Source organism: Alligator mississippiensis, chromosome 4 (genome assembly GCF_030867095.1).
Source record: "Alligator mississippiensis isolate rAllMis1 chromosome 4, rAllMis1, whole genome shotgun sequence".
Classification (NCBI taxonomy): domain Eukaryota; kingdom Metazoa; phylum Chordata; order Crocodylia; family Alligatoridae; genus Alligator; species Alligator mississippiensis.
The window spans coordinates 167,424,684-167,563,024 of record NC_081827.1 but is presented as its reverse complement, the minus strand read 5'-3'; the positions used below and the strand labels follow the sequence as shown (position 1 = coordinate 167,563,024).

The window sequence follows — 138,341 nt, the reverse complement described above, 5'->3', positions numbered from 1 at the left end:
TTAAAACTAACCTGGGCCTGGGAAACTGTTACTTCAAAGCTGTTCTAGATTTGATCTTGATGTCTGCTCACCAAAAAAGCCACTTCATTTCTGCTGGTTGGGATATTTTTTTTGTACAAAAAATTATCGTATAGGAAAAAGTAGCTGGAATGAACCAGTATGTTCCATGGGAAGAATATTGATTTCAAGGAAACATTTCAATTTTCCTGTCAGGGAGAGAAATCCAAATGAAAAAATTGATTGGAATCAATATTTCTAGAGGAAACAATAGACTCAAGCTTCAGTAGGGGAAATTTAGGTTGAGATTAGGAGGAACTTTCTGAGTATGAGGGTGGTCAAGCGCTGGAACATAGATTTCATAGATTTCATAGACATTCAGGCTGGAAGGGACCTTGGAAGATCATCAAGTCCAGCCCCCTGCCCCAGGGGCAGGAAGTCAGCTGGGGTCACAGGATCCCAGCAAGATAAATGTCCAATTTTCTCTTGAAGGCGTTCAGAGTAGGTGCTTGAACCACCTCCAATGGCAGGCTATTCCAGACCTTGGGGGCTTGGACAGTAAAGAAATTATTCCTTATGTCCAGCCTGAAACAGTCTTGCAGGAGTTTATAACTGTTTGACCTTGTCATCTCTTGGGTTTCGAAGCAAAGAGAAGTCAGTTGCATGGAACTGCACCCAAACTGGGCTTGGGTTTTTATCTTGTTTTGGTGGGGTGGGGAATATTCCCATTAAGATAATGACTTCTGGTTCTATCTGTACTATGTGAGGGGAGGAGGAAGAAGGAGAGCTAGGGAATTAGACTGCGCTTTGGTTTTAGACTGCATGCATGTCAGAACTGTCGGTGATTAAATGGCAGGAGCCAGGAGGCCTTGAGTGAAGTAGTAAGTTGCCTTGATGAAAGAGAGAGGACCCATAAAGGAACTTTTCTAAGCTAAAGAGAAAAGGACGCAGCCACATGCAAATTCATGGTGTGGGGTGCTTCTGAGGGTAAATCTGATACAAGCAAGCTTTTGCCCCTGCCTTCCCTTGTGGAATGAGAAACTCTGAAATATAATCACCTGATCTCTTTTCTTTAAGGAGTAGGGGAAATCAAGGGCTTTCTCTGCATACTTGGAGAGCAAAGTATCAATATTCTCTACAGTGAAGCCAATCTCCTGCCCAACCAACAGCTGATGCAGTGTTTGCACGGCCACTTCTGTCCAGTTCACCTTCATGTTCATGAGGAGCTGCTCCAGCATGAGCAGTGTTCCAGAGAAATGACAGAATCTCCAGTTCTGTATCCAATATTGTTATGCTCTTGCAGGATAACAGACAATTCTGTTTCCCAATCTGCTCTACATTGGACATTTCCCAGTCATTTAGGGAACAGAATCCAACATTTCAAAAAGGGCCCAAGTATCTGGATTGCATGTGTAAATAAATGTGAGACCAAGGTGTTTGACCATCAGGAGGGGGACAGAGGAGTCTCCAGAAGGGCTTACCCACTGGACTATCTCTGTAGACGAGGAGGGCCAAAAAAGGAAATAGACTCCAATATTTCTGGTGAACTGGGTGCTGGGTGAAGGGCCCTGCCTTCTGTAGTACTCCCTGGCCACAGTACACAGATGCATATTTGAAGAATAAGTCCTTTCCCCCCTACCCATGTCATCCAACCCCAGCAGTTTGTACCATTCCTGGTCACCCAGGGATAATAAGGGATTTGCTTCCCAGTCCTAGACTACTCTGCTGAGAATGCAAATAAAAGCGCCCATATGGCAGAAAAATGTCCCGAGGTGACTGGAGCTCTTCCCTTTTACATGCGCTGTTCCTTGAGCACAAGCCCAGGATAGTGGGTCAGAGCCAGGCCTGCCCGTAAGGTGCTTGGAACCAGCCCACAAGGTGCTGAACTGGTAGCTGGGACTGCTAGGTAGATGGAAGCTGCTGCTATGTGATGGCACAGAAAAGCATGTCTGTCCCATTGGTGAGGAGAACCTCATGCATTTCTCATCAGACGGTCCATTTGAGTCTACCCATCTCTCTAACACTGTCGTGGACCCATGAGGAGATCCATGATATATTGAAGATAAATACAGTGGAGCAAACAAAGCACTAGAGGCATAAGGGGCCATTGTTTCTTTGGCTAAAGTATTTTAGTTTCACTAATACTCAGTATGGATACCACACCTCAAAGCATTTCTGAGACACCTGCTGATTCCCACCTGATGCAATGGTGGCCTTAGGGTTGTTGGGACCCTGGGCAAGAGAATCATTTGGGGCCCCTTAGAGGCTTAATTTTGATGAGCCACTTCCTTGCAAAAACTTCACCCCCCTGCCAAAATTTGGGACCCCCAAATTGTGGGGCCCCGGGCAGTCACCCGGTTTGCCCCCCCTAAGGCCATTACTGCCTACTGGGCCTGGCAGCTCCTTAGAATGAGGGAAAGTGAGGCTGTGCCTCCCTTACAGTGGTAAAGGAGATTGTAGGCCTCCCTGAGCTGGCTTGAATCCAGCTCACGTGGACTTCAGTGCAAGCTGTGCAAGTCTGTCTGGAGTCCTGGAGATGCTCTCTGAGGCTGAAGCATGCACCATCATAGTTTCACTGCTATAAGTACTTGGATTTGTAAGACTGAAGCAAGCCCAGGTATGTACTGCAGTCACACCTCTGACAGCAATGTTGACAACACTGGATTCACAGTGCCCATCTCCAGTGCTCTAGACACATTCCCTTCTCAGATCCAAGAACAAAACACATTCCCAGTCCTGTACTCCTTTGCAGGGGAGTGGGGGAGTCACACTGCCCTGAACACAATATAGGGACAGTCTTGCTCATGTCAGTAGAAATTAAGCATGAGTTACTCATAGGGAGGACACAGGATTCTTCTTCATGTTCTTAGACAAGACTGGTTGGTGGTTTAGTTTCCTATGTATATTAATAGAATTAAACTACATTCCTCCTGGGAAGTCTGCAGGGTCTGATTTCAAGGAGATCCTTGAGTCAGTAAGGAACAGCCAATAGTTAGTATATAGTATACACAGAGCCAGGTGACATTCTTCAGACGAATAGGTTCTTTGCTGAAAAATGTAATTTCTGGGTGACTGAAACTATTTCCAAATTGGGATCAGATTCATTGAATAGTTTAAGTAAAAATTGGTGGAGTGAGGGGAAAGGAAAATTCAGAGATGTCCAAAGATTTCATGCTGATGTTTTCAAGAGGAAATGTTTTAACTCTTTTCTTTCAAAACAGGGTTTCAAGGCCACATTTTTCTAAATGAGATTTTAAAGCATTATGAATAAAAGCTTTGTCTACTCCCACATGAGTTTTTTGGATAGTTCTGTTTGAGTGAGACATCTGAAACTTTTTTGGATTGCCCTGATATGTAATTTTATTCTGGATCTTTTTGGCTGTTGAGCAACTGAACTGAGAAAAAATACAGGTTTGGGGGTTTTGCACAGCTCTCTAAGCACTTTGTAATGGAGGAAAAGATTGTTTAGGTCCATTTTGCAGATAGGGAAAATGAGGCTCCAAAAGGTGAAGTGATTTGACCAGGGCCCTTCATTAAGTCAGTGGCAGAGCCAGGAGTGGAACACAGGTCTCTTGAGTTCCAACCTAGTGCTCTGTCTAGCATACACTACCTCTTTTTGCCCACCTGTACCTAGTAATGCACTGAAACATGGCAGGTTTCCTCTCCTTTGTCACAGGCAATTATATCCAAAGCTGTTATAGGCTCTAGGGCTGATCTTGCATTCAGAGACCCAGCAGTAAACCTGGAGTCACTCCATTTGATTAACTACAACCACACAGAACTCAGAACAAAATCAGGCCCAAGTCAAGTGAATCCTTCCTGAAATCAAAAAAGACTTTGCTTGAATAAAAACTTAGTGTGGATTTCAGGATCCTCACATACTCCAGAAGCTCCTTAAGATCAGAGTCTCTTGGGCAGCACTGGTGGTGGCACAGAATGGAGGCTTGAGCCCAACAAGGCTGCCAGTTCAGCTGCCGTGAGAACTGGATCTTTGTGACCCAGTAGGGCTTGTATGATTCAGGAAGGAAGAAGCTATCACTGCAGAGAGCGAAGGCTGACACTTGGCACCTTTCTATCAGGGATGATTTAGGGAGGATGAAGCCAGCACAGCCAGACAAACTAGCTGACCCACTAGTTCTAAGGGAAGGAGTTTAGTTTAGTGGATAGGATGCTGGATTGAGACTCCAAAGACCCCCTGCTGCTAGATGATGGGCAGCCTGGGGCAGGTTGTTTCCCTTATCTGTGCCTTTGGGACTGTGCAAGGATAATGATGAGTGGCTGTCAGTAGCTCTGCAGCTGCCCTCAATGCCAAGCAGTGGACTCTACAGCTCTTTCTGAGACGACCATACCACAATTCAGGGTACATCTTAAGGCCATTTGGATGGAACTTTGCATCTTCCTGGGGTCCCACCAAAGTCCATGATACTCCACAGAGGCATTGAACTCCACCTGGATGGATCCAATATCAGGTTCTAATTCAGGGAGAGGGTAAAGTCACCAGTGGAATTTACTTGTATTTTTTTTAGAAGGACAGGCAGCACAGTCTAGTGAGCAAAGCATTAGACTGAGACTAAGGACACCTAGGATCCATTCCTTGCTCTGCCATTTGCCTGGCACTGGGGTGAAGCATTTTCCCTCTCTGCCTCTGACTCCATCCCCAGAAAACAGTAACTGATACTGATCTGCTTTGCAAAGTACAGTAGGCATGTCCACATGTGCATTGATGTGCTGTAATTACGGTGCATTGATGTGCCGTAATTACGGTGAATTGAGTATAGTACCTGGAATAACAGGTACTAAATGCATGATAATCAATGCAGAAGTGCTGGCTCATGTCTTTTAAGTGATGCTAATGTGCAGTAGAATAATTCTGCTGCACATCAGCACATTAACATGGCTTTCGCTATGACATGCTAATATGCAGTAGAATTAATCTATTGCATTTTAGCATGAAGACGCGCCCGGTGATAGCTACCATTACATTGTTTCTAGAAATAGGCAACATTTTGCATGAAGTCCGGTTGGTTTCCTTACTTTTAGAGATCTTGAGACACAAAGGTTCTATTAAGATGATCTTGTCCAATCAGTAACATAACTAAGGGTGGGGGGATGGACAGACTGGGGCACTAGCTCTGGGTGCCAACTTAGAGGGTGAGCAAAAATAACAGCTGCTGCCACTGCTATCCTAGTCACTGTGCTGCTGTCCAAAGCACAGAACTGCCCAGTTGTGCCGCTGTGTCCAACTCTGTCATGTATAACTCAGCTAGTGACTCCTGCAGTGAATCCAACTCTTTGGGGTTGGATTAGAGCCCACTACTTTAATGGCTCCTCACAGCTGAAAGTTTATCCCATCCCTGGAGGAGCTGTATCCTTCACTGTTAAAAACATGCCTCTGACTTTTCAGGCCACCCTTGTCTGATTTAAGTTTTCAGCAGTTAAGTCTTGTTAGGCGCTTGTGTTTTGTAAGTTTAGCCCATTTTACTTACACACAAGCAGCGGCCACTTTTACCTTAGGCTGAAGACAACAGCAACAGAGAACAAAACAAAATTCTACAGTAGGAGGTAGAGTACAGTGTATGTGTGTCCTACTGTAGCAGGCCATCTGTCCCCCTGCAGTTTTACTGGGGTTTCTTTAATCTCCACAGCACAGACCTCAGTGCTTTGAAGGGGTAGGACTCTGAAAATAAAGACATCACAGATCCATTGCCACTGTGGGCATTATAGTGCATGAAACAAGCCTGCCAAACAGCACACAAGTGACAGTGCCTATGAAATAACAAACCGTTATCTGTAATGTTTATAAGTTCCACACTGCAGCACAGATGGGGGTTGGACTAGATGACCTCCTAAGGTCCCTTCCAACCCTAATTTCCCATGATTCTATGCCCAGACTTCTCACTTTCATGAAGGGTGATGTAAGTTTGGCAACTGTTGATCCTTCCAGATCATGGTGTATGCATGAGAAGTCACCCATGCCTAGGCAGGAGGTTTTTGGAAGAGTGGAGGCTGCCCAGACCTTCCATCCCTGCCACCAAGTCAGAATCCAAAGGCCAGACTGAGTCCAGATGTTTAGTGCCTCCATGGCTGTATTTGTATAAGTGCCCTGGGATTGAACCCAGGTCTCCTGTGTGGCAAATAAAGATTCTACCACTGCACCACAGGGGACTCCAGTGACATTAGTAGCAACAGCGAAAACTCACCCTAACTTAGTGCTGGGTCAGAGCCTGGTGCAAGTAACTGATGACTTCACTGAGCTTGGTGGATGCATTCTTGTGTGTGATTTTTTTGGATGATTGGGTACTGGCAGGATTGTGCAGTGTGAGGGTACATAATGCTTACCTAAGTGTGCATGGCCTGTGCATGAAGTGTGTGTGTATGTGCATGTGAGTGTGTACACCTGGAGAAGACAGACCAATGGACTGCCTCAAGGATCTGTGCTTTCTCTGGCCTTGTACAACCTCTACACCAATGACCTGCCATTTATGCAATGCCAGTGCTGCCTGGGAGCTGAACATCTACCTGAATGGCCAGAGGCTGAGGCGTGAAGCACAACCTGTCTACCTGGGTGTGATGTTAGACTGGACACTGGGCTATCATAAACACTTGAAAAAGACAGCAACGAAAGTTACAACAAGTAACAACCTCCTTAACAAGCTGGTTGGGTTATCATGGGGTGCAAGAGCCTCAAATCTAAGGATGTCAGCTCTTGCCATCTCATACTCTGCAGTAGAGTACTGCTCATGAGGCTGGAATCAGTCATCATACACCAAACTCATTCATGTGCAGCTACATTCAACAATGTGCATCATCTCAGGAACTCTTTGATTGACCTCTTGTTGGCTACAAATGTCCAACTCGGGATCCTTAAAATTCTGGTTTATTAGGCGGATTGAAGCACTGTAATGAAGTTAAATCATAAACCTTGGGTCTGGCCCCCCCCCCACACACATGCACACACACACACACAGTAGCAAGCTACAAGAGTCAGGTATACCTATCCCACAGGTGCTGGAGTCTGCCTTTGAGGCTTCTTTCAGCATGGTGTTATTCTCCAGAAGGGGGTCGCCGGCTGGTCCTGCTGGCTGGACAGGTCAGGTGCTGGTCAAGTTGGAGATCAAGAGGGCGCCGCTGAGGGTCACTTTTCATTGCTTTTTATCTGTCCTTGGCAGTCTTTGGTGACTCCCCAGTTTTCAGGTTTGCCCAATCCAGGGGTCGTTGACCCTCGTGGGACTTCCCCCTCGGTGGCTACTGGATGGCATCTGTCAGCCCCAGGGGTCATCTGCATGTACGTGCAGGTTTGGGAGTTTGTTGATGAATTTTGAATAGGGTTCTGGGAGTGGTCAATCTGGAGATATTCAGCCCAAAAGCTGGTCCCCTGCATTGATTAACTCAGACCAGGGTTCTAGCCCTTAAACAGTGGTTTAGAGATTTCCCAGTTGCTACATTGTCTCCTATTGATTTCTTCCGTTGATCTGCGGCTTTCCTTGGTGTTAATTTCTGTCTGCTACTGTGTTACACATTCAATCACTGATTCACTCACTCTTTCAGGGGCAGTTTGACTCCTGCCCTTGTTAGCGTTGTTACAGTGTATAACTTACTTCTTCTAAAACTAAACACATTTAGTTGAAAGGTGAGGAGTATAAAATATAAGCTACAAAAGTAATGCCATGGCACACAAATAAATAAAAATACCAAAATACAAGGGGAGATATAAAATGCACACATACAAATTTTAAAACACAATTCCTTATCTTAAAGTGAAAGAAAGAGGAAGGAAGAAAAGGTAGAAGAGGAAAAACATATCCAAGGAGGGGAGAGCAACTGCAGGCAAGAGGAAAAGGGGGCTTTCTGCTACACTCTCTACCATGACTCCCAGTCCTGAACAACATTGTTCCCCCTCATATCCAATGGGAAGTTCCAACTAGCAAGCTACTGGAGAATATCCAGTCCAAAACAAGCCTGTCACTGTATGATGATCTCTTAAATCCACCTGCTACATATCTAACATTGTGACACCCACTGCACCAGGACTGCGTGGCAGAGACCTTCTGATGTGAGGAATGGAGGTCAACATCACCACCAAACTAGTTCCTTATAACAGATCCTACAGTCTGCTCACCCGGCTTCAACCTGCCACACTGTTAGTGAGCCTCGCTGTATAGATTCCAGATAGGGCAAGGTCTGTGTGTGGCCAACCTCCACCACTGCGGCCTTCACAACAACCCAGACTGTAGCTGTGGCAAAACACACACAATGTTGCATATTGTCAATGACTGCCCACTGACTAAGTGCAGTGGTGGATTACAGAAACTGTACATGGCCACTGAGGATGCTACTGCATGGCGATTACATGCACACTGACTGAGTGTGTACACCATGTGTATGTGTGCGCACATTGTGTGTTCGTGCATGACTATATACATAGTGTATGTGAACGTGTGTGAGCAAGGAAGGGGAAAAGGATATGTATCTGTGTGGCAAGACCCTAGTGCCCTAGTGTATCACTCTCGCCCAAAGATCTGTGAGATGGTAACACTAGGCTAGTTATAGGTGTTATGGATGTTGTCAACTATCCCAGCTCTGCCCTGCCTGAGACTTTGAACCTGCAGGCCCAGTCCCATTGCTTCTGGTAACTTGCAGCTACTGGAGAACAGCCCAGCTGGAAATGAAGACTGGGGATCCTGAGATCTTTGGCTTACTCTTTGCAGAGGGGTTTGGAAATATGACTGCCTCTGCTGTGTGCATATTCACAAGTATGCATCTGTGAGTGACTGTCAGTACTGGAGCTGATGCCATGTATGCAGTGTGCATTGAAGGGCTCAGTGTGCAACACAGTTGATGAAGCATGAGCATATCAGTGGGACTCACTGTGTTGGGAGTAAGTGATGCTGTGGGTCTGGGTATAGGATGTAATGGGGCTGATGCGGTGTGTGAGTGCAGCAGTAGGTTGTGTAGTGGGAGCAGGTGGTGCCAATGGGTTTGTTCTTTCCCCAGCTCCAACAGTCGCTCTAATGAGTTCAGTTTCTGTCCACCAGTGTCCTCAGTAGGGTCAAACCCCGCTTGTTCAATCACAAGATGGAGTCTCTGACTTGCACAACTCTGCTGGGTGGAGTGGACCTGTGCTGCTCTGCTTATCCCACTGTTCCAAGAACCAGTCGCTCCAGGCAGAAAGCATGGCTGGACCACCCGTGGGGGTGAGTGTGCTTCCCCAGTGACACCTGGATCTCATTTTTACAGCAGTGCCTGGTGCCAGGTGTCACGATGAAAGGCTCCCCGGTGCAATAAGAACAAGGAAGTGAGTCCAAACCTATGCTTAATTAGGGCAATTACAGGAGCTTCTTAAGCTGAAAGTTGATCTCCTTGTTCAGGCCTAAATCATTAACCATTGTTAATGATTTCTTCGAAGAATTAGAAAGTGGTTGGCAGCTCTGGTTTCAGTGCTTGTAACCCAGGGAGGGTGTAATTTACATGTGGGTAATCCAGCTCTGGTGTTGTCATCTTTGCCTGGAAGGGGTGCTGACATCACGCTGCTTGGATCCATCACAGGTTCAGTTCCCTTTGATCGCGCCTATTAAACAAACCTGTTCCCCGGTTTGGCTTTCACAATCATTATTGGCCTTTCTCTGGCAGCCCAGTGCAGGACCAGCTCCGAACCAGGGTTTCCACACACTGTGGGCTGGGAACCACTCTCTAAGGGCATGGTGTGAGGACAGTCAGCTTTGCTGATGGGCTGCAATGTGTTCGGTGTCACACAATGAAACCATGGCACTTTCACTATCCATTCTCCTGCAGCTCTTGGGTTGTCTGGGGCACACTGGGGTAATGTCTGGGACATTCTGTCATGGCCCCTGCAGACACTGTTCTCACACAACAGAGCATACAGCAGGCTCTGCAGAAGATTGTGTTTGTGTTGTCATTGGTTCTTGATGGGCAGTTTATGGAGAGAGTCATTAGGCTGCATTCCCCATTTCTTGACAGCCCTTGGGTCAGATCCTCAATTCATGAAAGCCAGCACTTACTTCAATGAAGCAATGCCCATTTTCACCCTCTGGAGAGCTGGCCCATGAATGGAGCTACCTTGCATATATACCAGATGGGGATTTGATGCTGAGCTCTCATTTCCACCAGTGCAACAAGAGCGTAAAACGCTGAGATTAGAATACTAATGCTTTACTTCTGCTCTGTGCACAAACCAGGGAACAGGGAAACTATGCCCTTGGACAGGTCGGGTGAGCGGGGGGCGGGAACCCTCAGAAGAATCATGGACCACCCCCCCTGAATTTTTTTTAAAAAGTGACAGGTTTTGCAAAGCAATTGGGGGTTCATGGAAGTCTTGGTGCTTAATCTAACACCAGGTTGTTCTGTGGGACATGATGTCCAGATGCAATGGGTAGAACACTGGAGAGGAGCCAGATGTGTGTTCCCAGCTCTGCTCCTGAGTGAGACCATAGGACTGTCACTATACCCTCTTTGTGCCTCTCTTTCCCATCCCACTTACTAAGATGAGCTCCTCTGGGCAAGGACTGCCTCTGTCAGTGGGCCCATACTGTTCTTTGCTCAATGGGGCTCTGTTCTCCTTTGAGGCCTCTAGGTGTTACTTTATTATCTATAATTATATAGAATTTCTGACTCAAGGGTAGCTTGTATTTTGCAAACATTATAAAGGTTCCAAGGGTGAGATCCCAAATTGCCTTTTGCCCTGTGAAGCCCCAAGGAACTGAAATAGTTTCCTTGGTGTTTTTCCAAAGTGCTCTAAATTTGGCAAAGCGAGTTCTCCTGTCCCCTCCCTGGCTGGCAGCCAGGCATGATGGACACAGATAGGGAGATTAAACAGGCATAATTAAAAATTGGGCTTGAATTATTCAAAACCATCAACTCGCTTTAGAAAATGTTAGGAGAGACCGTTGGAAAGGTCAGAACCTGAAAGAGAGTCACGCTTCTGGTGATAAATGCTACCTTGAGGCACAGCATGGATTATGATGAACTGATGAGAACTCAACTGAGAGGGAAGAGCAGATATCCCAGGGGATGTTCCAGAGATCTGTGGGTTTAGTTAGAAAACAGAAATCCCCTCGTGGACAGAAGGGGTCTCTTGCAATTTTCTCTTCAGAAGCCATATGCTGAGGCCATCCATTCAGGCTGGGAGAAGAATGAACAGAAGAATATTTTGCTGTGGGGTGAGCTGGGCTGTGCTGGGCCACTAGTATTTTGTAAACTAGGACTGGAGATCCTTCTCAGAGAACTGCTGTGGGGGAAGGTGGGATGCAGTGCAGCCTGAACCTTTCTCAAGGCCTTGCTATCACTGCTCAATATGTTTGGTGAAGACTGCCCATCAGCTGGGGCCAAATTGCTGTAAATCAGGATGCTTAGCTCTTCCTTTCAGGAGCTCCGCATCCAGCAGGATGGGACAAGGTGGGATGGAGGCGACAGAGGCCATTCCCCTCCTCTCAGGATTTAGGAAACTGCTGGGAATGAGGGTAAGGTCAAGGTCCTGCTCCATTCAGAGGCACCAGACATAGTTCTTACTCCCCCCTGGCTTGGGACTGCAGCACCAGGTTGAGAACCAAGAGCATGTTGAATGCTATGTAGACTCAGTCTCTGCCACCAAGACCTCCCACACCCATTGAGGAGGCATAGCGACATGCAGAAGTTAAATTAGGCCTGCAGTTCTGCAAAGCAAAGCCTATATGGGTACAAGGACCAGAACACTGAACCTCCCTTTCCCTTTTCTTGTTCTTCACTTCTTAGATGTAGTAGGAGACAATCCCAGCCCAAAGACCAAAGAGCAAAAAAAGAGGGAACAATGATAGGGATTTACTCAAAGTCATGTTACAGGTCAGTGGACAGGACCTTGGTCTCCCAAGCCCCATGCCAGGGCTCCAGGCCAAAGTTGAAGACTACTAACTGCTTTCAGACTTCTCACTGGAATGTACCTTAGACTTTGGGGCTGGGGGTAAGGAATGGAGGTGGAACTTGAGGCCAAATCCAGGTCCCTCAGAATCTGAACCCCAAATGATCCAGAAAGTGCCTTGAGCTTTATCCCATCTATTACCCAACACAACCATGATGAAAGTTAGGGTAGGGCTAGGATTCAGAGTGACCCAGACAAATTGGAGGATTGAGCCAAAATAAATCTTGAGGTTCAACACGGACAAGTACAAAGTCCTGCACTTAGGAAGGAAGAGATCCATGCACCACTACAGGCTTGGGACCAACTGGCTAAGCAGTAGCTCTGCAGAAAAGGACCTGAGGGTTACAGTGGACAATAAGCTGGATATGAGTCAACAGTGTGCCCTTGTTGCCAAGAAGGCTAATGACATACTGGGCTGCATTAGTAGAAACATTGCCAGCAGATCGAGGGAAGTAATTATTCCCCTCTATTCTGCAATGGTGAGGCCACATCCGGAGTACTGTGTCTAGTTTTGGGCCCCCCACTATAGAAAGGATGTGGAAAAGTTGGAGAGAGTCCAGAAGAGGGCAACAAAAATGGTAGGGAGCTGGGGCACATGACTTATGAGGAGAGTCTGAGGGAACTGGGCTTATTTAGCGTACAAAAGAGAAGACTGAAGGGGGATTTGATAGCGGCCTTTAACTACCTGAAAGGGGGTTCCAAAGAAGATGGAGCTGGACTGTTCTCAGTGGTGACAGATGATAGAACAAGGAGCAATGGTTTCAAGTTGCACTAAGGGAAGTTTAAGTTGGATATTAGGAAAAACTTTCTGACTAGGAGGGTGGTGAAGCACTGGAATGGGTTACCTAGAGAGGTGGTGGAATCTCCATCCATGCATATTTTTAAATCCCGGCTTGACAGAGCCCCGGCTGGAATTATCTAGTCGGGGATGGTCTTGCTTTGAGCAGGGGGTTGCACTAGATGTGACCTCCTGAGTTCCTTTCCAATCCTTATGTTCTATGATACTATGATTGTATAAAGGGATCCAGAGGTTTGGCTCGAACAAGCCAGGGAATGACTGCAGAGGAAACCATCATGGTCTAAGACTGGGGCTGGGAAGAAAGACTGTATATAGGTGTCACAATGGATCCCAGCAGGGAAGGGGGTGAGGTGGAGTAGTTCAGTGCCCCCTATGCCACTTTGGCTGGATTTGGTGGAAAGCAGCAGGGGCACAGGCTGTGGGACATTCTTCTTGGTGAAGGATGGGTTTCTCCACCCCTGTAACTGCTTTCCCAGCTCCCTCCATGCCATGCCCTAGACCCACCCTTCTCTTAAGGCCAAGATGTCCTTGGGTGTGCTTTGACTTTTCCCTCCCTGCCTATGGCCAAGTAGCTGGGCTAGGCTGGGCTGGGCTGGGCTGGAGCTGCTGTGGTAGATGGAACCTGGCCTATCAGACCAGTTTGTGGAGGCACATAGGGTGGGGTGGGATCTGAAAGGGGAAGGGCGCATGGTTGTGGGGGGAAGGGGAGACAGACATGGAGAAGGGGGCAATGAGTGAGTGGGTGTGGGAGAGAGGAAGAGAAAGGAGGATGGGTTGCTGGGTACAGTTGCGGGGTGGGGGCAGGAGGGGACAATGAAGAGAGATCAGGGAGGGAGAAGGAAGGAATATGGGTCAGTGCGGGCATGTAGAGGAGCAGGAGGATGGGCTGGCAGAGATGAACAGAGATAAGCCTCTCTCTATATATAATAGGACCCCTCATGCACACCTCTTCTCACCTTCACGGGACTCTCATGGTCACCACCCCTTGAACCAGTGAGAACGGGAATTGCTCCACCATGGCCAGCAAGGACCATCCTGCCCAGGTTAGCAGTAACAAGGGGCCAGCTGAACCTCAGGGTGGGGATGTGGGGAGTGGGGTGGGGGTACTGATCTCTGCAGATCACCCTGTCTCCATCTGACACACGTGTGTATGTTCCCCAGATGCTGTAAAGTGATGCAGCATTGCAGTCAATGGGGCTAAAGGATTCAAACCAGCCCTTCTCCTCACATTCCCTTACAGCTTTCATTGCTGGCCTGTGCTGGGAACAGCTCCCCATTGCTACCCCTTGGAAGGGATTCAGTGGCTGGCAGTGAAATATCCAGGCACGTCCCTCCCCCCCCCCCCCCCCCGATCATGGGACCCCCTCTATACTGAGGTACCTCCTGTCCCTCCTGGCTGCTTCCACCCAGCTGCTCACTGGGGAGCTTCTCCCAAACAATAATTAAAGGTGTGTTTTTTGGAAGGGGGGGCGGGGAGGGAATTTAAGGAAGAAGAGAGGTCCCTCCCCTTGCTGGAGGGCAGATCACTTCAAAAGGACTCCTGGCTCTTATGAAACTGAAGGCAATTTCCTCTTCTGTCATAAAACAAATTGTTGTTTGTCAGGATAGCTGGGTTTGCCGGCATTGTGGATGCCGTGTGGGTGCATGTCCCACAGGCCAGGAGTGTGGGGCAGGCAGTCTGGTGTATGACTGTGTGTGCATACATATATATGTGTACATATACATTGGGGGCGGGGGGTGTGAGGCAGATCAATGCAGTGATCAGAAGCAATGCAGATGCTGTGTATGTACTTATGTGAATGAACCACAAGAGCAGGGATGCTGCACAGGGCAGCAGCGAAGACAGCTTGAAGAGGGGGGTGCATGTGTGTGTGTGTGTTTGTAGGATGCAGAAAACACCCCAATGCCCAGGCTCTGTATGTGTGTGTGTGTGTGTGTGTGTATGTACATGCACAGTATAGGTGTAGCTGGCTTTCAGTTAGTCGCCTTGGGCCTTGCTAGCAATGTCGTGGCAGGAGCTGGAGCTCGACATGGGCCAACCAGCCCATATTCACTTAGCTTCTCAGGCAGGCTCTGTAGCCTGCCTGAGGTCTGCACTGCTGCGGCTAAACTGCTACTGGTTCCTCAGCTAAACTCATTTAAAGCTAGCATGGGCATGGCTACTGGTGTGGCCCCTATTCACCACAACTTCTGCAGCACAGGGTCCCTAGCCTTCAGCTTTGTCTGACCCCTAGTAGCTTGGCAGGTTCTCTCTCTCTGTCTCCCCCTTACCATTCTACCCCCTTGTCCTCAGCTGCAAGGTCATTACTCCCAGGCGCCCCTTCCTCTGTGCCACCCAAGTGACTGGGAGCGATGTTTCTGTGACTGGCCTAGCAGGATGGGAGGCCCAGGTAAGGAGCAGGGTGTGTCAGTAGAGCTGTGTATGTGGTGAGTGGCAGAACAGGGAAGGCTATGGGCCAGGAGTAAGGGACACTGGCTCAGCTCTGCTTATGGGGGGAGCCCAGGACTGGAACAGACAGGGTTGTGAGCCAGGCTTGCCGGGTTGCAGCAAGGCTGTGGATGAGGAAGTGCCCTGAACTGGAATAGAAGGGGGGTGTGGGTTGGGATGGAGGGACATCAGCAGAGCTGGGGGAGGGATTTCAGGTCTGGTATAATGTGGTGGGGGCTGTGGGTAGGAATCAAGGTGCATTTGGCAAAAGTTGTTCCCGAGAAAGGAAACAGAGAACAAATTACAGATCCCAAGAAGGAAGCAAAGTCTTAAAGTGATGGAGAGGAGGAGGAGGAAGGGATTTGAGGAAAGGATGGGAGACCCGGCGGGTGCTGCAGACAAGAGTCTGGGAGTCTGAGCCACAGAGCTGCTTCCGAGCCACCTGGAAGGGCTCTGAACTGCAGACTTCAAAACCTGCCCGCCTGCAACCGACAAGGCGCCGTCTCCTGGGGAGGGAGCTGGAGACGGGTGCTGAGCACAGGATTTTGCTACCACCAGACAAAAGGGACCTTGGGGGGGAGAAGAACAAGTACCTAGCTGCTGCTAGAGGGCCAGGAGGCAGGAGGGCAACAGTGTGGGTTTGCCGACTGCTGGGGTAATTGATGTGAAGAGACAGGTTCTGCTAAGGCTGTGATGGTTTGTAACTAACCAGTGTCAGGTCAATACTTTGGCGAAGATTGGGAGGGTTCATGGAAACTCAAGGACATAGAACCCCCCAACAAAGCAGCTGTGGTCTGCTCCCAAACCCAACTCCTTTACCCCCAGTCTATCAGCATTTATCACTTTCTGGCTTGGAGAGAGACTGGAGTGGAAACACTGCTGGAAGCTGCATCTAAATGGGGGACAGCAGCAGGTCCATATCCCTTCCGGAAGCAGGGTTGAGAGGGCAGCAGGGGCAAAGCCCCTTCCATCCCTACAGTGGAGCTGTCCAAAAACAGTTTAGAATAAGAAGGCATTGCTATATGAGTGTGGCTACAACTGGGTGGGACATGACTGCCTGGGTCCAGGTTGAGGGGTGAAGGCTGCTCCTGACAGTGCTGAGATTCTCCATTGTCCAAACTGCAGATCTGGTCCATCATGCAGATCTGGTCTGGGATGGCTCCATGGCCTTGAGCTCCCTCCCTGAAAGCAGTTCATCTTTTCAACCTAGAAGCAGGGACTTTAACATTTGCATCTCATTCTCTAGCCTGGATGTGCTGAAATCAGCTCAGGAACGTGGGGTAAATTGGGTTTCAGCCACCCTCCTGCTTTACGTTCTGCCCAGTTCCTAGGACCAGCCAGAGCAGGCCTGAAGCTTGATGTTAGGTACAGCAATCTGAAGGCTGCTCTAATGTATGCACACCTGCGCAAGGGGCAGTTTTGGATGCCGGGGTGGCAAGAGGGTAGGGTACTTCTGTGCTACTAAGACTGCTCCCTGCTCAGGATTAAATTGGCTTTCTGAGGCTGTGTACAGCAGCCAGAGCTGACCAGAAAATTTGAGGCCTTGATTCTGAAAGGGTTGAAGGAGTCTTTGAATTGAGAAGGCCTGGAAAGAGAATACAGTTGAGAGGCCCTGGAGCAGAGAATGTAGGGACCAGAGATACCATTGCAAGGAGCCATTTTAGCCGCTCGATGACACCTATGGTATTGTTTGGTAGCTCCATGAACTTTCTTTCCCCCACTCCCCTCCTTCTGGTCCCTTGACCCCTCTCTGCCCCCACCCCATCGCCAGCAGCTCTTGCTTCTGTCTCTGCACAGTGAACGGCTGGAGCAGAACCTGCTGCCTAAGCAACACGGGAGGGATTGAAGGAATTTGCCTCTCGCCTTGTAATTTATGCAAATGGGCTCTGTAATTAGCTGTAATTTCAAGGCACGGCTCGGTGTTTCAGACGCTGCTTGGTGAGGAAATGCCCCCACGGTAATTCTCTGGCATTAACATTATTTACACCACCTGTGTGGTCTCGGCAGGCACTGAGCCTCTAGTGCTAGGGATGGGAGAGCAGCCCTGAGCTTGTCTCTTCCGGGAGACTTGTACAAAAGTTCCTGAGAGGGGAACAGGTCTCACTCCAGCCCTGCCCATCCTGGTGGCCTCAGTGCCTTTATGTAGGTTCACAGACATTGGGCTGCATTAGTACAGCTCCACCGATTACGTGAGTCTGCAGCATGGTGCAATAATAAAGGCAAAAGACACTGGTCCTGCACTCCTGCATCCAGCCCTGGCCCAAGCACTGCCAAGGGAGGTTCAGCCACACTTCTGTCTGAGCTGGGAGGATGGAATCGCCAGATCCATTATGCTGGGTACTGGTTGTTTGTCTTCTCTCCTCCCCAGAGGTGGCTGCACTTCAGCAGTACTGCCTGCATCTAATTTATGAAGGGCCATGTGACCCTCCATAAGCTACATGGCAGGTATCAGCCCTTCAAAGGGTGGAGTGATGGCAGTGCCATTAAGGAGCCTTGAGATAGCTCGGAGGTGAGAGTTTGAACCTTGTTTTGGATCATATCAGAGGCTGCCCCACCCCCCATCCCAAATGACCTGGCTGTAAATTGCTATTTGGCTGCTGGGGAGCCAAAATCAGTCAGATGTGACACCAACCACAGCTCTTTTATATGTCATTGGCTACAGAAATTGGTGTGCCTTAGCCACGCTAGCCACATGGGGCAGTAGGAAGGGGAGACCTCAGACCCTGAGCAGATCTTTGTTTTCTTGCCTAGGCATTTAGCTATCACATGGAGTTGGTACATTAAACTCCTGACCCTAGGGAGACAGTTAGTTGAGTCCATCCAGTTGGGTGTTAGGGGCCTCAGGTCTTTTCCCCAGTTCTGATAAGGAGAGGTGGAATGAAGGAGTCAGGACGCCTGGGTTCCCTTCCCAGCTCTGGAAGGGAGAGTGCAATTTCATAGGTAAAAGCAGGGGACAGGAGCATAGCACTCCAGTGTCCTGTTGCTCACTTTGCCATATGTTGTGTGACTGTGAGCAAATCCCCTCCCTGCTCCGTGCCTCAGTTTTCCCACCTGGAGAATGGGTGTCATCATCATCACCACTACCCATGTGGTGAGGCCCTTTGAAATTGGTGGATGATGTATGCTAATACCAGCTTTTTTTGGTGCCTTACTGGGGCCTGTGACCTCACCCAGATCTGCCGGTAAACTACTATCCAAAGTCAGAGCTCTCCAACTAATTGTTGTTTCCATTCTCTGCGCTGGTGTTTGGGAGGTTTGGACTTTGATGCCTCTCAAAATGAGTATGTAATGGAAGGGTTTCAACCTTGGGGTAAAGCTATAAGCACTTTTTATAGCCCTTCTTGATTGCAAACTGGAATTACAGGGGGGCTAGCTTCCTCCGGGCAGTGCCCTGACCTGTTAGCTGGGTCTGCAGCTGTGCAAGCTTCCTCTCAGCCCTGCCCTGGCCCTTGCCAAGTGTGATATGATTTCTGGCATGGAAAGACCCATCTGCAGACTCACAATAAGGGCCAGGCCCTGCCAGTTCACAGTCCACTCTGGTAACAGGAGAGAAAATCTCAGGGATCTTCCCCCTCCCCAGTGCTCCCCTTTCCAAGGAGAGGAAGCCCCTAGGGCAGCCCCTTGGAGATTAAATCACTCTTTCTTGTGGGATCACAGGAACTCTGATCCCTTCAGAGCTTTTCCCAGCCATGCCAGCACTTCCAAGATTATACAAAAAGCTCCCAGTTCAGAAAGGATTTGGCAAGCCTGCTGGCCTCTCCACTTCCCTGGACAGTGTCTGGGTCCCCCTCCTGGCCTGTGACACTCTTCCCTGCACTGCTGCTTTTGGAAGTGCAATGCCAGCTCCCCAGTGCACATCGTGTGTATGTGCTGCTCCACAGAGCAGCAAGTCCTTGGTAGATAGAGTAACTCCTTAGAGTTTGTGCAGGATTAAGTTCTGGGTATGCACATTCATGGGGGCAAGGAAGGGGCTCATAGAGGGAATGCCTGTTACCATCCCACTTCATGGGCTGTCATAGGCAGAGCAGGTTTCAGGCAAGGTCCGTGTTTGGAGGGATGGTATCTGGAAGGAACCAAGGCATTCAGGGAATTATGTCAATGTGTCAGTAGATAGCACTTTTCCCACAGCTATGGAACGCAAAGAGCTGGTTTAGCACTAGGGTGCATTCTGCTGCTTGAGGTGCCATGTGCTGGAGGAGACTGAAAACTGAGATCTGGAATTGCTTATGAGCAGCCAATGTGCCCTAACACTTTTTGCCAGTGGTAAATCTCCATGTGGGCAACTACTTTCTGCCTTGGCATGTTCCGTTTGCAGGCTCCATTGGTTTTGGCAGTCTTCTGAGCTTCTTGTCCTAACTTGCTGCGTTGTGCGAGGCTGTGAAACAGTTGCTGTGCTCTACCCCAGCAGTGGCTGCATTTCAGAGGCTGGGGAAGTGATTCTTGTATATTTTTTAGGGTGAAGGTTACATTCGAAAGGCAAGAGGATATGAAAATTAGGAGAGTTCTTTTTTTTTTCTAGGCCCAAACTAATCCCTTATGCAAGCCATATAATTCAGAGGGTAAAATTCAACCTTGATATATGCAACTTAGTCACCATGTACATATGTTTATGAAAGATGCAAACATGTGTCCCATCTCCTATTTTTCAGAGCCTGGCAACCTAGATGGTAAACTGGAGATTGTAAAATTTATATCCAGCTCTATTCTGGGCTTAATTGGACCAATGCAAATCAGGAGACACTCTAATGGGTTTAACATGACATAAGAGCAAAATCACCCTGAATTTTGCTACTTGTACTGATTTGATGGGCCTAAAGGTTCCAACCATGATTGGGGCCTGGTGTGGTAGGCACTGTGCAAGCACCCAGTAGAAGATGTCTTCTTGCCCCAGTCTAAATAGATAAGACTGAAAGAAGTACAGGGAAGTGACTTGCTCAGGGGCAGATCCAGCAGCAGAACCATGAAGAAAACTCAAGCAACCTGAGGCCCATATACTAAAGTTTCAGCCTCTGGGGCCATAGTTATATTGGAGTAGCCCCCAGCTAGGTGTAGTAAACACGTCTCACAAATTCATGTGGGAAGAGAGCAGTAAAAGGGTTAATTCTGAAACTCCCTTCTACCAGCTGCATTGCCAGCTCCTGCTGCAATCCCTACTTCCAGTCTCAGTCTGGTGTATGCAGTGTGACGGTGGGGGGGTGGGCTCAGCCCCTCACCTGTTGCCTGTCCGTCCTAGTTCCCATTGTATATCAGAGGGGGTCCAGGGTGTGGCTGGGCTGTCTGGCTACAGATCTGAAGTGGGTTCATTGGGATCAACAGCCTTTCATCTCCCCATGGGGTTTTCTATCAACTGTCTTTTTCAAGTTAGAAGCACGCACCAGGTTATGTACATGGGAGGAGAACACCTCGGTCTGGTGCTTCTGGGACAAATCCAGACCAGAACCACCTCAGACATGGTAGTGGGGGGAATTCCAGAACAGCAGACATTATTGCTATCATTTATGATTGATTACACTCCAAGGTGTTTTGGGCAGGGCCTGTGTCTGCATATGCCTGTATGTAACAGTGTCCAGCATAATAAACCCCAAATCCTGCTAAAAGGATTGGGTCTTTTGAGTATTATCTCATATAAATATTAAATATGAAAGGTCTCAGTACTGCCTGTCTGTCTGTCCCGGGCACTTTACAGTACAAACAGAAAGACATAGGCTGTGCTATAAAGAGCTTATAGTTGAGTGACAGATGCATAAAAGACAGGAAGCTCTGGAAAATGCAAGAGGCATTAATGACTTAGCTTTACTGTTGCAGATTGATGGTGTTTGTTTGCTCACAGACTTTAGCAGTCGAGATGACTTAATTGTAAGAGGGATATTGCTCTTGCCTTAAAACCTTCTTCCATTAGAGCCAGTGGTGTGCTTAGAGGTCTTCTCCACCAGAACTGCCACTATTTGACATCCTTCTGTTAGGAACATTTAGGGATGAAAACAGGGGCACAACTATTTATTCTACTGAAACACACTGTGCTTTGGGCTGAATTTCATAACTTCATTGTTTCCTAGATCATAAGGTAAGAAGGGACTGTTTAGTGGTCTAATCTGACTTCCACTGCCACTCAGGCCATCAATTTCTACTCTACATTGAGCCCAATAATGTGCTTGCTCAAGAGCCACAGGAGTCAACAGAAAGTTTCCTATTGGCTTCTGTGGGCTTTGAAGCAGAGTCTACAAGAGGTCGTCTAGAGGGGATGGGATGGGGAATGTTCCATATTTCTAAGCTTGAGGGACTTGGACACTGAGGACACTAGCATTGCTTTTGTCCCCCCAACCCTAGCTCTTACCTGTGCCATATTAGAGAGTGTTCTTGGTGTTTTCACTGTTGCTGAAGTGGTGATTTGCGGGATTTGCTCAGTTAACAATTGCATGTTAACACAGGAGACTGGACTTTATGCTTGGGGAGGGGAGGGCTTTTAGTCCTTTGTTCCTATTCCTCCTAGGAGAGGTGCCTCTCATGTTTAGTGATTCTCACTGCCATAACTCTTTAAGCAGCTGCTATGACCCCTCAGTGAGGTGCATTCAAGATAAAGAACGAACAACAGGTCCCTCCTTTCACCTCATCCAGAGGAGTCTGCTGGAGCTGGGTGAAGTGCAGTAGACCTGTGCCTTTGTATTCAGATGGGAATGCCCCATTTGTTCACAAAGGCCAGATAACAAAGAGGTCATTCTGGTTTGATGTGAACTCATGTGACCTCTCAGAGACCCAGTGCAGGGGTTGGAATGGGGTCACTTGTGTTTTCCTGGGAGCTTTCTCTGGGAATACCAGGTGCTCTAGGGGATGTTCTCATTATCTCTACAGCTGGGCAGATTTTTGTTGACAAACAGTAAGTTCACAGAAGACTGGAGTTTTGGAAAGACCCCAAATTATAGGGAATTTAGACTGAGTTCAGTGACCATTCTTGAGCTGAAGAAATGGTGCAATTGTTTGCAAAGGCAGTAAGACACGTGTTGGCATTTGCAAAATGAAACAGTACCTTTCAGAAGGCTTCATTTTAACATTTTCATGTAGAAACTCTTTTGGCTCCTCATTCCAAAAGGCATTTTTTGCTGAAAACCTGACCCACATTTCAAAAATAAGAGGTGAAGCAAAAAGAATAAATAAGCTTGAGACAAAGAGAAATCATTTAATTTTGGGGTGAATGAAATTGTCTAGTTCTATCTATCTATCTATCTATCTATCTATCTATCTATCTATCTATCTATCTATCTATCTATCTATCTTTCACAGCATCCAAACATGTACTGAGCATGTTATAGTACAAACAGGAAGTTCTGGCCCTGCTACAAAAAACCTGCAAGCAAAAAGCTGATGTGTAAAAGACAGGCAAGAAAGTACTTTGAGGTCTTGAATGGACATCACTGTAGAAGTAAATACAATTAATTGTTGCTGTACTATAATTGTATATGCTTTACAGTAGGCAGGTTCTGGCCTGTTGCTGGGTCTGGATGGTGTATTTCTCAGGCATGGGTCATGACATTCTCTAAACCTTCCTGTCCTGGATCCAAACAGCAGCTGTGCACTGATCTTGCACCCTGCCCAAAGCTCCCTTATTGCTACTTGTGTATTTGCAGCTGTCAATAAGCCCAGGTTTGGAGGAGGTGGAGGAGGGAGAAAAAAAAAGACAGAAAAGGAAGCTGTTGTTTCTTTCTTCTTTAATTACCCTCTGTTTGTGGTGTCTGCTGCAAGCTTCCCGTCCCCTCCCTGCTCTTTCAAGGGAGAGATCCCAGAAGGGCAAAGGCTTCTATCAGCCACTTTGGCCCTGCCTGGAAGGGTTAAAATCATCTGGGGCAGGTAGGAGGGCGGAGCTGGGAAGTTGGGGAAGGAGTGAAGGGGAGAGGGTGAGAGCTTAGCAGTGAGTCACTGAGTGTTTGCTCCATTCACCTGGACTAGTTCTGCCTGACACACCGCGTTCAACCAGACGATCTTTTTGGGGACCGGCTCCGTTCATCAGACTGGCTGCCCTGAGGATTTTCCTTTGCGGAAGGCAAAAGGATTCACCTAACAAGCCAATGAGGAAGGACCTGCAGGGTGATCGCAACACCTACCAGCCTTTTTAAATCCGTACGTAGCTGAACTTTAGCCCAGTTCTTTGGAGATCTCCCCCCAAGGGATGCTAATGCATATGGGTTCAGGCTCACCAGCCACAGCTGGATTTAGTGGCTCTGCTCCTGGAAGCAGGTGATCTGAGCTCCTCCAGGAGCATGGTTCAGACAGTCCTTGGGAAGAGGCACTTCCCTGCCCTTCTCAGGACACCTGCTGCTGTATCTTCACTCCCTGGCCCAATCCTGGTGATTGCAAGTTGTTGCTTCCAAGAGCCATGTCAGAGTCAACTGGCTCCTGATCTGAAATGGCCTACAAGCCTGGATATCAGAGAGCCTGGTTCTGCTTCTGTTCACACTGGTGTCAGTCTATTGATTTTACCAGGTTCCCCCCATTCTAGGCTGGGGTGAGTGATGGCAGAATCCATTCCTCACCCTTGCCAAGAGCTCCTTGATGGTTGGTGCCAGCATGGTGACATTAATTTAACTATCTTAGGGCAAGCACCTGGTGAAATAGTGCACAAGCAGACTCAGATGAGAGTAAGTCACATGAGTGCAACCTCTGCTTCTTGCCGATGCAGTGGTGTCTGCGCTGGACCCTTGGTCTGTGCAACTGTATCCCCCCAGGACAGGCAGGGCCTGTTGAATTTATTTTTCCCCCGTGGATATTAATGGGGAAGCAATGCTGTGGGTTCCGCAGTAGTGTAATACAGAGGAGGGTGCAGTCTGCCATTGGGTTCCTTAGATAGTGTAAGAGTGATGTTGTAGCCATTATGGTCCAGAAATGATGTGAGAGGCAAGGATTTCTTAGGGAGATATCTTTTATTGGACAACTATGTAGTTGGGATAAAGTTAGACAGGCTTTTGAATGTGTTCTTTAGCTATTTCAGCTTCAAGTCTAAGCTGAAAGGATCAGGCCCTGAACAACCCTCTCTGAAGTTACCATGGCTGCATGGACCCCTGGCATACAGAGATTTGGGGGAAGGAAGCGGTAAATAATGAGTGATCTCTGCCTCCTTCCCCCCTACCCAAGAGCAGGTCACCCCTCATGCTCAGAGCAGGGAGCTAGGAACTGCTGCCTTCTCTTTTTGGCGCCATTCCCAACTCTCTCCATGACTTTGGACAAATCATTTCTTTCTGCGTCATTGTTCCTACCAGTAACATAGTGATCAAGCTTTTAATCCATGCTTCAGAGGGTGCAGGGGAAGGAGTTTAGGGGGATTTATTAGTATTTATTAATTTTCAAGGACCCATTTGTTCAATGATTTATTGAAAGTGAAATTTCACAGGGGCGTGTCAGCTTGACAAAATCCAGTACAAAAAAATTGTCAGAAAAAAAGCATTTTGAGATGTCCAAAGTGTTCCCTTTCAACATTTTCTTTTTGTTTAAATGATCAAGTTCCATTTCCTAGTTGAAAATATTTGGGTTAGAAGCCTAAGTTAATGTATACTAAAAGGAAATGTGAAAATAAAAGGTGTGGGGACGTTAAACGTTGAAAATAAAGCATTTTGGCATTATTGGCACATTTCAGTTGACCCAATGTTTGTGGTGTTAAGGCTTGTGAGTGGTTTTGAGATTTCAGGGGAGGTTTGTCCTGATTTGAGTAGGGAAGTATGTTTGTCATCTCAAACATTCTTGCTGGATGGGGGAGTTTTGTGGATTGGTCTGTACAGTGCTTGGCAAATGCTGAGCCCGAGTCTGAGGTAGCATGTGAGGGACATGTCCATCAGTGACTTTGATAGGGTGTCACTTGGCTGAATTGGTGTTCTGTTGCCCAGGTGTAAATCTCTATCTCATCTGCAGAGTGACTCCTCTAAGAGGGACAATTCTGGATCTGTCACAGAGGTTAGACAAATGCTTGGGAGGGCTGGTTTAATCAGGGCTGATCCTGCCTTTAACAAAGGGTTGATGTAGAACTAGATGACCTCCTGCAGGCCCTGACAGCCCTATTTTTCTATGATTTCTATGATCACAGCTTGCCCCTCTTCCTGTCCTGCTCCCCCCAAGTCTGGATCTAGTGCAACTGTGGGGCTTGGAGAAAGGGGTAGTAGGAAAAGTGACTGCTTTGCCTTGTGCCTCCCTTGCCACCTGGACATTGGAGTTGACATAAATTCCCTTGCAGCCACATACCCAAGCGTCACCTACACCCTTTGAAACTGAACCCAGCCCCTAGGGCAGCCCTTGGTGGGATCTTTCCCTGTGTTTTAAAGCTGTGCCAGGCAGTGCGTCACCTTTAGGGGTGGGCTGGCCTCTTAGGATAGATGCAGTATCCAAGAAGAACAGTCTCCTGGGCAGCAAAGCTTGCCTTTGACTGACAGTGGCTGTGAGTAAGTTTGAAACAGAGACTTCCCATGGGGTCCCATGGGAGGGACGGTTGCTGAACCGGGCAGTGTGAGTATAAGGGAAGTTTGTGGTGGGTCACTCTGTAGGCATCTCCTGCAGGGCTGGGCTCAAAGCCCCCTGGCAGCTGCAACCCTGGGTCTCTTCATGCCTTGCAGAGTGAATGGAGTTAGACATACCCTGTTTGCAGACCCAGCCCAATCCCTGGGAGTGAAGATCAGTTGAGACCATATCTTCTCATATCCCCACTGCTCCCCAGACAGCTGCAACAGGGATAAGTGGACCTAGTGAAGCTAGTAGTAGTTTGGGGGGTTCCTGGCTTCACTGAAAGCTGAGGATCTTCAACCCCACTCAGGATCAAGCCTTAGGCTGTGCACTAACTGAGGAAGGCCCTGGTTCTCAGTGCTAGGGGAATGACACTGCTTTATCTCCCTAGCTGATTGGTTATTAATCCTTTCCTCACCCCTCCTCACCAGCAGCTGGATCTGCTAGGGAAGCCAGGAGTTAGCTTCCATCCCATCAGGGCCCCTAGATACCTTTCCAACTGGCTCCTTGATTAGCTCCCTGTGGCTTGTCCCAGGCATCGTTGTCTTCCCTGCCCAGGTCACTGCTCCATGGAGCTTCTTCTTCCAACAGATCTACTTCATTCAGCCCCTGCATCCCAGGGACCTGTCTGACCTAATTCTAGGTCCATCCATAAGCTGCTGTCAGCTGGGCCGGGGCCAGAGTGATTAAAGCTCAGCTCCCCTGCCTGCACTGGACAGAGGCTTACTCTCTAAATCCTTCTGGTAGCTGAGATAATACAGCTGATGATTCTGGCCACCTCCCACCCTCCCAACCCCAGTGCATGACATGGTTGCAACCTGGTTTGTGGCAGCACTGGGTGTGGAGTCAAAGTAGCTGCGGGAAGCTCAGACAAAACAGGCTGGGGGGGGGGGGGTGGCAGCATGAATTTAAAGTAGAAGAGCTATCCTATGCTAACTCCCTGTGTGGATACTCTGGTTCTGTGTGGGGAGTAGGATCATGTGCTTTCAAAGGGGGCACGACTCACAAGGGCATTTGGGATTATGTCTGTACTACCACAACAGGGGTGAGCATGGCTGGGCTGGCTGGAATCTACCTCATCAGGGTAGACACAGGGGACGTGGATATCAGTGTCGGCTGGCTCAGGGTGTTGGTATAGCCTGTGAAGTGGTGCCAGTGCATCCTCACTGCTTTTTGGTGTCCTATATAGGGGAGTGTGTCTGTCCATCTGCAATCCCAGCCTCAGTGTAGATACATGTCTTGTGCTAGCCAACGGCGTCCACAACGAGCTATCCTGCAATAGCTATTTTCCTGTGTACACAAGGCCTGAGGTGGTGAGGATGTTTCCCACACAGTCAGGAACCTAAGCATAGTCATAACTTGGAGATGGAGAGGGAGGGAGGCCCTCTGGATACGAATTCAGCCCCCAACTTCCTTACATGATAGGGGATTCAGCATTCGCATTCAGCCAGTTTACACCCAGAACAGTCCCCAGGGAGGATGGGACTCAGCGCTGAACTCCTACTGGTGTTTGCGGGGTGGGAGGCTGCTGGTTCTAATGTGGTGTTCAGATTTCAGCACTTGCAAGGACCTCTTTGCTCGGCTGGGCAAGGGTCACCTTCCTCTGAAGGTGAAATAAAAATGTTTTCCAGCTTTGGGCCTGCCTGGGCCCTCTGCTAAGTCACATTTCTGCTGTAGAGAGGGAGGGTTTTCCCCCCTTCTTTTGCTGCACACAAACAGACAGGGGAAACCAGAGAACAGGTCACCGCATACACAGCATTAAACACACTGCTGCAAACAGACTGACTCCCTTCTGCTGCCTCTATCCCTTCTCTCTTTTCTGGTTATCACCCTTATGGCCAGGGTGCCTGATTCCCAAGCAGCCCACTTGGGCATCTGATATCACAACAACAGGCAGCAGCTTTTAGACAGGGCATGGATTTTGAGCTGATGATGTCCCCTTGCTCCTAGTCCAGGACTTTATTCCTCATCCCTGCTGTGAACTCCCTTTCTGCCCATATCCTGCCAGCACCACTGGTCTTTCCCAGCTCCCCATCTCAGTGCTGTCAGACCTCTCAGATATTTCATTAAAACCCGCTGGTCTTCCTCTCTGATGGGCTTTGTGGGTGCCAACCTTTAATCATGGAACCAGGACCTCCCATTGGCTCTGTGGAGGTCCACGGTTTTAATGTCACTATGTCTTTTCTGGACTTGTTCACACCTGGGTCTCTGTTCTAGATGTTGGTCTACCTGGAGGTCAAGGCAAACTGACACCTCCTTTGCATTCATCCTCTCCCTGAGACACCCTCTAATGCCAATTTCCCCCTGTTTCAGCACTGTCGGCTTCCTCTGCCTCCCATGCTCCTATTTTATGATGTCAAGAGTAGTGCTTATCTTTGATCCCACACTTCCATCACAATGCAGGGCACAGTGGGGCTGGGGAAGAGGTTGCAGGCCAGGGTTGAGGAGCAAATAAAGTGGACAGAACTTGTTCTTTCCCTTGGTTGCTGACCTGTGTTGCTTTGGGTGCTGGGGAAATGGTTTTGGTGTTGGGTCATTCTTGTACAGTGCTGGACTATTTGGTTGTGAGTGGTCATTAGCAGGATGGGAAAGATGGCCATCAGCTCAAAATCCATACCCTGTCTAAAAGCTGCTGCCTGCTGTTGTGATATCAGATGCTCAAGAGGGCTGCTTGGGGATCCAGTGTGTTTAATGCTGTGTATGAGGTGACCTGTTCTTTGGTTTCCCCTGTCTGTGTGCAGCAACAGAAGGGGGGAAAACCCTCCCTCTCTACAGCAGAAATGTGACTTAGCAGAGGGCCCAGGGGTGGATGTGGAGGCAGCTGAACTGAGAGCTGCCAGGCTGGGTATGGGGCATCTAGATGCAGGCGGTATCCAGACACATGGGCTGGATGGAGATGGCCACTAAAGTGGTGCCGGAGCTGAACCCCAAAGAGGAGGGATGGGAAGTTGAGGGCAGGGGAGCCAGTCCTGGCAGGTGGATTTCAACATTGGGGTGGGGCGCCCTGCCAACAGGGTTTCCACAGCTCGGCAGCATGAGTCACAGGCTCCTGGGAAAGGAATGGGGATCCCATCATGTATAGCCGAGGCCCTGCACCCCAATCTCAGCCTCTGCAAAGCAAAGTAGAGCAGGGCTAGGGGCAGTAAAACTGAACCAAGGTGAGCTGCTGAAGGGAGCTGGCCTTGTATATGCTGGGGCGATGAGGGTGCTTTGGGGTGGCTAGAAATGGCCTCTGGGCTGCCTGGGATTTTTGCTTTGTCCCTGGTGGTTACTCTGGTCCTGGCATCCTAGGGCCTACAAAACAAAGTAAAAATCCAGCAGGGCCTAGAGAAAAGATGCATCAAATGGCTGCACCAGATGTGCAGAGCATTCAATTAGCCCCCTAAGTTCCCCATGCCAGTATCTGCCTCATCTGTTACCCTGGAGTTGTTGTGAAGACCTCATGCTGCCCTGTTGGTCCAAGCCTAGCTGCTCAGAACCAGCTGTGTAATCGACAGTGTGTCTTTTGGGTTTGTTCATGCCATATTGTATTTCATAGTAATGCTGCTATAGCAGAGCAGGCCCCTATGCTGGAGCTGCTGCAGAGAGGGAAACAAGGAGGGTCACAGGGATCTGTGGGAAGGGAGCAGGGTTCATTGGTTCGTGATGGTGTTGAGTGCTGGTGTCAGACAATTCCAAACCTCTGCCCTGCCTCTACAGACCTCCCAAGGCAACCAGATGCCCAGTCCTGTGTCTCTGGGGTAGCAGCACAGACAAAGTACAGTATAGAACATCTCCTATGGGAGTGAAAGCCACCACTCTGCCTCATTCTCCTCTAGGAAGGGTCTGAGTGGAGACAATAGGAGGAAGGATGATCCAGGTATTAGCCTGGGGCTTGGGAGACCTGGGGTCAGTTCCTTTTTCTGCCACAAATTCGCTGTATGACCTTAGGTGAGATACTTAGCCTCTCTGTGCCTCAGTTCCTGACCCGTAAAATGGGATAACAGCCCTTCCCTACCCCACTGGGTCTGAATGTATTAAAGATCTGAGGTGCTTGGATAGGAGTGTAATGAGAGCCAGCTCTTTGCTATTGGAGAGAGCTGTGCCCTTGCCCAAGGACCTGGTCCTTGTTCATGCCGCTGGAATGCTGCTGATCTACACCTGCATTGGCAAGAGAAGAATAAGGTGCCACCATGCCACGGGCAACAGAGAAAAGTTGAACTACACATGGTGTCTCCTACCAGGAGGTGCTGTGTTTACACACTATGGCATTAGTTGTCACAAGGAACAGGGGGGACAGGGAGGAGGCTGCACCCTAGGATCAGCATCCCGGCCCTGCATATTGTATTGCAGGCTGCACCTAGATGTTGCATGTCTGTGGGCTTACAGCAGTTCTGGCAGAAAGTTGCATGGTGGTTTCCTTACAAGTGGTAGAGAAAGGTGAAATGCCATGATGGCTTCCAGGACCAGCCTTAGGGAAAATGGAGCCCTAGGCAATCTTGTATTTTGGTGCCCTTTCTTTGAGTTTAAGAATGTAGTAGTATTAGTGAAATTTCAGAGATAAAAGTCCGAGGGGCGCTGCTGGGCTGGATCAGGAGTCTTGCTTCCCCAAGGCATGCCCTGGTGGTGGCCAAGCAAGGCAGGGGGAGAAGGGTGAGGGGAGACTCATTTTTCACCAGTCCTGAGGCAAAGAAGGTGAGCAGTGCCAGGCAGATGCCCATGATAATGAGCAGCAGGAACATGAGATGCAGGTGCTGCTGGCCTGCAGAGCCATAGGACCTGTAGAGCCAGTCACGGTTGAGGGGTGGTGGGCACTGCTCACAGCCCACTTGCGTTGCCCAGTCCAGCGGGTAGTGGCGTTTCCTCATCATTGCCGAACCCCGCTGCTGGCCAACTTCCACCACCACCTCCTCCAGTGCTGCAGGTAGGGGGAGAGGCAGAGGCAGGCGGGCAGGGGCATGGGGCACAGTCTAGCAAGGAGGCAGAGGTGGGGGGTGTGTGTGTGTGGCATCCCCTTGACCATGGCACCCTTGGGGGTTGCCCATATCACTCACCCATAAGGCTGGCCCTGCCTAAGACACTGGTGTCATATCCTCAAAGGCACTTGGGTATCTAATTCCTGTGTCAGTGCCCAACTCCCATGGCAATCAATGACCACAGATTTTACCACTGAAAGGATGCTGGCCTAGTTTATACCAGGAGATGCTAGAGGTACCAGCTGTTGTGTCCCAAGCAGTGGCTGTGCTTGCACACAGTCACCGTAATGACAGTGTGAAGTGCCTTGCACCTCCCTTTCATTTACAGTGTTGTCTGACCAGCCAGGGGCCCAATGGAGTTGGGGATTGGAAACAAAGCTTGGCCTGCTTTGGTACATTGTGCATGGGCCAATCCCAGGGACAAAATGCTACTGTGGGCCATCTCCTAGGGTTGATCACCCTTGACCAGCCAATGCCTACATGCTGCTCCCATGGGGCTAGGCCTGAGGTGCTGCTAAATGATGCTGATCTGTTCCAGAGCCCTTTTCAGAGCCATGAGAACAAGGCTATAAATACCCAGCCAGGTCTCCCCACACCCCTGCCACCCCAGGCCCAGATCAGAGCAGCTCAAGTCACATCCAGCCACAGAGATGAGGAGACTGTAATTACTGTAATCTACTTCCCAGAAGCTGCCTATTAGAGGGGCCTGTCTCCAAACGCCTTTTAGGAAGGGAGAATAAACTATATTTAAATCCCCCTTCCACAGAACAGCCTACCCCTGACTTTGTAGGAGCCTCTAAAATACCTTCCGAGCCATCCTGGCTGCTTGGCTGGCCCATGAAACCAGTGACAACAGTTTCTAGGTGCTACCCCAGGACAGCCAAGGCCTGAGACAGTAGTTCATGCTGTTAACAGGGAGAGAGGGCTGATCTATTGGCATAAGCTGGTTCTCCTCTTTCAGGAGACCCCGCTATAGGAAGTAAGCCCCATGTATATTAAGGGATTGAGAGCTGCATCCAACCAGTTAAGGGCAGCTGGTGGGGTGTCACCATGTTCTCCTGACCTGATGACATTGACTCCCCGCAGTTAGCCCAGTGGGGCAGGATAGCAAGGAAGGTGGGTGACCAAATGGGCTAGGACTTGGGAGACTTTGGGTAAGTCACATAAGTGCTCTGCTTCATTTTCCCCACCTGTAACATCGGGATAATGACCAGGAATTCCTTTTTGTAAAGTGCTTGGAGATTTATGGATGAAAAGAGCTGTGAGAGAGCTAAGTATTGTTACTGCAGCACAGTCTGTGCCTCTTCAGTGCAGTTGATGTAAGACAGGAGCACTTCCAGGCAAAATTTGTCCCTGGAATAGATCTGCTGAATTCACGAGAGCAAGGTTAGGCATGCATTTGACTCCTTGTGCCTTGGAAGGTGCTCTGGGCAGAGAGGGACTCCATAGTATCTCAGCCCTCTGATGAACAAGTGGTCTTGATGTGAACTCTGTGGCTCCAACTCATCTCTGGGACCCAGGGGGAAAGGGGAACTTTGGTCCGTTCCAAGGAAAGAAGGCACTGGTTTAATATTGAAGGAAGGGAAACGTGTGAGGTTCTCACAGTATTTGTCTCCTCCCTCCAGGTCTGTCTGGGCTGCCTTGCTGCTTTGGAGTCCGGCAATGCTAACAGCTGTCTGTGGCTCTCTTGGCAATCAGCACTCGGACACACCTTGTGCCTCCCCCACCCACCTGGACCTGCAGCCACTGCAGACTTACCAGCCTCACGCCAGCTCCGAGGCAGGAGGTGACTTTTCCTCTCTCCAGCCCCCAGAGCTCCCACACCTGCCCTTGGTGGTCCCTGACGTAGAGTTCTCGGCCACCCCTAGCTATGACCTGCATGGCTCTTCACGGATAGACTTGGACAGTGACAACCCGCTGGCTCCCAGCTCTTACTCCAAGCTCCTGCAGACACCTCCTGAAATGGCTCACCACTACGAGCCCTGGTTCAGGCCCTCACACCCCAGCAATGCTGCTGAGGACAGCAGTGTGAACCCCTGGTGGGACCTTCATGCTGGATCCAGCTGGATGGACCTTCAACATGGTCAAGGTGGCCTCCAAGCGCCAGGCCACACGGGGGGACTCCAGCCAGCACTGGGGGGCTATGGCTCCACCGAGCACCAGCTCTGCGGTCCGCCTCACCACCTTTTGCCCTCTGCCCAGCACCTGATGGGCCAGGAAGGGGTCAAACAGCTTGAATCTCCGCAGGATCCCCATGTTCTTGAGCAGGCCATGGACAGCACTGCTAGGCCGAAGAGCTCGAGACGATCCATGCCACGGAGCTCTGGTCAGGCTGTGTGCCGCTGCCCAAACTGCCAGGAAGCTGAGAGGGTAGGACCGTGCCCAGACAGTGCCAAGAAGAAGCACCTTCACAACTGCCACATTCCTGGATGTGGCAAGGCTTATGCCAAGACGTCCCACCTGAAGGCCCACCTGAGGTGGCACAGTGGGGACCGCCCCTTTGTCTGCAACTGGCTTTTCTGCGGCAAGCGCTTCACCCGGTCTGATGAGCTCCAGAGACACCTCCAGACCCACACAGGCACCAAGAAGTTCACCTGCCCCGTGTGCAGCCGGGTCTTCATGAGGAGTGACCACCTCAGCAAACATATGAAGACACATGAAGGCACCAAGGAGGGGGCAGAAGGAGAGGGGAAGGGTGGGGCAGACCTTCCAGGGAAAGGGAAGCGAGAGCCCGATGCCGGAAGCTCCAGCACCCTCACCCAGCCCAACTGAGCCCCTGCCCTCACCAAGACGTCCCTGCCCTGCTCTGGTGCCATGTGAGGGGTGCTCCCTACCTGCTGCCTTACCTTCCAGCTGGTTGTACATGGGACTGGTTGTACATGGCTGTCCCCTCCGAGAAAGTGGCTATTTATTCTATTGGGGAAAAAGGAACCTGTCACGATGCGGTAGGTGGGGTGGGTGGCCTCTCCCTCCAATGGGGGTGGTGGAGGGGGAATTTCAGGGAGGGTCCACCCTCTGATCCAATAGAGTGAAGCTTTGGGGCTGGTCTCCAGACTGGATCCTGGAGGGTGGGTAAGGGCGAGGCTGGATGGGAGGGCATCATTCTTACTTGAAGGATCTCAGTTGGGGGACTGTGCTGATGGGCAGCAAAAAGGGGCCCCAGCAAAGCAATGGGTGGAGGGATGTCTCCTTCATACATGTCCTTGGCCACAGGCTCCAGATCTTAATACATCCCTTCCCCTGCACAGAGGAGAGGGGTCAGAATCCAAAGCTGGGGATTTGCGAGTCAGGCTTAGCTTGCAGAAAAGGCAGGTGTTCTCATCTCAGCCCTCCCCTACCATTCCCTTGTCACCCTCCTTCACCTATCACCCCCCACCCTCACCTCTTTTCTTTCCCTACCCAGGTACACATACAGATGAAATGACCCTGCTGATCCTTTCACAACTTCCCATTTGTTCCATGCCACCCTGCCTGGGCAGATCACAGAAGCTGGCTTCTGCCCTGAGGTGGTTTCACTCCTCTCTCTCTCTTTCTTTCTCTCTCTCTCCCTCTCTCGGGCCATGGAAGCTTCCACACTCCAGAAACCTTTTGGCCTCCCTGTATTTTGTGCTGCTACAACTTTTGGCACAAGGGAGGTTGTTTGGAAGGAACATCAATCAGGACCTGAAGCAGCTAATGCCCTTCCCTCTTGCAGGACCTGCCGTGACACGTCTGGGGCGAAAGGGGAGAATCACACAACAATGGCTTGGGAACAGCTCGTTAAAAACAGCTTACCCTCAAGGGAGGCTCCTGGAGCTGGGGACTGGAGGGGACTTCCATGGCTTGATGGAGGGCTCTGCTCCCCCTCCGAGATCCACCCTTCACCCTCCTCAGTGAAGGAACATCCTCTACTCAATGTGGTTTCAGGCAGAGCTGTTGCCTACCCTGTGAGTGGCAGTGCTAGGGTGAGGAGGGTGAGATGGTCCAACCGTAATCCAGCTGCATTACTGCCTTATAAGCTCCAGTTTGTAGCAGTGAGGACCCCCCATCTAGGGCACTGGTTTACAGCTGGTGTAAACCCATCAGAGTCAATGGAGTTGCACCTGCTCATACTGGGCTTGGCCAGTCCTCCTTTAACAGCTCAGCCTTTTCTTTCCTGACCCTTCCCAAGGGTCTCACCAGCTGCCCCCACCTGCTGCTGCTCCTGTGGCCAGTCATGGAGGAGTTCCCTTAAAAGTGAAGGTATCTAAACCTGTAGACCTTGGGGTGCATTACCTAAGGGAGCTCCTCAAAAGCTCAGGACACCTGGAATGGATCTCTTGACTGGAGGGGAGGGGACTAGGCTGTACTATGCTATTTTTGCCCTCTACTGCTTGTGGCTATTTTGGGGGGACCCCAGGAACAACCATGGGAAGTGGTGGTAAGGGATTGATGACTTCAGTCAAGGTTGGTGTGAAGAAATCTTCTGCAGGCAGGGGTGGGGGTGAAGCCAGAGAACCAAGCGGGTGGATCCAAACTCCCCCCCCACCTCCAAGCATCCAGGGACATCATAGGATTCAGCCAGAGGGGTGGAGGCCATCTTCTAGTGGAAAGACATCCGTCTGAGTCTTCTTCAGGGACAGGGCAGAAGTGGTGACGAATCATCTGGGCATGGGGAGTGTCGCTGTGGGGCAGGGATGGGGGGAAGCCCCTGGGGTGAGTTGGGTGAATTGCACAATGGGCTGGTCTTTGAGCAATTGCCCAATGCACACACCTGCTCCTTTCCCACACCCACCCCTCTCCAGGCCGTCACTCGCTCTCCCCTGGGGGAGCTCACGCGGGTGAGGGGGAGGTGAATGGTTGCACCAGGAAGCCCGTGGAGCAGGCAGCAGCAGGATTCCGATCCTATGGCCCAATCCTGTGGGGCCGGGGAGGGAGGGGAATGGCTGGGCACCATCTATCTCTCTCCACAACCCAGGCAAGGAGTTTTTGTTTTGCACTGGAAGATGAATCCTGATTTCTCTGAGCCTGTACCTTGCACTCCAGCTGTATTTATTGAATGCCTAGATTATTTCTGATAGGGAAGCTGATACCCTTGGGTTGGGAAACATCCCTTGACTTTCTTTTCCTTTCCCCTGGTCCTGTGTGGAAGGGTTAATCAAGCCAGGAGTTCACCACGAAGGAGACAAGGAGACGTTGTTTTCCCCCTCTCTCATCCTCTGACTTGACTTCTTATTTTTTTAATTAAGTCATGGGTGTTTCCTACCATAATCTTTGTTCTAGACATCCACACCACCTTCCACCTGCCTTTTCTGCCCATAGCAACGTAATGGGGGAAGGGCAGAATCCAGGGATGTGAGATGAGGGGGGAGGGTGGGCCTTTGGGGGTGAGATTTGGGGTGAAGTCTTAATAAAACACAGATGGGTCTAAATTCCAAATCTTGCAGGAAGGTCTGCAGCTGGTGTCAGTCGGTGCTACTCTGTGGATTGCGCTAGCTGGGAATCTGGCCCTGGAGAGATACTTTGAGCCCGATATCATAGTTTGAACCATCACATCACTGGGGGAATGTGATTCCATTGCAGACCTGAATTTGGAGACTGAACAGGTTTTAAATTCAGGAGTGACTGGATCTTAATAGAGTTGGGGAGAGATCTTCAGGACCATCAGAGTATGAGCTAACACTTTATTTTAGACTATTTTATTATTATTAATTATTATTATTATTGTTATTATTCAGGTGAAGCCAGGCTTTGCCAGTCAGGAGGGTGAAAACAGAGCTGACGCTCATGCAATGTGTACCTGGGGTGGGCTGACTGGCCAGTTGTGCTTGGTAATGGTCCCAAGGACCAGTCGCTGTCTCCAGCCCTGCCTGAGCTGGGGTCTGAACACTGTTGTCTTGAGACTTGTTGACAACATAAATTGGGGAAGGTTGGGCAATTTGCAAAGGGGTTGTGAGCTCTCTCTAGCGGTGGGAGGCAGCGAGGCTGAGCCAGAGGGGAGTCATTGTGTAAGGCTGTAAGAACAGTTCTCCACTCTCTAGCGCAGTTTCCTTGACAAGCGAGCACAGGGGTTTCTCACCCCTCAGTCAAGTCTGACAGTTGTTTGAGCCAGATTCCCTGTGTATTCACTTAATAGCCCAAAGAATCATAAACACCTTAAGATTACTGTCCATTTAAGGTTTTTACCGGTGACTGAAGCAACCGAAGTACATAACAAATTCAGAGCAAACGCCACCAGTGCAGCAATAGATGCACCAACCAGAAATAAAATCCTCTTATGGATTGCTGCAAGGCAGAGCAGGGACCAAAAGGAGATGAGAGATGCCTGCCTGTGCAAAACACTGGGGAACATATTCACCCCTGCTAATATTGGGAATCAGTGTGGGCCCCTTCAATTTTTAAATTTCCCTCCTTGTAAATTTCAGGAAGATGACTTTCTGGGTAGAAGATGAAATTGGTGACTATTCACATTCCCCAGTGAAAATCCAAACCCTTCCAAGCCTGGGTAAAGTCAGCATCATGCTCTGCCTCTCTCCAGGCTGGTCACACAGAGACTGTGCTACAGTCCTGCTAGTAATGAACCACAGTAGGGGTGGCCATTTATGTAGGTAGCAAAATCTGTGTTGATTTAGATCTAGGTTCACTGTGTCCCATCCCCAGAATCATGCCTGGGGGAACAGGGTTTCTATCCAGGATACCAGATATAGTCTGTCTCTTTCAAACCCATAATCCTGTTGAATTTTGAGTGAGTTTATATCTGGATCCAAACATTTATACCCATGGTCTCTGGGTTTGATCCTGTGAACCCAATGGGAGTTGGACTGGGCATCCACCATGCCTGTGGCTGCTGGCCTGGTTGCCATCCATTGTCTGTGCCCCAGCAGATGTTTTGGCCTAGGGCCGTGGCCTCCCTGTGGCATGATGCTGAGACAGAGTGAAGTGTCACTGATACCTTCCATTCACCTGAAGGGGACACTGTGGATCGTCTGCTCAGGGCATTCAAAGAGGAACCCCAGGAGTAGCATGGCCCAGCACAGTCTTCAGCATGGCCCCTAGTAGAGGCTTGTCCAAGGTCTGATAGTGTAGCACAGAAGTAGAACTAGAGGAAGAGCTATTCAATGTTGGGCAGCATCGGGGAAGTCCATAGAATTTTGTTGGAGAGCATGTGGCATGCTGATGGGTTCATGGGAGACAGCCATTTCTGTCTATGTGAGCCACTCAGGCAGGGTCCTTGAGACAGCAATGGCCTTTGAGTGTTGGGGTGGTTCTTGGCTGCTAGGTTGAGCTGATCAGAGCTTATTTGTCTTCCTCTACAACCCCTTATCTCCCCTAAAGGAGCTGTCCAGCCCATGTATGGCAGATGGAGGAGCAGATCCTGCTAGTGAATTAGACCCTGGTCCCAAAGGGGCAGATATAGTCATTTACTGGCCTTTGCTGTGCTAGGGACATTGAGCAGTTCAGATGGGAAAGCCACAGCAGGGCAATGGGAGAGGAGGATTTCAGCAGTAGCCTCCCTCCCCCCTGCCTTCCCAGCAGTAAGAATGGCTCAGAGCCCAGCCCCCTCCAAGTCATGCCTTTAATTTATGGGACAGCGAAAGCAGTAAAACTGGGTGGGGAGGGACTAAGCCATGATGAGCTTGCTCCCTGGCCCCCACCCACCAAAACCAGTCCAGCCTGCTGCACTGTAGGGATTCTGGGAGGGGTTTGCCTGGGCTGATCCCCAGAACTGGCTTGTCCACGTATTTTCTAGCTCCATGGTGCCCCCCCTCCCCCCCGCCCCCTGCAGCAGCAGTGGGTCTACCTATACGAGGGATGGTCAGGCCATGTACCAATCTGCTTGGAAGGGGACCATCAAGCTCTGGATTTCAGGGCATATGTCAGTCCCAGTCAGACAAAGGCAAAGGAATTTCTCTTTCCAAGGCAGAGTATGAGTTAGTTGATGTGTTATAGGACAGCTGGCATCAGAAGCTAGTGGAGACAGGAGGCCTGGTTAGATGGGCCCATTGTGGCATGAAGGGGAGAATACTGGACTAGCTGAGCACACTGGTTTGATGTGGGGAGGGGAGGTGGTACTAGGTTAAAGAGGCATTGGTTTGAGCTGATGTGACGTTGAGGTGGAGATACTGGATCGGAAGGGCCCACTGGCCAGATCTGACGTGGCAGGGCAACAGAGATACAGAGCTAGAAGAGCTAATAGTCAGATCTGGTGTGGTAGGGAAGTAAGTATAGTTTAATAAGTGGACCTCTGCCAGATCCATTGTGATGGGCAGGCAGGGATACTGAGCTAGATGGGTGAAGTGGTCAACTCTGGTGGAGCAGGGAGGCAGAGACAGTGGGTTAGATGGGGCTGTTAGTTAGGTCTGATGGATCAGACAGACAAAGATACTGGGCTAAAGGTGTGATAGGAGATGAGACACCAGAAAAGTGGGTTCCCCAGTCAGTTACCATAGAGCAGTCCCCAAATATAGTATGAGGATGGGGTTTGTGATGAGCGACACTCCCTCCAGTCTGTTTACATGCTCCTGGGAGGGGAATGGGAGGCCTGGATGACTTGGAAGGCCTGATGCTGGACATGGGAGGCAAAAAGAGGTTGCTCCCACAGTTCTCCTGGATTAATTTGATTCCCTGGTGGGAATCACTGGCAAGAAACATGGAGTCCTGGGCTGCTTTTCTGTCTCTCAAGCTGTTTATGTAGGAGCCCCATAGATGAAACAATGTAGGATTCTTTACTGCTGTGAAGAGAATGGGGCAATAGCTGGTGTTTTGTACCATAATAAAGTTGTGTGTTTTCCACCTGTGTGTGTGCCTCCCCTGCTGTGTGTATCTCCTTATTTGTGCCCTGGCCTGGTTTAATGAGGCAAGGGAATGATGAGAGAGCCTCCCTGAAGCACTAGTTCATGAGGCAGGGAGTTGGCTCTGGTGGGGCCAACTTCCTTATCCCCCAGTCACCCCTTCCCCAGAACAGGGAATGGGTGAGTGTTCAGTGCCGGAGCCTGGGGATACTTCTGCTGCTGCAGAGAGAGATCAAGTCCATGTCACTCTTGAGGTAGTAACCCTCTGCCCATCTCCATCCAGACATCTCCAAGCCTTCTGCAGACCTTCAGGGTTGAAGCCTCACAGAGCCTTTTGAGAGGCCCAGGACAAGGTAACCCCATTTTGCAAGCAGACCAGCAACTGTGTAAAGTAGGAAATGTTTTTAAAAAAAAGGACACCAAAAATATGCAGTGTCCAAAGTTAAACCACATGCAAAAGAGGACTCAGGAGTCCTGGCTTTTAGGATCCTTCTGCCTACAACACAATTCCCTCCTAGAGCCCAACAGAGAATCCCAAAGTTCTGGGTCTCGGCCCCCTTCTCCACATGTGAGACCACCTTCCTCTGAGATTACAGCTGAGACCTCAGGACTCCTGATTCACAAGTCCCTTGCCCTAACCTTTAGACCTCCTCCCTCTCCCAGATCCAGACAGACCATCCAGAAATCTTGTCTCTAGGCCCTCTGTTCCAGCCCCAGCCAGGAAAAGGAGCCCTGGCTCTCAGTCCATTCTTCTAACCGTTGGGTCTAGAAACAGTCCTGATTCCCACTATTTCAGAATTATTTGGGTAGAGCAGCTGGTTTTCTTTTCCTGACTTCATCCTGTCCCAAGCATGCATACAGCACTTTGCATCATAGCCTCCAGGCTCAAGGTTCACCTAGTACTGGTGGTGCCTAATAAAAGTAATCACAGAGAAGGTGGGAGAAGCCTGCAACTTTAGGGCAGTGCTGAGCATTTTATTCTTTCCCTTATTCATTTTATTCTTACCTCCCCCCAGACCCTCCTGATCCCCTCCCCCTGCTGCATTTGCAGGTCAAGATCCAGGGGGATGGAATCAATACCATCCCAGGCCTCACAGAAGCACCATTGACTTCAATGCACTTCCCCACCATGGCACTGACTTCAGGATCTAAGTGTGTGTACAGCTGCCTCCCATGGGTGGAATATAGAAAAGAAGCCAACCAACCCCTGGAGAAGGGAGATGTGAGCAAGTCCTTGCTGTCTATTCTTCTGCTGTGTTCACAGCAGCAGGATCTGACCTTTCTGGAGTGGAGTCCACCCCTGATGCCACCTGCCCCTCCCCCCCGCACTGTTAGCACTAAGCAGTAGCCATAGGCTGCCTTAGGCCTTGGCTTTCATACCTTTTCTGGCCCCAGCCTTCTCCCGTGGCTGCCCCGCATGGTTTGTCATCTGAGGGAAGAAGGCATTGCTCACTGATGTCAAACAGGTTGGACTTCATACCACAGATCAGGCATGATGAAATGGGACGCTACTCCACAGCCCCATCACAGCCACTGCAACACTCCTTCCTGGCATTGCTGCTGCCGTCAATCATGCTCAGTAAATGGATGCTGGCCCCAATCCTGGATCCCATGGCACGAGTGTCACAGGCTGGACAGGGTTATAATGATTTATTTTGAGTGAATAATCTTATAACAACGGTGCTCAACCCCCAGCCTGTGGGCCAGATTCAACCCCTGGTGCCAGGTTATCTGGCCTGTGGGGCTTCCCACAGGTATCATCATTCACCTGCTGCCAAATTTCCAGACGCATGGCTGCCCTGCAGGCTGGATAGCATGGCCTTGCATGCTGCATTTGGCACACAAAGTGATGAGGGGTCCAATCCCAGTGCACAGGATCCTAGCAGAGTGGCTCAGGGCCCTGGGGCCCAATCCTGGCACATGAGGCTGGTGTGGGGTCTGATCTGGCCCATGGATCTGTCCCACACCACTCCTCTGGTCTCCAGGGGCAGAAGGCTGAACATTGCTGTCTTAGAACATGGAGGTACTGCCCACATTCCAGGGTGCTAGGTGCTGTACATACATAAACTAGGAGATACTCCCAGCACCAAAGAGCTAAGAGTTTGAAGCAGTAAGGCAGATAAAAGGTGGCTGAAACAAAGCCACACAGGGCAAGTGACTTGCCCGAGGTCACATAGCAGGTCAGTGGCAGAGCTGGGCATAGAATCTGGTCTCCTGAGTCCCAGTCCAGTGCCTTGTTCATTTTGCACCCTATTTAGCCAGAGAGACCTACCCAAACAGTTTCACTTTCGGACTGTATTTGGTCTAGCAAAACCAGCGTAAATAATCACCCAGAACAGCCATTTTGGATCTTGACCACAGTAAGAGGCTCCAGTACTGATATATCTGAGCTTAGCAAAATCAGGAATTAGCATGCTCTAGTGGAGAGTGCTAAGCAGGAAGCAGGACACCTGGAGTCTAGTCCCAATTTTCCCCTTGGCCAGCTGAGTGACCTTTGAGGATGCCCCATCACCTCCTCATGGCTGTTTCCCCACCTGGACAGTGGGAACAATGCCACTGACTTTTGTTGTCTAGTGCTTCACAATTTTACTAACAAAATACGCAAAGGATGATTATTTACTATTCCTGACTCCTAGCTTTTGTCTGTATTATTCAGCCTATGGGCTCTGTGGTGCAAGGCCTCTCCTTCTGTGTGTGCTTAGACAGCACCTGGCGCAATGAAACGTCAATCCCCTTATCTCTATGGCAGGGGTGGAGCTGCTTTGTCCTCTGGGCTACATGGTCATACAGCAGAAGGCAGCCCTGAGGAATCTCAGGAGCCCACAACCCTCATAGGAAGTGGGAGAAGGGAGGCATTCTCATCTGATGTTGGAGTTGAGAAACTGAGGCACAGAGTGATTAAGCGGAGGCCTCAAGGTCACACAGGTCCTCTGTGGCAGCTCTAGGAGCAGAACTCACCATCCATTGCCATAACCATGAGGCTGACCTTTCACTCAGCCAGCTGGATCAACTGTCTCTCTAATAAAACAGCTTTGCAGTGTTCAACTTATCAGGGGCAAGTGATGTCCTTTGATGTCCAATTAAAGTCTCCTCCCCCTGCCATTGCTGACATCCCCACGGTGAGTCAGTTTTATGCATGAGCTGAAAAATCCTGGCAGCAGTCACTGAATAATCATCATCATTGCAGATTCCTAGTACAGTAACAGCGGCCTAAAACTAGCAGAACTGGTCCAGAAGGATCCCAGTGTGCTCTGTTCACAGGGAGCACTTTACCCACTGCTAAAATGCAGCTTCCTCTGGGGTGGAGTATAGCAGTGGTTTGAAAAGTGTACAGCCACACCATGCCATACAGTGAAGGATAATGCAGCTGATTGCAATAGCAAGGGAGAATGCATAGGGATTGAATGGAATGACCCCAGGTGGTATTTGGTTTGGACTAAGCTCTTGGTAAATGAGCACCTTTGTTAGACATCCCACCAAAAATGGGAGGGATCCCCCAGGTGATCCCCTGCCCTCCATTAATGCTGACTTTGTGAAGGAACATCTTGAGAAGCTGGATACCTTCAAGTCAGCCGGCCCTGACAATCTTCACCCCAGGGTACTCAAGGAGCTGGCGAGCATCATAGCCCAGCCTCTAGCGCGGATCTTTGAAAACTCTTGGCGCTCTGGTGTAGTGCCCGAAGACTGGAAGAAGGCCAACGTGGTGCCTATCTTCAAGAAAGGGAGGAAAGTGGATCTGGCTAACTATAGGCCCATCAGCCTGACTTCTATCCCAGGGAAGATCTTAGAAAAGTTTATTAAGGAGGCCATCCTTAATGGACTGGCCGACGCCAACATCTTAAGGGATAGCCAGCACAGGTTTGTTGCGGGTAGGTCTTGCTTGACCAATCTCATTTCCTTCTATGACCAGGTGACCTATCACCTGGACAAGGGAGATGAGATTGATGTCATATATCTTGACTTCAAAAAAGCCTTCGATCTGGTGTCTCATGATCGTCTCTTGGAGAAACTGGCCAATTGTCGCCTTGGGTCCCCCACGATCCACTGGCTGGAAAATTGGCTCCGGGGTCGGACCCAGAGGGTAGTAATTGATGGAAGTCACTCATCGTGGTGTCCTGTGACCAGTGGGGTCCCCCAGGGCTCTGTCCTTGGACCCATACTGTTCAACATCTTCATTAATGATGTGGACACTGGAGTCAGAAGCGGACTGGCCAAGTTCGCCGATGACACCAAACTTTGGGGCAAAGCATCCACACCAGAAGACAGGCGGATGATCCAGGCTGACCCGGACAGGCTCAGCAAGTGGGCGGATGAGAATCTGATGGTGTTCAACGCCGATAAATGCAAGGTTCTCCACCTTGGGGAAAAAAAACCCGCAGCATCCTTATAGGCTCGGCAGTGCTATGTTGGTTAGCACTATGGAAGAAAGAGACTTGGGGGTCATCATTGACCACAAGATGAACATGAGCCTGCAGTGCAATGCTGCGGCTAGTAAAGCGACCAAAACGCTGGCTTGCATCCATAGATGCTTCTCAAGCAAATCCCGGGACATCATTCTCCCCCTGTACTTGGCCTTAGTGAGGCCGCAGCTGGAGTACTGCGTCCAGTTTTGGGCTCCACAATTCAAAAAGGATGTGGAGAAGCTTGAGAGAGTCCAGAGAAGAGCCACGCACATGATCAGAGGTCAGGGAAGCAGACCCTACGATGACAGGCTGAGAGCTCTGGGGCTCTTTAGCCTGGAAAAGTGCAGGCTCAGGGGTGATCTGATGGCCACCTACAAGTTTATCAGGGGTGACCACCAGTATCTAGGGGAACGTTTGTTCACCAGAGCGCCCCAAGGGATGACGAGGATGAATGGTCACAAACTACTACAAGATCGTTTCAGGCTGGACATAAGGAAGAATTTCTTTACTGTCCGAGCCCCCAAGGTCTGGAACAGCCTGCCACCGGAGGTTGTTCAAGCGCCTTCATTGAACACCTTCAAGATGAAACTGGATGCTTATCTTGCTGGGATCCTATGACCCCAGCTGACGTCCTGCCCTTTGGGCGGGGGGCTGGACTCGATGATCTTCCGAGGTCCCTTCCAGCCCTAATGCCTATGAAACCTATGAAACCTATGAAAAAGAAACACACAGGCCTGTGAGCAGCCAGAGAGCAGCTCTGTTGCACAATGTGCTGTTGGAGGTGTTTTCCCCCACAGCCGAATATTTCCATTTGCAAGTGAAAAGGAAGGGGTGTCTGTGCTGGGAACAGCCTGTCTGGGCATGGCTCAGGCATTTCTTCTCTGCACCCTGCTCTCTCTACTGACCTGCATTCTTGCCCTGAGCTATTCAGATGGGGCACCTGCAAAACCAGCTGGTGGTCCCTTTCTGAGCCCTACATTCATCACAGTGAAGCCAAGCAAACCCCCTGGGCTGTCACTGCCTGGCACCTAGCAGGCAGAGACTGCTAGACCACTACAAAGCCAGCCAGGAGGGTTGGTGAGAGACCTCACCTGGGTGGCAACAGACCAATTGCTGCCTTTTAGTCCCTGGAGGCAGATCAGTCCCTCGGTCTGTCTGCCCATTGCAACATTAACTACTCTTTGGAAGCAAGTCAAGACAGGCACATATGGTTGTGGCTATTCAGGGCAGAGTGGGAAGGGATTTGTCGAGACCAGGATCAGCGTAAGCCACTTTCCTTGGGGTTTGGGCCACAGTTATCCAAATCACAGGCAGTGGGTATTGTGATTCCTGGGCATATGAGGCAGAGCCATGGGTGTTGGTCCCAACATTCGGTGAGAACCCCTTTCTTGTAGAATGGGCCAAGAGGGTGCTAGCATTGAGCTCAACCCGTCCATCACCCCCTACCTTCTTGCCTACAGCGGAACCACCCTAATACATCCTTGTGAGAGGCCTGCCTTGGTGAGCTCCCAGGCCTGAAAAGGGGCCAGGAATTAGGGATCAGTCTTGTCTCCTGCCACAGCCCTGGAGTGGAGCCATCCAGTACCTGACACGGAGATCTGGAGCAGAGGGAGCCTGGGCCTGGCAGAACTGGCCTCAGGGGAGGGGAAGCAATGAGATGAAATAGCAACGAATGGGTTATGGGGCTTGAGGCAAGAAGCAGGCCACAGAGCCAGTGAGTCTGGTTCTCTGGCAAGCGTCTCTTCCTCACTTTCTCCACCCTCCTCCAGCTTCTCTCTCTCTCTCTCCCCTGCTGTTGTTTGCAGTCATCTGGATACTTTCCCGTGTTTCTCTGGCCCACTTCAAGGCTGGCATGAGAGGATGCGATTCTTATCGTCCAGCCTGGAGGCCAAATCCACAGGGCTGAGAATGACAGTGTAATTCGCAAAGCAGGCCTACCCTGGTTGGCAAGCGGGTGTGACAAAGCCAGTGTAACTTGTACTGATCCGGGGCATGCTACACAGCTGTGACACCCACTGCAGGGTGCATGGGTGAGGAAAGGATCAAAACTGGAGGAGCGACTCTAAAGAGGGTGTGAGAGAAGGCAGCTGCCCCCACCCTGCCCTCCAGCCTCTGGCCAATGCAACTAGGCTTCACTGCAAATGAAAGCGGAGAGATGGGGTGAGTGAAAACCCTGAGAGAATGTCATCCGTCCCCTCCCAGGGCTTCCCACTGCAACTGTTCCCAAGGGTAACAAAGCCTCCACTTCTCCCTTGCCTGGGAAGACAGGCCAGGCTGAGATGTCCAAGGGGGGGGGGGGGGGGGAAGCAAAAGAAGGTGAGAGGGAACAGCTGCTTTTACTGAGTCCCATCCCAAATGGGGACATCCAACCTGTGCCTAGAGCGGAGGGGAGGGGAGGGGAGATCCAAGGGTCTGGGGCATTCCGGTGGTGGGAGAGATCTCAGTTGGTCCCATGGGGATCTTAGAGGGACCCTGCTCATTCCCAATGGGGTGTTGGTGAGGGCCCGTCCCAATGACATCTCACTGGGGTGTTAGTGAGAACCCCCCACTCATTCCCTGTGTGTGACAGAGAGACCCCCACTAATTCCCTCTGTGTGTGAGACCCCCACTCATTCCCAGTGTGTGTGGGTATGTGTGTGACAGACCCCCACTCATTCCCTCTGTGTGTGAAACCCCCCCATTCATTCTGTGTGTGTGTGTGACCCCACTCATTCCGTGTGTGTGTTAGAGAGACCCCCCACTCATTCGGGGGGGGGGGTGTGTGCGGGCGCGGAGACGCCCCCTGACGGCGCCTCGGGCTCCAGCCCCGTAGGCCCCGCGCTCGGCCCCGGCGGCCCTTTTTGGGGCGGGAGCCCGCCGGAGAAGCGCCTGCCCGCCCCGTCCCGCCCCGCCCCTTCCCCCTCCGGCCTTGTGCCTTGGCAGCCTCCGGCCACAGGGCGCCGCCGTCGCCGGCCGCAGCGGGTAGAAGCGGCGGCACTGGTGGCCGGGCCGGAGCAGGCTGCACAGGTGCTGGAGGCTGGGGCCCGCCCGCCCGCAGCCCCTGGCCCTGCGGGCAGCCGGGCGCAGGCTCCCTGCTCAGCGGCTGGCGCCGGCTTGGCCAGGCTGTTGGGGTGGGGTAGCTGCCCGGGGCCTGCTTAGGCCGGGTGGGAGCCCCAGGCCGCCCCTTCCCGCGGCCCTCCCGGGGCGAGCTTGACTTGCGGGCAGCAGCGCCGGGGGCTAGGGGCGGCTGCAGCCAGAATTGCAGTAGGGGTTGGGTGGGGATCGTGGGGGAGAGTGACCTTGGGGTCCTCTCCTTTAAAGGCCCCAGCTGAGTTGGCTATGGACTTGCCCAAGCCTAGGAGCTTGCCCACCCCACTGTCCTGTCTTAGGGGGCCTGGCGAGTGAGTTTGTCAGGAGAAAAGGGCAGGGTACATCCTGGACCTCGGTGGCAGAGGATGAAGGCGCCCCCCCCCCCCCCCCCCCCCCACACACAGTTGCTGGCACAGGTGGCTCCCATAGTCAGGAAGCAGCTGGCTGGCTATGGCAGAGGGTGGGGGCACCAGCTGAGATGCACTTCCTGCAGGGACAAATTTTCTCTAACATAGCCTTGACTCGCCTTGTCTCTTCCCCACTTGGCTAGGATGGCTGAGCACATCCCACCTGCACCTTCCTCCTGTGACTGCTTCGTGGCCCTCCCTCCAGCCACCGCCTCCCAGGCTGTGATCTTTGGCAAAAATTCAGACCGGCCCAGCAATGAGGTCCAGGAAGTCGTCTACTTCCCTGCTGCAGCCTACCCCAATGGGACCAAGGTGCAGGTGAGTGGTCCAAATGCCAAGAACAGCAAGTGCTGGGGAAGAATGGGGGCCCCTGCATTGGGTGGATCTGGGCCCCTGGACCAAGGAAAGAGCATGTCCTGCAGTCCAGTTTGCCAACCGGCCTCTCTCCCATCCTTTCTCTAGTGTACATACATTGAGGTTGACCAAGCAGAGAAGACCCACGCGGTCATCCTGAGCCGCCCGGCTTGGCTGTGGGGAGCGGAGATGGGAGCCAATGAGCATGGGGTCTGCATTGGGAATGAAGGTGTGTGGACCAAGGAGCCTGTTGGAGAGGAGGAGGCTCTGCTGGGAATGGACCTGGTCAGGTGAGATGGGCTGGAAAGGGAGGGATCAGGAGGCAGAGAGCTACCACAGCCATGGTTGCCAACCACAGTCCCTGATTTGTGCCTGGGCCACTCAGTGTTATCAGCCAGATGGTCTCTTTGCTGGGCTATAATCTGATCTGATCTGCTGAGCTCTCAGTACCCATGCAGTGGCAGCTGCATGATGCCCATGCTTTGTCCACCTGCCCAGCTGGCAGTCAGATCATGGCATTCTCTGGATGTGTTATGAATCTCCTCTTCCTGCAGGAGTTTGTGTTTGGGTCTTGGGCAGGGAGGAAGGTGAGCAGAGCATGGACTCTTACCTCCATCCTACTGCAGTTCTTTCTTTCTCTGCTCCATGTGCTGCAGGCTAGGTTTGGAGAGGGGCCGTTCAGCCCATGAAGCTGTGCAGGTGATCACAACTCTGCTGGAGCGCTATGGCCAAGGAGGCAGCTGCAAGGAGGAGCCCACCCCTTTCATCTATCATAACACCTTCCTGCTGGCAGACCGGACCGAAGCTTGGGTGCTGGAGACGGCTGGCCTGTATTGGGCAGCTGAGAAAATCAGAGGTTAGCAGTATAAACATGAGGGAAATGTCAAAGGACTGGCAAGGCTGGAGGTGCCATTGAGGAAGCAGTGTGTTCTTCCAGTTCCAGCTGGACTGGGACACTGTTCTTTCCACCCCAGCAGGGAAATAGGGGAGGGTGAAAAAACAACAACAACAAAAAACAGCTCAGAAAGATGAGAGAACCAAGAGGTATGGTTGACTCAGATGAACATAGACCCTTTCATGTCGTGATTACTGAGTCTCATCCAGAGGAGGCCAGATAATAGGTTTCTATCCAGTGCCTCTGGTGGCCTTAGTGTTGAGGGTCTTGGCTCAGTTTGTAGCACAAATCCACCAGCTGCCAGTCCTCCCCCGTGACACAGAAGATGAGTATTTGCCCTTGGAACCCTCTAATTCCTTCAGAGGGGTCTCTGTGGGTCAGGAAGATGGGCAGGACAGCTTCCAACAAACTGGCCTTGCTGTGGCTTCTGCTCTGATGGTAAACATCAGCTTCCTGTCTCCAGGGCTGCTGACCTGGGCTCTTCCCAAGAACCCTCTCCTCAAACACAGTCTAACTTGACCAGTGATTCTTTTTCCAGAAGGGGCCCGAAATATCTCCAACCAGCTGAGCATTGGCACAGACATCGCTGCTGAGCACATGAAGCTGAGGCACCATGCCCAGAGCCAGGGCTGGTGGAGTGGGGATGGGGAGTTCAACTTTGCTGAGATCTTCTCACTCAGCCATCAGCCTGTCCGCATGGAGGCAGCCAAGGCTCGGTACTGTGCTGGCCGGGAGCTGCTGCAGCAGCATGCAGGTGCGGGCTTGGGACCTGGTGGGAGTTGGGAATGGCACTGTTGGCCTTTGCCAGGGCAGTGCCATGTCTGTTTACCAGGCACATGATGACAAAGGCCTGTCTGGTGGTTGCTGTCATCTCTGCCAAAAAACCCAGTCAGTCCCACCTCCTTTTGGGGGTGCAGTGACCTAACTTAATGCTAGCTGATGGGGAAGCCCGGTCCCCAGCACTTATGGAGTTGCTTATTCTGTTTCTTTCCTCACATTGCTAGGCCACATCACGGTGGAGACCATCATGGGCATCCTTAGGGACAAGGCCAGCGGGATCTGTGTGGACTCAGAGGGCTTCTGCACCACGGGTAGCATGGTGTCCATCCTTCCCCAGGACCCAGCTTTGCCCTGTATCCATTTCTTTACAGCCACACCTGATCCTTCCAGGTCAGTGACGCAGCTGCCAATAGGGTCTTGACTTCTAGGTTGCCAGATGAACCAGGAAGAGGATGGTTGTGATAGTTAAACAGACCTATTGGGTCTAAGTCTCCACTCCCAGTGGCTTCCCTGAGAATGCTCAGCACCAGGCAGGATTGCACCTTTAGCCTGTATGTTAAAGCTATGGCTGGAAACAGATGTTTCCTCTGTGCCACATAAAAATGTTTATGACAGCATTAAAGCCAAGCAAACAGACATCCCTGCCCCTTGTTGCACCAGAAATGCCCAGAATTTGTGGCTGTGACATAGGTGGTATGAATTTGTGCTGCTATTTTGTGGAGTATATTTGTTTGCTTTAAGAAAGGAGAGTGCAGGCAGCCTAGAGCTGCCTGTGCTGTCCAGGTGCTTTGGGCAGGGGCTCCTGGGATGTGAGGGGCCAGATCCTGAATGCCTCAGAAATACTCAAGCAGGATCAGGCCCTTCAAGCACCTGCTTCGTTTCCCCCATCTGTAGAGTTACTTCCTCTGGTGCCTGTGTGCAAACGGGGAAACCACAGGGAAACTCCTGGGAGTAGCAGGGCCTGACCCTGCAGGACAATGGACAATGGCTTTTTTACCCAATGAAGCAGATCAGCTGTGTTGGGACACTTTCCAGCACAGCTGATGTACTTCATTTGGTGAAATCTGTTTATAGCCTATGAGTGATTTTGAACCACAAGCTTTTTCCTGGCCCTATTCAACCCTTTGCCAGGCATCAGCAGTCAGTCCAGGGATGATCTCACTGCAGGTGTCCAAGGTAGGAGTGTCCCTGGTAGATACTGATCTGCAGTTCATAAAGCAAGCATCCAGGCTCCTGTCCTGTGGGTTCTGAGTGCATGGGAAGCCCTTGAGAATACAGAGACTGGGTCCTAAAACAGTGATGCCATCCCGGGTGTTACACTGTCACACTCATACCATCCCATTGCTGGATCAATACCTACAACTTTGGGTATTCAAACATGGGTGGGGAGAGAGCACCCAGGGAAAGATGTGGCGGAAACATATTGACCTGAGAAGCTTTGGGAACAGCTTAGCATCCAAGGGGTTGGGTGAAGGCCCTGACAGTTTCTGCTTCTCTCCCCTTCCTGGCCTGCAGGTCTGTGTTTAAACCCTTTGTCTTCGTTGCCAATGTAACACCAGTGCCCCAGGTGAGGTCTCCAAGCTTTGGTGCTGAGGATCCTGTCAAGAAGGTCCCTCGATTCCAGAGCAGAGTCGATCGGAGGCATGAACTCTATCGGGAGCACCAAGCTGCAGTGAAGCTCATGCAGACAGGCCAGGTGACTCAGTGCTCAGGGATCATGCCCTAGCTACCCTGGGGTTCTGCTTGCTTCTTGAGTGCTGTGAATGGGGTTGGGTAGCTGGGCCTACTTCTGTGGCACTGAGCTCTCCCTGCTTTCCATGGGTTCTGGCATCACAGTAAGAGGCAGTTTAGATGTGGAGCTCCTAGTGTGAGGTCAGGGTGTGGTTTCTGGGAGATGAAGGGGGAAGGATTGTGTTCGGCTCCTAATTCTCCTCCTGGCTTGATGTCACTCCATGGATATCAGTGGACTTGCTCCTAATCCATGCTATCATGAGGAGCAGCAGGCCCCCATGTGGCTCTGTTTTGAATTTCTCTCTCTCTCTCTCTCCCTCTCCTCTCTTCCTCCTACCTGGCAGGAGCGGGGCCAAAAGCTCCAGCAGACCATGCAAGATCTGGAGATGCAGGGCCTGGAGGCTGTAAAGGAGATGCTGGCAGGTGGTATCACCCTGGACCCAGAGGAGCTAGAAGACCTCTTCTTTGACTGTATAGACACGGAGATCAAATTCTACAAATAAGCCCCACAGCAGGTGCGTGGCTGGTTGGGGAAGGACTGACACACATGGCAGATTTTGTGGACTGGACTTGGAGACTACTCCCCTCCCTTTATCTCGTCTTTTTCTGTCAGGGGGCTCCTCGGTACTGCCCAATGCTCCTCGTGGTGGTTTACTCTGAGGTATTGTCAGCTCAGTGCACTGACTTTCTTTGCCCGCATGACCTGTTTCCCCCTTGCCTTTTTACAAGAGTAGATGGGCATAAATGTGGCCCTGGATAAACAGAGGCCTGGAATTGGTAGGAAACTTCTGACCTTCAGACACACAAGACTCTTGGAAAGGTTTCTGCAGGATTTCTTGCTCCCACTGCTCTTTATTGTTTAGAAGATGGAGCTTGATAGGTTTGGGAATGGGACTGAATGACATGGTTGCCTGAGGCAGCAGGGACCTGGAGTGTGACTCGGGAGGTCCCTTCAGAGCCGCATCCAAGACGCACCAGTCTGAGCAGGGGCCTCGGATGAATGGAGCAAAATCCCTTCTCAGCTCAGCCTCTGGGAGATGTTGTGGAAATGACCCCTGTGGCCCAGTTTCCATGTGGCAGATACACTGTAGGGGTCTAGTGCCTGTCCCAAAAGGGAGAGTTTTCATCATGCTGTCTGAAGACTCATATTTCTAGCCACTTACGGGGTTGGGGAAGCATAGCACAGGGGGGCTGCACGAACTATATTCACTGATATCCTGTCCTCCTCTGGAAAACTTGAAGCCACTTTCATCCTTGGATTTTGGCTCAGATAGCCAGCAAGTCCCACTGGGCAAGGCAATGGTGACACGCGAGTCAAGGTAGAGCATTGCTTGCTGGGTACATATATTCAAGAGTGCATTTGAATTGGATCCCACCCGTAGCCCTTGAAACCATGCCTTCTGTATCAAAATTCTGCTCGCCCTAGTGGGTCTGGATGTTGCTTCTCTTTTGTTTTGCTTTTCTTGCAGCTTGGAGTACTTCAGACAAATGCAAGCCCCTTGCCGCTGTCCCAGTCCTGACTCCTCACCTCACATCTGAACACTGCTTCTTTAACTGGACCAGAGCTGCCCACCACTGCACAGTAGCAGCTTCAAGCCATGTGGGTTGTCACTCTGCTGCCATGTTGGGGCTGACGCTGGACTGGAGGTAACACCTTTGGACTGGAATTTCCTGACCTGGCCATGCCCAGCCCTCCCCCAGCAATGTGAGCCACCACCTCTTCTCTCTTACTACTTGTCATTCTCTTGGAGTCCAGAATTTCAATGGTGGCCTCCTCATTTTAATGGGCTGCTGGTACTGAGTATCCTGATATGGGATCAGGAGAACTGGAAAAAGGGAGAGCCTCAGCTAGGTGGGTGGGTCTGAATTTGGTGGCTGGGCTACCTGTACTCACCTTGCTCTTTCCTTGGAGGAAGTGCTGCTAAGCTAGTAGCCTTCCATCCTCTATAGAATGGAGATGATCCCTACCTACCCATGGAGAACGAAGGAGCTGATGTCTTTACAAACTGTCTACTGAGCAGCACTTACCCCCAACCTCCTCTTATCCCCTGAGAGATTGGGACACAAGGCCACAGGCAAATAAGCTAAAATAAAGGGGCTTTACATGTCAGCCATGCTCTTTGTGATGTTTCTGTGGGTCTGGAGATGGTGTGGGCAGTGACAGGTCCCAGGTGCCTTTGCAGGAAAGGGAGCTGGCTGGGCTCCAGTCACTTCTTGGCTCTGCTGGCTGTTGTTTTAGTCACAGTGCAAGCTGTCTCTTTTGGGGGCTTGAACTGGGTCCTGGTCTTGTTTGGAGCCTTCTGGGGAGCATCTGCAGCACTGTGTTGCCTGGCAGGCTTTGGAGTAGATGACAGAGGTCCTGATCTGGGTTTGAGCTGGGGCTCAAGTGGCCTGGAGGCTGAGGATCTCACTTGTGTTTCTCCCTTCTTCATTGGGTTCACTGCCCTCCAGTCTTTCCATGTCGCTGAGCTGGGGTGCCCAGTTGGTTGCATCAGGCTCTGACGTTCTGCAAGTTCCATCATGCAAACTTGGTGTTCTTTCAGCACCTCTTCTCTCCTCCTCTGTGACCGGCTGGTCAGCTCCCAGTGGAGATCTGCAAAGAAGTCTGCCGAGGAAGGGGAGTGAGAGAAGATAAAAAATACCCCTCTGCATTTGAGACCAGCAAGGGGGTAGGAGGCAGACAGGTGGGTTAAACAAAGCCCTGTATATCATTCCAGTGCCCCCTGGTGGTGATGCAGGCATGTGGGCTGAGTTTCTGGTGAGCAGAAGGGTTTTCCCCACCTTTGGAGCATGAGGAGAGGCTGTACAGGCCCTTTCATGAGTACTGACGCACACACATAGCCTCAAATAGTGTATAGAGTGCAAAACTGGAGGAGAAGGGGATGGAGTTGGTCTGGATTTACTCCCTTGTACCCAGAACAAAATTTGCCCTGGTTGCTTTCAGTGGCTGACAGCAGTAATCTAAGTACCTTTGCCTACAGTGAAAGGTCCAATCAGTTTAGAGATGTCATAATCCTCCTCAGAGTCCGTGTCAACAGCAGCTCCATCGTCTCCTTCCTTCTCCTCCTCCTCTTCCTCTGCTGGAGCAGAATTCCTCTGGCTGGAGACAGTCTGGTTATCCAGCTCTAAAAGATGTGGCAAGGCCCCTAGTACCAGCTCCCTGGAAAGGCCAAAAGAATACAATGTGTTTCCTTCATGTCTCTCAAAGCACTTTACACAGAATGTGCACTCTGGGATCACTCTACCCATTACGGCTATTTCTAGGGTGGCATGTGACAGCTGCATGTCAAACTGAACAGTAGCAGCTCTGTACTATGGATCTGAGCAGAAAGTGAAAATTTCACTATACCTAGTTAAGATTTCAGGCAGAAGGGAATGGCCCAAGCTGGAATCTGATGAGTTGCCAGTGTGAGAGGGAACTCTTGCAAAATATTCCCTAGGGTCATAAGAATATAAGTATTGCCATTTACTGGATCAGATTGTAGGGGTCCATCTTGCCCAGTATCATGTGTCACACAGTGGCAGAGTGGATGCTGAAAGGGAGAGGGAACTGGAGATAAAGCAGGGTTTTTTCCACTGTTCCTTTCTTACTTGCAGTTTCCAGTATTTAAGGTCTAGGACAGGGGTTCTCAATCCCTGGGCCATGGCCTGGTGCCAGGCTGTCACGAGTTGGCTGCCGGATCGGAAGTGGGCACGGACCGGCAAACCATGGTCCCCCGGAGTCGGGCGGAGAGGCTGCGGCTCCTTCTGCAGGGCCTGTGGCAGTGCAGGGTTTGGCCCACCCCAGGGTGGGGGTAGGGGTATTCTTACCTGTCTGCTGGCTGGAAATTCTAGCCACAGTCAGCTGACTGCTGGGCCATGATTTGCTGGGCCACGGCATAGAAACTTTGGGAACCCCTGGTCTAGGAAGTTCTAGTTCAAAGGCTTTATCACTAACTTCTGTATTCAATAGCTACTGATGCCTCTTTCCTCCAAGAATTTATCCAATCCCTTTTTGAATCTGACTAAACTGCCAGCTTCCACAGCATCTGATGGCAATGAGTTCTACACTTGAATGACACACTGGTCCTTAATGTGTAAGGGAGGGTATGAGGGAAACATGTTTGCTTCTAGGACCCCAAGTCAGAACTGACTGGTGAATCAGCAGTCCCTAAGAGCGCCTATACACGTACGTTGAGGTTGCTCTGACACGCTGTAATTACAATGCATTGGAGCAGATTTGGTTAACTGAGTTAGGGTAATTACCATACTCCAGCAGACTCCAGCGTCACATATATCAGTGCTGAAAAATGGTGGTGGGGGCACTTTAAATAAAGCTTGTTTAATGAGCTTTAAATAAAATTCATTTGACATGTAATGCTCTGGGCACTTCAATTAGAGTGGCTCTTGGAGCTACTCTAATTAAAGTGCCCCCTCCCCCTCCCCTGCCTCCCACAGCACGTGTATAAATGTCCAAAGCTCTCAGCTTGTGGGAGCTGCTTCATGGTACCAGATCTCAGCACCTGGCAACCATTAGGGGTCAGCCAGCTGGAAGATGGAGAAGCAGGCAGGACCTAGGGTGGTAGCAGCTGTTTCCAGCCCCAGGATGACAGTACTGTGATCAGTCATGGGCTTTCACCAATCCATAGTCTTCTGCAGAAAGAACTTGACTGACAGAGAAGGGGGTTATATTAGGAGGGAGTTGAGACAGGTGATAAACTTAGAAAAAGCAGAAAGGGGTAGAAGTCTATATGCTCTAGGTAAGCAGCCCACATATTTTTGCCTGTTCCTGATGGCTGATACTTCAAGGAGATGGATGCATCTCTAGTAGTAGGTCTAGTGCCCTTTAGCACATGTACTAAAGGCCTCCGCTTAGGAGACAAAGGTCCTGGCTGCTGTTCCAGCTAGGCAGTAGCTATAGTTAAATGACAGACTTCAGTGCAAACCATAGGGGGGACGTCACTGCAGAAAAGCCTAACCAGCAGCAATGTTTAAAGACGCTACTTTAAGTGCAGGGCAGAGTGAGGCAAGGCTTAAGTGACTTAAGATCCCCAGGCTGGAGGATACTATTTGCATGTTGACAAAAACATAATCAGGAAAGTGAACAAAACAAATCAGGAAACTAGTGAATGGTGCACTGGCTAGCGCTGCTCAGTGTCCATTATGCCATGTTCCCTTTTGGGGCAGAGCCCTACCTTGTGACTAGCAACTGACTCACTTGGGGCACTGCATGAAGAAACCTGCTCCTTCTGCCTCTACTGTGTCTTTTTAAAGGGTCTCCCATCCACGTGCTAGACCTAAATAAGCCAGACCTTGCTTAGCACTCCAATTCATGTATGAAACACAATGGGATCAGAGAAGATTGTAGCAAGATGAGGAACTTAATTCTTGTCCATGAAACTGGTGAGAGGGGCTTTCTCACTCACCGGTAGCCATCTTGGTTGGTGCATCCGTTTCCTGTTAAGTCGAGAATGAGGAGGCTCTGTGGCAGCTCGTCTGCACAGAACAAGGGAAAGAAAAAATGTGAGTGGGGGCCATCTGAGTTCTCTGCTATCAATTAATTGGGTACTCTGTTAGACTGCAAGTCACTGAAAACCTTTGCCCCTCTTTGCTTTGGGATCTACTATCTGTAGCTCTTGAAGAGCTTCACAAGCTTTAAGCCTCAAATACCTGCTAAGGATAAAGGTGTATTATCCCTCTGTACCTGCAGAAACGGAAGCATGGAGGTGGAATGTTTTTTTTAACATCATATAGTGAGGGAGGCAGAGTCCATAATGGAGCACAGGCCTGATTCTCAGTCCCCTGCTATTGCCCTGTTGTATTTTAAAATCTCATTCCTTCCTTTGGCTCATTCAGCCACAGACTAAGGGTGCACTTGAGAACTCCAGGATTCCAGAGAAGGGAGATGAATAGCAAGACAGTCTTCTGCCTTGAAAGCATAACCTTCAAACTTTGGTTTTCTTGGGGAGTACCCAGCTAGATGAAGGGATATGTTGTTAATCTGTGCACCCTTTTGTTTTTTAGAAGCACCAAGTGTAGGCAGGGCCTGCTGTACCTGAGAGTGAGGTAAACATGGTGTCTGCCATGGTGGTACCTTGTCATCTTTCTGCCCAAATGAAAATAAAAATCAGCTGGAGGCTGATTTAACAAAGTGTGTTTTAAGTCCCATTGACTTCAGTGGAGAAGCATGTGCTCAAGGGCTCAGATGAATCCAGACAAAATGTAAGAGAGGACATGGAATGTCATGGCAAGAGAAATGGCCTGCCGAGTTCTGGTTAAAAAATTTGTTGGGAGGCCCATCCTCTAGGACTCACTTGGGCACATGTACGTGTTCATTAATGTGCAGTAGTTACTGCACATTTAGTTTAGTACTTGCCTAATGAAGTACTAACTAAATGTGCAGTAACTAGTTACTGCGCAGTAGCACTAGCGAACAGTTTTTTGTGACGCTTACTGTGCAGTAGCTTAATACTACTGCACAGTAGCATACTAGCATAGTTTTTGCCTGGCACACTACTACAGTGTTATTAGGCTACTGAGCATTAAGTGTCTCATGTAGATGTGTCCACTGTCTGTTAGGTCAGCAGTGAGCAACCTTTACAAGCCTCAAGCTGGAACAGCTCAGCTCCAAGCTGACATAGGCCAGGTGGCTTCAGCAGAGCATCAGGGACAGGGTGCTTTCCCTGTGGCCATGCAAGGCATCTGGGAGCTACACCCATGTTGTCACCACTTCTCCAAGCCCCTAGCTCCCTGCCTGTGGTGCAGGTTTCTGCTGGTGGAAAGCTGTACCAGGGCTAGGCAGATGCAAACTGCATCTGTGCTGCTGTCACTTTCTGCATAGCCTTGGCATAGCTGGACGCTGTGTCCATATTTCAGTTGAGGAAGTGGGAGGGGAGAAGGGACAGCAACACAGGCAGAGGTGGAAACTGTGTAGCACAGGCATGGGCACAGCCAAAGCCTGCCAGCTCCAGGGGCTGGATCTGGCCTGCAGGCCATGTGTTGCCAACCTGTGTTAGACGCTGAGACTGAATGGTAGCAGGGTTCTAAGGATCTAAGACTGGTTCTCAACATTTTTAGGCCCAAGGCATGCCTCAACAAACTCAAGGCCCCCCTCAGAAAATGCCAGCTCTTAGTTTTTACTCCAGTTTTGACAATGGAAAAATAACAAAGCAATTCTTCTGTTGTAAAGAACTCAGGAAGACTACACCGGGTCAGAATGTTTTTAACATTACAGATTCTTATTTGACATCCCTGGGTTTATCTGGTGAATCACATCTGCGTAGCCAACACTGCATGGCACCACACTGCACTCTTGAAAGGATTTCAGGGCACCTCAGCATGCTGTGGTGCTCTGGTTAAGAATCACTGATCTAAGAAGAAATCTTTCACTGTGTGAGTTCCCCACGCAGGCCTGCATGTGTGTAACCCAGATCTGTGTGCATATAGTACTATACTACTGATATTATTGCCATTAGTGGGACACTCAAGAGGTACTTCATCGAAGACAAGACAAGAATAGCCTCTGCTTTCATAAAGGATGAAAAGTAGAATGGAAAAAAGAATCATTAGGGGAAGAAAGGGGTGGGTATCTAGGGGTTAAAATGGGGCACTGGTGAGCAGAACTCCTGGGTTCTATTCCTAGCCGTGCCACTGACTTGTGTGATCTTCAGCAAGCAGTGTAGTTTCTTGCTGTCTTGTAATGGCAATAATGGTACCAAGCACATGGTATAGGAGTCAGTTTATTCCTGCACTAGGATCCTTGGCTGGACCAGGCTAGGAAAGTGCATAATTGTCAACAAGCAGCAGTATTAGCAATGATGGCTTCAACCTGAAAGTGTATTAAGAACAATGGCACTGGAAACTACAGAAGGGTTGACAAGAGGGCATGCCTGGCTCTGTCCCACAACAGTAGCCCTGTGCACCTCCCATACCAGCATCCAGCGTCTCAATTTGGTTCTGTGACAGGTCCAGGAACTGCAGTTGCTGGAGCTCATGGAGGTTCTCCACTGTTCGGATGCGGTTCCCAGCCAGTGAGAGGAATCTGCAGAGCATGGGGAGCAGGAGATAAGGGAGTTGCCTCAGTGAGTACAAAGAGGAATCACAAATACAAGGGACTTCCTGTGGGAAACATTCCTATACGGACCTGTGTTGTGCTAGATAAGAGAAAACCTATGCTGATCTTCCAGAACCTGATCTAACTTCTACTGAAAGCTCCCTGTTTCCTTCTGTCAGAATGAGTCCAGGCCTAAAGACAGAGATCTGATCCAATGGCTCTAAAGAAAAAAAACATTTAATTTGCATTTTTGCCTGAAAAAATGTAGAGCCCGAAGACAAAGTCCTACGTGCATTCAAAGAACCAGGGCTAAGGTCTTAGGATTGAGCTAATTTGAGAACACTGAAGTCAGTGCACACATCAAATTTCACCCCCACCAAGGAAAAAAGTGTTATCTTCAGATCAGCACACCAGCACTGGCAAAAGTGGACAGCAGTTACAGCTGCACTGCAACAGTTGCCTCTTCTAGGTGCAATCTGTGAAGTTAATACTGCTGTTAGAAGCCCACATACCGTAAATTGGGAAGGCAGCTGAGATTCTCAATTTTCTCAATTTGGTTCTGAAAAATGAAATAAGGAATAACAGTGGTTATTAACAGCATGCTTGCCACCCTGGGCAAACAGTCACGGAGGCAGAGGGCCAGGTATGCAACAGCTTGGAAAGCTAAGGCATGGCAGCTGCTCTGAAGTTACGCAGCAAAGAAGTGGCAAGACTGAGAACTTCCTGACTCCCAGTCCTATACAGATCCTTCCAAGGCAGGCTGCCTTTGCAGGGAAGGAAAAGGGTCAACGCTTCTAAAAGGATCCAAGATTATTGTTGTCGTTGTTATAACTAGTGAGAGTAGAGAACAGTAAAAGAGAGAATAAATTGCCCAAACTCAAGACTTTGGGGAGCAGTCCCTTCAGTCATGGTAAAACATGTAAAGCATCTGTTGGTCAGAGTGAGACTCATGCACACAGCTTCCAAAACATGGAAGCTTTAAGTAAGGAATGTGTGGATCTTTTCTCAGAGTTCTCTAATGTGTGTAAGCTTTGCAAACACGTGAAATCACCTGTATGTGCAAGTATTTTAAGAAGCAGCATGGAAAGCCCAGAATCTGCAACCTGATTCCCACACAGACCCTGAAGTAGATGGGGCTCTGCATGGGACAGGGGGATTCCCATGAGCTGATCCAACTGCAGAATGGGATTTTAACAGGTAGATCACCCTCACCAGGTCTGCCAGATAGCTGAGGCCAGAACAGTACTCAGATTTGTACCAATTATATTTTAAGGTGAACTAAGATGTTCTAATATTACTTTAAAAAGCAGATCATTTTTAAAATCTAAACGTCCTTAGTTGTGTCACTTAGATGATTAAACCCATAATGCTCTATTCAATAGCCGAAATCTTTGAAAGCAAAGAATTAAAAATCAAATATGCTTTTCTCCATTTTTCTGTCCTGTTTGTGTGTTTATTCATGTCTCAGTCAAAGGCCATAAGTCTTCATCACTTTTGCTAATACTGCATTTAGTTTTATTTACTTTCAGGCTCTCAAGCATCTGCACAGGGTTGTGATATTTTAAGTGGCAGATGCTGCAGAGAAATACTGAAATCCAAACCCAAGGTTGTGTTCACAATTGTCACTTTCCTTGGATCTCTTGAGCATACTTCAACAAATTACTTCCCATCTTTGCAGTGGCAGGACATTGCCAGTGCCCTTATCCCCCTACTTCAGATGTGGCAAGGTAAATGTGTTTTTTGAGGTTTGGAGCATTATGTCTTGTAGCTGAGTAAAAGTTTGTTCCTGAAGTTTTAAAGAATAAGTTAGGCAAACATTTGTTTAGGATGTTGTAGACAGGGCTAGATGACTTTGTGAAAGCCCTTCCAGCCCTACTTCTCTATGATTTGAAAAACAAAATAAAAAACCCTTAAGATTTGGGCCTAAAATATCTGCCATTGCCTCTCTAATCCAGTGGTTCTCAATCTTCTTAGTTTCAAGGCAGTCCTCCACCACTTCTCTGAATTTTGTGGCACACTGGGGTGCAAGTTGAGATTCAGTGAACTAGAATATAAATTCAGAAAAGTGATGGAGGGCTGCTTTGAGACTAAAAAAATTGAGAATCACCCCTCTAGCTGGTGCCAGGGGAGGGTGGCAGGGGCAGGACCTTGCTCTGCTGTACCCTGCTTGTTCTACTCCCTGCCCCTAGTCCACACCTGAAGGGATAAAGGTGGTTGAGCCTGCACCTAAGGCTGCTCCCCTGGGGTTGTGCATGCCTGTGACCAGAGCCTCTGCTCCCTTAGTCCCTGCCACTGGCTCTGGGAGCACAGAAGAAGCCATGGGGGTGATCTGAGCTGAGAAGCATGGTTCTAGCCACCTGTCCACCTGCCCGCAGCAGAGTATGCTGCTCAGAGTAGGAAGCACCCCAGATGTGCCAGAAGGCGAGTAAGGCAGCAGTCCCCAGGAGAGCAGCTGGGGACACTGCTGGTCTGTGAGATGCTGCAGTGGGCGTGGGGAACCAGAAAGAGGAGAGTGCTTTGCTCCTTACAAGCTAGGTAGTGTAGCTCCCTGGTTGAGAATCACTGCTCTAATCTCTCACCCCTGGAGTCTCTCTCCCTCTCAAGAATGGACTCATTCATCCCAGCATACATGACAATCTTGAAAAATTGCTTAGTAGATCGAATTCAACCTTATTTCAGAGACAAACTTTCTTCTGGTTCTGACACTAAACTTCAGGGTGACTTAGAGCAAGTCACTTTGCCCTTCTGTGCTTTGGTTTCCCCAGGTGTAGCACAGCACCAATGATACTGGCTTTTCTTGTTAGTATAAGACCTACTATATATGAAAAGTACTAGAGGATGGCTAAGTAAGATGGACTCTTAACATCCACTAATAAAATCCATTCTTGCTTGCAGTGGGAGTTACTAAGTATAAGAATCTGGCTTATGTACCAGACCAGAGCTAATCTCCAGGGGGTGCCATCACCACACCTAAAAGAATATGGTGAAGCATTTTACCTGTTGCAGGTAGAGGCTGTGGACTTCTCCCCCGCCTTGCAGGTTCTCAATGGCATGAATGTTCTTCCTGTCCAAGCGGATAGTTGCGGGGGTCATCAAGGCCATGGACCTGCAGAGAGAGACATGCAGAACAGTGTTACATGGTAGAAACAACAGCTGGAGTGCTGGAGTGCCAAGACAAAGCTGATCTTTGCAACGGAGGAGGCAGACAGTCAGGAAGGCAGTTTTCAGTACTCTTTAATGGGGTGCTCCCCATATCTGCTGGGAGTGGAATGATGCCATAAGCCAAGACTGATTTCTGCACTAACTTTGAACAGACTTACACGGAAGGAGCCTGTGAGAGTTAGCCTGGGTGAAGAGATCTAAGTCCACTCAGATCAGGCGACCCAATGCCCTGTCAGAACGCAGAGGAGAGCACAGGGCAGCAGCCCGTATTCCAGCCCATCAGCTGGGGCAGGGAGGCATGAATTCCAGCTGGCTGAGGTGGAATTTCCTGTGCTGCTGGAAGACGGCACACCTGGCTGGGACTCAGAACTGGGTTTGGTCCCTGGCTCTACCACCAGCCTGCACACGGAGTCAGGAAAGTCACTCCGCTTCTCTATGGTTCACTTTTCTTCTCTGTAATGTGGGGACAGAACCGTGTCGTTGCGTTCCCTTTGTAACCCAGAGCTACAGCTGCCTGTGAAAAGCACTGGGTCTCATTCCTATTTTTTTGGTATATATATTTCCGACGTCCAAATCAAATAACTATGTCTATAAATATCCATGGGCCACAGAACTTCAGCTGGGTATCCTATGTGCAAAAGTCCCCTATCTTGAGTGTGCCAGGCTGCAGCCCCTTTACCACCTCCTCAAGAACTTTATGCTGAGACTCTGATTACACTATTCCCTGCCTGTGTTTGTTTATGCACTCTCCACCCATGGCCCCACCAAGTCCCAGGACCTCCTGGTCACCCTCCATCTAGCCCTAGCTAAGCTGACCCGACTATGTGACCAGGAAGGAGGCTCCGGCCAGGCGGAGGCCCTAGTGACCGTGGGGCCATCTTCCTGTGCCTTATCTGTTGGGGTCTCCAGGGAGAGTTTCACTGGGCACCGTCCACTGGCTCCTTGGACTCGTCTGAGCCAGTGGGCACTGGCTGGTGTGCTCTGCTTGGCATCCCCCTCCTTGGAGCGCTGCTAGCCGACTCCAATGGTGCCACAACCTCAACCAAGTGGCAGCCCCTTTCGAGGTAAAGTGTCTTGCCCTCAAAACAGAAAAGAGAGCGGAGGAAGGAACAGGAGAGGAATCCCAGCCAACAGCCTACTCTTCCCTGTGGAAAGACTTGCAACGTTGGCAGACAGAGCCACGGTTCAAGGATTGGACTCAAGTCACCTGATGACCTGTCAATGCGCCATGCTACAGATCATCTTAAAATCAAGGGGTTGGTGCTGCCAGTGACTTCCTATGAATCTTTGGTCCCTGGTTTTACTGTAGTTGTCCCAACAACTCTTGCTGCAACTTAGTAACCTCCACCAACAACAGGGTGTCTATGGGCTCAGGCTGACCACTTCCCTGATGCACCAAATAGGCCTACACGCAAGCGCTGGGCCCGGATGCCGGGTGCCCTCAGTCGTGCTGGTCTTAGCAGAGAGGCTGAGGCATGGGGCTAGGCCCCTCGGGAAGTGTCACCTCGCGGCTTTTAAGGGGCAGGGTTTGAGTGGGAAAGGCACCAGTGCCCTTCTCTAGGGGGACGCTGCTCCCGGAGCCCGTGTCTGTTATGGGGCTGCCTCCTAGCAGAGGGGTGTGCGGGGGGTACGGGAGAGGTGTCTGTGGGGGCGGCACGTGGATGAGGCCGTGCGGGGTCAGCCCGGCACAGACGTCTCCCCCCAGCGCGGCTGCCGAGACCCTCCGGGGCGCCCCGCCCCCACTCACGCGCCCACTCACGCGGCCTGCAGCTCCTCCGCGCGCCGCAGCTGGGGCTCCTCCCCCTGCGGGGGGAGTTGCAGGCCTCGCGTGCCCATTGCTAGGAGACGGGCAGCCCCACCCCGGCCACCGGCTCCCCCAGGGGGCGGCAGGTGACGCTAGCGGGGGCGGAGCCTCGGGAGGGGCGGGGCTTGCCTCTCAACAGGGCCCTGCCCCTCTCATGGGGGGGGAGTCTTCTAATTACCCACAACTTCCCGCGGTTCTTGTCCCAGCTAAGATGGCGGTGGCTGCAGTGCTGTGCGGCAGGGGGCTGTGCTGGGCCGGTAAGTGCCGTCCCCATGGGCTGTGCTGCGGGGCCGCGGGCGGGCGGCCTGGGGCTGTGGGGGCCGCGCCCTGACCCGTATCTTGCTTTGGCCCAGGCGCGGCCCGGCCGCAGCCCGCGCGGGCTGCCTCCAAGGCCGTCACGCGGCACTGGAAGGCGATGCACTTCGAGCGCCAGAAGCTGATGGCCGTCACCGAGTACATCGCCCCCCACCCGCTAGTCCCGCCGCGCTGCATCGTCCCGCCCGTCGTGCCCTTCCAGGAGGTAAAGGCGAGGGGGCGCCGGGGCCGGGGCCCTCTGCCCGGCTCTGGTGTGTGGACTTCTCGTGCTCCATGCCCGCAGCTTGTTCCTGCATCTGTCTTGGTTGAGGAGCTGTGCTAAGACCCCATCTCCAGCCATCCTTCATGTTTGGACCTCCTTTTCGTTTTGCAGACTCTGGCTGGTTGGCTTGCTTTGGGCCTGGCTTCTTGGGGGCACCTGGTATCAGTCCAGCCTTCCTGGGGCTGACATGGGCACTGGGCGTCGGGGCCAGCCTTCTCGGCGCTGGATAGGAGCTACTTGCATTTGGTGCCCTTCTGACCTTCCTTTTGCTTTGTGGCCTCTTTGGCTGGTCTGTTCGCTATGGGCCTGGCTTCTCAGAGGTGCTTCACGCACAGCCAACGTCCTGAAGCTGATAAGAGGTGCTGCGAGTCTTGGCCGGCCTTCTGGCCAGCCATGACACTGAAGCTGATGGGATGATGGGAGCTACATATACTTGGTGCCCTTCAGACCTTCCTTGTCTTTTTACAGCCCTTTTGGCTGGTCAGTTTGCTGTGGGCCTGGCTTCTTGGTGACATTTAAACCAAGCCTTAGGATCATGCAGATTCCTTACTTCCCCCTCAAACTGGCCTTTGCAGATGTTGTTCTATTTTGCATCCTTTTGGGTTTGGCCCTGTGTTTTGAAAGGGCCCCAAAGTCAGTGGTACAGTTTGTGTTGACATCTGTTGATTGTCACATCAGGTTCCTTGTTCTTCTCATGGTGTCCAACTTCTGCATGGCCAAGGGCTGCAGAGCTCCTAGCCACACACTACATGGGTCACACCCTTCCCCCCCGCAAGCTGCATGTTATGTGTATCATATGCTGTACCAAGGCTGGGGGTGGGGTGTGCCCTGCTTGCAGTCACCATATGGATCTCTGCTGCTGTGCCAAATAGCAGGTTCCCTAGTGTACCATATTTACACCCCACAGTGCACCACACAGGGTCCCTGGGTCTCCCTCCAGCCATGTGCCTGTGCAGTTAGCCAGTAGAAGCTGGAGAATGGATAGTGTGTTTGGGGAGGGGTGTCTTGTAGAGTCTAATGGCAACAGCTGCCGAGGTGGGGGTGCCCAAACTGGAACCCGGGGCCACCTGCTGTCCTCCAGTTGGACAGCCCTGGTCTAGTGATTACAATAGGTGGCTGGGATTCAGGATTCCCATCATACTCTGACTGTGTCTCACTTCGGGCAGGTCGTACAACCTCTTTCTGTTTCCTCACCTGGAAAACCGAAATAACGACTGCCTTAAAGCACCGTGAGATACTGTGTAAACAAAGTTCTTATTTAGGTGATCCCCGCTGCCTTTGGTGTGCATCACTGTTTCTTCAGAGACCACACAGTTGTCAAAGTCATGATGTAGTAAATACTAGCTCTTTGTCTTTCAGGAAGATGGCTATAAGAAACTGTTGCTTCGCCAAGTTGGGGAGATGTTTCGTGATAGCAAGATGATTGCTGTTTGTCAGTTCAACTCTCCTTCCAATGATGAAATGCAACTTGTGAATTATCATCTCCTCAAGCATAACATTCGGGTTAAGAGCTTTCCAAATGAGGTAGGTTGGTGCTATGGGTGGCTAAACTGGGCACTGCAGGTGGCTCGTACTCGAATCGTTGTACTCCAAACCTTGCCTAAGTTGCTGTGGTCATAGGTTGCAAGACAGACGAGAGGGTTACCATGACCTAGAGTACATGGTGTTTGACTTGAATGCGTGTAATAAAAGCAGTGCTTGAACTCAAGAGATTTGAAGCTGGGGCTGTGTGTTCCACCACAGCAAATAGCCTAAAACAGGGCTGTCAAACTTCTAAGTGGCCAGGGGCTGCACCAATGGAGGCTACATGCCACATGGACCCCACAGCCTCTGCCACCTACTGCATTCTGCGTGTATAGGAACCTGCCTTCCTGCACAGCACCATGCAAGCTGCATCACATAACCCCATCCCATGACCTGGGGCGGGGGCAGGAAATGACAGCCAGAGGATCAGGGAGCCCAGAGACCCTTCATGGGCTGCCAGTTTGGACAGCCTTAAGCTAAGAATGGAGCTTGTTTCCAAAGCCAACATACTTTGGCAAACCGCTAGAGGGAGCAGGCTGTACATCTGGGGACCCTCCACAGAGAATACCCTGCCTCTTGCTCCACTCCAGCTTGCTATAAATGGTTTGGCTTTCCAGGTATTGCACAAGGAGCAAGGAGATTCAGCATGATCTGTGCTTCCCCTTTGTATACTGAGACCTGCCTCCCTCTTTCAGATAATGAAAGCCTTCCTTTCAGAATCCAAGTACAAGAATCTCCTCCCTCTCTTTGTGGGAAACAATATATTGTTAGTAAGTCCGGAAACCAAAGCAAAGGAAATGCTGCGGATACTGAAAAGGGTGCCAGAAGCAGTTCTCCTAGGTAAGAGTTCTCTTGAGTGCGGCAGCTTTGCATTATGGGAACTTTCCCCCCTATCGGATCAGCCTGTGTGAAAAGCATGAGATGTTGTTACTGATGTTACGGGAGCCTTTAAAGGCAGCAGCTGAAATCGCAGCCTTTTTTGCACTAAGTTCTGCCCAACTGAAAGATGGTTACTGCCACAGAGCTTTTAATCAAGAAAGAAAAGATAAAGGGTAGGTGAAGAGAAGAGACACGGGAAGGGATTTTGCATGGAGTTATGGCACTTCAGTAGAATGAGACCCCAGGTGTCTTGTCTTCTAGTTCAGTGCTTTGTCCACTGCTTCACATCACGCCAGCAGATGCAGCCCATGATGGAGGTTGTGTCTTCTAGTATTAGATGTTCTCTTTAATGCTTCTGTAGAAAATAAAAAGATCTCTGACCTTTTTTTATTACCTAATTTCACCTTGTTGCCAGTATCTTGTACTCAGTAGTGCCTGTTCCTCTTGTTTGTCTTATAGGTGCCTGCATTGAAAATACCATCCTCAGCAGACAAGGGGTGTTAAACTACTCCAAGCTGCCCTCCCTGGAGCTTGCCCAAGGGCAAGTGGCAGGTGCTCTTGCTCTTGTGCCATCCCAGATGTGCACAGTCCTGCAGAGCAACTCTATGCGCCTTACAGCGTTGCTGAATCAGTACATTAAGCAGCAGAATGATGGATCAGGGGACACTGGGAAGATGGAAGAGTGCCCAGCTGAGCCAAGTCCTTTCGAGTTCTGAAAGCCCTTGATGCTGGCTTCTGCCACCCCTGTCCACTGATAGCCACTTCCTGTACATGAAGGCATGTTGCATAGGGTTTCGTCTGGGCTGGGTGAGGTTGGTGGGAGAAGCCAGTCAACTCTTAGTACAGCAGTAAGATTAAGAAAAAGATTGAGGGCCAGCCAGTCAGACGTATTCATGCTGCAGGCTACCGTGTTTGAAGTGGTCAGGTCCCATCCCTGTCTCTGAGTTTGGGAGTGCAAAGTTGTCTCTCTTTTCCCTTTCTCCCATTCTCTCTGTGTTTTTTAGTGCATATTTCATTAATGGCACAGCCAGAAGTAGCCATGCTTGGTCTTAGCCGGAAGGATTGTTACTGTCAGGCTGAAGAAGAGGAAAGCAGAAAGTAGATATTGCAATACTCTGCTTCCCAAGCACCCACCAGTCCAGCTATGTTTGAATTGTTGGGCCTGGCAAGATTGAAAAAGGATACAGAGAAATTGCATTCCTCTGTAAATAAGCGAGCTCCATTGCAGCCAGTGGAAGGCACCAGCTGTTAAACTGCACAATAACACTCCTCAGCAGATTAGGACAGGAAGTGAAAAAGATGCTGCATTCAGCTGAAACGGCCGGGGCATTCTAGAGAAGCAGAATTTTAATTATATGAATTGGGGTTAGTACCAGAGCTAACAGAGAAACTTGTTGGTGTTTTTATGGTGGAAAATACATTTTTTGGTGAAACAGAATTTGCATGTGAGGGAGGGATCCAGTCTCATTAAACTGAAAAGAGGTTGTGGTTTCATTGTAAACCAGCACTTTCAAGAGAGCTTGTTTTTCTTGAAATATTTCTAGGGGTGGAGAAAAATCCCTGCCTCAGTTAATGTTCCTCCCCTTGAAAAGAAGGCTTGAAGATAGTTGGTGCCAAGCATAGTGAATATCCATGATAATCGTGAATAGAGTGGAAAGCATAATTCCTTGAAGGGCAGCCCTTTTCCAGTGGAGGAAACCTCCTGCTTCTATCTCCATGATGCTGTTACTGAAGGGCTGGGAATGGAAGTGGGTATAGCAGCTCTCCACCCTCCCAGCTGTACTGCAACCTGGCAACTTTCTTTACCTTCAAGTGCTACTAACTTGTGACCAGAGGAAATGAGCTTGCAGTGAAACCCAGCAGATCATGAGCAGGATGATGATTGGAGAATGGCAATCATAGAGTAACAAAGTGGTGTTGCTGATGTTTTTGGGCTGGCCAGCAAGAGGGAGTTAAATGTTTGGAAGCAGATCTTAGCCCCTGGGTTAAAGCCACCAGTATGAACAGAGTACTGTCTGTTTTGAGCAGGATTGTGCCCTTTTCTGTGTACAGGTCTCCCACATGAAACACTTTTTTGGCCTAAATCCTATATTAATCCACAGTTCAGCATTGACTAATCAACCTTCCCCCTCCTTGTGGCTTATTTCTGGAGATCACCCTGCAGTAGTAGTGAAAATATTGCTTAGGCCTCCTCTGAAAAGGAAAAAAATGTCTAAAACAGAGTTCCCAGCTGGTGCTTTCTTGTTCCTTTATAGTCATAATCTCTGTCTGTGCTTAGTTCCTCAGTCTTCTACTGAACTTTGCAAATTAGCATGTCACAACCCCATCACCCCTAGGATTGGGGAAGAATATGTATTAAATATTGTTTGATAGCTCTTCCTCGCTGGCTTTTTTTCTGGTGGGGGAGCTGGGTTTGGGTGAGGCTTTGCTGCTTTTATTTTACCTGCGATTTCTGTTGTAATTCCCATATGCATTGTGACTGGCATCCCCGAGCTTTATTCTGTAGCTTTCTTTAGCCAGAGCCAACATCAACCCAACTTTTAATAGAAACCATAAGCATTAAGGAGGAAGGTTTGGTCTTTGCCAGCTGAGCCCAGACCAAGGGCTGAAACTTGTGATGTTTTTCTCCTGGGATAAACTATAGTTTATGCTGGAGTATAATACAGATTTCCTGGGAGATCAGAGAGCTCTAGCTTGGGTTTGCCCAAGTTGCTTCTCTTCATCTTTGAGACATTAACTCTGTGAATGTGGGGAGACTAGTGGATGTGGTATATCTTGATTTTTAGCAAGACTTTTAATATGGTCTCCCACAAAATTCTTGTAGGCAAGTTAAGGAAGTATGGGCTGGATGAGTGGACTGTAAGGTGGATAGAAAACTGGCTGGAGCATCAGGCTTAGAGGGTAGTAATCAATGGCTCAGTGTCTAGTTGGCTGCTGGTATCAAGTAGAGTGCCCCAGGGGTCGGTCCTGGGGTTGGTTTTGTTCAATATCTTCATCAATGACCTGGAAGACAGCATAGAGTATACACAGCAAGTTTTCAGATGGCACCAAGCTGGGGGGAGTAGTAAATGCATTTGAAGGTAGGGCTAGGATTCGGAATGACCTAAACAAATTGGAGGATTGGGCCAAAAGGAATCTCCTACAGTTCAACAAGGACAAGTGCAAAGTCCTGCACTTAGGATGGAACAATCCCATGTACTAGTATGGCCTGGAGGTGCAACTCTGCAGAAAAGGACCTGGGGGTTACAGTGGACAATAAGCTAAATATGAGCCAACAGTGCGCCCTTGTTGCCAAGAAGGCTAATGGCATACTGGGCTGCACTGGTAGTTGTGTTGCCAGAGAGGGGATGTAATAGCAGCCTTCACCTATGTGAAGGGGGGTTCAAAAGAGGATGGTGGTAAACTGTTCTCATTGGTGACAAATGACAAAACGAGGAGCAATGGTCTCAAGTTGCAGCAAGGGAAGTTTAGGTTAGATATTAGGAAGCATTTTCTCCCTAGGAGGCTAGTAAAGCACTGGAGCAGGTTACCCAGAGAGGTTGTGGACTCTCCATCTTTGGAGGTTTTTAAGACATGGCTAGACAAAGCCTTGGCTGGGATGACTTAGTTGGAGATGGTTCTGCTTTGACCAGGGTGTTGGACTAGATGACCTCCTGAGGCTCCTTCCACCCCTAATTTTTGTATGATTCTAAATGTGGATCCTATCTCCAACTGCCTGTTGTGAATATCTCCAGGAAATGGGTTCCACCCAGCTGTGAAAAGGAGGGTAAATAAGTCTCACTTTTTTTTTTTCCAGTACCTTCCATAAAAGTATTTCCCAGTGCTTTACAAATACTAAAACTTCAGCACCTGCACCTGAGAGAAGGGGGTTAGAGTTCTCATTTAGCAAATGGGGAAACCCCAAGGAATGAAGGTGAAGTCATTGCTATCAGTCACATAAGATCTCTACACAACTAGGGGGGGCGTGTTTTGCTTTTATCCTTCCTATCATTGGTAATATCAGCTACTCTTGGCTCATAGCAACAGGATGTGGTAGACCCTGGAACAGAAGTCTGTTTTCTGCTTCCTGCTTCTGACCCACCCAGCCATCTTTTTGCCCTACATGGAGAAGGCTACAGTCCCTTCTCAGTCTGGCCTTTTCTTGCGATTGCAGCTGCCTGTGTGATGATGTCTAAACCATGTGTTTTTTGCAGCCTGCTTCAGCCTCAAGCCTCTGTCTTCATGGGTAGCCCAAAACATGATATTTCCACCCACTTGGCATTGCCTATAGGCTTTTGGTCCCACCTGTCTTGCTGCCCACAGCTTATTCCTCTGATATGCCATCTACATCAAAGTGGTTGTGATAACCTGATTAATAAGGGGGAGGCTGATTCCTCCCTCTGGCCTTGGAGGGCAGGGGGACTGCATTGTTAGGGATGAAAGTTTGAACAGGGAAAAGTCAAGACAGCTCTGTCCTAGGCACTGTAAGGATGCATCGTCAACCAGATCTTCCCAAGCTGGGAGTAGTTCTTCATGTCTTTGTTCTGTAGCAGCTCAGGGAGGAGTAGGATGTGTGGCTTGATTCCTTTTATGGTTGATGCGATTTGGTTTGTGCCCTGAAAACCATTGTTTTTTTTTCCCCCTCTGCACATCTGAGCTGACCACAACAGGCACCAGTCAACAGTGTGTGAGTTGCGAACATCAGTGGTGGCTTTGTGTGTTTGATTGCTCAATTGGTGCCTCACCACTACAACCTACAAACCATCCATGGGTTTTTGTGTTTAAACAGGAGGTGATTTATGTAGCCCAAATTCACATGATTGAAAATACCCTCAGCCACTGATTGTAGCATGCATGGTGTAGTTTTTAGAGTTTTCTGTGGGTTCACTTTCTCTCAGTTCCTTCATGGCCAAGAGACTGGATTTCTGTCCTTCTTTTTGACGCCAAAACTCCAGACCCTGAAATCTGCCCTAATTTGGGGGGTGGGTGGGAAAGGCACAACAGTGAAAACCCTGTGAGAGGGATCTAGAGAAGGTACCTGAAAGACACAGTTACCCCATCTGGCACACGCTTCTGTGAAGACCTCCCCAGTGGTAGGACCCTTCAGTTACTTGATGCTAGGTGTAGAGAGCAGTGAAAGGTGTTGAAGGGAGAGATTTAAACATCAAACTTTCTTTGCTGTTATCCTTTGTGGATGAGCCCATGTGGACAGGAGAACAAACACAGCAGGTTGCATTCAGTCACATGACTCCACCATTATTAAGGACATCAGATGCTACAATGCCTGTGGTTTAAGAACCTGTATAGAAACCCTCTGTCTAAAAAGGGCTGAGATTTAGAAAAGTGCAAGAAGCAAAACCTTTAGTCCTGGCTGAAATGTCTCCATTGGCATTTTTCTTTTCATTTTTTATTGTTGAAACATTGTTTTTGGACTAAAACACTTGCGGGGAAAACTCAGTTTTTTGTGATTAAAAAAAGTGGGGAATCTTTAACCTAAAGAAAAAAATCAATTTTATTTGGAACACGTTGGCAATGTTTTTGGTTTATTTGAAGGTGAACTCAAGGGGCCTATGAAGACTAATGGGGAAAATGGACAAAATGTAGGGAAGTTTTTTGTAACAGTTTTCCCTTCTGGTTCTGGAGGAACTTGCTCAGCAGGTGAAGGAGAGAGCTCAGCCCAGTGGTTCTCAACCCCCTTAGACTTAAGGTACTTCTCGGAAAATGCCAGCTCTTCCCTTTCACTTATTTCTTGATCACGGGGAAAAATATAGATCAATTCTTCTGTTGCAAAGAAGTCAGAAAGCCCACAGCAAGTCAGAATGGTTTGGCCGCTATAGATTCCTTTCAGAAACCTTTGGGCAGGGATGGATCCAGGGTGGGTGGTACACTAGTGTAGTTGCATCCTTCTTTGATTCCTGGTCCCCCCCCAAAGTTTAAAGGCAACTGTCTGGCAGTGGCAGCAGCATTTCTAGCCAGGCAGTGCAGAGGGAGCCAATTGCCTTTATAGCACCTTATAATCTACCTGAACCCTTCTAAACATCATTCCACAAGTGTTAACAACCTTCCCTCCTTTTTTAATGGTCTCCATGTTCCACCAATCAAGCTAATCTGTCTTCTGCAGTTCTGGTGTATGTTAGCTGCTCCTGGTAGTATAGCTCCAACTTCATAGCCATGCAGACTGTTTTTAACTCACCCCAATGAAGTCATATCATATCATATACCATATATCAGTGGTTCCCAACCTTTTTAGACCCTGGTCCGGAAAACCACGGACCAGACGTGACTGTGGACTTGCAAACCATGGACCGGCATGCTGCAGACCTGAAGTGATTGCAGACTGGCAGCCAACCCTTTTTTATACTGAGTATAAAAAGGGTTGGCTGCCAATCCACAGTATAAAGCCAAGCCTTTTTTATACTCAGTGTAATAAAGCACTGTGGGTCACTTCTGGACTGGCTGTTAACCCTTTGTGGCCTGATACTGGACCATGGCCCAGGGTTTGGGAAACTTTGCCATATATTGTATCAGTTTTTGCATCTGTCTTGAACTGAATACACCGGCCCTTAGCACATTTGTAAAGTTTCTAGTATCTTGTTACCTGGAGAAAAATAGGTGCTGTGTTACATGAGATAAGTGATGCATTTTATGTGCACTCCTCCTTTTTCAAACTCCTCTGTCCGCCCATGCCTCTGGGTTTAGATTATGAGTTGGTACTGGGTGGTTTGGACCCTCAGGCAGGGGATTGGACTAGATCCTTGTTTCTCTACTGGTGGGTCACAACCCAAAAGTGGGCTGCAAGAATATACGAAAGGGTTGCAAACCAACTCTAAAAACAGATCAACAAACTTTAAAAAAGGATTCTCCTTTAAAGGTGAAAAATGTGGGGAACTTACAGGGGGCTGCTTGGGGCCCCCATGCCCCACACAGTGGGGGGTTGGGGGCGGTGGGTCGGGAGTGAGGGGTACTGTCAACCCTGAGACTGGCCACTGATGTTTACAAGTGGGGCTGCTACAAAACAGGTCGAGAAGCACTGGGCTAGACCTCTGGAGGTCCCTTTGGCCCCTGCTCCTCTGTCCTGTGAGTCATGTTTCGGCGTTGGCAGCCTCACGCTGGCAAAGGAGCTGGAGGCGCCCCAGGGCTGGCCGACAGCCCGGTCACACGGATGCTAGGCAGCCCCGTAGCGGGGGTCTCCCGGCCCACAGGGGTCCTGGGGGGCCGGTGCTACGGCCCCGGCCCCGGCCCCGGGGGTTTCTCTCTGGCGCGGGGCCTTGGGCAGCCCGCGCCGTCGGGGAGTCCTCCACGGAGCAGGGGGCAGCGCCGAGCGCAGGCAGGATCCCGCGGGCCCGGCGCGGCCGCCCCCGGCTTCCGTGTTCCGGCTTCCTGCCGCTGCCGCTGCTGCCGGCGATGCGGGGAGCGCGGGGCGGCGGCGGGAGGAGCCGCCTGCTCGCGGGTGCCGCGGGGCGCCCGGGTAAGCCGCGCCCGGGGCCGGGCTGGGATCAGGCCCGGAGGCGGGGACCGCGATTGCTGGGAGCAGGGGAGCTGCGCCGCGGGAGCGGGCTGGGGGGAAAGGCAGCGGCGCCCGGGACGCGGGCGGTGCCCGCGGTAGCAGGTGGCGGCGGAGGGGCATCTGAGATGCTGGGGGCGGCCCCGGGCGAGTGCAGCTCAGCTGGTGCCGGGGCTTGTCCCTTATCCCCGGCGGTGAAGCCCGCATCCTGGGTCCGGCCGGGGGCAGATGTGCCCTGCAGCCGCCACCAGCCTCCTCCGCGGCGTGCCCCGCTGTACCCTGACCGCGTCCTGTAGCTAAGCAGGGTGGGCGAGGGTCAGTGGTCGGATGGGGACTTGTGTGGTAGTGGGAGCCCTGCCTGCGAGGTGAGGCTGTAGAGTAGGTGTTGAGACTAAGGGGGTGTGTGTAGAGAAGCTCTCTTAGTCCTAATCTGGTGCTGGGGACCTGTGTCATGCCTGCTTCCTACCCACAGGTGGGAATGGGGCTCTGGGGAGTGATACATATTGTTGCTTAATAAATCATTGGGTTGCAGAGAGCCCCCAGCCCCCTAGGTGCAGCACCAAACCTAAACTCTTGGCAGCCGCAGTTGAACTTTATAGATAATGGTAATAATAATTAAAGAATTACCATTTTTGGGGACCCTTTCTGTCTGGGCCCTGGGCAGCTGTCCAGTTCACCCATGTCTGTGTTCAGCCTTGCCCTAGTGCTGTACTTGGCAAGAAAGAAGGAGCCTGGCTTTGTCACCGGTTATGTTTATGGACTTAAACAGATCCCAGCTCCTCTCCAGGCCGCAGTTGTCCCCACCCATAAAGTGGGGATAATGGTACTTGCTTAATTTCCAAAAAGCTAGTTCATTGCACTGTTTACAATCCTTTGAAAATGGAAAATGTATCATGTATGTTATCGTGTATATTATTATGTATGTTATCATATTTATAGTGGCCAGTCAGGGTCCCATATCACTACTTGTAGGAGCTGAAGGTGTTGCTTTGAAATCCTGGCAGCATTTCATTTCAGGGTAATTATTTTCTGCCTATTGAAATTCCTTCTGCAGTTTCACTCTGGCCCTTAAAGCTGTACTGCACTGTGTGGCTGAGGCAGGCCGCGTGCTGCACCCCAGAAGCATCCACATTCTGGAGCGGCTGGGCAAAGCAACTCTGTAATAGAAGCACACACGTCGTTTCGGTGCATTCGCAAGGCCCTTTGGCATAAAAAAAACACTGTATAAGGCTCAGGTATTTTTAGCAGCAGAGGCGGGTGACATCTGCGGGGGTGGGCAGAACTGACAGGTACCATCGAGGTGATAGGCATGGCAGAAACTTACAGCAGGAGAGGAAGATGACTCCAAAAGGGGCTTCCTCAGATGGTGAGGCTTGGGTAGCTTTGCTAAGGCCTGCGTTGTTGTTGTTTGGGTGACCATGGGACCCAGAAGCTCTGTTGTGTTGGGTGCTGCACAGACTGACTGAGAAGCAGGTCTTGTCCTGGAGAGCTTATACATCGGAGAGCAGGAGAGCACAGGAACAGCATTCAGCACTCCTAACCTAGCTAGATTTTCAAAATGGCTCAGTACCCACCGTGCCGCCTTGGTTTGCACCTGATGACAGAACCACAGACTTATCACTAGTCCAGTGTGCTCAAGCTAAGTCTCATTTTTGTTGACTGCTTCTGCAACAATGTGTGCAACTCTGTCATCTCTCTCTTCCCATCACACATTAGACCTTGTTCTGCTTCCAGATCCAGCCTTGCTGGAGCACCCACTGCAATACCACACTTCCTTCCTGTCTGCAACACAGCTGGCAGTTGCATGGGGCTGCAAGGCATTGGGTGACTGCTACATTGGCCACCAGGAAGTAGGAGCAACATGCCCCTTTTGCAGCGAGTCTGGGCTGAGGGGAGCCAGGCTGGCTGTCAGAACAGTTTCCATGTGGAGAACCAGGTGATGCCACGAGTTGCCCAGGCCTTAAACGTCACACTGAGCCTTTGCTTATGCCAGAGCTGTGCCAGTTGGGTGAGGGAGGTTCATTCATAGCCCATGAGGCCCACTTGGCACAAAGCTGCAGCTGTGCTCACAGCTGGGATGTCATTTCTAAGCTGGCGGTGGTGGGGCTTAGCAGGTTACCCCAAGTTTTGTGGGGAGGCAGGGAATCTTTCCTTATGAACAGCACCCACGGTTGCTGAGTCACAGCTACCTGCTGTGGGGTATCGGCAGTACAGCAAGACTCGGGGTGGTTGGGGGTGGTTAATGCACTTTGAACTCCCTGCCACGGAGCTGCCAGGTAATTGGCTGCCAGGGGAATAGCAGGTCAAAAAGGTGGCGAGGTAACACTGTGTGGTTGGCTCCTCTGCACTCTGGCAGAAGGGTCTGGCCTCTTTGAATAACCCCTGCCAGTCTTCCTCCCGAAAGATCCCTGCAGACTTCTTCTGGGGGGCAGAGGGGTGTAAGTTCACAGTTGCACAGAGGGGGTCCCCATTTCAGATGGGAAAGCTATGGCACAGAGATGGGAAAAGAGCTTGTCTGAGGAGTAAGAGGTTAGACAGACATTGGTCAGGGATAATCTAGGACTAGCTCTATGCCTATGCTATGATATAGGTATTTCCCGTGCATCTGGGCTTTGCTTTCCTGTGCCACATGGTACCAGGAAGGAATCCTCCTCCCCCCCCCCCCTTTTCCCTGTTGTACATGTCATAGAGGGGTTTTTTTTTTATTTGCCTTTCCCAGAAATATTGGTTGATTTTGATTGGCATGTGCCAGTGTTCCTGCTGTGACTGAAATCCAGAGGTTCCTGGCTAGAGGGTCTTGCCCCACCACTCAGGGTCAGACTGATCACATTTAGGGTCAAGAAGGCATTGTAGAGTGGTATGGGCTGTGGGGGTTACTGCTTTTCTCTGTAATACAGAGCAGTGTGGGGTGGGGGGGCACGGACCCTCTTCTTTGGATCTCTTGAGTATATTTAGCAACCCTTGCAGCAGCAGGACACTAACAGCCTTTGCCCTCCTGCTTTATCTATGGCACGTTAGGATGCTATTCCATGTAGTTATGTGACAGGGTTGATTATGTAGTTTTAGTAATAGATTAGGTGAGGATTTGTATAGGATGGTTTGGATAAGGATGATTCTGCCTCAGGCAGGCGGCTGGCCTTGATGACCTCTAGAGGTCCCTTCCAGCTCTACTTTTCTATGATTCAGTGGCAGAGCTTGGATGAGAACTCAGGAGTCCTGGCTGTCATAGCTTCCCCCCCCCAACCTCAGAGAGACTCCTGCGGTTTCTGAAGACTGACCTGAATTTACAAATGTGCACGTGTTGCCCTATCTGGATAAATCACATTTAAAAAAAACAATAAGCCTTCCTGTCAACAGAGGTATGCTCTGAAAATGTTGCTTTTAAGCCAGCCTGAATTGCATCTGAGTCTGTGATCAGGTTTCGCTGGGATGTCGTGGCTGAGAAGTTAGTTGCTAGGGAGCATGGCTGAGAAGCTGTGACAGTCTTCGGGAGATTTTGGGGTAGGGGAGAGATGGTGAACCTGCTAGCTCCTTTCCCTTCCAACTACAGAGCTTATAGTTGACTTCAGTGAGAGCCTGATGGGGGAGTGTTTTGGGACTCAGGATGCCCAGGGTCCTGTTCCTGGCTTTGCCAGTGAACAGCAGAGCACGGCTGGGTAGATCTCATCCCCTCCCATCCTTATCTGTCTGTTCAGCTGTGCAAGGCAGAGACTTCCTCTCTCTCATGTGTGTACAGCACCTAGCACAGTGAATTCTGTAGGCTATAACACAAATAATAAAGACCACAGCTTTCCTTGCCTTGAAAGGAAAGTAGAGAAAAGAGACTGGGCAAGAAAGAGAGAGAAGGAATGGAAGAGTCAAGTGTGAAGAGGAACCAGGAGCTTGGACCAAGGTGGATTTGTGTCCTTCCTGGATCTCTGCCTGGTGTCCTGCCAAACTGACTGGGAGGGTGTGACAGCCCTGGGCTTTCTGCTGGGCAGAGGGGGAAGCCATGATGATTCCCTGGCTGAGAAGTGGTGGGGATAGGGGCATGCAGGTGTCAGGGCTGCAGCTGGGAGGCAGCTGACAAGTGTTGTCATTCAAGAGGGAGAGGAGGGAGTAGGAGGGGAGAAGCTGGAGCAGCCACAGAAGGAAGAACATGGGGGAATGAGGGCCTGGGGACTGTGACTGTGGGCCTAGGTTAGATGGAGTGTTTGGCCTCTTCAGTCATAATTTGCCCCTGTGCTCTTAGAAGCATCTGGCACAGGGAAAAGGCATCTCAAAGAGGCTTGTCTCTTACCAGCAAATCCAGGGCTTTCCCTCTTTTCTCTCCTTTCTCCCTTCCCTGTTTCCTCCCCCCCCCTTTAACTTTGCCCATGCTTTGTGGTGGTAATAGACCCTGGCCCCTACACCCACACACTGGCTTGCTAGAGTAGTCAGAGCGGGAGCTTGAAGCAGGAGTCTCCTGAGCTCTGTGCCCTGCTCTGGGTGGGGAAGGTGGTTCAGGAGGAAGGTAGAGACTGTGTCTTATGTGCACATACAACACCTAGCCCAACGGGTTCTCTGGGAGCCAGACCTGGGATCTGTTTCTAGCTCTAAGAAGAAAGTGCTATGGGCAGCAGGCTGGGCACCAGGAGTCCTGGGTTCTTTTTTGGTTGCACCACTGATAGGCTATACAGTCTTGGCTAGGATTGCTTCCTGTGTCCCTGTTGTGAATGTGATGCCTGCCTTTGTGGGCACCTGGAGGCTTTTACATGCAGCCTAGCATCAGCTCATAGCATTGCCAACTCTTGTGGGGAGGAGTGTCAAGTGCTGAAGGGGTTAAGCCTTCTGGAGCCTTGTGACTATGAATGATATGGCTTAGCAGAGAGGTGGGGAAGAGCTGAGGAGCTCCAGCAGGCTGGTGACAGAGACAGCTTAGATTTGTTTGCCAAGGGAGGAGACAAAGGGATCATGCAAACAGAGGTGTGGAGCAGGGTAGTGCCTAGCAGCACCAGGCAGGGGGTGGGGGGGGCATGTTGAGTTGCAGCTGGAGGGGCTGTCAAATAGGGCAGGAGAGGGAAAGCCATGCCCCATTGCACACTGAGCACCCCCTGCTGACTGCCCCTGCCATGCACCCCCACAGGTACTGCTTGTCTGTCAGCAGCAGTCCTGTTTGGCCTCTGCAGGGTTGTTAGCAGGGATCGACATGCACATGGTGCTGCTTTTCCTTAAGGTCCCTCCCATGGGGTGCAATCAGTGGCACTGGGTATTGAGACCACTAGCCACTGGGATCGGGAGGGGGGTGGAGATAAAGGGACAGGACATGCCCAGCCATCTAAGACATCCTTGCACCTGCCAGCTCTTCCCCCTGGCACGGGGAGGGAGGGGGATGTTGGGGCAGGGCTCTGTACCCATAGAGAAGGAAAGCTCAGTAGAGGTGGGGAGAGGGGTGTTGCTGAAAGCTCAGTAGAGGTGGGGAGAGGGGTGTTGCTGATGTCACATCTCTGGGCTGAGCAGGCTTTGTGTAGGCTTCACAGGCATCACACCTCATCCTGCACTGTGCAGGGCAGGGAGGGGGCAAAGCCCATCTTGGCTCATAAAAGGAAATAGCAAAGAGGATGCTCACACAGAGCTGAATGGCTACAAAACAGAAACCCCCAGGGCTTGGCTAGCAGAGAAGAAACATCTGCTTAGATATGGGGAAACACAGGCCAAAGTTAGATTGGCTGAACCTCCTCCCCAAAGGGGCATGACCCAGCCGGGCACCCTTCTACCTCCTGCCTTCTCCCCTTGTCCTCTGGTCACCTGAGCAGCCCCCTCCCCTAACACAGGCTTGACACCATCAGAAGGAGGCTGCCAGGGGCTGGGACCATGGTGGGGGTTAATGTGGGAGCCCTTCAGACTTGGCAGAGGTGAGTCCTACCAAAGAGAGGGGGGGGGGGGAGGAGTCTAATTCTGGTTTGGCAAGGTGGGCATATGACCTTATTCTGTGTTCCTGACTGTCTGTCACCTGAGGGTGCCTCCTGGCTAGGTCTGAACAAAGGATGGTAGATGCTTTATAAGATGTGCAGAGCTCTGGTTTGGTGGGCATAGGAGAGAATCCAGATCTCTCGCCCACCTGGAGAATCTCCCGTCCTGGGCTGGTGGGCCAGATTCTGCAGGTGCTTAGCACCTCCAGTGATGTGCTGAGTACCCATAGCCCCTATAGAGTCATGCCCTTCAGGGGGGCTCAGGCTTCAGCCCTTTCTAGACTGTTGGGAAAGGGAGTTGCCCGTGATGGGGTTTCCAGTTTGGAAGCTCTTCTCCCAGCTCTAACTTCCCTCCTGTTCATTGACTGAGTCTCATTCTCATCCATGATGCACATCACAGAGGGTCTCTGGACACCTGTGCTTGCTCTGGTTGCTGCTATCTTTGGGTGCTTGTACACATGACAGGGATTTTGTCTCCTAAATTGAAATGATGGGTTTTTAATTGTGATGATTTAAAAACCCACCGTTTCAATTTAGGGGCTTCCATCACTCATACAGTGAGGGGCCTGATCCTTTTTTTTTTTTTCCGTGGAGACTGACCACCTCTCCTGTGGCCAGGGGGTGAGCTGCCAGTGGACTGAGTGGCCCCTGAGCTGCAGGGGCCCCCAGTCCTTCCTGGGCTCCTCCGAAGAGGGAAGGACCGGCCCCTCCCACATCTTGGGGCTCACCAGCAGCTTGTCTCCCACTGTGAGAGAGGTGGACAGGCTGGTGGCGGGGAAGGGAAGGGATCAGGCCCTTTGCTGCTTTTTTTTTTTTTTTTCCTGGCAGGGCCTGCTCACAGTTGAGCTGGGTACACCACCCCTTCCCTCTCCAGCAACAGCGCACTCCGGGGCTGCCCAGGCAGGGTGCTAGCAGGCCAGGGCTGCCCCATCTCAGAGGCAGCACCCCGTCAGATCCAACTCTTCCTCAAACCTGCCGGTGAGTGGGCAGGCTCAGGGAAGAGTTGGATCTGGTGGGGTGTTGCCTCCGAATTGGGGCAGCCCCAGGGGGCACTGCTGCCTTGGAGGGAAGGACTGGGGTCCCTGCAGCTCAGGGGCCGCTTGGCCTGCTGGCAGCTAGCCCCCCGGCTGTGGGAAACTGGTAGGCTCTGCGTTTTGGGGGTGGGGGAGGATCGGGCCACTTGCCACTTCTGCCTTCAGCCTGCCTTTCCTGCGGTGGGGAAAGGACCTGTCAAAAGTCTGCAAGGTTACAAATAGCTATGGGTCCAAAGTAAAATACGTGCGAATGTGGTTTAGTTTGCAATGTAACACAAACTCATTTAAATCAGAAAAAAACCCCATATGTGTACAGCGTGAGGCAATTAAACTGCAAAAGCAGGCAATTTTCATCATGTCTACAAGCACCCTTTTAGTCTAGTTCAAAAGTCTCTAGTGAGGGGACCTCCCTTCACATGGATGCTAATGGAGCTCAGGCAGCTTTCCCTTCCCACATCATCCTTCAGTCCAAGCAATCCTAGACAGAGAAGCTCCTTCAGAGCTGCTACATTACTCAGCAGCGGGGGAGAGCTTTTAGGGGGTTGGAACAGGCCTTCTGGGGACATGAGAGAAACCCTATCACTAGGGAACATGTACTGCTGCACTGAGCAAAGGGGCAGAGGGTGTGCTGTGAGGAGCAAGCCTCCCTTGGTAGAAAGGGCCCTTCTTTATCTCTCTTTTGTGATTCCAGTAGTGTAACTGAAGGGTGGAAGTGTGAGAAGTACCAGCCCTGGGTGCTAGCTTAGATGAGCCCCTGGAATGGTGCCTCCCCGAGTTTTTATCATGGCAGGAGCATGCCCAACCTGCCTGGCATAGGAGTCCCCAGGGTAGGTAAGACTGATCACTACCCTCCCCCTCTACACCCCTACTCCCTTGCACTCACCACTACCACCCCCAGGGCACAGGGGAGTATAGATGAGGGTACAAAACTGGTGTAGTTACACCTTGCATGCCGCTGTGGGATATGAAAGGCTTGGATGTTCTAATGGAGAACGAATACTAGTGGAGAACAAATACAGCCCAGCTTGGAGTACGTTTATGGGGAAAAGAAAGACGCTTGTGGGTCTTCTCCTCAATCCAGTTGGCCTCCGTGGGGAGATGCTGCTTAGTATCACTTGTGGATCTTTTCCACTGACTGAAACAGCGAGTCTGAGAGTGAAGGATGGTCCCAGTACTAGGGTGTTAACCACAGTGCAAGTCCCTGCATGGCCATGGGATTCTTATGTGACCCGGGAATTGTTCCTTAGGGCAGTTTTCAACCAGGGATCTGCAGCCCCCTGGGGCAGGCTTCAAGGGGTCTGCCCAGCACAGGGAGAAGCTGCCTTGGCCCCCCCGGGGCTGAGGTGAGTCAAGGAAGGGGCAGCGGCGGACCTGACCCCACAGCCTCCATATGTGGTTGGCACTGCAGGGGGTCAGGTGAGGCTGCTACTCAGGTGAGCAGGGCCCCAGAGCTAAGTGGGCAGGGCTGGGGAGCCAGGCAGTTGTTGTGGCACAGGTGGGCTGTGGAGTTTTTATAGCATGCCAGTGGGGAACAGGAAGAAAAAGATTGAGAACCCCTGCCCTAGGGTGTGTCTTTGTCAGTCCCTGCTTTGACTGCTTTGTGGTGTAGAAATGCCTGAGCCAGCATTAGCTCTGCTGGCTGGCTTCCTATTAGCTGTCTAGCCATGGCAGCACAGAGTTTAGCAGACTAAAGCTGCCTAAGCAGCCACCCAGCTCCTTGGGTAGATTTGCAGCTGGTGTTCAGTGTCTGCAAGTACCCAAACTAGCTAATTTGCAGTGAGCTCAAACTGTATCATCTACAGGACACTGCAGTCACAGCCCCCCCTGCCCCTCAGTGGTGGCCAGGACGTCCTGGCACCTATTGTGGTGGCTCCCAGTACTACATCTACCCCAGCTGAGGCTCCAACCCAAGAAATACCAGTGTAGTACGTGTGCTGATGCATTAACCCAGCACTGGGTTAATGGAAGAGCTGTTTAGCCGAAGCCACCAAGATGCCCGTATCAAATGCTTTCTCAGAGTAGTAGTCTCCATGGGGACAAGCTGGCCTCCAGCCCAGAGGCTGGAGGAAAGGCTTCAGTCTAGCAGCCGTGAAGTCCCGGGTGATGATTATGCTTGTAGGATGTGAGGTAAAAGCTGGCATGTTCCCTGCCTCCTTGTAGAGGGATCCAGAGTTCTCCATTGGCAGAGGCAGAAGAGGCTCCCAGCTACTTAAACTCTGTTGAAAAGATCCCACCTCAGTTTTAACTTCCATCCCATGGAGCTGTAAGAGACCAGGAAGAGAAGTTTGCAAACAGCTGCTGTCAGGGACTGAGCAGCCCTGACTTCTGGTCAGCAACAGTCCCTGTTCTTGGCAGGATCAGAGTGTTGGCTCTGATGTTCAGGCCAGGCTCCAGGACTGGATTGGAATCACAGGGGACTGCAGATTGGCACTGAGCAACATTGGCAGAGCACTGCATGGAGAGCTTGGGGCTGGGGTCAAGATTAAGGGGCCTCAACAGAGTTGGGGTAGGGGAATGGTCCAGGATTAGCATGCCACAACGACTGAGGAGGGCATGGGCTGAAATTGTGGAGCTGAGGATATGGAGATCTGCCCTCCCCCTGCCCCCAGTGTGGCAATGCTGGTGACATCTTGCCTCATTCTTGTGAGCGCTGCAGTGTCACACAGCTTTGCTCAGGTGTCACAGTAGGCATGTGGGCTTCTCTCTCCGCAGGTGGTGTGGCTGAGCTGGGGATGAAGGCAGAAGCCTGACGCCTAGCATCATAGACAGCTTTACACCCACGGGCTCAGGCTGGGTCCCACTGACTGCAGCAGGAGAATCATTGGCGAGAGGAAGCCCCTAGCCATGGGCAGCCACGAGAGGGACCCAGCCTCCCCCAAGAGGGCACCAGCCCCATCCAGGTCCAACAGCACCGTGTCTTCTAAGCATGGCAGCGTTCACCAGGTCTGGTGCTGCCTTTCTGATGTGCCCCCATCACCCTGTTATTCAGGCTCTGTCCTGAAAGTGGGGCTGAGAAGGGAATCTTTTTCCCTGAGATCCATGCCAACCTTGGGGTGGGGACAAGAGGAGGAGGAGGAGAAAGGCTGTAGATCTTCTCCCTTGGCAGCTGGGATGACAGCTCTGCCTTCCAAGAGGGATGGACAGTCACAGTGGCAAGGGCATGAGATGCATAAGGATCATTTTAATGCAGTCTAGTAGTGGCCTGGCTTATGTTGCTTGAGAATGGGGCTGGGGGAAAGCTAATGGGGAACAGGCCCCTACCCTGCCCAAGTGACTGCTCTCCACAGCATTGCAAGGGCAGACCCTGTTGTGTGTCAACCACTGGCATCTCCTGCAGCAGAATAAAGGGAGAGGGGGACTGGGGGAGGAAGATCCTTTAACCCCTGCAATCCCAAACAGTTTCCTGCCCTCTTTGAAAGGTAGCCCATAGCTCTGAGGGTCCAGGGGGCACTTGCAATGAACACGTCTCCATAGAGATGTCCTCCCAGGAGATGCAGTGCTGAGTGAATTAGGGGATCAACAAAGGGTTTAACAGCCAGGTGCTAGGCTCCTTCCTTTGTTGGCACTTGGGAGGAAAGCAAAGATGCTGGTAAGTGAGATCTGACAGAAGCTCATGCCAGCTAGTCTGTGGAAGGGGCCTGGCCCATTACAGATGCTGACCCGCAGACTTGGACTCCTGTGTTCCAGGGCTCAGAGAGCTGGGAGATGGTGGACGAGCCATGGGGCAGAAGCGGGCCAGGGCAGGAGCTGGAGAGGCAGGAAGGCTACATGCTGAAGAAGAGGAAGTGGCCTCTGAAGGGTTGGCACAAGGTGAGAGGCTGAAGGGAGTGGGAGGGAATATCCCCCAGAGGTAGATTCTCTACTCTGTCCCCAGCCTCTTGCCCCTCTCAGCCATGTTGCTGCTTCCATGGGGGGCAGGCTAAATCAGTGAAGGCTAGGCCAGTACTTAGATGGGAAACCCCAGAGGGAAGTGGCTGCATGGTTCCAGCAGGGGCACTCTTCTGCCTACACTAGCCCTAAGCTGATGCCTCAGCATGGTCTGAAGGGGATCTGTGCTGCCCACTTTCAGGCTAGGAACCAAAGTGAAGCCCTGTACACAGTCACTTATGATCCCAGGGTTGGTGGATATCTTGCTAACCTTGGGCCATTGACACCCCCCCCCCCCCCCCGCCCTTTCTTTGGCTAGATTCCCAGCTTGGGCTCTTACTCAGTCTGTCTCTGAGTCTCTTGCCCCTGCAGCTCCACAAGTATCTGTCACTTTCTGTCCTAAAGTATCATGGACTCTTAAATGGCTTCCATACTCCATCCCAGCCCCGGCTGTGTTTTGCTGCTTGGTGAGCCATCTGTATGCACTATGGCTGTTAATGGGGTGCCAGTCTGCACCCCAGGGGTGATTGCATTTTGTTGTTCAGCGAGTGAGCCCTGTGCAGTGTGGCTGTTAGCTGTGCTCTCCCCAGAGGTACCTGTGTTCTGCTGCTTCGTGAGTGACCCCCCATGCAGTGTGGCTGTTAACTGGGCACTGTGCTCCACTGCACTTTAGTTCTGGGGGAAGCAACTCTTATATGTAGTTCAAGTGCTTGGGGAGAGGGATCCCTTGAATTTGGGGCATGAGCTGGTTTCATGGGTGCAGAGAACCAACAACATGCCTTACTCTCTCACCTGCATCATGTCCTTCTCTCCTGTATCCCCCAGAGGTACTTTGTGCTGGAGGAGGGGATCCTGAAGTATGCCACCACACGCCAGGATGTGAGTACGGCCCTCATAGGTGTGAACTGATGCCATATTTCAGAGTAGTAGGGGCAGGGCAGGGCTAGGTGGTGGGGAGTGGAGGGCTAGACAGGGGCCTGGGTCAGTCTCTGGGAAGGTTGGGTTGGGTGAGAGACCCAAGTGCCCAGAGTCCCATCTCCTCTAATTGGATGAGTGTCCTGAACCTGTATAACCTCCCGCCCCAGGTCCTCAAGGGAAAGCTGCATGGTTCTATCGATGTCCGTCTGTCTGTCATGTCTGTCAACAAGAAGGCGCAGCGTGTGGATCTGGATACAGAGGAGAACATCTACCACCTCAAGGTGCTGGCCTGGGAGCACCTGCTCTGTCCCTGTGCCCCCTGCCTGGGGGTGCTGGAGAGGTGGGACTTAGGGTGGAGGGGAGTGGGACGGGGTGGGGGGGATCAGGTTTTTGATGGGGTTGGGATCTGGGGAGGAGGTTCATTTGTAAGACATATCTGACCTACGGCCTCCTTACCCCCCATCTCTCACATAGATCAAGTCCCAGGAGCTCTTTAACAGCTGGGTGGCCAAGCTCTGCTCTCATCGCCTGGCTGAGAAGCCAGAGGTGCCCAACTATTCTGCCCCCAAAGCGAGGCTCCCATCATCCCCCTCACAGGTGAGTGCTACTGATCTATGTAGGGAGAGCAAGGTGAGGGAGCGTTTCCCCCATGCACTGCCAGGGTGTGTGTGTGTAGGCAGAGGTGCAGGGGTTCTTCTGTCTTCTTAGGAGGTGGAACCCAGGTGTTCAGGCTTTGTCTTCCAGCCCAACCTGCTCCTGAGAACTCCCTAACTTCCTCGGGTCTTTCCACAGGGCTGTGGCTCCCGGGCCTGGGTCCTGCCATCAGGCAGCACCCCAGCCCTGTCCACCCTGACCAGCCCCAGGGACAAGGTGAGCACCTGGCTGAAGAACAGTGAGTGCCTGGAGCGCTGCTCAGCAGGTGAGTGGGGAGTGGCAAGGTTAGGGTGGGGAGGGAGTATCTGATGCTGCCTGTGCTATGAGATGGGCAGCAGGAGGAAACATGGTTAGGTAGCAGGCTGCAGAGCTCCAGTGTGGCTGGGGTTCAGTGTGGATGTGGTGGTCATGCCATATCCCCCTGGCCCATGTGGTATGGGAAGACAGTCCGTGGCACCCATGTGCCCTACCTCATGTGTTCCTCTGCCTCCAACCCCCTTGCCCGGCAGCCCTCCTTCTACTTACTCATCTCTCTGTGACTCCCCACCCTCCCCCAAATCTCAGAGCTCTCCGAGTGCCAGGGGAAGCTGCAGGAGCTGAACAAGATGCTCCAGAGCCTGGAAACATTGCACCGCATCCCGTCTGCACCTCTTATCTCCAACAGCCAGGTGAGCTGGGGAGCAGGGCCTGTGGGATCGGTTTGATCCCTTGGACAGCTCTGGTTTCATGGGGAGCTGGGCATTGAGGTCACTGTGATCCCTGGCAGCATGGTCAGGAATGGCACCTGGATTGATAATATGTCCCTGTATCACAGAGAGGAATCCTGGGTACCCCAGGTCCCCCGGTATGGGCCTCCTGGAGTGCCGTAGAGGTCAGCCCATTCATGTGGCTGGCATGAGCAGGTGGTCCTCCTAGGCTGCTGGCAGTGAGTGTGCCAGGGCAGTGGGGACACATCTCTAGTGCCTGTTGATAGGCTGTTGTTAATTAGTGCCAGACTGTATCCAGAGGTGGCTGCGTTTTGCTGCTTGGCAAGCCATCCCTGTGCCCCAGTGGGCAACCCTGGCACTTCTCTGTCCCTCTCCTGCCTTGCCCCCAGCTCTCTTGCTTTTCCTGTCAGGAAGGTTCTCTCATGCTCACTTTATTACAGGGCTCAGTTGGTACAGAGAGGCCCAAGAAAGGAAAACGCACCACCAAGATCTGGTGCACCCAGAGCTTTGCCAAAGATGACACCATTGGCAGGGTGAGTGCAGCCACCAAACACTGCCCTCCCCATCCTGGCAGCTTTGAGAGGAGGGAGGGCACCAGGGCTTGCAGCTTTTCCCAACCCCATGTGAGCCTCAGCAGCAGGGGGAACATCACCAGGGTTCATTTCAGTTGTGTGGGATTAACCTGTTGTGTGGTGGCACCTGCCTGCCTGCCCTGCAGGTACCCACCTTAAGAAAGGTGACAGGGTGTGCCCAAGAGAGCCTAGACCCCATGCAGGGCAGTGTCAGGATCCAGAGAGCCTCTGACGCTGGCACCATCCCATCAGTCCTGCTGGTCTGACTCAGGGGCAGAGGTCACAAGAACACCTGGCAAGTGCTGAGCTGCCCCCAATCACCCCCCACTTTGCTCTCTGCCTAGGTGGGCCGCCTGCACGGCTCTGTTCCCAACCTCTCGCGGTACCTGGAGCCATCTCAGAGCCAGCCAGCCTTCAGCCTCCCAGCAGAGTACAACCAGCTGCAGAGGAACTTCTGGGTCCTGGCCCAGAAAGGTGGGTCAGGCTTGGGGTGGAGGGATGGATCGAATGATGAGAGAAGGGGGTCGGGGGGTGAGCAGGGTCTGGACTGGACCTGTGGCTCCAAGAGCAGCAACTGCCTCACCTGCCTGAGCTGAAGAAGCAGGTACCACTTGGAAGCTCTGGCTGCCTCTACCGTTGTGGCCACTACAAGGAGACAAAGCTCCAGAGTTGATTGGTTCTGGGTTGAGCCTGACCCCGTGCCCTGCTGCCGGTTCCAGTGCATGGGTCCCTCAGCAGCGTGGTGGCTGTGCTGACCACGGAGAGGGATCGCCTCCAGGAGATGCAGCGGGCACTGGACTTGCAACGCTCTGCCACACGCCTGGGCAGCGCCAGGAACTCTGCCACACCTGGGGTAAGGGACTGGATGCAAAGAACACCCACTCTCTGATCTCCCTCTCCTACTGCAGGGAGCTCAGAGCTGGTCCTAGTGTGGCCTTTCAGTACAAATCAGGGTCACTGTACCCTTCAATGTGCAGTGGCCCCCTGCATGGGTTGGAGATGGAGTTTGAAACCCAGGCATTGTGGATCTAATAACATGGTGGGGAGTCACAGGACACGCGAGCATCCAGGGCCTGAAGGGAGTTGCTCTAGGCCCTGGGTTGGGTCTGTAGTGATTTCAGGCAGCTGCCATTGGATGGTCCTCTCCAAAGTGTTGTGAGTTGGGTGGGTATCAGCCTTGTCCTCTGGGAGCATTCCTCCCACCTCATGTTGACAGCCCCAGGGGAAGGCAGGGGAGGGCTACCCTGCTCTGTGCTGCCCTGAACATAGCAGCTGCCAAGTTCCCCTCACCCCAGCCAGGATATGGGGCCACACTGCAAGACTGGAGGCTGGGGTGGGGGGAATGTGTTTCCTCAGCCTCTTCCTTTCTGTGCAGAGCCTGGATCACCAGGAGTGCCTGCGGCGATTCCACTCCCTTTCTCTCTCCTCTGATGCCACCCTGGACTCCTTCACCTCACTTACCCCAGCTGAGGTGAGGCCCCTGGAGTGGGCAGGAGGCAGGCCATCTGATCTGTAGTAATCTGGATCAAATGAAGAGGGGAGCCAACCTGGCTGCCCCTACTTCCACCCCTGCTTCCTCTGGGGAAGAGGAGGCCATGGTGAGGACATGGATCCTGCTCTGCCCCTGCTGCACTGTCAGCAAAGGCTGAAGATGACTATCCTATTTCCTCCCCACCATATGCACAGCCAGACACCCTGCTGGTGAAGGGACGGGAGCAGCAGCTGTCCAACCGCAGCATTGTCTCGCTGTCCGACTCGCACACAGAGTTCTTCGATGCCTGCGAGGTCTTCCTGTCTGCCAGCTCCTCCGAGAATGAGGTTTGGAGGCTGGGGTATCTGGGGCTGTGGAAGGGACCCAGCTGCAGGGATGTTCAGCTCTAGCCTTGCAGTGCTCAATGCAGTTGCCCCCCTTTGAGCCACCACCCTCTGCTGGCTGGAGTGTGTCAGGCAGGCCTATTGCCTGTCAGCTCCTCTGCATGATGGGGTCTGGTGCTGTGATAGAGTCTGTATCTCATCTCTAACACTGCTGCTGTGTCTGTGGCATTGTGCTCCTGAATCTATTGTGGTCAAAGGCACAGATTATCTCCAGGTGCGAGTGTTGGCCTATGTATACATGCAAACATACAGATGTATGTATACCCAGCCACAGGTATGCACCTGGGTGTGCACACACATGTACTATTCATGTCTTTGTGTGCATACCGCTGCCCTGCTGGTACATCTGTGCACACTCAGCTGTGTACATCCCTGGGTATGTATGTACATGCAGCATGTGTGTGCACATCAACTGTGCTTGTATGCCCAACAAGCACAACACAGGGTGTACACACATACATGCAAGCTGCCAACATGACTCTCAGAGCTACAGAATGGGGGTGCCCTGGCAGATCCCTCTTCATGGAGTGGGGGGAGGCTGGTTATATTTATTCCAGAATCCTGCTCATTCCTCTGTTTCATTTCTCTTTGTTTTCTCTCTCCTGCCCTCCTCTCTGCCCTGGTGTCTTAGCTGGCAGAGAAGCTCCTGCCTCCCTTGTAGCCATTACCCCCAGATCCTCATAGTCACCCCATGGCCCGGTGCCTGTAGCCTTACTTGCTGCTCATAATAAACTGGAGGCCTGACCTTGGATGCTAACAATAATTGTGCTTTGTAACACCCTGACCCTCCTATTCACCACTTGCTGCCCCTACAGCCCCCTCTTCATACTCCCCCAGGACCTTTTCAATCCCCCTGGCCCTCCTGCTCCTGATCTTGGAGCCCCTTTGAATAACACCCACCACCCCTGCCGCAGGCCTGCTCCAGATGGGCTTGGTCCTGTTTTCCTGTGGTCAGTGGGCACCTAACCCTGGTGAGACCCACAGAGATCAGTGTGCTCACCAGCCTCCCTCAAGGGCATAGAGCTGGGCAATCCTGTGCTCCCCAGCCCTTCCTTCTGTTTTGTGTCTGGGCTTAACTACAGCCCCTCTGTCTGTCTGGGCCTTGACCTGGCCTTGCAGTGGCAGGAAGCTTGTGAGGTCCTGGCTTTGCCCACTTTCTTATGATTCTTCCCCAGTGCCCCCCTCTGCCTCATGGCTGCCCTTTCTCTGCCTCCCAAAACTCCCCCATTCCAGGCCCCTCCCATTCCAGCTCCAAAGGCTTTTGGGTGCTGTGGTAGTGATTCTTAGAGGAGTCCTGTGGGCCCCGGTCATCAGCTGACATCAGAACCCAAAATGTTAGAATGGGGCAGTGGCCACATCCAACTTGGAGTCCGATGCAGGGCTCAGTGCCCCCCACTCCTTCCCAGCAGCCTGGGGGGGCCCTCACCAGCTGGCTGGGCCAATGAAACCAACCTGAGGCCACTGCCATGCTGCTGGAGATGAATTCCTCCCAACCCCACCTGTGCCAGGGGCAGGGACAGAGCAGTACTTTCCCACCCCGCACACAGCCCTAGGCCTTTCCCTCCTCTCCCCGCACCCCCAACCTGAGCAGTAGGTGCTATATGCCAGCACCAGCCCCTTGTTTGCCAACCCAGCCTCTGTGACGTTTGTGCCCTTCCAGGCATCAGATGATGAGTCTTGCCTCAGTGAGGCTACCAATAGCATCTCTGAAGACATGGTGGATGCAGGGGGGGCTGGGCGCTTCCATAAAGGTACCAGCCCTGGGGTGGGGTGGGGAAGAGAGGGGCAGTGCTTGGGGGTGGCATCGGTTGATGGGTGTAGTGAAGGGGCAGGTGGGTTGTGGAGAACTGATGGGTGGGCTAGGATGGCCCCTGAGGGGGTGGTGGGCAGTAGCTAGAGCAGTGGGGAAGGGGGCTGGACAGGTGGGTTTGGTGGGTGGAAGGCCCCAGCTTGTGGCTGACTGCAAGTATCTGACCCCAGCAGGGCTGGTTGCTGTGGATGTGCCAGGCACGTCTGAGCCAGGTGGGGGGCCACTGGCACGCCAGCTCCTCTCCCTCCCTGTGCTGGCATCTACGGGGGTCCCACGTCGAAGCTGCTTGCCAGCCCCCAACGTCCACTCAGGTGACGTCAGCCTGTGGAATATCCTGCGCAACAACATCGGCAAGGACCTGTCCAAGGTGTCAATGCCGGTGCAGCTCAACGAGCCCCTCAACACCCTGCAGCGCCTCTGTGAGGAGCTTGAATACAGCGCCCTGCTGGATGCCGCCAGCTGCAGCCCCGACCCCTGCGAGCGCCTGGTACCTGCTCTTTGCCGGGACCCCACGCCCCACCAGGGAGGACTGCCAGTATCCCGCTTGTCTCCCCATGAGTACCTGGTGTCTGTCTCCTGGGACTGTACCCTGAAATGGACAGTCTGGAGGGCCTCGTACCTGCCCCCGTTACCAGGGCCCTGCACCCCACTGCAAAACACAGTACTACAGCCCCCTCCACCCTGAGAGAGCCTGGTACTTCTCCCATCCCCGGGACTCTAATGTATAAACAGAGCCCCTCTGCCTTGCTTTGGGAGGGCAGACCAGCTGTCTCCCCTGACCAGCTTCGCTCCCTGACAGGCCAGTGCTGGCTGTTCCACAGGAAGGATGCAGGAACCCCATTCTCCTCTGGACTGAGTGAGGATGTTCCTTCCTCACCCTCCCTAGCAGGGTGGTTTGCTCCAGACCTGAAGCATAAGTGTCCTGGGCCTGGCAGGTCCCACCACAGACACTGTCCACATGACTGTTTCCCATTCCTCCTGGAACTGTGTGGCAAGGAGTTCCAACCATCCATAGCCCTTGCTTCTCAGCTATGCTACATATACTGCCTGTGAAGGTGGAGCCAGTTCCACCCCCAGTGAGAAGGGTCTAAGGCTGCACCTGCATCCCCACCCTCCTCATGCCTCTTTCCCCATACCTGCCTCTCAGCCCTGCATGCCCTGGGGCCCAGGCCTTACTACTAGATATGAATCAGACCCTGGTGACTTATTCTGTCTTCCTCTAGGTGTATGTGGCTGCCTTTGCTGTGTCTGCCTATGCCTCCACGTACCATCGTGCTGGCAGCAAACCTTTCAACCCTGTCCTGGGTGAGACATACGAGTGTGTGCGGCCAGACAAAGGCTTCCGCTTCATCAGCGAGCAGGTACGCAGCTGTGTAGGAAGTCACCAGGGTGGGAGGCTACACTGCTGGGAAAGGGTGGGGGGAGGGGGTGACATTACTATCCTTTCCTAGATGGTATTGGAACTGCCTGCTGTTTGCATGTGTTGTGAGCCCTATGCTGCATACAGCCAATGTGGATTTTCTGAGTGACATATTGTGTAGTACCCATTTATGCAGGGCTCTGAGGGGCATAGTGGGGAGGTGTCTGCAGATGATGAGGAGAGTTGGCAGGGGTGGGGTACAGAGCTCTGGCTTAGAGGGTGGAGGTCTCAGGGGAGAGCTGTGTGGGGCTGGTGTGGATGAAGCAAGGTCATACCCTCCTCTTCCTCCTCCCCACAGGTCTGTCACCACCCACCCATCTCTGCCTGTCATGCTGAGTCAGACAACTTCATCTTCTGGCAAGGTGAGACCCCGGAGGACAACAGGGCATCAGGTCAGGGTCAGAACCACCTTGGGAACAGTGACTGGTCCCTGGTGCCCTAGGACTTGGAACCAGGGAGAATCAGGCCTGAGAGAACCACTGGTCAGGCAGGCACCCGCTACACCTCTTTCCTGTCTGCCCAGGTGCTCAGGTTTGGGGCAGAATGGCTCCAGCAGCAACAGTGATTGTCACTTCTCTTTCTCCTCCAGACATGAAGTGGAAAAACAAATTCTGGGGCAAGTCCCTGGAGATCATTCCTGTGGGGACCGTGAATGTCCAGCTGCCCAAGTGAGTGACTCCTGCCAGCCCCACCCCCACCATTCCAGTGTTTTGAGAGCACCTCATCCTGTGTCCCTGCCTTCCCTACCCCCAGCAGTGCCCAGCTCCTGCCCACCCTGGTGGTAACACTCTGTCTCTTGCCTGCCGGTGAAGGTTTGGGGATCACTTTGAGTGGAACAAAGTTACATCCTGCATCCACAACATCCTGAGTGGCCAGCGCTGGATCGAGCACTATGGCGAGGTCCTCATCCGCAACACAAAAGACAGCACCTACCACTGCAAGATCACCTTCTGCAAGGTAGGAGGGGTCCCTCCTCCTCCACCTACCCCTACCCCCCACCCCTCCTCTCCATCCCCCCTTCATCCCTGCCCAGGCCCCATCATAGGTCCACTCTTTCCTGGCTCCTTTTTCAGTCCTCCTTTCCTGTTCTCTTTTTTCCCTTCTTCCCATTTTCTTTTTTCATCCCTTGTTCGCTCATTTTTCCTTCCACGCCCCATGGAGTTGCATCTTCCTGCCCTAACCTGCCCTCACTCCCTCTCTGGCAGGCCAGATACTGGGGCTCCAATGTCAACGAGGTCCAGGGAGCTGTGTTCAGCCCCAGCGGAAAGGTGATCCACCGCCTCTTTGGCAAGTGGCATGAGGGGCTGTTCCGTGGCACACCCCCCACCGGCCAGTGCATCTGGAAACCCAGTAAGAATCAGGAGGGGGTGATTGCTCATAGGAAGACTTGGCGTTGTCTGCATGGGAGGGGCCTTCCTAGAGGGACTAATCTGCAGGGCCTGAGACAGGACCCCCACAGTCCCAACCTCGCTCAAGTTGGGGGATAAAGGGGTGCCAGTCTCTGCACAAGTGATGCCCTCTCTGAGGAGACAGCAATAGCCTTCACCCTGTCTATTCTTCCTGCATGTGAGACTTTGAGGCCTCCCAGTGGGTGCTCCAGATTCTGCAGCTACTGACGTCCCAGCTTAGTGCCTCACATTGCCCTCCACTGTGGAGGACCATCCTCAGGGGAGCACTGCGGGGTTTCGCTGCTTGCTACAAACCCCCTGGGGGACTGGCCAGTGGTGGGTGCTTGGAGATGCTGATTTGGCTTCATGTTGTCTTCACTCACAGACCCCATGCCCCGGGAGTATGAGAAGAACTATGGCTTCACCCAGTTCGCCTTGGAGCTTAACGAGTTGACGCCAGAGCTCAAACGCTTCCTGCCTTCCACGGACACACGGCTGCGCCCTGACCAGCGGTGAGCACAGGACTGCTGCATCCCATGCCTGAGACCTCCCAATTTACCCCCACCATAATCCTGCAGCAGTGTTGGGTCAGACTAGGCACATCCTCCAGAGACCTGCGGTGTGTGCATGTGTGAGAATGTAGCTGAGACCCTGACGTTCATTATGAATGGAGGTGGGGAATGTAACCGAGCCCCTACAGCTCCTTACGATTGTGATTCGCCTATCTCCCAGGTACCTAGAAGAGGGGAATGTGCAAGCAGCAGAGTCCCAAAAGCGCCGAATCGAGCAGCTACAGAGAGACCGACGCAGGGTGATGGAGGAGAACAACATCATCCACCAGGCACGCTTCTTCAGGTACCAGCCTCTGCCCACTAGCCTCCTTCCTATTCCCAGGGATCTGGGGGCACCCCTGCCATCCCAGTCTTCTCTAAAGAGGCAGCACAAGGGACCAGGTGTGAGCAGGTCTGGGAATGGCTCTGAGGGCATCCTCTATCCTGGCTGCCCTGAAACTTGGGCCACTTGGTGGCTTTATGATGGGAAAGGGAGGGACCATGTAGGGCTTTGGCCTGGAAAGTGCAGAACCCTTGCACATTGTTTGAGGTGAGTGGGAAGGAGAAGGGGAAGGCCTGGTGTGAATGAGTTTGCCTGCTTTTTAGTTGCCCTCTGGGGAGAGTCCTGCCCTTGAGCAGCTAAGATCCCTGACTGCATCCTCCCCTCCCTTCTCACTGGCAGGCGGCAGACAGATTCCAGTGGCAAGGAGTTGTGGGTCAGCAACGGCTCCTACTGGAAGCTGCGGCTGGATCCTGGCTACACCAACTTGGACAGTGCTGTCCTGTGGTAGCCAGTGGTTTCCTGAGGAGCTACCGTGGTCTCTGTCCTCTTCTCCCAAACCTGGGTGTGCAGGGACCTGCTGGCAGGGCCTGGGCCTACAACATCCCTGAGGAAAACGAAGCACCAGGTCCCAGCATCTCCCTGCCCTCCAACTGGGATTCCCTGGGATTTTACTGGGCCTCAGCAGCACTTGCCACTGGACGATGAAAGGTGTCCCAGCCCTTCCCAGGTCAACCCGCTGCCTGTACCATCATCACCGCTGTCTGCTGGCCAGGCAGTGCCCTCACTACTGTGGGCTGGCCTTTGACAGTGGACTTTCAAAAGTACTGACTAGTTGCACTTAGCACTGCCCTTCACACCCCCACCTACCTCCCCTCCAGCCAGGGGGCACCAGGAGGGTGGGGTAAGGGCAGCTTTCCCTTTCCCCCATTATTTGTATTAATTTCAATCAGCCTCAAAAAAGGGGGTAAAATATGCCCCAACCCCTTGCCTTGGCACCTTGGGAGAACAGGGTCTGAGAGGTGTTTGCAAAGAAAAGGCATTATCGTGGGGGTAGCACTTGTATGCCCACAAGGAGGAACCACTCACCAGCCCCCAGGATGTACCTGGTGCCCTGTCTTAATGCTGCATCTCCCCAGGGAGATCAACGAGCAGAGTTGGCTATGCTACCTCTTTGCTGCCACCTGGTTCCCACTCCCAAGGAAGGGAAGCATTTCGGTAGTTGGGAGAAGGCGGGGGATTCATGGCTGCTTTGGCCTCTCTTGGTGCTTGTCTTCACTGCTGAGATTACTCAAGTCCTGTCTGCAGCTCCATGCCTGTCCCTCATGTCTGGGCAGGGGTGGAGGGTAACTTGAGCTTCCTCTGGGGGGACTGGGAGCAGGGTGGATGCACCACTGTGTAACCACACCCTGCATTCACTGACACTTGTGGGCAGCATCTTAGTACCAGGAGCCTGGCCCTGGCACTGCCTGGCTGCTGGGAGCAGGGCTGCTGGTGGATGGCAGTGTGGCTTCTGCAGCAGGCCCAAGCCTCTCACTCCTGTGGTGTCCCCTCAATGAGCCATGTCCAAGAGGGGACCAAGGTGGCTACCTAAGAGTGTGTGACTGGTCAGCTGCTGCTCTGGCCTGGTGGGCACTAGCTCTCCTGGAATCTGCCACCCACCCTGGAGCCAGGTTCCCATCAGCATCTTGTGGGGGGGTGTCCCTTTGGTCCCACAGGGCCCAAGGACCTGTTGGTCTCCCAGTGCCTTCTGTCACTCCATGTGAGGGAACGTGCCAGTGACCAGGATGCTGAGGGACTGTTGTTACAAGGGGAACAACCCCTTCATTCTCTCCCTTGGTGTAGGGCTGGCTCTGGTTCTCTCCTACCCTATGGAGCTCCTTCCACCCCCCACCTTGGGGAGGACCTGGCCCTGTTCCTGTACCCCTCCTGTACACTAACACTGCAGCCTGGCCACCCTTGAGTGAAGCAATAAAGTAGCCCTTTCTTCTCCCCCAACAGGCTTTTGGGGCTGGCTAGCATTAGGGTCGTTTTGTACCCACAGCACCAGGGCCCTGGGGAGTTGTGGGGAAATAAGGTAATAGCCTGCCAGAATGAGGGCTGCTTTGGTGATCACTCTGGGATCACCATGGGGCAGCTCAGGGGCTTGGAGAACCCAGGAGAGGAACGAAGCACTAGTGCTGGTGGGAGGACACGGGGAGATGGTGCCTGATAGAGCAGGAGAGCCTGGGATTCAGCACTTCTGAAGTCAGTGGCTAGTCCAGTGACTTCCCCAGCTGGAAGATGGGTAGTGCTTATGGCTTGCCCCCCATCTGCATGCCTGGCTAATGACAGCCTTTAGGGTCAGGCAGCATGGTGTCAGGGGCTGGCACATTCCCCACCACCTGGAGCATTTGTTTCTTTGGGTCCCTGAATGGGGTTTGGGGGTCCTGGTTCCCCAAGCTCCATTCTCTCCCTGGTGTTTGGGGCTAGAAGGAGGTGGCAAAGAACCCTTGTGGGATTTTTCCCTCAGCAGCTGCTCAGGTCAGTCCCTGTCTGTTAGCCACAGCCCTTAGGGCAGGGGTGAGCACTGGTTTCCCATCTGCCTTCACATGCACTCTGTCTCCTTTCATGCCCTCCCTAGCAGGAGAGAGAGGGCCATGCCTGTTGGTTTGGGCACTGGGGCTTTGTGGGGCTGGCCTGCAGGCAGGCAGACCCCTCTGCCCACCCCCAACATGCACCCCCAGGCCCATCTGTGTCGATGGATTTGGCCGTTGTCTGCGTGATGCGCCCCTCACGCTGTGATCAAACATTCCACGTTCTCCAATAAAGGACCCAGGAGAGTCTGGTGTGTCTGGAGAGTCTGCCTTTTTCATTCACAACCCCCTATCTTGCCTACCTTGCTGTGGTGCCTAGGAAATGATCCTTCTGGTCCCCTCAGTGGCTTGGGTCCACATGATCTTTCATGCCTTAGAGTGTGCCCTAGGCTTCACACAGCTGGGTGCAGGGGCTGGCACACAGGGGCCCTGGTTTGTGTCCTGAGGTCAAGGAGGGGAGTGGAAATAGGGGGCAGAGTGATGAGAGGGGGATAAGGCAGCAATGAGAGCCAAGAGGGCTGAAGGGTTACAGCATCTTCCTGCAGTGCCAGGAGCATGAGTGAAAGCCTTCTCCAGACTTGAACCAAAGACTACACCCTGCTATCAACCCTGTGGCCACCCCTGAGACAGCCAACTGCAAGTGGTACCTGCTTGTTCCAGCAGAGGTGGAGATAGATGTGATGCTGGTCACTGCTCCCTTTCATGCTTTTGGTTATAGAACAGGGCCTGCCCGGATGGATTTTGAACCCGGCTTGGAGCCAGGACACTAGGTTTTGTGCCCTGCTTGGGGAGGGGGATGGGAATGAAGGTTAGTGATGATTAGAGGACTCGCAGGGGAAGCTGGGGCCTATCTTAGCTTTCCTGGCCTATCCCTTCCCTGCCCTGTGCCTCAGTTCTCTTGGGGAGGGCCTTGTGAGCCTCAGTGGGGAAGGACTCCCAGCTCACACATGGCAAAGTTTTGTGCATCATGCACCACTGTGGGCATAAGCATACATGGTTGCAACACAGGTAAACTACTGAGGCCAGGTGGGGACAGGCTTGTGTGAGGTGTGCTCCCTGCAACCCAACTATTGGCACAGCCTGAAACACTGACCAGAGGGGCTCCATGATGTCTGCCACCTCTGCCACACAGCCATGGCCGTGCTTTGCACCAGATATGTGCTTGTAAATGACTGCTGACCGTGACACTCCACACATGCTTTGCCTATAGGCCTGCATGCATGTGTTTGCACGTGCCTCTGCGTACAGGTATATACTCCAGCAGTAGTCACAAACAGTTTCCACCCCCAGCGCACACTCTGTCTCCCCCATACTCATCTATGCTAGGTATAAATAGGCATATGCACACACATGCATTTGTGCGTGCACACAAATGGTGTCCTATACTAGCCCCCGTACACACGCGCACACTTCTACACTAGCCTCTCCTTCCCCCCCACTTGCTGTTTTGTGCTGTTTCTGACACTGGCAGCATGTACTTGGCCCCCACCAATGCACTGAATTAGCCACAGCTTTACACTTTATTTAAAGAAATTCTTAAGCAAAACAAAAACAACAAAAAAACCCCACATGGAACCTGTACATAATTTTCAATAAATATTTTCAAAAGTAAAATTTCCTTTCTTTAAAAAAAAAAAAAAAAAAAAATTGACTAACCACCCAAACACTGAGGACTGTCACGGTTCTAAACCTACACTTTTTTTTTTTTTTTTTTCCTCCTCGGGTTTTTTTTGTTGTTGTTGTTGCTGTTTTTTATTTTTTGGAGTGTAAACAGTTTTGGCGATCGGGGTGGGGTTGGGGGGGGGGGGGTGACCTGTGCCCACGGCGAGGGCAATCTGGGCAACAGGCTGGGAGGAAGGCTATGCCCTGCCTGCTGGCAGGGACAGGGCACATTCCTCTGATTGTCTGCACAAAAGAAATCCAACTTCTTGAATACTAATCAAGTGTTCCCAGGATATGGGCTTTTAAATATTGCAGGGCTGGGGAAGGAGGGGGTGGGAGGCATCCCCCCTAGGAAGGAGAATCTGAGAGTTGAATACAGTTGCTGCAGGACTAAAATCCCCTTCCTCTTCCTCCCCAAACAGCTTTAGTAGAGAAACTGGGGGGGGTTGAGGGGCATTTCCCCCACTCTTTAGATGCTTCATTTAGTTAGAAGGCACCACCCCCCTTGCTTCTTTTGGGCTGATTTTGGTGGGGTTGCGGGGGGACACCAAGGTGGATGCACCACTGTGTAACCACACCCTGCATTCACTGATACTTGTGGGCAGCATCCCAGTACCAGGAGCTTGGCCCTGGCACTGCCTGGCTGCTGGGAGCAGGGCTGCTGGTGGATGGCGGTGTGCCTTGCCCAAGCCTCTCATCACTCCTGTGGTGTCCCCTCAGTGAGCCATGGATAGGGTCTGCCTGCCTGGGAAGCCTGTCAGGACTCTGGGAAGGCCTTTCTGGCCAGGGCTGAAGTCAGCAAATGCTTTGTGGAACAAGGGTTGAGCTGGTCATGCTGTGGCCAGCCTCTTGGTGCCTCCCAGCCTGACCTGACCTGCAGCAGTGGGGTGGGTGTGCAGGGGGGGCATGCCGCTATTGTCTCACCCATGGCAGCCGTGAGGTCTTGGGGAGGAGGCACAGCCTGGGCTCAAGCACTAGTTCCCGACACTCTAGTTACAGGACAGGGACTGGAGCCCAGCCCATACTCGGCCAAACTAGGCCCCTGTGGTACACCTGTCCAAGAGGATATGAGCTTTAGGCCTGGCAGTTTTCTTTTGCTGGTACGGGCTCCATGGCACTCAGGAGAGGGAAGCCACCAGAACCAGCCACATTCATCCCAAGGGGAACAGCCTGCTGGTCACACCTCTGCCCAGCTGGGTCCTATGCCATTGATGGGGGAGAAAGGAGGAGGGAACTGGCCCCCAACAGGGATCCTGCCTGCTCAATCCAATGAGCCTGGGCCTCTTAGACACAGGGGAGATTGGGGCAAGGGAGGGAATCTTGAGGGTCTTGTCCCAAGGGTGGGATTGGTGGGGGGGGGGTGTCTAAGAGGGAGAGGTGCAGGATAGAGCCAGCGAGACCTCCCCTCCCACCCCCAACTTTGCTTGAGATATGCTAGAGGACAGTTGACAGACCAGCCACCACACAGCCACACATAGTAGCTTGTGCGTGTGCCAGATAGGCCAAACCTGAGTAAGGTAGCAGAAGCAAACACCTCTTCTTAGTCACCAGCAGGCAGGTGCCTCAGGAAGCAACCTGCTGGGAACAACCTAAGCCACCCACAGGGTTTTGACTGTTGCTGTGGGAGGTCACCATGCATGGGGGATGCTGTTGTGATGATAGCTGAACAGCAGGAATCAAGAGCTGTTGCCTTGAGGAGTGGTGAACTTACAGTAGTTGTGAGGGCAATTTTTGCTCTGGATGAGCAGAGGCAGCAAGCCCAGCTTTATGGCAAGCACCTGGAAGGCGGCATATCTCGTAAATAAGGGAATCAGGCCACAAGCTGTCTCCTGCTAGGGTCCATGGCTGTGTCCGATTATGCATCATTTCTTCTCCTGCTGCTGCCAGCAAGGAGTGATAGGGCTAGGGATGGCAGCTGCTTAACGGGGCCTACAGGCTTTGGCTCATGCCAACCAGACAGTGCAGTGCCTCTTCCTTGCACTGTGGTTGGTGTGAGCACCCATATCAGGACATTTGTGCACCCATATCAGGACATTTGTGCACGAGAACATGCACATGTATTGTGCAATTCTCTGCATCTGGGCACATGCCAGAGAGAGCCAGGGAGCACAAGCACAGGTGTGAGTGGGTGTGTGCAAAACTGCCTTCTTGTGCTTGACTGTGCAAATGCTCTGGGTCGTGAGCCCATTTATGAACACAGCCGAGCCCACTTGTGCTTATGCTGGTGTGCACACACCACTACTGGCACGCAAAAGTGTACCCATACACTGGGTGACTGGACTTATGCACTAAGATGGGGAAAGGAGTGTGTGCGTACTTGAGTGCACCCAGATTCATGTGCACACATGGTTCATGTATACACATGCACACATCAGTGCATTTGTGCATGGAGCACACACTTACACTCATATCAGCACACTGGTAAAGGTATTGACACACCCAGCAGGGACTGGTGTGTGCCTAGAGGTCTCTGAAGTGTGCAAGAGAGGATGGGGAGGGGTCTGATCAGCAACAGACCAGTGAGACTACAACCCAGCCTTCCAGCTGTATTCCTGCTCCTGCTTCCCTCCCCGCAACATCACCTTTTCCTGGGGCAACCTGATAGGACCTGGGGGCTGGGGAGGGTTTGTGAGAGGGAACTTATTTTAACATCACATAGAAATTGCTGAGTCCTCACCCCTCTCACAAGCACGTGCCTGTCCTCAGTTGCCATAGAAACCATAGTAGCCAGCATCTCCACCCCCTTCTTTGTCATAGAGGTCCCCATTTCGAGCCGGAGGGGAGCTCTCGGCACTGGAGACATAGGGTGAGAGGCGGCGGCGCTTACACTCTGCATCATACAGCCCAGAGTCCGACGAATCGGCTGACTTTACCGAGGTTGGCTCAGGCCACAGCTCTGCGTCCTTCCCCTTCTCTTCCCCCGGGGGCAGCGGCCGCAAGTCCCGCATGGGCTGGAACCAGCTCAGTGCCCCTGGGCTGGGCTTGGGGTGATACTGACCAGGGGTCCAGGCAGAGGGTGAGCTGAAGGGGTGGTGATCCTGGTAGTAGGGCAGTGTCGGGTGGGCTGATGCCTGCAGGGTGAAGGGCTTGACGCCATAGGACATGTACTTGTTCCCAGAGTAGTTGCCCTCATAGGTACCGTAATCCAGGGAGGGGGCGGGGGGCTGCTGGGAGGTGAAGTACCAGCGGGGAGGGTCCTTGTGCTGTAGAGGCAGGGGTGGTGCCCGGTCTCCATTGTAGTAGCGGCTCTGGGGCAGCGGGTACTGGTCGTGCAGGAAGGACTGGAAGCGGCTGCCAGGAAGGAGCTGCTGGCAGCTGGCAGCATCAGGTGGGGACGGGGTGACACGGTCACTCTCTGATGTCGTGTACATCCTGTGGGAGGGAAGGGTGCAATAGAGATGGGCCAGGGGTCAAATGGGACCTTGCAGTGGTGGTGGTGGAAAAGATGGATGTCTCAGGGGACAGTGGTGATGAGTGGAGGTGGGTGTCTCTTGCTCTGGGTTGAAATCTAGTCCTGGACTGTGGTGCTGCAGGCTGGGAGGTGAAGTGAGGCAAGCTGAGGGGTGGAAAGGGATTTTAGCTCCACTCAGTGGAGAGATGGGAGGAGTTTGCTGGCAAGCACAAAGCACTGAGTGTGCCACAGAGGTTGAATAGACCTCCCTCTTCTGAAGCTAGCAGGAAGAAGACCCCTGTGTCACTGGAGCCCCTGTCCCCAGCACTAGCCTGCATCTCTGCCCAGGGGTGAAGGGCAGAAGGGCCCACAGCTCCATATCAGAGCCCAAATCTGAGATGCCCCAGGTGCCTGCCTGCCCTCTCAGTGAAAGCCCTCAGGGTTAACACTAGGTCAAAGGCCAAACTCAAGTAACAGGGATATCCTTGTACAGGAAACCGAGGAGAGAAGCTGAGCCTGCCCGGGGGCACCTGGCTGGATGGCTGGCCCAACTTCTGGAGACAGAGCCTGAGGCTGTGTTGAAGTGAGGCTCAAGAGTGATGCAGGGAGCAGGGGAGCAAGGAATTATGAACCAGAAGCCAAGGGGCTGTACATTGGTATCTCTCCCCCAAAGAAGGATTTATACCAGTGGAAGATCCAGCCCTGGGCCTCCAGCCATGTTTTAGAAGTGGGAGGAGAAAAAGGCTGGGAAGTGGCAGGGGAAGTTCTTCCCTAGGGGACCTGAGGTATGGATGAAGTTGGAGTGAATATCAGGTGGACAGAAGGGAGATACTCACGAATCAAAGTTGTCCCTGAAGCCTTTAGCAAAGGGGTTGTGGTCGATCTTTAGCTGAGTGATCTGGAAAGAACAGAGCAGAGCCTGGGAGAGTGTCTATGTTGGGAGGCAAGGGAGGGGCAGAGAGCAGGAGCCAAGGCAACCTCCCACCTCCCTGCACCCTAAACCCTGGGTAACCCACCCATAAGCAGTAGAGCCCCTGCAGTGTCCTGGCCCACCCCCTTGCTCTCCCTCAGTGCCCACCCTGCCCATCCCAGCCTGACAGGGGGTCTGGGCTGTGGACAGTTCACACTGGAGAGGCTGAGTGTGTATGGGGTGTGGTCCGATGCTCCAGCCACCATCCCACCCATAGCTTCCAGCAGCCACAGTGCCCTTCTTGGCACAGTACCCTCTGGTGGCTGCTGTACCCCTGCCCCTCCCTCAAGGAGTTGCTACCACAACGGGGAGGCACTCTCTCCACCCCTCTTGCACTTACATCGGCATTCTGGTAGGCTGTGACAGCGATGAACTGAGTCTCGGGGAAGGTGAAGGTCTGGGTGCGGGCAGAGGGGTATGACTCATCTCCCTCACCATCCTTCACCTCAGTGACATGCAGCCGGGGCTGGTACTTGTGCAGAGACTGCAGCACAATCATCTGTGGAGGCAACGCACAACTGGGTGAGGGGTGTTGATAACAGGGGGCATCAGGGACTTGGACCCATGGGCCAACATCATCCCCATTGGGCAACTTTGGTGGGGGGGGAATAGAACAGTGACCTCATGGCCCACAGGGTGCGATATTCTCTCCACTGCTCTCATACAGCAGTGAGTTCCACAGGTAAACTGAGTAGCAAAAGTCAGCACCTGGCAGTGGAGGGAAGACACTGGGGAGAAGGCAGTTTGCATGGGGACAGGTTTGCAGCACTGAAAAGCCAGTGGAGAAAAGCAGGCAGCAGCTTGAGTTACCAAAAAGTTTTGAGGGCTGCTGAGGGCATGTGGGATTCTCTTCAGGATGTTCAAACAGTGCCCTGACAGATCACCTGGTGACACAGTTGGGGTCCTGGCTGGCACCAATGTTAGCATCCTACTGGGGAGTTCTGCATGGTGTTGTGGCAGGAGGTAGTGCCAGCCCCGGACCAGGTGGAGGAAGCTGTTACCTGGGTGACATTGTTGGATGCCCCTTTGTTATTGGTGAGCTTGAGCTTCCCGAACGAGACCTCCTGGCGCATCCAGTGGGCGCCGGTGTTGGGGGAGTCTGGGTGGACGTACAGCCGGTTACCTGCAAGGCAACCCCTGGTTAACACTGCACCATCCCCTGGCCCGCCAGCTAACTCCTCTCCCTCCACCCAATACCCTTTAGCTCTGGGCTAGCCCCTCAGAGCCCCCTCCTACTAGCTAGAGCCCCTAGGCTGGGACCTTCCACTCAGAGCATGGATCCCAGTGGCAGAGCACCACTTGCGAGTTCATGACCATCACATCTTCTCTGCCAAGGGAGGAAATTCCCCCTTGCTTCTACCCCAAACCAGGATGGGCTGAGCTGTACAGGCAGCCAGGGAACAACCTGGGCCCCTCACACTAGGGGGCACAAAGACAGGATACTGGGGCACTGCTGCACAACCTCCTCTGCCCACGAGAGGGAGCCCCAGCTCCTGGGAATGCCACAGAGGTCAAGGGCAGCCAGTTCCCTGCTGGGATCATGTAAGGACAGGAGAAAACAGAGGCAGGGGAAAGGGGCAGGTGAAGGGGAAAGCTTTATGTACCAAGCAGGTAAGGCAGAAGGGAGGGGTGTCCTCCTGCTTCTTATCACTTGGGTTATCACAAAAAGGGCTAGCATGGTGCAGCCTGGACCAGAACAAGGGGAATTAATCAAAATCTGTCCCATTTTATGGATGGGAAGGGACTGTTCCCCACCTGCCTAGCTTCCACTTGGGAATTATAACCCTGAGAGCCTGGCCATAGCTGTTCTGGTCACAGGGCCCTCTGTCCTCTGCCCAGCTTCTGTAGTGGGAGTCACTGGCAGGACTGGTAGAAGAGCACCTGGCTGCTCCAAGCCCAGCTTCTCCAAGCAGAGAGCGCTGCAGAGGATGCTACCCAGGCCCTGGCCGTGAGGAGCATCCAGCTACTTCAGTTCCAGCCTCAGCTGGTGGGAAGCACTGTGGAGGATGGTGCAGGAGCTCTTGCTGTGGGGGAGCTCCTAGCTCCCTCTTCTTCTGGCATCTCCCAGCACAATGTGCCATGTGTGAGTATAGGGAGGGCAGAAGCACCAACTTTGTGGGGGCCACCTAGCTTCTCTCAGGAGCCCTGATGGAGATGGCCCCAAGCCCTGCCCTTCCCTTTATAGCCAGTGGGTTCCCTCATGTTGGGACTTGGGCTCCTTCAACCCTTGAGTGAGACAGCTGGCTGGGGAAAGGAAAGGGATAGGAGTGGGTGGCTCTGGATTTGGGACTCCGTACCTGGCATGTTCCCCTCTGCCTTGCCGCACTGGACCCACTTTCCGCCTTGGTACCTCCAGTGGTGCTGGTCCACCAGGACGATGTCAACACAGACATTGTAATGAGCCACGGGGTCCAGCCCAGTGAGGTTGAAGCTGAGAAACGGGAACATGCGCCTGGAGAGGGGGAGCAAACACAGCCTGTTGCATTACACTGGGAGGACCCTTAAGCCTGGACACCACCCCCCTCCCCCGAGCCCTTCCCTGTCATCAGCGAACTCAGGGTGGTGGGAGGGTTGGCCACTGACCCCCAGCATGCCCCATGCATTTGAGACAGGATACGAGGGGACAGAACAGGTGCTGAAGGAGATGTCACCAGGGTGGGGCAGGCTCCATGAAGAAAGGAGCTGCCCCAAAGATTTTTCTAGCTGTAGTGAGTTGAAGGGAAAATGTGGTAGCAACCAGGAGGGGCAAATGGTTGTGGCCTAGTTTGTCCCAGCCTGTCATCTGCATGGAATTGGTGGGCCCTGCTGTGCTAGGAGCTGTATAGACATGGACATGAATGCAGACACACACAGTCCCTGCCCGATGGAGCTCAAGACATGAGACCACCCAGCCAAGGGTTGGGAGAAGAAACTGAGGAATATCAAGAAACATCTTTGCCCAGGGCCTATGGCAGAGCTGGTTTGAACCCACATCTCCCAGCTCAGCACTGCAAGCAGGAGTCTTGGGTCAGACTGACCAGCTCTAGTACAACTCCTGTGCCTGCACTAGTCCCCACGTCTCCCTGGGGCTGCTTTACCAACGCAACGAGCTAGAGCCTGGGAAGCTAGAACATGCCAGTCATTGCCCAGCACTTCAGTGCATGGGGGAGGCAACAACAGCCCAGCATTAGCTGCCCAGCCCCTTTCAATAAGGCGCATTAACTGACCAGAACAGGTGGCAGCTCTATGCTGGACTCATCCCCACATCCGCTTCCCACCCCCACCCCTAAGCCACTCTTCCGGTTCAGAAACCAACACCATTTCTATTTTCAGCTTCATCTCTGGGCTTGGGAGAGGCATGCAAACCAGAAAGAGAGGAAGGGAGGGAGAGAAACAGGGAATGGGGAAGAGGAGAGAAGCATAGAAAGCAAAGGGAAAGCAGGGTCTGCCAGGCTGCAGGCGGAGAGCTTCATGTCAGTCCCATTAGAGTGACTCCTGAGCTCCTTAGTCACAGCAAGAGCAGATGCCCAGGCCAGGCAGCTGGGGAACAGCAGATACCAACTAAGCTTCCACTCAGCCTCCTACTGCATGTCACTCAAGGGCTGGGCCTGGCAGGGTGGGGAGGTCCAGCAGGTCATAAGACTGGTCACTGCCACAAACCACATCACTCCAGTGAGCTGCAAGCAGGAAGGAAGCTCAAGGACCCCAAGCCCCACCGGCTTCAGGCCCTTACGCTGAAGGGGTAATTCTTTTAGCTGCCCCTATATACTGGGGTTGTCACAATGGTCAATGGGTAGTTGGCACCCTCTGGTGGCCAGTGGTGTCACTGCGCCTCACTGCTGAAAGCTTCGACGTTGCAGTTAGAAGCAGCTGCTGCTCTGGTTCTGGAGGTTGTGGGTTGATCTGCCTGGGGATTTTTTTTTTTTTTTTTAAACAAACCTTTTTTTAATGCTGACAAACACTAAATCACCCGAATAGAACATGTCCACAAAGCAACAGCCAGCTTCAACACATCACCTCACTTGAACACCACTTGAGGGAGGGGAATCTTCATAATTAAAAAAAATAATTAAATGGGACATTTTTGGCAAAGGAAAAAAATTGCTTATTTCTCAAACCCCCAACATTTTTTGTTTGCTTGATTGATTTCAAAATCTTAGTATTCAGACTAGTTATCCTCAGTCAGGGGGCCCATGCAACCCTGGGGTCCCTTAAGATCCCTTCAAGGGTGTTGTGGGGTGCCATGTAAAGTTAGCACTGTTAGGTGTGCCAATCAGAGATTTCAAATAGAAAGCCATAGTGGCAAAACTATGTCTGACCTGTTGTGGGCTTTCTGAGTTCTTTGCAATGAAAGGAAAATTCTGGAGTTTTTTTTTCCTGTAGTCAAACAATGAATGAAAAGGAAGAGCTGGCATTTTCTGATGGAGGCCTTGAGTTTAAAAAGATTGAGGACCACTGATTAAGACTAAAGGGGAGAAAAGAAAGGATACATGCAGGGAAAGGTCAAAAGTAAAAATGTTTGCACTGATTTGAATAAAAATAATATTCACTCTCTGTTGGTCAGGTTCTGGCATTTTTGCAAGAACTGAAGTTCTCTTCCCAGTTTGGGACAGGAGAACTTTTGGAAACAACAAAAAATCTTGCAGCACAGGAAACCCATTTCCTGACAGGCCAAGATGCAAACTCCTCACCTAATGACAGTGTCATTGCTTGTGTGGACATGGCTTCTCAGGTTGGCCATGGCAGCCCTGGGCCTGTCACAAGAGCAGAACCATGAAAGTCTCCACTCCTGTTGCACTGCTCACACACCACACTGCACGCACACATGCATGCATGCACACGGTCCTGTGTAGAAGAGGCACTGCCCACTGACTCCATGATTCGTAAGTATGCCGACAAGCCTGGTGGACAGGCAGGAAGCTGGGAAACAACCTGTCCTTCAACTCTCAATTGGCTGTGAGTACCAAACCAAACCTTGTCATCCATTTCCCTGCACACTTCAGCAGGAAAGCAGCAGCAAAGGGAAACTAGGGGACACTGGGGTTTTTAAGGGCAAGATCAAGATCCTCTGCTGGTACAAACTGGTGTCAAAGGTCAAGGTTTCCTTGGACCCAGTGGCCCATTGCTCCCCCCCCATTGGCCTGCAGCTGGGGGGAGGGAGGGGCAAGGAGTACGGACAGGCAAGGTAGTCAGCATCCTATCCAGCTGTTTTGATTCCCTAGCCTGAAGGACCAGGCTCCCATTTACAACTGGTCACATGGAGGCAGCCTTGGCCATGAGTGCAGAGCAGAGCTGAAACTCACTCCTCTGGCTGGGTAGGGAGACAGTGTGACCACTCGGCCACTGCACCCCTATTGACTGGAAAGGTGCCATATCACTGAAAGGAGTAAAACTTATGCAGGAGGAGAATTGAGGCCTAAGGTGCTATTGGCAACAAAGGCAGAGAATTTATTATTGTACTCTATGAGGCATGCACAAAGCTCAGTTGTATATGCTGGGGTCTAAGTCTCACATAAATCTATAGGACATGCTTATGCTGCTTTAAATGCATCTATATCAGAACCTAGATGCATTGATAGAGGTCCACTGAAGACACCCAATGTTTTCCTTACTTATCCTGGTGGTATGCCGCTGGCTCCAGTAGGAAATCCAGTTTACATAGGAGTAAACTAGAAATCAATCAAGCCCAGTTATGCAGGTGTCAATCAGGAACACCAGCAAACCCTTCTGGCCTCCCACCAGAACCATTAGCTCCAAGCTTTCTAGAAGCTGGGAGTCAGCCATCCTCTCCCCCCACAACCCTAAAAGCCATCATGATTGGCTATAAAAAGGGCAGCTTTCCAGAGTCAGGATTGCAAGGTTCTTTCTGCTACCAGGAGGGCTAGAAGCTTTTTAAATGAAAGCCAAGCTCAAGCTTCCCTCACAATCACTCAACTCCCAAAACCATGGCTTTCAGGTGAGTAACTTCCTGCACCCCCCCCCGAGAGTTTCCATAAAATCATAAAAGTTGGCACCACTGGATTTTGGTTACCCTCACCCAGGTATAAATCAGGAGGGGGCTCCATGGAAGGACAACGGTATCATGCTAGTGGGAGTTACACTACTGGAGATAGGCATCTTTCTAGCAGGGACACTGGCTTCTGTGGTTCCCCTGCTTCACTTGTGGCAGGTTAGGGTATTATGTCTAATGTTGGACAAGAGTTGACAGTAGTTTTATGAAGAGTTTAGATTATGGATTGTATAGGACAGTTTGGATAGGAATGACCCTGCCTCAGGCAAAGGGTTGGACTAGATGACCTCTGGAGGTCCCTTCCAGCACTACTTTTCTGATTTCTATGACCTTCTTATTGTGCAGTGTTTGTGCAGTACCTGGTGCCAGTGGGTTCCAGTCCAAGAGGGGGCACCTAGGGAGCTATATAAGAAGAATAGGTGTGAGAGGAAAATGTGAACCCTCATGGTCTACTCACATTCCCACTGAAGACGGGATGGAAGACCCTAGGTGTCAGGCACACCACTGTAAAATCCACCCCCTCCAAGAGTACAAGACAAGGGTTTATAGAGAGGTCTCAGCTGGGCCAAGGTTGGTCCCAGCCCAACCTTTGTTGATCTCTGCTCAGCGCTCATCCTTCCCAGTGTCTAGGATCCCTTGGTGCTCAATAATAATCCATCAATCAAACAAGATGTCTCCATATGGAAAGGACAGTGAAGGAGGGAGCAGACAAGAGAGGGGGAGAAAGGTGTGAATATTTTACTAGCTGGTGAATAAAAGATGTGCTGTGGGTGGGGAGGCATGAGGGTCTCGGACGCAGCCCTGGGCAAGATGCCTGCCTGCTGAACTGATTGCTAACTATGTGATGGGCCCCAGGGATGAGGTTAGGTAGAGGTCACCTGATCCCAGGGCAGCCTAGTAATGGCAGCTGGAAGTCATCCCTGGAGTCATGCCAGCTGCTTCTGGCTTTCTGCTGCAACTGGGAGTCTTGGTTGAGGCTAGGGTAACCCATCAGACACAAAGCACCTACAGTGTGTACACACAGCCACATATACATGCCACAGTACATGTGAAACACACTCAGGTCTGCAGACCTACAACATGTGGCAGAGTCAGGCATGAGCACACATCTATGTACAGATGCACATAGCTGTGACAGGCAACACCTACATGCACAGATTCACATGCCATGTAAATGCAATTAAGTATACAGGCACACATGATTAGTAGATATCAGTCACACAAAAAAATTCTAGCCCAGGGTAACCAACTTGAGGCATGCATGCATGCCACAAGTGGCAAGGGAAGTTTCTTGGTGTGGCACATGGCAGATCAGGGAGGGGATAGGCAGCACGGTGACAGATAGGGAAGGGAACAGAAAGCAGAGCAGCAGGTTAGGCAGGGGGCACAGGGAAGGAAGAGATGATCAGAGTGACACTTGTGGAAGGCATCAGGCTTAACTTGCAGTATACCCGCCAAAAAGGTTGGTCCCCACTGCTCTAGCAGACACATACACACACTATCAGTTGTACACACTACCCCCCAGACCAATTCCCGTGTTGCATTGTACCTTGAATTAATCATTTTCACAAGCTCACACTGGTGATTTACATTCACTTTTTAATCAGTCTAAATGACACTAGGAGTTGCAAATGAGGGGGGGGGGGGAAATCAAGACTATAAATGGAGCTTGTGAACCAGTGACCACATATGCACAGGTATCACCAATCACACTCAGCAAAACAGGAGAGATGTGTGCGACACCTTGGTGCTCCACTCCTACCCCCCACCACTTGCTCCCCACTTCTCCAGCTAAACGCACCAGCTCTGAGCAGTGTCACTGTTTAAAGTTTAAAGGCCTCGTTTAAATATTCATCTGGCTTCTCTCCTTTGGAAAATGCCAGCATGAACTTGGAAGGGCCTGTGGACAGAGCCTGGCCTGAGGTGAAGGACTGGCTGGGCATGGGTGCCATTATGTGTGGCAGGGAGCAAAAGGAAACACCAAAACCCAGAAGAAGACTTGACCTGGAAAGGGGCTATACCAGCCCCAGACCCACTGGTACTGCCCAGAGTGTACCAGGCAGGACAGGTCTTCCCTCCTTCCCTCTCTTGGCTCCCTCATCCCCTTTTGCGTCCTTCTGCTTCGCGCTCTCTTTCTTCTCTCCACTTGTCTTTCTCGCTTCCTTCCTTCCTCTGCTTGTTTTCTCCCCTTCACCCCCTCCCCCTCTGCTCTCCCCCACCCGCTTGCCACAGCACATGATGCTCAAAGCTGATGAGTGGAGGCATGGCTGGTGCGGTCCCCATGCGTGGTTGGGTGCGGTGCACGGCCTCCCCTGGCACTGTGTGGGAGGGGGTGCTGCGTGGAACCAGGATGGGCTTTGCCACCTCAGGCACTGGGTTTCCTTGAAGCGCCAGTGTTTCTCATAAAACAGGTGCTGGGGCTGAGTGATTTCAGGTCTCTGTGGGATGACCCAGCTCTTCAAAGCAGGAGCAGGGCTTGCTTCTCAGAAACATCTTTGGAAAGCCCAATGCCCAGGCCTCACCCCCACAGGCAGGCCAGGCTGGACATCAGAGGGCTGGGACCCTCCTTGCACCAAGGCTGGCAGACCCCTCCCTGCCTCTCTCACAATGGCCCCAAAACCCCTATTCATGACACGAGAGGGTCACTGGGAATAGAAGCCCATCAGAAATCAAGCCTCCTTTCACATCCCTATGCTGCCGTCTCTGGTGACTGCCCCTCGGGCAGGGAGGACCCTTGCCAGGCTCCCTCCACTGCATCCCTGGTCAGCAGGGGTCACCTTTGGACAGACAGCCCCTGGCCTCTCGCTAGCTCCGTATCTCCAGCCTGTTCACCCCACCAACCTCAACATTCTCTGTGTCTATGCTCTGCCCTTGCCCATGCCCAAAGCTTGCCATACCCCCCCAACTTAACCCCTGACCCCGCCCATATCCACAGCCTGCCCAGAGCACAGTCCGTCTCCGCAGAGCCAGCCCACATCTTCTGCCTGACCCAGACCCTGATATCATTCAGAAACAAGCCCCATGTTTGAGAGCACCCCCAAATACTTGAGCTTCTAGCAAAAACAGCTATTTTTAAAACCTGATACACAAGAAACCTCATTTTTTGAGCTGGAAAGGGGGAGGGGAGGGTAAGTGGGGGGCACTGTAAGGGGAGATTGTGGGTCAGGACTGAGGAGAATTTGCAGAGATATGAAGAGAAGAGGGCATTGTCCCTGGCCCAGAGAGCCTCAAACCACTTTCTTCAGAGACAAATGTAGTGGTTCTTGCCTGCATCAACTGTCCTGCCCATTCCACAGCTGAGACTTACCAGCCCAAGTTAAACTCATGGGTCCAAACTGTCCTGGAAACCCAGGACCACTCCAAACCCAATCCCTACCCCTGCAACGAGCCAGAACTGGAACCCCAGCCTTTGCAACCCAGATCCAAGACACACACTTCCACTGACACGGACAAACTGGTGACACTCCCAGTCTAGGTTTTCATCCACCCCTGGGTGGGTGGGGGGGGGGGGGGGAGGTAAAGGAGCAGTTTCATCCTAAGAGCCTGGGTTTGCAGCTCCAAGGCATTGGAGGGTGAGGAGGAGGCTGGATCTGCTGATCCCCTCTCACATGGAGCTATTTATACTGTACGATACAGGCTTTTTGCTATGGTGATTCACAGCAGATCCAGGCTGGGTAGGAGGGGGGAACTGGCTGGCTGGACAGGGGGGCTCTTTCTATGCACGTGCCTGAGCAGCTGAGGATCTAAGGATCCTCAGCAACCTCCACATTGCAAAGAACCAAGAGCCAGATCTTCAGCTGGTGGAAGCCTGCATGGCTTCTCCTTGCCTCAGCAGAGCCCAGGCCAGTTTTCATCTGGCCCAGACAGGCCTAGCACCTCAGGCACAAGGAGACACCATCCCTGTGCCACGAGAAGAGGCCCCCTCAGGTTTTAGCTCTGCACACTATCAGCTTCCCTGGAAGCAAAGAGGAATGTGAAGGTGCCTTTTTCAGGCTGTATTGTCCTCATTATTGCCTGATAAGCCCATGCAGTGGGTAGGACCAGATGAATTCACTGAGCCTCTTCCAGGTCCCATCAAACACGGGTATTGCCAATGACTTCCAACAGGAAAAGGATCAGACCCTACACAGCATCTTCTGCAACTCTAAAAGCACCAGGTGCTCTCCGAAATGCAGCCACCTTTGAGGCAAGACATATGAGCAGCCAAACACAACAGCAAAAGGAGGACATAAGTTATCCTGCCTTAGCGAAAGTACAGCCTGGAGCAGACAGAACCACTTTTGAGTCTGATCCAAATGGCACAGAACTCAAGACACCTGGCTCTCCTCCTCAACTCACACCGATTGTATTTTGCCCTGTCCCTCTGCTGTGCCATAGGCTTTTGTATCTTTGTGCCTCTAGATGCAGCTGCCACTCTCCATCTCTGCTGTATCAGAGTTGCTGGTGGGGGGAAGGAGAGAATGCTCTCTCTCTCTCTCCCATCCACCACAGGGCCAGAAAGCCATTAACAAAGCTATGCAAACCCCAGGATGGGGGCTATCATTTTACACACAAGGAAAACCCAGGCCCAGAGAAAGTTGCAAAGCTGGAAACAGAACCCAGATGCCCTGCCCATCCCATCCCCACACCTGGGTCACTGGGTGACTAGGAGCTTTTAGAAGGTGACACTACCATGACAAAGGGTCAGCTGTGTAAGTCCAGAACTTGCTGCTATGACAATGTTTTGATCCCTCTCTCCAGCTGACAGGCATTTCCGCCGTCTCCAAAATCATGTTAGCAGCAGCCCCTGATATTGATTGTCTGTGTCTCCTGTATCACCCTGGTCCACTTGGGATGCAAATAATCAGCTCTGCATGGGTCAGACCCTTGGACACAAGAGCAAAAGGGCTGTTACCTAGGCCTGAGCAAGGCAGCAGGGGCAGCCATCATACAGAGAGACCCTCTTAGAAAGAGGGGAGTTGGTGACTCACTGCTGAGAGGCAAGGTTAAGTGTTTCAAGCAGGGCACTGGAAGGCAGGACTCCTGTGATATATTACTGCATGTAGGGGAACGACTGGGGAGGGGGTGCTGGTAGTTACAGTGGACAGGAGACTGGATGTCTGGGATTTGACAGCATCTATGACAAAAGAACCACCTGGGACTAGAATGGAGTCTTGTTACATTAACAAGTCCAGGTCCTGCTTCTGCAGGCACCATGTCACACTAAACCCTCCCCTCACAGAGTAAGCCCCATCCAAAAACCAGCTAGGACTTTTGTCCCTGCTGTTCTTATTAGGAGGCTGCTCCAAAACCTCCTCCTGTTCCTGGATAGGAATCTTCTTTGTAATGTCCAGCCTATAGCTGCTCTTAGCCTGCTTAAATCTGCTCTGGCTGCTGAGGCCTGCAGGCCAAAGGTCCCATCAAATTGAAATATATTTTCTGCAGCTTTGCAGAGTTATCCCAAGCACTTGCTCAGGCTGGTGCCCACTGGAATCTACTTGGCTTTGGTATGGCAACTGCGCTAAAAAAAACAAACCTATCAGTATTTTGCTGGCCCAGAGAAGGGAAGAGAAATAGCCCCATATACCAGACAAAGCAAACAGCACCCAGCCCAGTGGCTCAGTTGTTTTTACAACACAGGAGCCCTGCTGCATAGGTCCTCCATGGGGGAAACCAAAGGCAAAGGCATCGATGATACCATCCCAAATGGCCACAGCTGGGTATCAGGCCCCTCTCATCTTCATGCCATCCAATCAGTGGCCTTTCATACTATAATGTCCACATGTTAGGAACAGGAGCAACATTGATGAGGCAGTTCCCATTATCCCAAGGAAGGCATTCATTCACATTTATTTTGACTTCCAAATGGCAAAGTGGCCAGTGTTCAGCAGCGGCCCCCCCACAATTGTGCTTGGCAAGCTTTTCTGTTCTGAAACTTATGGTTGTTTACTGGGGGCCTAGCTATGATCTCTTTTTCCTCCATGTCAAACAGCGTAGCTTTGCTCTGGGTTGGAATAGTGCCTCTCACAATTGGATCCTGCTTTTAATGGGTTGGTAGGCACTACCACAATATTAACAAACATGCACACGTGTGTGCCCCTTGATTATCGTCCCTCTCACACCAAGACTGATGCTAGAGTCATTTCCCAATTTACACCTGGTCTTTTGGGCACAGGGATCCAGCTCCACCGGGGGAAAACTGGTGTTTCCAAACTGGATTTGCTTATGTTACTGCTTAGTTAGCAGGTGGACCTAGTGGAAACACATCTCAGATAGTGGCAGTTTCCATGGGTGTGTAGAACCACTTCACACACCCACTCCTCCTGCCCCTAGGTACCATGTGGCTCACCCACTCCACTGCATCTCTTTCCCCACACACCCAATACTCCCAAGTCTTGCTGCGGCAATGACAGGCCAGGAAGCTGGGGTCTTCAGAGCTGCCAACAGGCCCCAAAGAACCTCAAAAACTTCCTCTGGGGCTGTTTGTTTTGGCATTTTTTCTGCTGAATTCTTCTCTGTCAATTGCACATACGGGTTGTGGCTGAGCAAAAGGAACAAATCGCACACATGTGAACCCATGCACGCTTATTCTCGCTCCCCTGCCCTCCCCGCAGCTCTTCCCAATGCCTCCGTCTGCACTGAGGGGTGGAGATGCAAACCCAACCTGCTATGAGGCACACGGAGGTGCACCAAAATATTGTGTGAACCTGAACCGCAGCAGTGTGGGAAGGGAGAAGGGCTGTAACCCCACAGATGTCAGGGCAGCCTGGCTGTTTTGCAGCCTCAGGACCTGGAAGGCAGCAAGTGAATTCAGAGCCTGACTCTGCACTGAATGACTTAGCTGAATGAATTGCTTTAGTTGGCTGCCCAAGGGCACCTGACTTTTAAGGATGCCAGGCTAAGAGTTGTTCTTTTATAAGACTGCAGGGAGGCTCCTTTTGGTTTCATATTCAAGGGGAATAGTCCCCTCCCTGCAGTTCTTCTGAGGATCTGAAAGTACCGGGCAAAGTCAGTGCTCAGAAACTCCCACTTCCATGCAGGAGACAGGCAATGCTGCCACCCAACTCTGAAGATGGAGGAAACAGAGGTAATGAATGGGCAAAGCAACTTGCTGTGATGTCACGCAGGAAGACTGCAACCGAGCCGGCAGCAGAACCCGGGAGTCCTGCCTCAGCCCTCTGCACTCTGCTCAAAGCCAGAAATAGCAGTCTGGGAATAGAAGGCAGGAGTCCCACCTCCCAGTCCCCTGATCTAACCATTGCACCACATGGGTATGTTTCTGCTTCAGCCAACAAATCATCTCCCCTGAACCTAGGCTACCTCTTGGCAGTCATCTCAGTGGAATCAAACTGAAACAAAGGATGGCATCACTGGTGGGGAGGGGAAGAGGAGCACAGTGCCCTGCCAGGCAGGGAAAGCTGGCTAAGTACAGATCCCCCAGCAGTGAGGAGAGTGGTGGCTTGAGGGTAGCATGCATGTGAAAACCACATGGCAGCCCCCAGCCTGGTGTGCAAGTCAAGTCATAGATTTAGATAGCAGAGAGGGCAGAAAAAAAAATGCCCAGCTGCTTACCAGGTAAGGCAGCACTGCTGGGACTTTACTGGGGAAGAGACACTCACTCAGGGCTTCTTCCAGACTGCCTGGCTAGGCAGCAAAGAGACAGGTCTCTGGGTCTCATAGGCTTTCCTTGCCCATCTCACTGACACACAAGTAAAACAGTTCAAGCTGGCCTCAGGAAAAGAGGCCAAAACTTCTGCTAGTTTACACCAGCTGAGAATGCGGTCCCTTGAAACTGAAGGAGTCACAGCAAGATCTGCCTGGGACCTGCTCTGTGCTGCATATTACAGAGCCCACAACAAACACTGGCAATCCCCCTGCACCACAGGTTTCTATGAAAACTTATTGATAATAGTGTATGAGTGAGCTGTATAATATAGCTCCAGATCAGGATCCCAACATTTCCCAAGGTGATTGGAACAAAGGGGGAGAAATCGGGGTCTCTCATAACATGTGGAAGTTCTCCAGTTGAGCACTACAGAACCAAACCGAGAGACTTCAGTCAGAAATAGCTGTCCAACCTGCTTTGAAAACTTCCAGGGATGGAGATTCCACACCTTGACTATCTTCATAATGAGAAAGTTCCTCCTGTTCTCTAACCTAAATTTCCTGTGCTGCAGCTCAAGTACGTTGCTCCTAGTCCTGTCCCCTATGGCCACAGAGAAAAGGCCAGAGATTGTAAGGTGCTTTGGATACACATTTAAAGCCCTGTTACAGTCCCTCAGCTGAACAGAAATGCTAGAGGAAGTTTCTCTGCCCTTGCTTTGAAGTAGGCCCTCACAGTGAATAGCCATTTCTAGGTGTGCGTGTGCCTGATCTACAACCATCCAGCAGCTGATTTTTACTAGTTCAGATCCTCAGCTAGGAAGCCAAGTGTAGGAGCCCTACTGATTTACACTCACTGGGCACATCTACACATTCATTAATATGCCATAATTATGGTGCATTAAGTGTAACAGATACTAACTAACTTAATGTGCCATAATCGGCACTACTGCGCGTTAGTACAGATGAACACTTTTTGTGATACTAATGAGCATTAGACTAAGTCTACTGTGCATTAGTGCACTAACATGTTTTTTTGTCAGCTGCACTAATAGAATGAATCTAATGTGCATTAAGTGTCTCATGCAGACATGTCCACTGAAGTTTGTCCCTGACTGGATAGTATTGTTATCCACTTTTTTCTGCTGTACAGTATATCACCACACAAGGTACAGAGCAATGGGGAACCAGGCCTCCACACCACAGAAATGCAAGAGCCACTAGAAATGGGAATTTCTAGGGACGCTGGTGTATACCCAGCGCAACAAAGGTGAACCAGGGGGACTATTTGAACCCAAATCTTTTCCCTTTAAATGCCTCCTCCTGCACACAGCTGTAGCTACCAGCTAGCCCTCCCTGTGTGAGCAGCAATGGCAGGGTGACACTGCCAGGGTGCTGGGCCAACACAGGGAAGCATGGTGTCAGAGGCTCCGAGACTTGATTGCCAGGCTCAGAGGCTGAACCTCAGGCGACAGCACTCCTGCCCAGTGGCAGGATCCCAGTACCAACCCTGGGGGACCAGGGTGGGCTAAAAGATCATCAACTGGAAAAAACCTTTGGCTTTATACCATTAAAAAGGCAGCAGCAAGTAGCTCTATATGAATGCAGTAGTTAAGTGGCTAGATCTGGAGACAAACGAGGACTTAGGATCTAACCCTGCCTCTGCCACTAAATCCCTTCTAGTCGCTAGTTAAATCCCTTCTTGTCTTGCCTGTTCACACTGCAAACTCTTTTGGATGCATAGTTCCCACAGCATGTTTGGATAGCACCTGGCACAGAGACCTGACTGGCATCCGTAGACACTACTGTGATGTAAGTTAGCACGTGTGAAACTTCTTGATTATGGCTCACAGACCCTTCACTGCAAAGGGTGGTTCTTCTTTAGCTCATGAGCAGGGGATGAATCATAGTGGTGCCTATGAAATCATGCTTGCCATGCTATCTACTTGCCCTTATGACTGTAGCTTAGACCTCATCTACACTAAGGAGTTCTGCCACCAGAGCCCCATCAGCAGCAGGGTGTGAAAATGTCACACCCCACTGCACAGGTAGCTCTGCCAGAAAATAAAACACCCAAGCAACAGCTTCTGCCAACTGGAGGAAGAAGGGGGCACTAAACTCCTGTCAGATCCCCGCTGCCCTAGTTAAAGTAGAAGCAGCCCCTGTAGTGCAGATGTAGCCCTAGCACTGCAGGAGTTGGCACAAGACAGCAGAGTCCAGGGGTCCCTAACGGACTTCATCTCCCTCCTCACTGAGGTTCACCACTTACCGTATTTCCTCACATGCAACACACCTTTTTCCCCATAATACAGCTGCTGAAAATCAGAGTGTCCATGATACCTGAGAAATATGGTAAGAGGAGTTTCTGCTCTTTTCCAGGCAAAAGTAAAAGCAAAGTCCGCATATGATCCACAGTAAGCAGAACAATGAGCAGGCTCTGCTCCATAGCAGCTGCTATTCAGTTACTTACTACAAAGAAAGATTCCCCCCCCCCTTCATTCTGCCTTTCAAAAACAAGGTGCCTGTCTTATTCTGGGGTGTGATGTGTAATAATAATAATAATAATACTGTATTTACAAATAGCCCATGCTTGGAGCTAGGGTGACGACTGGCCTTGAGGAAGAGAGAGTCAAAGAAAATCTCCCAAGAACATCCTGCATGGCCTCCTGGTCTGAGCAGGAGGCTGGGAGAGGGAGCACCTGGGTCCAAGCCCAGCTCTGACCCCTGCTGCAGCACAGCTTTGGGGCTTGTCCTGACCTGACCTCTCGCAAAAAACTCCCCCTTTCAGGCAGGCACTTGCTGAACAGGAAATATGAGAATCTGCCCCCAGTGCCAGCTACTTAAGGTCGGTTCTCCCAGATCAGAACTTGAGCACAAGTCATGCCCATAGCCCCTGCCTCAGTTTCCCCAGATGAAGGAAAATGCTGCCAAGCTCCCTGGGAGAAGGTTACAGCCACAAACCCTTGTGATAAGGGAAACCCACAAGCACTTGGGAAACATCTAGACACATGTTAGCTAACTGCCCAGAGTGAAGTCATTTGAAGCAAAAACTACTGATGTTAAAACCCTGACCCAGTCTACTTCAGGAAACCAGCAGAGGTGCAACTGGGAAGTTTTACACCCTGGGTGGCAGTTGCCATTTTCTCTACTTCTCTTAGATGGTCTCCTTCTCACCCAGCCCTAGCTACACTACTAGAAACCAGCATGTTTTACAAAACAATATTAAATTGGTGAGATCTGGCATGAGTGAAAACACACTTACTTCCCTGGTGTACCCAGGCCCTGCCCTTGTACTGGCTCTCACAAGCTCATCACATGCCCCATCACTTTCCATGAGTTTGATCCAAGCCCCTGCCTCTGAAGTCACGTCATTTCTTGAAAAGTTCAGCTCTTAAAGCACAGTCAAGCCCAGCCTGTGTCCAACAGATTTAAGTTTGTGGTCAGGTGGCATCTGCAAGGTAGCTGGCTTGTGTAAAAAATACGTTATCTTTTTTAGAGTGATATACTACAATTTACAAGGCAGGGAACCAGGAGCGTGGGGCGAGTTTTCAAGTTCTGAGGTATCATTTGGAGAGTCTACTGTTGTTTCTCATCTGTGGGCTGCTTGTCAGTCATTGCAAGTCATGCTGAGCCTTCCTTGATAGGTCAGAATATCAATCTAAATATCATATTTTCTCCCATATAACATACTCCAGGATATAATTCACCTCTTGTTTTTGAAAGGCAGAATGAAGTAGAATGAAGTACACACCTTGCTGTAAATAACTGAGTTGCAACATCTAGGGAATCAGAGCCTACTCATTGTTTTGTTCCCCAAGCTGCCTGAAGATTTTATTTTCATTTTTGCCCCTAACTGGCAGAAATGTTCTTATCATATTTCATGGTGTGATTTTTAACAGGTGGTTTTTGGGAGAAAGTGTGTGTCGTGTGCAAAAAAAGTAATAAAATAACAATAAAATAAAATGGTAACTATTATTATTATGGAGCTTTTTTACCCTGGTGGCTATAGACACAATCTTGATAAGACAGCTCCAGTGTCATCTAAGGACCCAAAAACCAGATGACAAAGATAAAGAACACATTTTCTCTTCTTCTCTTCTCTTCCTTTTTAAAAAAAAATTAAATAAAATGCCTTCATTTTTAAGCCCATCTCATGATTCTTTGGGGGGTGGGGGGAGGAGGAGGCACATCATTATGACTCTGGATGCTTTGGGATAGCAAAGTTAGGACACACAAGGGACTGGTGATCTCCCACCTAGCCTTGGTTTCCCCAGAGAAGAACACATCCCATGAAGACAGCTTGGATCTTTGCACCAGCAAAGGCTTGTGCAGAGGCTTGTTATCAGCTCGCATGAGTCTGCTAAGCAGCAAGGCTGACAAGTGCATGGCATCCACCTGGCAGAACTGGGCTCTGCACAAAATACCAAAAGGCGAGAGAAAAGAGCAGCATCAGTCCCTCGGTTTTAATGAAAGCATCTGGATGCTCAGCTTGGTACAGCACTGTCACTTCCAATGGAGTTACACCAATCAACACCACCGGGTCCTCTGGCCACCTCTGTCTGACAGTGAGGAGGGAACAGAGGTAGAACTCTACTAGCAGCACCCACATCTGAAAAAAGGCAGACAGGGCCAAAGGGTTTTGGGAGCCTGCAGTGGGGAGGGTACGTGACTGCAAGATGCCTCTTATTTTATGTCCCCACCCAGCAGCACTCTCCAAATGAACAAACACACTGAAGGAGTTTTGCCTATTCTTCAAGTCTCTGTCGGTTTCTGAGTTTATACTAGCATAAGCAAAAGCAGAATGAAGCCCACTGTCATCTGGCTGGGAAGCCAGAAGAAGAAACTGTAACCTACGTTGCCATATAAAAGACAAGGCGGTTGTAGTTTAATTATGTGTTAGTTGAAAAAGCTAAATAGCAAATAAGGTCATCTAAGATTCACCATGACCATCTACTCTGGATTAAAACCACAGCTGTCTTGTCTACACTAGGGTTGCAATGTAGATTGAAAGCACCCTTTTCCCCTGCAGTGAAGGCATGGCTTTGGGGTCAGATTCCCAGCTGGTCTAAGTGACTGTATAACTATAGAAGCCACCCACCATTCCACTCCCTAAGTGTCTTCCCTTAGTGCAAGGTCACACCCCTACACCCAAACAAATGCAGGCAGTTTCCTGAATGGACTTATTTGGCATTGATGGGGGTGGGGTGCAACATGATGCTGTACTGTCTTTTGTCTCTGCTTTGGCTCCTAAAGCCTTTTTGCTGAGGAGTGCTCAAAAACTTTCTCTGTTCTTTACCATCCCTTGCACCCACAGCCCTGCCTAGCATAGGTGCCTCCATTTCCTCCCAATAAACAAGCCACTGTCTTGCCCCAGTACCTTCTACCCCTTGAAACAGCCAGGGGAGTGTCTGGGACTACCCGAGATGCCAAGCTGGAATCCAGACTCCAGAATCCACAGCAAACCCTGTCCCCCTCCAAAGCTTTTGACACCAGAGGTGATCAAAGAACAAGCCACTGCTAAACCCTCAGATCCAGGCATCCTGGCAGAGCAGAGGCATTCAGTCCTCATTAAAGATGTCTCACACCTGCTCCCATGGGGACTATATAGTCCCCACTCTTCCCCCCCACCTACTTAAGCTTATTTGAAATGGATGCCCCCCTCAAAGCACCAGACACCAGACTTGTTCCTTGCTGATCGCAATGAGTGTCGTGGAAAGCAGAAAGGGATGAGAGCCCCAGCTCAGTTACCCAGACATAAATCTAGAGCAGCCCCCCTGCCATCAGCAGCCTGGTGTTCCCCTTTCACTGATCCAGGGTACTATCCAAAGGGACCCCCCTGACTCCAGATTTGTTGGCACTGCCAAGATCTGCATCCATCCCCATCCCTTCAGTGCTGCAGTTATGCTGGGGAAAAAAGTGGCTCCCTTCCTCCTCCTAACTGAGAAGCTAAGGAGGGTGAGTGGGGGTCATCCCTTGTCTGGTTCAATTTACCCAGGTGTGACCTGGGGTCTCCTCATAACTACATGGGGCAGATTGCTTCGTCATTACCTCTGCCACACACCTCAAAGCACAGGGCCCCCAGCTGTCATAAACCAGAGTAGCCCCAGCAGGGTCAGTGAAGCTCTGCTTCCACCAGTTAAGAATTGGGCCCAATCCACCAGGGCCCAGCAGCTTCCACACAAGTTCCCCACCCCCAGCCCCCTCACTTCAGTTGAGCTAAGCACTGTGGAACCATTAGGACCGAGCAAGTCAGCAGCTGCCCTAGCAAATCCCAAGTCATTCAGGTGGAGGCGGTCAGATTTACACTGGGGCAGCAGGAATGGGGATCTGACCCAATTTAGATGGGCTTACACCTGTCCAGCTCCCACCTGCCTTTATCTCCACCCAGCTCTGCCCTCCCAGGATTTCCCACTTCCTGACCGTTTCTGGCTCTCAGCAACCCGCACCTGCCTTGGCCCGTCAGTCACTGCTTCCTCCATGATGGTGGAAGGGAAGGTGACCTTCACTTGCCTTCCCTTTTCATGGTGTCCCTGGCTCACCCCATCACCTGCCGCAGGCAACTCTGCACAACTGGTGGAAGCCCTGCCTGGAATGGACATCCTGCACCCCTAGTCTATCCTCTCTTCCTTCAGATCAGCCATCTTCCCAGTCACACACTTGACTTCTCACTCAAGTGAATCACAAGCCTTCAGGCCCAGCCATGTTCAATGTCCTCGACAAACCCTCCCTGCTCCATCCCTCATTTCTCCCACCTTACAGGATTGTACCAGTATCATTCTCATGGGCTTGAGCATCTTTGAGGCTGTGCTAGTCTTGCCAGGTCTTTGCACAGCATCTTTTCTATCTGTCTACACAGGTAGGATCCTCTTCATTCCACATCTCAGCTATAGCAACACCCTTTTCTCCAGCCAGGATAAATGGGATCTTGCCCTGCTCAAATATAATCATGCTGTAAAGATCATTGCCTGTGCTCTTTAGCCTAAGGCAGGGCCAACATAAATGTGCTATCTCCACTAGCTGCCCTTTTCTCCATTACTCTTCACAATCAAAGTCCCTCATGGCCTACCCCACTGCCTCAGCACTTCTCCAGGCTGCTGAGGCCCCATTAATCAGCCCAGCAGACCAGTCTCCATCTCCTTCATCTATGGGAGCGCCCACAACCTTCCTCCCAGACTGCGCCTTATATGGGGGAAAAGCTCCTGGCCACAAAGCCACCTCCTTGCTCTCTTCACCTCACTCCTTTGCCCTGATACCTACGAAGAACAGAAAAAAAGTGAAGCAACCAGTGACCTGAAAGAAGGGCCCATTACATTAAGAACAGTCTTGTTCCTCCCGCCTGCTGTCTCACCAGGCACTTAGGTCATGGGCTCTCAGGTGTGTTGACATGGCTTCAGAGTCAAGGGGAGGCAGTAGGCAACCTCTCAAGGACCCTTTCAGCTTCCTTTTCTAGGATTTTTGAGGGGAAGACTGCTCGAGTCTTTGGTGTTTGTGTAACATCTAGCACCATGGGATCCTGGTCCATGGCTGTGGCCACAAAAAGCTCCCACAAGGCAAACTAATCATCATGGGACACCCAAGGCTGGTGATTGCAGCAGAGTACAACCATCTTTGCCACAACCTCACCTTCACCTTGCCCCGTCTGTTTGCCCTCTCCTTGTACATCAAGTGACTGTACAGGACCTAGCACACCAGAGATGACAGTGCCCAGTTTGAGCCTGCCAATGTAATGGATGGAATATTGGGGCCTGGTGTCAGCTGGGGCACTACTGCCAACATAGAGGATCAGCACAGCTCCACTGATTTCAACAGAGCATGGCTGATTTACACACACGTGGGGAGCCTGGCTCCAAAGCAGCAAACAGCAAACTTTGCATCCCTAGGGAGTCCCAGGTTTAGGAGAACACAGTGTCTTGACCCCTTGGTGGAAACCTGGGACACCGAGGTAGCAGGCTGCAAAGAAAAGACGCCAGATGCTGCCTGGATCACTGTAATGCTTCTGAACATTTTAAGGCAGGGGAAGCACTGGAGATCCAAGTCCCACTGTGCTGTAGCCTTGCATTAGCATCAGCAAAGGCCATAGCTTGCAGGGCCCTACTTCTGGGTTGCAGCCTGTCCTGTTTATTCCTAAGGGGGATCAGAGCTGGTAGAGGCACAAGAAACCAAAATACATTCAAGCGGCACTGAGAACGGAGCCCTTTCTGGCAGCTGAGTCATACTTTCCAGGGAGGGCTGGTGTGTCACGCCCTAGCCCTGCTCAGCCTGCCTGCCTGCCAGGAGCGGGGGCAGTTTGCGGGGGCAGCACCCACAAGATGCAAAGCTGGGGAGGCTCAGGGGGCGACTGCCCCATGGGGAGAACACCTCTCCCTACCACCCACTCCCATCACTATTAGTCATTCAAGTGCTTGGGAGGCTGATAAGACCACAAAAAGAGCCAGGCAGGGGTGGAGGTGTTGAGACAGGAAAGTAGAGAGACTTCTTAAACTGATAGGTCAGTGACTACTGAGCCCAAACCACCACAAGGACCAATGGACTGAGCCCTTGAAGGTCCCAGCCCAAGGTCTTCTGTGCAGGGTTATTTCTTTCACCACCATCCATGCTGTTGCAGCATAGATGCATGGTACTGATGTCAGACAGGGAGAGGGCAAAGTCCAACTTCTTTCTACACACATACTGAGCTCCCCTTGTCCCACCAGACCCCTGTCCATCTGGCTGCACCATGGTGAATGCCTTGGCACAAGATGAGCTTGGGGAACTGACAGGTAGGGGAAAGGGACAGGGAGATTAGTCTTTATAGGTACCACTAAGAACAGCCAGAAGCCCTTGCTGGACCCAGTTCATGGAAACATCCCCACCCATCAAATGGAAGTACACGCAGATACATGAAGCGGGGAGTTATGGTCATGATTTGAACCTATTTTCTGTGCAGACCCCAGTGTCACCACAGGAGAAGCACCAGATACAGGAGGGATGTCATAAGAAACATTCTCCCGAGTACATACCAGTAAATCCCCCCCTTGTTAGTTCCAAGGGCCAGCTTCTCAACAGGCACGAATCTACTGATCTCCCTCAGTGGAGCAACTGGGGATATGGCACTTCAGGGCTCAGAGCAAACACAGAGTTTTCCCTACAATATTAATGCCAATGCAGAGGCAGAACTAAAGCTGGTTTTCCTGTCAGTTGTGCTGGTGGCATCAAGCCCAGCTCCACTGACTCTGCTAGTCATAACAAGCCAAACTCCCTATCCCCAGGCTATGCCATTTCTCCTCACATAAATCCAACCCAATGAGACTGACCCTCAGTCTGGACAACAGGGGCTGGGTCTTCTCAGATCATGGACCAATTCCATCTACCAAACTCCCTCCCCAAATGAAAGGCCCCTTCAAAACTCAGGTTGTGACTATTTGGACTTCCCTTTGGTTGAGCATCCTTCTACACCCCCTCTCCCTCCAGCAGGTAGTATTTTAATCTCACAGCTGGATCTGAGCTCAAGCCTTCACACAAAGCCCAGGTCCCATTCTCAGTGTTGTGGTTAGCCATCTACTATATTTTAAAATGTCTGCTTCCTGTAACACCATCATTCTTCAGGGCATCCAGACTGCCTGGAGCAAGGTGCTGTACAAAACCAGAACAAAAGACAGAGAGAGAGAGAGGTCCCTGCCACAAAGGCCTTATAAAACATCATGTCCATAGCTAAGGTCCTGCAAACGTTGTGCAGACTCTTAACATAATATAGAGCAATTCCCCTTAAAATGAACCGATGTCTGTACATTAAGTCAGACACGGGCTGATACCGAGTTCCACCATTTCTTTCTTACTTTCAGGGTGGGATGTTTTTTCCACAGGGGGAAAAAAAATGCCTAAAGATCAATGGAAACTAAGCTTTAAAATTAACACCCAAGTTTCTGGGTGACTCAAAACCACTCTTTTGGCACTTACGAAAAAGACAATGCATTAAGCCCGTTGTTCGGCCAAACACAACAGCGTGTGCTTATAGCTGTGTGTGTCCTAAAACCCATTGAAGCCCATGGGACTCAAACATATGCATGAGAGCACTGCTGAATCAGAACCCCGATTTGTGCAGAGCAAGATGCAACAAAGATGAGCTTAATTAGCACTGTGTGGAAGAGATATCAGTGGTGCAGATCTAACTGAGAATCATTGTCGCCTCCTGTTCTTTCACACGCAGTCAGTCTTTCTGCAGTCAGTCTCTCCCGCACTCTCTTGCAGTGGCCAGATGTTTCAGTTGAAAACACGAGAAATTCCCAGTGAAGTAAGGCTTGTCTACATGTCAAAAAAGTCTGGAATACCTATAAATAACCTGATCCCTCCATGTGAACACTTATTCCACACTAGGATTTGCTTTGCACAGTTTAAGCGACTCTACTTTGGACACAGGGAATGCCTGAGCTAGAGATGTACTGCGTGATCTCTGTTTCTTCCCGTTCCTAGCAGCTTGTTTTCCCTGAAGTATGAGCCATTTCAATCACTTACAATCAAGTTTTACCCTAATGTTTTACAATCAGTGTATTAGATTCACCAAACAACTGCATCAATCCCACTGAATGCGAGAACGAAACTTCTCTTCTGTTTTCTAAAGCTCAGCAAACAGACAGAAATTCTACCAAGCAACAAGCGGTTGTCAGTGGGTGTCACTAACTATGGCCTCCACTGATAGCAATGAAGACAATTAGATTTACACCCTCTAAGAATATGCCCCAATTAAAAAAGGAAAAGCAAGCAGGCCCCAAAAATATTTAAAAATGTAACTAATAAAGAAACAGATTACACATTTAAGGGAAGCTGGAGCATGGGGAGACTTTGATGTGGTTGGAATTTTAATCTAACATTTACACTAAAGGGGCTTGTTTTTAATCTCGAGGCAAATTTCACCCCCCACACACACACGCAGAAAGAAGAATGATTTAAGACCCTATGTTCTCGCCTGTATCTGAGGCTTGATCTGCAGAAAAACCTTGTCTTAAGTAACTGGCAAAGATACCACCTCATCAAAGCAGAGTTATGTTTTATCATCATCGTTACTGAGGTAGTGTCTTGGGTCTGATCTACACACAGATTTTGTACTGGTATCACTGTTTTGGTTAGGAATATGATTTTTTTTTTTTTTTAGCCAGGCTGTTATACTAACACAATAGCTCATGTGAATTAAGATATTTTACAATAAAGGGCTAGTTACACTAATATAAGCACCTTGATAGTGGTGTACAGGCATCTACTGCTTTGGTTAAAAGCGGTATCATTAAATGGTGCACAATTTGTGTATGCAGACTAGACATGTAGGTCTTGGGAGACTAATGGCCCTGCTAGAGTAGACCACTAGTTTTCAACCTTTTTAGGCTCAAGGCATCTCCAAGAAAATGCCAACTCATAGCTTCCACTCATTTTTTGACTATGGAAAAAACAACAGTAGTTCTATTGCAAAGAGCTCAGAAATCCCAGAACACATCAGAATGGTTTTGACACCACGGATTCCTACTTGAAATCTCTGGGTTTATCTTGTGAATCACATGTAGGTGTTTGCATACCTCACCATGCTAAAATTGCATGGCACCCCACTGTACCCTTAAGAGGATCTCGTGGCACCATCACCTTGGTTGAGAATCACCACATTAGACACTACGCACATGCTTCTGAAAAAACAGCCTGTACCACAAAAAAGAGACTAGATAGGCAAAATGCTGGATTCACTGAAGTTCTGCCACCAATTTCAATAGGGAGGATTTTACCGTATGCATTTAAAAATAAAATGACGCATCCAATTTTTTAAATGCAACTGTGCTACAAACAACATTCTAGCTTACTGTAAATGAGACAGCAGAGAAAGGGAAAAAACCAAAACATATTTTTATATATCTATATTTTTTTCCACTTTGTTTACTCTGTGCATTTGACAGCAGTTTCACCATTTCCTCTATAGTCAACTTCATTGTTTTCCCCACAGAGTCAATTTTCCCCCAATGATTGTGTGCATCTTATACAATGGGAAGGAAAGAAAAACCAATGTGCTTTTTATATACAAATTTGTGATTGTCAAAATAGAATGACAACATTTAGTAGCGGGGTTTCAGGGTAAGATAGGAAGCTACTTAAATTCTCACATTTATTTTTTAAAGCTCAGTGGAGTTGAAGTTCCCTGCATCTTGGAGACGAACTTGCCTGTGTTGATTTCACTGGGAAACGCTGCCTAAGATACATGGCACAATACTGGGAAAAAAGACCTTTGATTTACACAGGTGAGGACCAGCATATAGGCTTTAAGGAAAGAGCAAAAAGAAATGAGACTGGCAGCCTAGGTTGACTTTCAAGCACTCGTTTAAAATAGGTGGTGCTTCACTGCCATGTGTGTAGGTTGCAGTGCTTTTGAACTCGCTCATCTATTCCCTAGCAAGGTCCCACACAGTTGCATTGTGATTATGTGTACAAGGGGCTGAGAAGACAGAGAAGCTGTTTGGTTTCACAGCAAGGGGGGGGGGGGGGGGGGGGGGGGGGGGGGAGTGTTAAGGGAATGGCTCGCCATTAAAGGCCAGGAGGGGTTGTGGGTGGAAGGATCTGGTGTGCAGATGAGTTGTGGAGCACTCCTTGTGTCACTGCTCCCGCACGTGGGCGCTGGTGGAAGGTTATGTGGGTGCTCATATAGAAGGATATTTTGGGCCCAGTTCAAACTAGAGAGTCTGAGCTGGTGCAGATTCAGGCCTCCTTCCGGTCCTGACCATGTACCTGTCACCCCCAACTCTGCTTCCCTCCCCTACTCACGCTTGGAGACTTACAGGAACCCAACAGCATTTCATGTTCCACCAAACCAATGTGGCCCTCCGCTTGGCACAGGCCAGCTCGGGTAGAAGGACATTGGGTCCTGGGGGAAGGGTATGAAAATGAGCAGCTGTGGTGGAAAGATCCCCAGGGCTGGGGTGAGAACCCCAGGGTGAGGCCCCTTATTTGCAAGCAGGGTCACAAGGTCTCAGGGCCAGGTTCTCAGCTAGGTTAGCCCCTGGCAGATGTGAAATGACACTGTTCTACTGGCATCAGCAGAGTTATTTATGCATGGATGCAACTTTCCTGGAGCTCCATTATGCCCCCTGCCCCATCTGTAGCATGCTCCACTGCAGCAGGAGGAGAGATTCCAGTGCTGGGGGTGGACCCCCTACCACCCTTAACAGGTTTGCTGAACCCCAATCTCCCTCCCCCAATCCCTTCCCCCTGTTCAGCACACCACAGAATGCAGCCCCGCCTGCTCCCTTGGGTTGAAAACACCCTGTGTGGAGGGGCGGCGGGTGGGCTGCTCATTTCCTGCATGTCTCATCTTCCAATGAAAACCCTGCTGTTGAGTCTGAGCTGATGAAAGGGTGCAGAGCCACAATAACCACGGCTGGGTGCACGTATGAGACACACATACGCATACAAAAGTAAGGGAAGGACTGTCAGAATTACCCTCCTTGCACCAATATGAACAATGGAAAGAGAAGCCCTTTGCAGAACACCCCTGTACCCATACAAGCCCTGGAGATTACAAGGAGGTGGCTCTGCAGAGGGTCAGGCCCACCAACTTCGACAGGACCCCCCTATGGGTAGGACTTAATTTACAGCCAAGGAGCAGTGCTACCTGCCCCTTTTTGGACCAGTCTGGTACACATAGGCACACAACAGTGAACTTTCCTGCCTACAGCACACTTGTCTCATCGACAAACCCGCAGTGCATAAAAATGAGGAAGGGGACCTTAAGACTTGGCTCTGGGGTTTCAGTAACAAATCCAAAGGGTGCCAAATTTATCCCAGGCCCCTGTTTAAAAGAAAGTAACTGCAGCATCCTAGGGCAATAGGCCAAACCACAGAGGTGGCACCAAGACAAGGTGTGGTATTTTGAGGACCAAATGCCTGACCTGGTGGCCAAAGAAACTATGGCTCCAATGGATAAAGGATGAGATCCCAGACCTGGAATGCAAAACTAAAACAAGGGTGGGGGAGAGGTTGGAAACATTCCCCCAAATAAGGGAACAGTTAGGTCCCATTTTTTACAATTGGAAGAAGTAAAAAGACTCTGGCAGAAGTGACCTTGACAGCAGTCTCAGTGGCCTCTTCCCCCCCACCCAATCATAAATCCAAATCCTAGAAAGCAGTCACAGGATCCTCTCAGCTTTCACCTTCCATCACTTGCAGTTTTGTTCCTCTTGGCCATTTTTATAACAATAGGTGAGAGACCTTATTGCATCTCCAAAATAGAGGTACAGTGAAAAGGCTAAAGGGGGGAGGGCAGGGAGGAAGCAGGGCAGATGTACTCATTCAGCCCTCCAATTCAGAGTGTGTGGCAATGGTCTCTGCCTTACCTATATACATGTGACCACAAAGACCACAAGAATCATCCCATACACAGCAGCCTCCTAATCACAGTTGGAACCATTCTTCAAGCCACGCTTCATACTCAGCCTGGTCAATCTTCCTGTAGTATTACGGCAACACAAGGGGCTGACAACAGGACTGGTCAGAGGGAGACACAGAGAATGCTACCAACTGTGCACTTCACTAACTATCATGCAGATCCCTCTCCTCCTCGCAACTTCACAAGGCATCCTAAGAAAAACAGCACTGCCCATGATCCCCTTAGTTAAGCCTCCACAAGAAGCCACCTCTCTGCTGGGCCCATCTGTCAACTGGCCTCACAACTGGAAGAAGACTTAACAGAGAAAATGATCTTTCAAACCAAGAGCATTCTCTAAAGGGAATAAAAACTGAATCTGAGTAAAACCTGAATTCAGGTATTGATTCCCTTTCTGCATAGCCACCATTGTAGATTTCATCAGATCAGACCCCAGCACCCTTGACAATTTCAAAACAACTAGCCCTCCCCTCCCCCCCCCTTTGTTTTTTGGGGTTTTTTTTGCATGGCAGGGCTCTTAGCCTTGTGTCGGTCAGCTTTCAGGGGCCTGGTTTCTAGGAAGCACTGAAACACCTGCCCTCCCAAAAGTGGGGGCAACCCAGAAATCACTGGCTACCTTCCAAAAAAAAAAAAAATCTTAGCCAGCAACTTCATACTTAAGACAGACCTCAGAATGCTTTCAAAACTCCCCACATTTGCAAGTATACGAGTTCGCTCCTACTGTCATAGAAGGCCACGGCCACACTTTAATTTACTTCAAGGGAAATAAGAATGGGCTCTTTCTAAATGGGAGATCATTTTCATCCCCTGCTGGAATGCAGCCACCTCTGGGCAATGGCTTGTTTAATGCCATATGGCAACAGATTAATATGATGACGAGCAAATTAAGTTCAGCAAGGGAAAGGCTCAGAGGGGCGAAATAAAAAACTGCTCAAGTGCACACAACAGGTATCAGAAAGATGTAGCCAAGTCTCGTCTAGGAGAGGGTTAGCTCTGCACTCAGAGGAAAGAGGAAGCCAGCTCTTTTGCTGATATTTTAGTAGGTTTCTATATGACCGGAGCAAAAGAAAAAGACCAAACATTTCAGGTGCTGCAAACATATAAACAAAATACATTCCACCCCATCTTCAGAGGAACTGAGTCACTGGGGTTTGAAGGCAGAACATAGTGCTCAGCTTTCTAGCCCAGGTTAGCGCTCGCTAGGTTTTTCCCCCCCTCTAGCTCCGGGTGTTTTTGTCACTATATCTGGCTGGGTATCCCAGCCCGCTTCCCTTGATGGTGATGGTATGTTACTGAATCGCCCTAAGTGGTACAAGAAGGGAGGGGGAAGCCCACCCCCCCTCCCCTCCCCCAGGATCACAGGCCTGGAAATGTGCGTGGGAAATGAACCAGCCTTAACATGTTTAGACTTTCAACACATTAAGCAGGTTGGTTTCAGCATCAAAGTGACACTATCTGTCTAGGCCAAAGAAAGCAAGAGAAAAGGATGGAGGGAGAAAGAATGAACAAAAAGGGGGCGGGGGAAAGAGAGAAAGAAAAAAAATCAGATAGCCAATAGGTGTTGAGACCTCCTGGCTGAGAAGGAAATGCCCCATCACAGCAGCAGCCAAAGAGTGAAAAAGCCCCTTGTCTGATGAATGAGGAACGAGCAAAATTGAGTCCCTCCTTTAACCAAAAGGGGCCGTTTCTGGACCTGTTGTTTGGACTGAGGAGTGGATTCGTAGTAGCAGCTCAAGCCTTTAATAAGTTAAAGACCATGTTCTAAAATATACTGACCTTGGGAGAAACTTTCAAGAGCAGGATGGAAGGAAAGGGAGACAGGTTAGGTTAAAAAGCAGAAGCCAGATTTTTTCTGGTGGAAAACAGGTATAGCAATATGGTAGTCAATGGAGCAGTGACAAGTTATACCAGCAAAGGATCTGACTGTTTGCAAGCATATGGCCATGAGCCACAATTGTGCATGCTAGAAAGTAATTCGCTGTTTAAGCAACAGTATTTACAACTTGGTCCAGCTCCTGAGAGGCAACTTAAAACCTGAGTTGCAAGCTTCTTCTGTGTGAACTACTAGAAGAGGCAGGAGCACACTTATCTGTAGTAACGCAAAAAGCACTAGAAGCAAGGAAAGTGTGGGGTGGACAGGTATCCCATCATAAGCCCTTGGAGCCTCCAGACCTAAACAGGCCCCATACCCAAAGTCAGAGGCTTTGGTCATGGTGGGCACTACAAGGCTCTGTGGAATTGTGTTTGCAAAGAGCTTTAAGAGGATGAGGCAAAAAGACTACACAACTGCAAGGCATTTCTGGGCTCATATCCCACTAGTGCAAGGCCCCCAAAGTCAGCATAGTCATGCTATATGGGAGGATGTGTGCTCAAGTTGTCACCCCTATCAGCATCGTTAAAAATCTGACTTGTTTTAAAGTTACAAGCCTGAGAAAGGAAGAAACGATTTTAGTGTCTGCTGAAGCCCTGGATTCCGGTGACCCTGAGCATGTACAGCCTGGGGACCCAGCCTGTTTATGAACTCTGGCACCAGTTCAATTTGCTTCTCGGATTCTCTGTGCTTGTTCAACTAGCTGGCACAGCATCCAGGCAAGCCTGCAAAGGGGAACAAGACGGCACCAGGAGGAAACAGCAGCTGCCCAGTGGGTCCAGCCTGGCATGCCTCACACAGCCTGGCATCTCAAAGCCTCCCGAAATACCCAGCTGATCTCACGCATGTGTGTATCTATGATGCACCAGGTCTCCAGGGGCCCCTTGGGAGTACCTGACCAGAGAGGGCCCAGGGAGTTGTGGTGGCAGAGGAGTGCTGGGCACCCAAGCAGAAACAAAGGATGTGAGCTGGGCGAGGTGATCAGAGTTCACTACTGCTGACAGCAGCTTGCTTCCAGTGTGTGCATACATGTGAGGAAGATCAAAGCCATGAGACGCACACAACCTGGTGTGGGCCAGATTCTGATCTCAGTTACACCAATCTAAAACACTTTGGCTCTTAGTTACACTGAGGGAAAACTCAAAAGGAAGCCCAAGGCACTTCAGTGGAGGGAGTCTGCTTCACACCAGAGGAGCCATGGCTGGGATCTGACCCTTGTGCAAGGATGGGGTTAGCTACTCTCGTCACTACTGCCCTTTGGTGCGCACCTGGCCCCTTTACCCCTTCTGGATAAAAGCTTGTGGGAGCAGAGCACTCTGAGGATCGCTCCAGTCACAAAGAAACTTTCTTTCAACAGACACCTGCAGCTGGGCCGTGCTCCCGCATCTTAACCCACTGCAGTGCCAAGCCCCTGCCACTCTGCCCCCCGCAGTGTCACAAGACAAGAACTAGGGGCCACAAAATGAAACCAGTAGGTAGAGAACTTAAAACTAACAAAAGGAAGTTCTTTTTACACTGTACGTCATCCAAGTGCGGAACTCATTGCCTCCAGGTGCTGTGGACACTGACAGTTTAGCCAGAGACTCAAGAGGCAGTGGGGGGAGAAAAGGCACCAGACACATTCTTGGGGGGTGAGGGTTACATCCAGCAGCTCTGGAGCATGGGAGCTAGGGGCACAGCCTCTGAATCACAACTAACTAGACCTCAAATGCTGGAGACTGCAAGGGAGAGAGGAACAGTGGAGGGGAGGGAGGGAAGATCCAGGTCAGACCCAGTCCCTTCACCCTTTCAAGCATCTGCTTTCGGATGCAGGAGATGAGGCAAGCCGGACCTATAGTCTGACCCAGTAAACGGCAGTTATGTCCCGCAGCTGGCGCACGTATGGGGGGGACAAAGAGGTGTCTGTTTGGTGCCAAGGAAAGCTAGCTCAGGGGTTGCACAGAGCCAGACCGATACAGGGCGCTGGAGGAGACCCATCTCGGGCAGCCTCCAAGCCCTGCACTTGGGGGAGAAGAGCGGAGGGAAGGGAACAGGCACCCCTGAGGGGCAGGGGTGCGCACACACACACACACACACACACACACACAGAGGCAGGCAGGCAGGCAGGCTCCCAACCCTCCCAGCCCCCTCTGGGGGGATGCCCAGCGCTCGGCCCCCAGGCTCACCTGCCCTGCTTGGTGATGATCATCTCGGTCTGGTGCTTGTGGAACTTGGCCCAGAGCGGGTAGTTGTTGAGCACCACCTGGACCTTCCCGGCCACCTGGTATCCGGGCACCGGGTAGAGCGGGCCGCGGGGGAACAGGGGCTGCACGGAGCCCGGGTAGCAGCTCTCCCCGCCACCTCCGGTGCTGCAGCTGCCGCCGCTGCCGGTGTAGAGGTCCGCGCCGCCGGGGTAGGGCTCGGCCGCGTAGCCGGGACCCCCCGGCGGAGGGGCGGCGGGCGGCGGCGGGGCGCGGTAGGAGGAGGAGCAGCTGTTCAGGGCCGGGCTAAGGAAGCGGCCGGCGGCGCCGCTCACGCCGAAGCCGCCGGGCAGCATGTGGCCGCCGTAGGGCAGGCTGAGCGGGCAGCCCTCGGCGCCCGGCGCCTCGGGGTAGTAGAAGCGCTCGGCGCTGCCCAGCTTGAGCTCGGCCGGCTCCTTGGCGCCCTGCGCGTCCGCCGGCTCCTTGGCAAAACTTTGGCTGTCGCTGGCGCTCAGCATGGCCAGGGCGCTGCCGCTGCCTCCCGCCGCGGGCTCCAGCGCGCCCATGGACCCGCCCGGGCTGCCTCGCCGCACGTGGGGGCGCGGGTCGGCCCCGCTCCGCCGCTGCCCCGCGCGGGGCGGCCTCACGCCTCACGCCGCCGCCGCGCCGCCCCGATCCCTGCCCCGCATCGCCCGGCAGAGACGCGCTCGGCTCCGGGTGGGCAATCCCGGCGGGGGCCCGCGCTGCACTGCACTGCACTGCACTACGCTGCACTGCCTCGTGCACCCCGTGCGTGGCCGGGGGGGGCCCTCCCCTACAAAACAACGGCACCTGCCCCGCACCCGCGCCGCCCCGCACTGCTTTTTTGCCTCCCTCTTATTGAAGCGCAGCGCTGGAGCTGGAGGCTCCGCCCCCCTCGCGCCTGGCCACGCCCACGCCCTCCCGACCGCGCCCCTTGCTCTTCTGGACACGCCCGCTCGCCAGGACTCGCCCCGCTCCTCCCTTGCCACGCCTCCGTTTGTCTGGCCTCGCCCCTCCGCCTGGCCACGCCCCCAGGCAGCGCCTTAAAAGAGGATCGTGCCTTCTAACCTCTGGCAGTCCCGGGGTAGGGAAGTTCTGGGGTGGCGGGGTTTCAGTGCTTGGAGGTTTTTAAGACTTGGGCAGACAAAGCCTTGGCTGGGAGGATCTAATTGGGGGTGGTCGCGCTTGGAGCAGGGGGTTGGATTAGATAACCTCCTGAGGTCAAGCCTAACTTTCTATATGATGCTATCAAGTGTCCTGAAAGCCCCCAGCAAGGCCAGTGTGGGTGCAAGACTGCAGAGTCCAATGGGAAATCTCTTGTGAATCCTGTCTGCACAGCTGCCAGTGCTAGCCCTGCACCATTCAACACCCTTGACAGGCTCTCAGGGCACTCCTGGGCATCAGGGCACCCTGGTTGTGAGGCAGTGGTCCATAAGGGCCTTCCTTGCCTACTCTGCCTTTGGCCTGGCTTCAGGTGAACACAGAAACCCCCTCACTCTGCCCAGGGCCAAAGCCACTCAAAGCCATCCAAGTGCTGGGATACAACTGGATGCTGGGGAATCCTCTTGACAGTGTGTGGTACCTGCTGTAATGATCCCCCCCCCCCCCAATAAAAAAAATCAACGGTACTTGCCCCCCGGGATGTTGAGGGCACATGGGTTTGCAGGCTGCTAAGAGTTTAGTTAGGGACACAGCATCAAACAGGAACTGGGCCATGGAGTTAGGACCATGTTAATGGCTCCTTGAGCGAGTAGACATTTAGCAATGCTGGGTGTCTGTGAAGGAGCTGCAGCCCACAAAGGGGGTGTGCCACAATAGGGCAGCATGGGCCAACCTCTTTGGTAGATGTGCTACCTATTAGCCTGCGCTTTCTGTGCCACTCCAATCCCCTCTGTCTGCCTGATCTGCTGCTCTGTTTTCTGCTCCCTACTCTGGCTCCCTGCCCAATCTCCAGCTCTGTTGCCTACTTCTCGCCCTATCTGCTACTGTGCTGCCTCTCCCCTCCCTGATTTGTTGCATGCCACACACAGAGGCTGCCTGTGCCAAAGTGAGGTAGGTGCCTAAATCCCATTGGAAAAAGGCAGCTACCTCTGATATTCCTTCCACAAAGCTCCAGGCCCATCAGTACTGAAGGCTGGCTTCACTGGGATGCCTCCTGTGAGACAAGTTAACAATGGTCCAAGTGCTTGCAGGAGTGGGCCTTTACCTCTTCATTCAGTACACCTGGCACCTATACCAGTGCAGTGCAGACAGGCATGCCTGCATGGATCCAATGATCAGATTGGGACCA

General features: G+C 51.5%; 7 protein-coding genes across 21 annotated transcripts in view; 4 read left to right on the top strand and 3 right to left on the bottom strand.

The window, feature by feature from the left end:
- Positions 1-30,461, bottom strand: part of SP2 (Sp2 transcription factor) — a 60,229-nt gene extending 29,768 nt beyond the window's left edge. The window contains exon 1 of the mRNA XM_059726255.1: positions 30,256-30,461. Within this exon, the coding sequence (XP_059582238.1) occupies positions 30,256-30,461 (206 nt within the window). The remainder of the gene's footprint in view (positions 1-30,255) is intronic.
- SP6 (Sp6 transcription factor) overlaps positions 1-39,317 on the top strand; it is a 39,996-nt gene extending 679 nt beyond the window's left edge. The window contains exons 1-3 of one of the 3 annotated variants that reach the window (XM_059727025.1): positions 22,854-22,977; positions 23,077-23,247; positions 32,192-39,317. In XM_059727025.1, coding sequence (XP_059583008.1) covers positions 32,229-33,338 — 1,110 coding nt within the window. In that variant the 5' untranslated portion in view covers positions 22,854-22,977; positions 23,077-23,247; positions 32,192-32,228 and the 3' untranslated portion in view covers positions 33,339-39,317. Of the gene's footprint in view, positions 1-22,853; positions 22,978-23,001; positions 23,248-32,191 lie in introns of those variants that run through there. The other 2 variants (XM_019482582.2, XM_059727026.1) reach the window with 2 other exon arrangements.
- Positions 39,318-45,780: 6,463 nt separating this feature from the next.
- SCRN2 (secernin 2) lies at positions 45,781-53,065 on the top strand. 5 transcript variants are annotated; one of them, XR_009462013.1, is made up of 10 exons: positions 45,781-45,879; positions 47,339-47,513; positions 47,658-47,839; positions 48,206-48,405; positions 48,983-49,198; positions 49,449-49,614; positions 50,740-50,920; positions 51,300-51,470; positions 52,425-52,602; positions 52,872-53,065. XR_009462013.1 is itself a non-coding variant. In XM_059727024.1 (9 exons), the coding sequence occupies exons 1-8, from the start codon at positions 45,839-45,841 to the stop codon at positions 51,456-51,458; spliced, it is 1,320 nt and encodes a 439-aa protein (XP_059583007.1). In that variant the 5' UTR covers positions 45,781-45,838; the 3' UTR covers positions 51,459-51,470; positions 52,425-53,065. The 5 variants fall into 5 exon arrangements, 3 of the variants coding, with proteins under 3 accessions (XP_059583007.1, XP_014459127.1, XP_019338126.1); XR_009462012.1 differs by having other exon boundaries at positions 52,868-53,065; XM_059727024.1 differs by having other exon boundaries at positions 52,425-53,065.
- Positions 51,773-64,069, bottom strand: LRRC46 (leucine rich repeat containing 46). Of its 6 annotated transcripts, none has more exons than XM_006277122.4 (7): positions 63,909-64,069; positions 61,985-62,093; positions 59,500-59,546; positions 58,866-58,975; positions 56,361-56,430; positions 53,925-54,115; positions 51,773-53,560 (listed from the first exon to the last, which is right to left on the bottom strand). In XM_006277122.4, exons 1-7 carry the CDS (start codon positions 63,983-63,985, stop codon positions 53,163-53,165), a joined length of 1,002 nt encoding a protein of 333 aa, XP_006277184.2. In that variant the 5' UTR covers positions 63,986-64,069; the 3' UTR covers positions 51,773-53,162. The 6 variants fall into 6 exon arrangements, with proteins under 6 accessions (XP_006277184.2, XP_019338128.1, XP_059583010.1 ...); XM_019482583.2 differs by having other exon boundaries at positions 63,897-63,961; XM_059727027.1 differs by lacking the exon at positions 63,909-64,069 and adding an exon at positions 62,308-62,495.
- Positions 64,070-64,101: 32 nt separating this feature from the next.
- Positions 64,102-69,311, top strand: MRPL10 (mitochondrial ribosomal protein L10). Its single transcript, XM_006277125.4, has 5 exons — positions 64,102-64,210; positions 64,307-64,473; positions 65,890-66,054; positions 66,750-66,894; positions 67,393-69,311. Exons 1-5 carry the CDS (start codon positions 64,108-64,110, stop codon positions 67,647-67,649), a joined length of 837 nt encoding a protein of 278 aa, XP_006277187.3. The 5' UTR covers positions 64,102-64,107; the 3' UTR covers positions 67,650-69,311.
- A 4,964-nt stretch (positions 69,312-74,275) lies between these two features.
- OSBPL7 (oxysterol binding protein like 7) lies at positions 74,276-98,252 on the top strand. Of its 4 annotated transcripts, none has more exons than XM_006277121.4 (23): positions 74,276-74,380; positions 84,093-84,323; positions 85,068-85,190; positions 86,073-86,126; positions 86,333-86,446; positions 86,640-86,762; positions 86,958-87,084; positions 87,384-87,487; positions 87,967-88,059; positions 88,443-88,572; positions 88,818-88,951; positions 89,474-89,569; positions 89,785-89,916; positions 91,634-91,724; positions 91,957-92,270; positions 93,007-93,144; positions 93,502-93,565; positions 93,793-93,871; positions 94,016-94,160; positions 94,409-94,553; positions 94,977-95,103; positions 95,324-95,446; positions 95,825-98,252. In XM_006277121.4, the coding sequence occupies exons 2-23, from the start codon at positions 84,225-84,227 to the stop codon at positions 95,931-95,933; spliced, it is 2,664 nt and encodes an 887-aa protein (XP_006277183.1). In that variant the 5' UTR covers positions 74,276-74,380; positions 84,093-84,224; the 3' UTR covers positions 95,934-98,252. The 4 variants fall into 4 exon arrangements, 3 of the variants coding, with proteins under 3 accessions (XP_006277183.1, XP_014459146.1, XP_019338123.1); XM_014603660.3 differs by having other exon boundaries at positions 91,954-92,270; XM_019482578.2 differs by lacking the exon at positions 74,276-74,380 and having other exon boundaries at positions 84,234-84,323; positions 86,333-86,505; positions 91,954-92,270.
- Positions 98,253-99,499: 1,247 nt separating this feature from the next.
- Positions 99,500-136,920, bottom strand: TBX21 (T-box transcription factor 21). The gene is made up of 6 exons (XM_006277120.4): positions 136,016-136,920; positions 106,319-106,473; positions 105,023-105,144; positions 104,362-104,520; positions 103,888-103,949; positions 99,500-103,032 (listed from the first exon to the last, which is right to left on the bottom strand). Exons 1-6 carry the CDS (start codon positions 136,594-136,596, stop codon positions 102,363-102,365), a joined length of 1,749 nt encoding a protein of 582 aa, XP_006277182.2. The 5' UTR covers positions 136,597-136,920; the 3' UTR covers positions 99,500-102,362.
- Between the last annotated feature and the right edge of the window lie 1,421 nt (positions 136,921-138,341).

What these genes read in the sequence shown, in the direction of transcription:
- SCRN2 (XM_059727024.1), top strand. Translation starts at nt 45,839, where the DNA reads ATGCAACTAGGCTTCACTGCAAATGAAAGCGGAGAGATGGG. An exon ending in CCAATGGGACCAAGGTGCAG is followed by an intron (nt 47,514 to 47,657) that starts GTGAGTGGTCCA and finishes TCCTTTCTCTAG; the next exon opens with TGTACATACATTGAGGTTGA. An exon ending in AGCTCATGCAGACAGGCCAG is followed by an intron (nt 50,921 to 51,299) that starts GTGACTCAGTGC and finishes CCTACCTGGCAG; the next exon opens with GAGCGGGGCCAAAAGCTCCA.
- LRRC46 (XM_006277122.4), bottom strand. Translation starts at nt 63,985, where the DNA reads ATGGGCACGCGAGGCCTGCAACTCCCCCCGCAGGGGGAGGAGCCCCAG. An exon ending in ACAGCCTCTACCTGCAACAG is followed by an intron (nt 59,547 to 61,984) that starts GTAAAATGCTTC and finishes TTCATTTTTCAG; the next exon opens with AACCAAATTGAGAAAATTGA. An exon ending in AATTGAGACGCTGGATGCTG is followed by an intron (nt 56,431 to 58,865) that starts GTATGGGAGGTG and finishes TGTTCTGTGCAG; the next exon opens with ACGAGCTGCCACAGAGCCTC.
- MRPL10 (XM_006277125.4), top strand. Translation starts at nt 64,108, where the DNA reads ATGGGGGGGGAGTCTTCTAATTACCCACAACTTCCCGCGGTTCTTGTC. An exon ending in CAGGGGGCTGTGCTGGGCCG is followed by an intron (nt 64,211 to 64,306) that starts GTAAGTGCCGTC and finishes GCTTTGGCCCAG; the next exon opens with GCGCGGCCCGGCCGCAGCCC. An exon ending in TTAAGAGCTTTCCAAATGAG is followed by an intron (nt 66,055 to 66,749) that starts GTAGGTTGGTGC and finishes TCCCTCTTTCAG; the next exon opens with ATAATGAAAGCCTTCCTTTC.
- OSBPL7 (XM_014603660.3), top strand. Translation starts at nt 84,225, where the DNA reads ATGGGCAGCCACGAGAGGGACCCAGCCTCCCCCAAGAGGGCACCAGCC. An exon ending in CTGGGTCCTGGCCCAGAAAG is followed by an intron (nt 88,573 to 88,817) that starts GTGGGTCAGGCT and finishes TGCCGGTTCCAG; the next exon opens with TGCATGGGTCCCTCAGCAGC. An exon ending in CACCAGGCACGCTTCTTCAG is followed by an intron (nt 95,447 to 95,824) that starts GTACCAGCCTCT and finishes TCTCACTGGCAG; the next exon opens with GCGGCAGACAGATTCCAGTG.
- TBX21 (XM_006277120.4), bottom strand. Translation starts at nt 136,596, where the DNA reads ATGGGCGCGCTGGAGCCCGCGGCGGGAGGCAGCGGCAGCGCCCTGGCC. An exon ending in CAGCCTACCAGAATGCCGAT is followed by an intron (nt 103,950 to 104,361) that starts GTAAGTGCAAGA and finishes TGTTCTTTCCAG; the next exon opens with ATCACTCAGCTAAAGATCGA. An exon ending in TTCAGGGACAACTTTGATTC is followed by an intron (nt 103,033 to 103,887) that starts GTGAGTATCTCC and finishes TCCCTCCCACAG; the next exon opens with GATGTACACGACATCAGAGA.